Source organism: Grus americana, chromosome 26, assembly GCF_028858705.1.
Source record: "Grus americana isolate bGruAme1 chromosome 26, bGruAme1.mat, whole genome shotgun sequence".
NCBI lineage: Eukaryota > Metazoa > Chordata > Aves > Gruiformes > Gruidae > Grus > Grus americana.
The window spans coordinates 1,781,015-1,914,107 of NC_072877.1; the positions used below are offsets into that span (position 1 = coordinate 1,781,015).

Below are 133,093 nucleotides of genomic sequence, written 5' to 3' on the forward strand. Positions count from 1 at the left end.
TGAAAATTGGGGCAGCAAATTGCACAACGTCAACCTTTTCTGTTCTTGGGGTTTGGGTTGGGGTTTTTTGTTGGTTTTTTTTCTTTTCTTTCCTCGGAAGTAGCGTGCCGTTCTAGTTTGCGTTCCGAACGATTTCAAATGTATTATAAAACAAAACAAAAAACCAAGAAAAATAAGAAGCCAAAAGCATGTGAATCCTGAAGCCGCCGCGTCTTCAGCCTTCGCACCGTCTGTTTTAAAAGAGCCTCTTGTATAAAGCCTCCGTCTCTCCGCCTTTGTTACACCGGGTTTTTTCAACGATAAATTATTAGTTTACATCGTTTTTGTATCTCAACGTGGTTTTCAGGGTCGTCTTTGCCTTACGGGAGCGAGGATTTCCACCCTGGGACAGCGAAAATCCTGTTACTAAAACGTGACAAATTCCTACGAACCAGCCGGGGTCGTCGTTTTGGGGTTTATTTTATTTTTTTTGGTTGTGTTTTTTTTTTTTTACCGATTTCTACATTTACATGTACTGATTATGTAAAATATTTTCGCAAATTAATATTTTGCACAACCGTTAGCCGCCTTTGTACGTTTCCTTATTTAAAGGTAGGACGCCAAGTCCTTGGACAGGAATTACGCCTCAAATCTTCTTTTTTTTTTTTTTTTTCTTTTTTGGCATGTGGATATCAAATAGACACTCTGGTAGTCATGGAATTTTAAATAATTGTATAAAACTTCCCCTGATATCCCGATTCCAGCCGGGATTGCATTTCACCCGGGTGCCCGGAGCTTTGCAAACCTGGCCATGGTATTATTATTTTTTTTTTTTCCAATGTTCAGAGGCCAAAACCGACCTTTTCTGTCCTACCTCCTTCCCAAAAAAAAAAAAATGCAAAAAACCCCCCAAAAAAAAGGAAAAAGAAAACAAAAACCCAAACCGAAGCTCGTTGTGTGTTTTCTTTTCTTACTCCGTGGCCCCGCCGTCGGCTTTCGCCTTCCCCGGGCCGAAGCGGGCGGGAGGGGATCGGCCGCTGGGGGAATTTGGGGAGAAAAAGCTCCAAATCGGTGAATTGTTGCAAGCTCGCGCGCGGGGGACGCTGGGAGGTGTAGTCCGCGGTGGCGCCGCAGCGCGCATGCGCGCTGCGGCGCCACCGCGGACTACACCTCCCAGCGTCCCCCGCTGTGCCCCACGTGGCGCCGGCGGACCAATGAGAGCGAAAAAGGGGGCGTGGCCCTATAGCGGAGGCGGGGCGCTGAGCTCCCTCGCGGCGGTGCGGGCAGGAGCGGGGGGCGCGCGCGCTGCCGCTCAGGTAAAAGGGGGGGGAGGGGAGGGTCCCGCGCTCGCGGGACAGGAAGTGACATCAGAGGGGCGCGGAGGATGCTGGGAAACGGCGCGGGGTGGGGGGGTACGGCGGAGCGGGGGGGGGGTAGTGCCGCCCCCCCAAACCTCGTGTCGGCGGGGTGTGACGTCACGGCGACGCCACGGCGGTGACGTCAGCTCAGCGCACCCCCGCGGGGTGGGCGAGGCGCTGTGGTTGAGGTCGCCCCGGTGACGGGAGGTGGCATCGGGGCCTGGTCGTGAGGTGATCGGGGATGAGGGAAGGCCTCGCTCCGGGTGTCCGGCCCCGCGGGGTGTCACCGGTCCTACCGCGGCGGGGGGGGGGAGGGGGGGACCCGGCTCCCGGGGCCCGCTGGGACGGGGGTGTCCCCGGCCTGCGGCTCTGCCCTCGGTGCGGGACGGGCGGCTGGGCGCCTCCCTCGGCCTCTCCGGCCCTTCCTTTCACCCGGGGAACCCCCGGGGAGCACCGGGCCCGGCGCAGGACCCCCCCCCCCCGCCCCTTTGCGGTTGGGCCTGGAGCTCGTTCCTCCCGGGACTGACAGACTTTACCCCACGTAAATAACCGTGCGGGGCCCGGGACTGGCTTAAACCGCCCCGGGAGCACCGGGAGCCGCTTTTCGGCATCCCCATGCAAGACGTGGCGGCTCCAGCAGTGACAATAAACATCCCTTTCGCCTCTGCCCGGTGTCTCCGTCTCTGGCCTGCCGCCCTCGCTGGGGGCGAAAGGCTGGCTTGAAGCGGCGGTTGCGTGCGGCTCTGCACGCGGTGCTTGGGTTCTGGTGGTGGTGGGGGGCACCGGGCGGAGGCAGGGGCGAGCAGGGGGGGGGTCCGTGTCCTCACCGGGAGTCACCGTCCGGCTCCTCAGCTGCCCAAGCTGGTGCAAAAATCTGAGGCAGATGGACGAGGAGGGAATCGCCCCGTTCCCGTCCCCTTTGCACGGGGTTTTTTCCCCCATCGATGGCGATTTCTGCTTTGGCGGCGCTCGGAGCGGCTGTGACGCGCCCAGCAAACACTTGGGGGCTCTGCGAGTCCCCTCACCTGCACGTCCCCTTGCCACAGCAGGCAGGCTGCCCGGCTTTATTTACATCCCACATCCTTTATTTAATTCTATTTCCCCCGGGAAGGGTGAACACGTGGCTCAGGCCATGCACCAAAAGCTCTCTTTTTAGCCTCGTTCTCCTCCTGTGCAGCCGAGGCTGGGGGAAATAGCAGTGGGTGGAGGCGTCGGGGTCCGGCACTTCCAGGCGCTGGCACTTTGTCGCTTCATGAAGAGAGGCACGCTGCCGTGGCGCGTGGTGTCACACCCGGGCGTCCCTTGGGGCCCGTAGGCAGCGTGGGACTGCGGCAGCGTGGGACAGCGGCAGGGTGGCACGGTGACCGGCAGGGACCTTCGCCTGTCCTGCCGGGACTAGGCAGCCAGTCACTTCCCCCTCTCTCTCTTTCTCCCCTCCGTCTCTGTCGCTGCCAGGGGCCGAGGATGGCCACTGCTGTCCCTCTCCCATCCCGTCCACCCCCCCCGCCGGGCTTTTAACTCACCCCCTGCCACCGCTCACACCCTGATCTCTGCCCTTCCAGGTTCGCCGGAGGATGGAGCCGGCGTCAGTGAGGACCAAAGTGCCCTCCTTCCTGTCCGACCTGGGGAAGGCCACGCTCCGGGGCATCCGGAAATGTCCCCGCTGTGGCACTTACAACGGCACCCGAGGTCTGAGCTGCAAGAACAAGAACTGCGGGACCGTCTTCCGCTACGGCACACGCAAGCAGCCCAGTGTCGACGCCGTCAAGATCATCACCGGTTCCGACTTACAGGTTTATTCGGTGCGGCAGAGGGACCGGGGACCGGATTACCGGTGCTTTGTGGAGCTGGGGGTCTCGGAGACAGCCATCCAGACGGTGGACGGGACCATCATCACGCGGCTCAGCTCCGGCCGCTGCTACGTGCCGTCATGTCTGAAGGCGGCCGCGCAAGGTGTGGTGGAGAACCAGTGCCAGCACGTCAAACTGGCCCTGAACTGCCAAACCGAGGCCACCCCACTCGCCCTGAAAAGTTCGGTGCTTAACTCCATGCAGGCTTCGCCCGAAACCAAACAAACCATATGGCAGCTGGCAACCGAGCCCACGGGGCCGCTGGTGCAGCGCATCACCAAGAACATCCTGGTGGTGAAGTGCAAGGCCAGCCAGAAGCACAGCCTCGGCTACCTGCACGCCTCCTTCGCCCAGAAGATGAGCACCAAGACGCTGGCGGACCACAGGTTCTCCTGCTCCTGCCAGGCTCTGAAGCCCGGCAAGGGTGGCCCAGCCGAGGAAGAGGAGGCGCCGCCGCCGCCGCGCTGCATTCACTTCTTCGCCTGCATCTGCGCCTTCGCCAGCGACGAGAGCCTGGCGCAGGAGTTCGCTGACTTCCTCGCCTACGACTCCGGTGGTAGGTGGCGGGGGGGGGTCACGCGTGGAGGATTTTGGGGAGGGGGTGTGTTGATGGGGCTGTGACTGGCTGGTGCCCCTCCCCTCCCCTCCCCTCCCCTCCCCTCCCCTCCCCCCTCCCCTCCCCTCCCCTCCCCTCCCCTCCCCTCCCCTCCCCTCCCCTCCCACTCGTGCCCTGGCAGCTGCCCTCACTTTGCCTGGGCTGCCCTTACACCTGCTCCTTATCCATGCCTCGTTAGCCATGGCTTCATTTCCTGCCCCCTCCTTCTGGGAGTAGGGAGTTCAGTGAGGAGTGATTCTTCCTTGGCTGCTGTTTCCTCTTGGTTCCTGGTGTGTGGGAGCAGAGTGGGGTGCTCCCTGCATGCCCCTGGGAGCTGAAAGAGGGGGGCTAGATTCCCTCCACTGGGCTTAGCTGCGATGGCACTCGGGGCGAGTCAGGTTCCTCCCCGCTTTGGGCTGGAGCAGTGCTGTAGCTGGGAGAAGCCCAGCTCGTTGTGAGCCTCTGCCCTGGGGTTTGGTCCCCCAAGGGGGGCTGTGCACCCCACCCTGGATAATCCCACCCTGTCTTTAGGCACCCAAAGGTGAAAATCCACCCCGAGGAGAGCGACCTGGGTGATGTGAGTGAGTTAAAATCCCTGCTCGCCATAATGTTCCCCCCCCGCCAAGAAGCGTGTCTGCAGGGCCGGGAGGGCTTTGGGGTTTCTCTGAGAATGTTTGGGGTGTGCTGGGGGGGCTGAGTGCTGGTGTGGGGAGGGGGATGTGAGACCCCCACCTCCCCGCAGTGCTGCTGCACATGGTTGAGAGGCTTTTAAGGACGGAGTCTTGTTGTTTCTCCTAGGTCTGAAAGGGATCGTGGTCCCACAGTTGGTCGGCAGCCCCGAATCCACGGTGCGTGCTGGGGAGGTGGCTGCAGCCAAGCCCAAGAAGAAGAAGAAGGACGGAGCAGCTGGTGAGTGTCGGCCGGAGGCTCCGTGGGACGGGGCGGACAGGGTCTGAAGCCCGAAGCCGCTGCCCGGCCAGCACGACTGCAGGAGGGGCAGCCCTGCCGTGACCTGCCAGACTCGTGCCGTGTCCAGTGCCGGCTGGGAGCTTTCAGAGAGGCTCTGGGGTGTTGGGCACGCTCCTCCCTGAGTCTGAGCGGGTCTTTTAGTGACAGTTAGCAGCGTTAAAGAGGAAAGAGCTGTGCTGACAGCCTGCCTTAAGGAGAGGGGTGGTTTCTCCGTCCCACCCCCCTGCCTGCAGCAGGGATGCCCCCATGGGGTGCCCGCGGACCCCCGGGACTTGTGCACTGACACTCTTTGAAACGATCCCTCAGGGGCGCAGGTGACCAGCCCTCTCCTGGCTCAAGACCCAGCTCGCAGCAACCCCAGGAGAAGCAGCCTGAAGAAGCCGGCTGTCGCCACCTCGCTGAAAAGACAAGGTAAGCCTCGGCCACGCGTCTCGCCGGCGGTCGGGAGCTCTCGGGGACAGGGCGGACACCTGCAGCCGTTCGGTTCGTGCTACTGTGACCCCTGCGGAGGGGATGGCCGAGCCCTCTCCAGCCGTCGCTCACTCGAGGAGGTGAAATAGGGCTCAGGCACCCCCCCTGCTCCCTCGGTGTCGCTCGGCGTGCGGCTCACACAGCTCTGGCTGGCAGTGAGTGTGGTTGGGAGAGAAGGATGATGCCAGTGGTGGTTCTTTGGTGGCATTTTTGGTGCGGCAAGCTTAAAGAAGGTGGCTTGTGGTGGTGCCAGCACTGTCGTGAGTGGGCAGGCATTATATTATTGTCTCCTGATGGAATTTATTGCCCTTGTGGATAAAATGAATAGGCGAATCGGTTTGGGTAAAGTTGTGAGATGGTTTTATATTGTTTTGTGGGGGTGGTTTTTTTTTTTTTGCCTCCGCTGGTGTTTGTGGTATCTCTTAATGTACAGAGCTGCCGGTGGGGGGATGTGACTTGCGGCCGGAGTAGCTGTGGTCTCTAGTGGCAGGTTCTTGCTCAGAAGCTCCGTCCGGGAGCTGGCCAAGCGTGGGGAGCGTGTGAGCTGCAAAGGAGAGGGGAACTTAGGTAACTCTGGCCACCTCAGGGATGTCATGGTGGCCATGTCTGTAATAACTGTTGTCTCTGAGCAGAGGGCTGTGTGTTTGTATGTGTTTATGTGTTTATAGATGATGTTCAGAGAGGGAAGGGCCAGGGCAGGGCCCTGACAACCTCTGGGTTTTCCCAGCGACTCAGAGCCCTTTAGAGAAAGCTGCACTCCATGCTGGTTATGGTCTGGGCCTGGGTAGGAGCCTTTGTTTGGTGCTTGTCTTCATCTTCTTTTAGTTTTAGTTTTGGCCTAGCAAGTGGTACAAATCTCTCTTGTTTCCCCTTTTCCCTCTGCCCTGAGATAGTTTTTTTTGTTCTCCAGGGAGCATTGGTGCTCCGGGAGGTGGGGGGGGGGGGGGCAAGGATGTGTCGGGTGCTGCTCCTGGGTGAGACAGTGTAATTGTGTACTGTGCTGCGGCGGTTGCAGCTCTCTTGATCTCTTGCTGAGATCAGATGAGGGGTTTAAAAGCAGATTGCTGCTGTGAAAGCAGTCCTGCGTTTCCAAGCCCCCGGAGCAAGGTGCCTGAGGCAGCCGTGTCTAACCCCTTGAGCTGATGGAAAGCCAGTTTTGTCTGTTGTCCTGTTCTCCGAGCTCTGTTTAACACGGGTTGTGGTGGCTGCGCTGCTGGGAACACTCGTGTGGTTAAAAGGGGGAATATTGGCCTGGAGCTGGCCGCAGAGGAGTTGTGGCAGCTGGCACGGCTCTCTGTTATTTATTTCTCCTGCCCAGCTGGCTTGGCACTTGACTTGTGTGCTGGTGCAGAGTCCCCTTTCCCTTCCCTTTCTCTCCTAGGCTGTAACCAGCTGCTGGACGAGTCGCAGGTGACCCTCTCCTTCCAGGACTGGCTGGCCAGTGTCACTGAACGCATCCATCAAACCATGCATTACCAGTTTGAGGGTAAGGCTTCGGGGAGCACCTCAGGAGAGGCTTAGGGCACAACTCCACGCTATCGTTGAGCTCTTGGCAGCATTAATTAATTGTTAGCCCCGAGGGAGGTGAGTGGTGTGCCCAGCTCAGAGCCAGTGTTATCTTGCCCTGGGAGGTTTCTACTGTCTTTGAGTTATTTCCTGAACACAGACTTAATGCTCATCAGTAGCCCAGTGCTGGTGTTCATGGTGGGGAAGGGAAATATTCCCTAAGACGTTATTAATGCTTGAATTTAAACTGCCCGGGGCCACATAGAAGAGGTGAGGTAAAGTGAGATGCCTCACATGACTTTAGGGCTCAGAAATGCTGGTACTCCAGTTTTCCTCCCATCCTCGTGCCCTGAAGGCAGGGCTCCAGTCCGAGCAGAGATGTTCCCTGTGCAAATACAGCTTGTGGCTGTAACACTTGGAGAGAGGGGGGTACCCTCACCTGCAGCACTGCCCCAGCAAGCAGCACAGGATTTGTGTGGGCAGCAGGGCCCCTCTTCCAGCCAGAGGCAGCAGCTGCTGTAAAAACCCTTCCTGGGGCTGCACTTTGTAAGTCTTGGGGCTGCTGGCAGAGCTGTGCCACCGTGGAGAGGAAGACCCCCAAGCACTGCTTGGAGGGGAACAGCTCTTTCCAAGTGATGTAAGAGCAATGTAAGTCTGTCACATGAGCGCAACAAACACACCCAGCCTCCTGTCACAGCCCAGGGGGGTCATTAACTGCCAGAAGCACTGAGTACACTGGCTTCCAGCAGCAACAGCTAAGAGCCACAGGCTGTAGTGCTCAGGCAGGGCTGGACCAACTGCCCTTAAGGGCCTTTTCCCACCTACATGATTTTACAAGGTGGTGATTCTTGGAGATAGCAATGTTGTCACCACTCAGCCCCCTTCAGCAGCATCACCCCAGCTGAGCAAACAGTTACCAAGGGGCACAGTCCCCCCCCAAGACAATACAGAGAGGGGCACCCTGGGACAGGGCCAGTACAGGACACAGAGACCATGCAAAGAGCTGGGGGTGTCACTACTGGGAAAAGATCATACAATATCTTGGAAGGATCACCCCCTCCCAAGCCCTGCACCTCCCAAGATGAGACAGAGCAAAACAGCACTACCTGGGGTGTGCGTGCATAGAGCCAGCAGCACAGGCTCTGCTTAGCAGTGCCCAGAGAGTGGAGGAGAGGCAAAGGACACAAAGTAAAACACCAGACTCTAAACACAAAATATTTTACTGTGGAGGTTGTCAGACACCAGCCCTGCTCTTCTAGGCAGCTGCTGGTGGCTCCAGTTGCAAAGATAATTAATTAAGACAACACAGCCCCCCCAGAGCACTGCCCCTCCCTTGCCCTCACCCCACCGCTCCTTGTTTGCACCCACAGGCAAGCCCGAGCCACTGGTGTTCCACATCCCTCAGGCTTTCTTTGATGCGCTGCAGCAGAGGATCTCCAGCGGGAGCACAAAGAAGAGGCTGCCCAACTCCACAACCGGTAAGACAAACACATCAGCACCAGAAGCCCCTTTACTCACAGTTAAGCCAGGCTGCAGCACCAGGGAAGATTCCTCACTCCCCCCTGCTTAGTCACAGCTGCAGCAACAGGAAAAGCCAAAGTAGAAGTGCTGCAGCTGTCTGAGCAAGCCCCAGGGCAGAGGACACGAGCTAAGTCAGACATACAGCCTCTGCTACACCGGGGTTTACAGGCAGCTCCCACCTAAGCCTAGCTTAAGTCCAGCCTGCCTGCAGGCTCAGTGCCCAACTGCAGGCAGGGCCACTTACAGCAGTTAGAGCACAAGAGCAGCACAAGCCTGGTCTGCCAGAACAAACCCACCCCCAGCCAGGCTCAAAGCTGAGACTTTCTTCTCAGTCACCCCTACCCAGGCTGCCTTTGAGCCCAGGGAAGTTCACAGCCCTCACTGCTTTACACACACACTCCTGCGCAAGCATGGAGCATAAAGCCAGGCTTAAGCACCCACTGCATGTAACTGTGCAGAGAGCCCCAAATGTATCAGCACTACAAGAGCCAGAGCAAGGCCTAGGGACCACCAGCTCCTGTTGTGCCCCCTTTCCCCTCACCTGAGCAGCAGCACCAACCCAGACCGAGCAGCTCTCTTAAGTGACTTTAACTGGTCCTGGGCTTGAGTAGCAGCTCTGGCTTAACAGAGTGCTAGACAAAGCTAAACACTCAGACAAGGCAGATCACCTCCCCCTTTGTCTTTGGCCTCAGCTGAAAAGGAAGAAGAGTCACCCCAAGTGTCACAGCAAGCACAGCCCCCCCTCAGTCACCCTTTCCCTCCCCGCAGCTTTTGTCCGCAAGGACGCGCTTCCCCTGGGCACCTTCTCCAAGTACACGTGGCACATCACCAACATCCTGCAGGTCAAGCAGATCTTCGATACGCCCGAGGTAAGGTGGGGAGGCAGCCCCCCAGCCCCACCACGGCCCCTGCACCCAGCCCCTCACCCAGGTGCCCCCATACTTGCCGGCAGCTGCCGCTGGAGATCACACGCAGCTTCATCCAGAACCGGGACGGGACCTACGAGCTCTTCAGGTGCCCCAAGGTGGAGGTGGAGAGCATCCCTGAGGCCTATGGGCAGCTGGAGAAGCAGCCAGCCATCCGGCCCCTGGAGCTCAAAACCTTCCTCAAAGTGGGTAAGTGGAGCAACCTGGGGGGAATGACCCCCCCACCCCACCTGGGCAGCCCAAAGACTCTCCCCCCACTGTGGAAGCACCAGCCCAGGGCCCCTGGGTGAGCTGCAGCACATGGGGGCACCCCCCCCCAGTTCTTCTAAGTGCTGCATTGCTCCTCCCAGCCTGGGACTGGGGTGTCCCCCACACTAACAAGGGGGCCCCCCCACACACACACACACACACCAAGGGGGGGCCTCAACACAGGGCCCAAGCCCTCATTCTTACCCACACACAGGGGCCCCAGCCATAAGGGGCCCCCCTCAGACCCCCACTCAGGGGACCCTGAAGCCCAAAGGGGCTCCCCTCTCACCCTCCACTCAGGGGGGCCCTGAAGCCAAAAAGGGCCCCCCCCTCTGCCCCCCACTCAGGGGGGCCCTTCCTCCCCCCAGAGGGAGGCCCATCCCCCCAGGGGGAGGGTCCCACCCCAGAGAGGGTGGGACTGCACCCCGGGAAGGGAGGGTCCCACCCCTGCCCCAAGCCGACGTGTTGGAACCCACCCCCCACCCAAAAAAAAAAATCTCAAACACGTGAGATAGCTTCCGCCACACTCTCCAGCCCCCACCCACAAAAAATAAACAACGAACGCCAAAATACTCACCCCCATCCTGCTCTGACAGCCCTTCTCCTTCCTCCGGGCACCTGGAAAACAAACGCCAACCGCGGGGGACGCCCCGGCCCACGCCCCCCTCCTTCCCTCCCTCCCCAGGAAACACCTCCCCCACCCAGAAGGAGCCCACTCCCTTCATCATCGAGTGGATCCCCAACATCCTGCCCCAGGCCCGCATCGGCGAGCTGCGCATCAAGTTCCAGTACGGCCACCACGGCACCCACCAGCCCGGCACCGACCACCAGAGCCCCCCCGCCGCCGAACCCCCAGCGCTGGAGCTCACCCCGCTCACCACCATCACCTTCCCCTGAGCCCCCCGGCACGGCTGGGGGGGGGCCAGCCCCGGGACTGCTGCACCAGCCACCTGCAAAGAGACACAAACCAAATAAAAAACTCTCACTCTCGAGGTGCAATCAGCCTCCCCACACCCACCACGGGGCAGGGGGCTTCACCCTGGGAACCCCCCCAGGCAGGGGGGGCACCCAGGGAGGGGGGGCACCCAACCACCCCCACAGGGATTCCCCAGGTCCTTACCTGGACGCTCCATCCCAGCTGGTGCACCACATCCTGGGGGAACAGAGACAGTGGGACCCCCCCCAGCCATACCTCACTCCAGGGACACAGCTGCAGGCTGAAAGACAAACACAGGGCTGCTGCAGGCTGGGGGGGGCCCAACCAGGACCCCCCCAGCACAGAGCCAGCCACCCCAGCTCCTGGGGGCCAAGGCAAGGGCCCCCCCACCCCAGCAAAGCAGCTCCACAAGCTGCCTCCACCAAGGCATGGGGGGCCCCCAGCACTCACCCCCTGTGACCCCTCCAGTTTGCTCCAGCAGCTGCAAAGGGCCTCGCTCCACCTGCAGAGAGAGAAAGACAGAAAAAAGAGAAAAATAAGTCAAGTCCCACCCCAGCATCTCATCCCCATCTCCAGAGCCCCCCAGCACTGCTGCACCAGACCCCACAAACCAGAGCCACACTCACCAGGCACCCTGAGCCCCCCCACCAGGGCAAGGCTGGGTGCTGCACCCAGGAGCCCCCCAGGCAGGGTGGGGGGGCAGCCCCTGCCCAGGGCTGAAGTGGGGGCTTCAGCCAGCACCCACCCAGGGTGGGGGGGCAAGAGCACCCAGGAAGGGGGGGTGGGACCGCCAGAGAGGCAGCCCCCAGGAGGTCCCAGTTGCTCCCAGGAACCAGCAGCAGCCCCCAGGAGGTCCCAGAAGCTCCCAGTAAGCAGCAGCTAGCTCCCAGAAGCTCCCAGGAACCAGCAGAGAGGTCCCAGTTGCTCCCAGTAAGCCCCCAGGAGGTCCCAGTTGCCCCCAGGAACCAGCAGCTAGCCCCCAGGAGGTCCCAGTTGCCCCCAGGAACCAGCAGCTAGCCCCCAGGAGGTCCCAGTTGCCCCCAGGAACCAGCAGCTAGCCCCCAGGAGGTCCCAGTTGCCCCCAGGAACCAGCAGCTAGCCCCCAGGAGGTCCCAGTTGCCCCCAGGAGGTCCCAGTTGCCCCCAGGAACCACCAGCAGCCCCCAGGAGGTCCCAGTTGCTCCCAGGAACCACCAGCAGGTCCCAGTTGCCCCCAGGAACCAGCAGCTAGCCCCCAGGAGGTCCCAGTTGCCCCCAGGAACCAGCAGCTAGCCCCCAGGAGGTCCCAGTTGCCCCCAGGAACCAGCAGCAGCCCCCAGGAGGTCCCAGAAGCTCCCAGTAAGCAGCAGCTAGCTCCCAGAAGCTCCCAGGAACCAGCAGAGAGGTCCCAGTTGCTCCCAGGAACCAGCAGAGAGGTCCCAGTTGCTCCCAGTAAGCACCCAGGAGGTCCCAGTTGCCCCCAGGAACCAGCAGCTAGCCCCCAGGAGGTCCCAGTTGCCCCCAGGAACCAGCAGCTAGCCCCCAGGAGGTCCCAGTTGCCCCCAGGAACCAGCAGCTAGCCCCCAGGAGGTCCCAGTTGCCCCCAGGAACCAGCAGCTAGCCCCCAGGAGGTCCCAGTTGCTCCCAGGAACCAGCAGCTAGCCCCCAGGAGGTCCCAGTTGCTCCCAGGAACCAGCAGCAGCCCCCAGGAGGTCCCAGTTGCCCCCAGGAACCAGCAGCAGCCCCCAGGAGGTCCCAGTTGCTCCCAGGAACCAGCAGCAGCCCCCAGGAGGTCCCAGTTGCCCCCAGGAACCAGCAGCTAGCCCCCAGGAGGTCCCAGTTGCCCCCAGGAACCAGCAGCTAGCCCCCAGGAGGTCCCAGTTGCCCCCAGGAACCACCAGCAGTCCCCAAAAGCTCCCAGTAAGCAGTAGCTAGGCCCCAGGAGGTCCCAGTAAGCAGCAGCTAGCTCCCAGTGAGCTCCCAGCAACCCCCAGTAGCTCCCAGGAGCCCCCACGGGGGTTTAAGAGGCCCCAGGAGTGGGGCCCTGCCCAGGCCCCAATGGGGCACAGCTGTGGGGTGGGGGGGGCCCAGCCCCCTGGCAGCTGGGGGCCATTGCTTCATTAGCACAGCTGGGCTCGTTAGCCCTGGCACCCAGCACCCAGCACCCAGCACCCAGCACCCTTCCCGGGGGCGGGGTTTGCTCTCTGTCCCCACGGATGACCCATGGCCAAGCGGGGGAGCTGCATCCCAGCGCTGGGGACCCCCGGCAGGATCCAGAGCCCCCCCAGGGCTGGGGGGGCCCCTCCCGGGAGCAGCGTGGGACGGGGTGCCAGGCAGGCGGGAGGAGGGACGGAGGATGGAGGCTTTGCACGAGGGCAGAGCACAAGGGACATCGCCTTGCACGGGGCGTCTTCACACAGGGGTGATGCACGGGGGCGTTGCCTTGCATGAGGGCATCGCACGAGGGGCACGGCAGGGGGAGCGTGGCCTGGCGCAGGGCTGTGCCTCACGTGGGGACGCAGCCTTGCACGGGTACCTCGCACGGGGACGTCTCGCACGAGGGCAGGCCGTGTCCACGGGGTTGACCCTGACGTCCCTGGGCACCGTCACCACCCACGTGCGGAGGGCACGGCGTGCTGCTGGGGGGGGGCGGCCTGCCCCACTGCCATCCCAGTGCCATCCCAGTATCCCCCAGTATCCCCCCAGTACCCAGTTTCCCCAGCGTAAAGTGAAATTCCGTTGCAGGTCTCTAAGCCGAGCAGCACCTGAGCCTTTATTCCCGTTTCTGAGAGGGGTTCTGCACCCACCAACAGCACGGAACCGCCGGCCCGGCTGCCCGAGCCCCGCAACGGGGGCTGGGACCGGCAAAAAAGCGACTTAAAGATTCGAGGGCGGCGAAGGTCGCCAAAACCTCGCAGCAGGGCGGCCCACGCGCTGGGGGGTGAATCGGATTGCACGGACGGAGAAACGATCCCGGGCGAAGCGGCACGGACGGGCGTCAGGGTTGAAACCGCCCTTTTGGTGACTTCCCTGGGTTACTCGTTTCACGTGCCGGCGTTCATCGCCGGGCAGCGGCCGCGGTGAAATCAGGCCCGCGAGTCCCCGGGAGTCGTGGACGGACGATTGGTGACTCGCAGGACGTGGGCACCGAGCGGGGTTCTGGTTAGGGGGGGACACGCTGGGTGGCAGCTCCGGGGCTCCAGGCTCCTCTTCGGGGCGGCCGCCAGCGGGACCCAGAGACCCCGGCCGTGCGCAGGGTCCTGGTTCTGGTGGACAAGCCGGCAGCGGGTGGCTGGGGGGTGACCAAGGGGTGGCTGGGGGGTGGCCCAGGGGTGCCCAGGGTGGCCCAGCAGTGGCCCAGGGGTGCCCAGGGGTGGCCCAGAGGTGCCCAGGGTGGCCCAGCGGTGGCCCAGAGGTGCCCAGAGGTGGCCCAGGGGTGCTCAGGGGTGCCCAGCGGTGGCCCAGAGGTGGCTCAGGGGTGCCTAGGGGTGGCCCAGAGGTGCCCAGAGGTGGCCCAGCGGTGGCTCAGAGGTGTCCAGGGTGGCCCAGGGGTGCCCAGAGGTGGCCCAGCAGTGGCCCAGAGGTGCCCAGGGGTGCTCAGGGGTGCTCAGGGGTGCTCAGGGGTGCCCGGGGTGGCCGGCACCCACATCCCGGCACTTGGATCCAACATAAGGGCACAATGGGCTCCCTCAGATCCCAGCGTGGTCAGGCAAGGGGGGCTGCACCACCACACCCGGTACCCCCAGTACCCCCAGTGCTCCCAGTAACCCCCAGTATCCCCATTACCCCTATGCCCTTGGTTTCCCCCCTAAGCCCCATTACCCCCCATATCCCCAGTGCTCCCAGCACCCCCCATTACCCCCAGTATCACCCAGTGCTCCCACTACACCAAATAACCCCCAGTACCCCCCAGTGCTCCCAGTCCCCCAATAACCCCCCCATTCCCCCCCAGTCCCCCCAGTGCTCCCAGTCCCCCAATAACCCCCCCATTCCCCCCCAGTCCTCCCAGTCCCCCAATAACCCCCCCATTCCCCCCAGTACCCTCCAGTGCTCCCAGTCCCCCAATAACCCCCACATTCCCCCCAGTGCTCCCAGTCCCCCCATAACCCCCCGTCCCCCCCCGCCCCCCCAGTCCTCCCCCCAGCCTCCAGCCGCCAGGGGGCGCCTCCGCCGGCCCCGCCGCTCCGTCCCGTGCCAAGATGGCGGCGTCCGCGGCTGCGCGTGCCCTGCGGGTGAGGGACGGGGCGGGACGGGACAGCGGGTGTGGGGGCACCGGGTGTGGGGGCACCGGGTGTGGGGATACCGGGTATGTGGGCACCGGGTGTGGGGCACCGGGTGTGGGACAGCGGGTGTGGGACGGTGGGTGTGGGACAGCGGGTGTGGGGGCACCGGGTGCGGGGATATCGGGTGTGGGGGCACCGGGTGTGGGGGCACCGGGTGTGGGGGCACCGGGTGTGGGACAGCGGGTGTGGGGCACCGGGTGTGGGGATATCGGGTGTGGGGATATCGGGTGTGGGGGCACCGGGTGTGGGGCACCGGGTGTGGGACAGCGGGTGTGGGGATATCGGGTGTGGGGATATCGGGTGTGGGGGCACCGGGTGTGGGGCACCGGGTGTGGGGATATCGGGTGTGGGGATATCGGGTGTGGGGGCACCGGGTGTGGGGATATCGGGTGTGGGGATATCGGGTGTGGGGGCACCGGGTGTGGGGCACCGGGTGTGGGGATATCGGGTGTGGGGATATCGGGTGTGGGGGCACCGGGTGTGGGGATATCGGGTGTGGGGATATCGGGTGTGGGGGCACCGGGTGTGGGGATATCGGGTGTGGGGATATCGGGTGTGGGGGCACCGGGTGTGGGGATATCGGGTGTGGGACGGCGGGTGTGGGACGGTGGGTGTGGGACAGCGGGTGTGGGGATATCGGGTGTGGGGGCACCGGGTGTGGGGGCACCGGGTGTGGGACAGCGGGTGTGGGGCACCGGGTGTGGGGATATCGGGTGTGGGGATATCGGGTGTGGGGGCACCGGGTGTGGGGGCACCGGGTGTGGGACGGTGGGTGTGGGACAGCGGGTGTGGGGATATCGGGTGCGGGGATATCGGGTGTGGGGGCACCGGGTGTGGGGGCACCGGGTGTGGGACAGCGGGTGTGGGGATATCGGGTGTGGGGGCAGCAGGCGTGGGGGACACCAGCTCTGGGGGCCAGCGGGGACACGGGGCATGGGGGGGCACGGGGGCACTGGGAATAGGGGGGGAGGTAGGGGGGATGCTGGGGACACCGGGTGAGGGGGGACACGGGGTGTGGGGGACACGAGCTATGGGGGACACAGTTCGGGGGGCACCGGGGACACGGGGTGTGGGGGACACCGGTCGCAGGAGGCCACAGGGACCCCATGGGTGAGGGGCTCCAGCGATGGGGGCTCTGCGCTGGTGACAGCGGGCAGGGGGTCACGGGGGGGCTCTGGGCATGGGGTACCCTGGGGACACCAGCCCTGGGGGGGCACGGGGGGACCGGGCAGGGCCAGCCCCCACCCCAGGGTGCTGCTGCGGGGTGCGCGCTGTCCCTCACCCGTCACCTCACCAGGCGGTGCCCCGCGTCTGGCCCGTCCCCACGGCCCCCCGGCACCTCCACACCACCCCCGCCTGCCTCAAGGTAAGCCCCGGGGGTGCCCCCTCCCCACCGCTCCCGCAGGGTGTCCCCCCCTCTGACACCTCCGTCCCCACAGACGCGGGCGGCGCGGGTGCGCGTGGGCAAAGGGGACAAGCCGGTGACCTACGAGAAGGCGCACGCCCCCCACTACATCGCCCACCGCAAGGGCTGGCTCTCCCAGCACACCGGTGGGTCACCGGGGGGGACACACACCGTGACGTGGGGACGGGGACGTGTGGGGCGCCCATGGGCGTCGCGGGGATGGGGCTGCGGGGATGCGTGGGGCACGGTGGGGACGGGCCACGGGGCGCGGTGGGGGACTCGTGGGGCACACAGTCACGGCGGGGCCGACGTCACCCATGACGGGCGCGGTGATGCTGACGCCGACCGTGTCTGTGCCCACAGGGAACCTGGCCGGGGAGCCGGGCGCGGCGGAGCGGGTGGTGGAGGACGCCTTCCTGCGCCGCTTCCTCTACGGCACCTTCCCCGGCATCCTGGCCGACGAGGCCGTGCTGAAGCGCCGCGCCAACCTGCTGGTGGTCTGCGCCGTGCTGGCGCGGGGCCTGCCGCCCGCCAAGCTCTACTTCCTGGTGGGCTACGCCGAGACCCTGCTCACCCACTTCTACAAGTGCCCCGTGCGCCTGGAGCTGCAGACGGTGCCCGCCAAGGTGGTCTACAAGTACCTCTAGTGCCGGGGGGAATAAAGCCGGGCTCTGCGCCCACCCTGCCCCACCGGCGGGTCTCGGAGGGTTTTTGGGGGGGGCACCCGGCGCCGGGGGGTGGTCCCGGCCCCGCGATGGCCCCGTGCCCCACGGGGCTCCGTCCCCTCGCGCCCCACATGTCCCCATCCCCGTGGTGCCCACGCGTCCCGGCCCCGTGCCCCCGTCCCCCCGTGACGCGTCAGAGCCAAGGTGCGGTTTCTCTCTGCGATGCCCCTGCCCCCCCCCGCCCCAGCCCGTCCCAGTTAAACCCAGTCTCGAATCTGAGAAAACCAGTTTAAATATGACAGCAGTAGAAAAAGCAGCGGTGGGAGGGGGCGGTGAGGGCCAGCGGGGCTCAGCCCTGCCCAGGGACCGTGGCCTTGTCCTTGTCCTCGAAGCAGGGGTTGCTGAGGGCCAGCCCCGCACCCTGCTCTGAGCCGGCCACCGCGTCCTCCCTCGTGTCCCCTGCCGCGTCCCCCGCCGGCACCCGCGGGCTGGGTCCTGTGGGGACGAGAGGGGACAGTGCCAGGCTGCCTCCCGGGCAGGGGGACACCGGGGACAGGGCACCGCCCTGGGGAGGGGGCGGGGGGGGGTCGTACCCATGTAGCTGAGGAGGACGGGGAGGAAGATGAGGCCGTGGGCCAGCCCCACCAGGGTGATGATGAGGTTGAGGCGGAAGAAGAAGATCTGGATGAGCTGGGCCTTGGCGAAGGCCAGCACCACGATGCCGGGCAGGTTGGTCATGGCCACCCCGGCCACCACCTGCGCCCAGGACAGGGTCAGCGACAGCCGGGTCGCCCTGTCCCTCCCGTCCCTGGGGAGGCCAGGGGCCCGTGCGGCCGTCGCCCCCCGCCCCGTGCCCACCTTGCTGCCCATGTTGACGGTGGCCTCGGCGGCTCGTTCCACCCGGCTGGGCTGGGTGCTGTGGGCGAAGGCGCAGGTGAGGTGGGACACGAACTCCACCGAGATGCCCACGGCCTGTGGGGACGGGCTGTCACCCAGGGGCACCCACTGGTGCTCCCCGGGGCTGGCACAGTGGGGTTCCCAGGGCTGGGCAGGACGGTGGATGCCCACCCTGCCGGCCCCGTGTCCCTGTGCCACCTCGCGTGTCCCAGCTCCCCGTGCCCCCTTGCAAGCCCCCGTGCCACACTGCGTGTGTCCCCGTGCCATCCGACGTCCCAGTCCTTGGTGCCACCCTGCATGTCCTGGGCTGCTCTGTCCCCGTGTCACCCTGCGCGTCCCAGGTCCTGCCACTTCCCGTACCCCCACAGCCACCCCATATGCCACCCGTGTGTCCCATGTCCCTGTGCCACCCATGTGCCCCAGCTCCCCGTGCCACCCCGCGTGCCCCGCACCGCGACGAGGTTGATGAGGGCCACGGCGTTGTAGGGGATGTCCCAGAGGGCCATGGCGCCCACGGTGTCCAACAGGATCATGGTGATGGTGAGGAGGGTGGCGGCGCTGGAGCGCAGGTCCATGCCCAGCAGCAGGAAGGAGACGCCGAAGGTGGGCACCAGGCAGAGCGCCAGCGTGATGACGCCCTCGGCCACCACCGTCAGGTACTGCTCGTAGTAGACGTAGGTCACCCTGCCAGGGAGCGTCACCGCCGCGCTGGCACCCCGATAACGGGCACCGAGCACCCGCGCCGACCCCGGCGGAGCACCCCGACCCGTGGCGGGTGCTTACGTGTAGGGGAAGACTTCGAAGTCGGGGTCGGTGCCCGGCACCTGCCGTAGGTTGGTGGTGATCTCCTCGGCCAGGTCGCGGGCGGCCCGCAGCGCCGCCGTGTACTCCTGGGAGGTGCGCAGCGGGCGCTGGTACGCCATGAAGCGGGAGGCTGACGGCGTGGGGGGTGGAAGGGGGGTGAGGGGGGTCAGCCCGGCACCCTCAGGTGCCCCCTCACCCCGCACCACCCACCCTGTGCTCACCCAGGATGGTGCCGTTGGCGTCCATGCTCACCGCCGTGTCGTAGGCGCCCAGACCGCTGTGGGGAGGGGGCGAGGGGTGAGGGGGGCACCCGGAGCATGTACTGGTGCCCCCCATGGGTGCTCCCCCCCACCCCGGGTCGCACCTACCCCTTGGCGCACTGCAGGGTGGGGCGGTCGTGGAGGAACCAGGGCAGGAACTGCTCGAACTCCTCCACCGTCGGGCGCCGTGTGGTGTTCAGGCATTGCCCCCCGAGGCAGCTGGGGTCACCTGCGGGCACGGCCGCGCTCAGCACCCCGGGGACACCCGCTGGGAACCACGGCCGGCGCCCAGCAGACCCCCAAGGGACACTGCAACAGGCACCCGATGGACCCCCAGTGGGATCCCAGCGGTCTCCCAGTGGGACCCATGGTGGGCGTCCAATGGGCACCAGCACAGGCACCCAACGTACGCACGTGCCCACACTAATGGGAGCCCAGCGAGCACCCACTGGGCAGCACAGCATCCACCCGGTGGGCACCCAACGTACACCCACAGCGGGGACCTTACGTGCACCCAACGGCCACCGTGGTGGGCACCCAGCGTACACCCACCGGGCACCATGACGGACACCCAGTGCACGCTCGGTGGCCGCCACAGCGTAGACCTCATATTCCCCCAAAGGCCGCCATGGGGGGCACCCAGCGTACACCCAACGGCCACCGCGGTGCAGACCCCACGTGGCCGCCACAGCGTGTCCCCCCCCAGCGCCTCGGTGCCCACTCACTGCTGGTGGAAGGACAGAACTCCCCGCTGAGGTTGCCGAACCGGTGGATGCGGCAGCAGCGGCCGGTGGGGTTGAGCCAATCCAGGAAATCGTCCACCCAGGAGGTGGCGGGGATGGCGAGGTAGGACCTGGGCAGAGGCAGGGCTGGCAGGAGCCCCGCAGGACGCCACCCGCCCCGCGTCCCCCCCCCGGCCCCGCACTCACACGTTGGGGAAGCGCGTGGCGTACTGGATGGTTTGGGTGAGGGAGTTGGAGGCGCAGCCGGCGCTGGAGCAGATGCCGTTGGTGCCGGCCGAGGAGGAGAAGTTGTAGCCGCCGGTGGTGACGAAGTAGGTGGGCACCCCCACCGCCAGGTACTGGTTCAGGGCAGCGAAGTACTGCAGCATGTAGGAGTCCTGGGGGGCACCCGTCCCGTCAGCCAGGACGCGGGCACCCACCCACGGCACCCGTAGGCGCTGGTGGTCCCCGGGTGGGTGACACCAGCCCCACGCTGGCCCTATGCGGGGGTCCTGCCCCAGGTGTCCCTGTCGGGGGCCGTACCGCCCCTGCGCATCCCTCTGCGGGCCCACAGGGAGCCACGGCAGCCCCGTATGGAGCCCCCCCGTATGGAGCCGTGCACGTGTGGCCCGGGGCGGGGGGGAACGGGACACGGGACACGACACACCTATAGGTGCCACGCTGTCCCCACGCGTCCCCGTCCGGGGCCGTAGCACCCCCGTGCACCCCCGGGGCGGGCCGTGCTGTGCCCATATGGTGCCGCACTGTGCCCCAGCAGCCCTGCAGAGCCGCAGCACCCCCCGCACCCCCTGCACCCCCCGCAGGGCTGTCCCCGTGCGGCCCCAGGCGCCCTGCCGTGTCCCCCCACCTTGGGCATGGCGAGCTCCTGGTCCAGCCCCACGGGCACCTGCAGCGTGAGGTAGAGCCCGGCGCAGGCCAGGAAGAGGAAGAGCAGCACCTGCCAGCAGCACCCCCGTGAAAGCCCCCGGGACCCCCAGGGACCCCCTCAGGGCCCCCTGAGCCCCCCGAAGCCCCTTGCAACCCCTCTGTGTGCCCCCGGACCCTTCCAGAGGTGCCCCGATCCCCACACACCGATGTCTCCCACCCCCCCATGTCCCCATTGTCCCATGTCCCCCCTCCAGCCCCTCAGCCCCCCCACACCTCCCAGCACCCCCCATCCTCCCCCATCCCCTGGACCCCCAGACACCTCGACGTGCCCCAGGACCCCCCAGGACCCCCACACCCCCTGGCCCCCCCAAACTCTCAGGACCCCCCACCCCCTGGCCCCCCCAGCCCCCTCACCACGACGGGGCGCGCCAGGCGGTGCAGCAGCAGGGGGGTGTAGTAGCGGCGCAGCAGCGGGCGCAGCAGCCGGGCGCCCGGCCCCGCAGGACCCCCCGTGTCCATCCCGCAGCAGCAGCAGAGGTCGAAGCGGGCGGCCTGCGGGCAGCGAGGGGCTGGCACGGGGCCTGGCACGGCCCCCCGCCCCCCAGAGAGGGTGCCCCCCGCCCACCCCGGGGGCCCTGGGTGCCCCGTGCCAACCCCAACAGCCTTGGGTGCACGGGCACCCCCATCCATCCGGGGCACCCCGAGGACTTCGGGCACCCCATGCCTGTCCTGGGTGTCCTTGCACCCATGGCACCCCATGCCCACCCCGTACCCACCCTGGGCACCCCACGGCCATCGTGGGACACCCCCCCCCCCCCCCCCCCGTGTGCCGTACCTCCTGCCGCCGGGCGTCGAGGGCCAAGAGGGCGACGAACCCCGACATCTGGAGGAGGAAGTCGAAGGCGATGGCCACGGCGGCCGTGAGGGCGAAGGTGCGGACGGCGGGCATGGAGGAGAGGGCGCCTGCGGGCACCCGGCGTCAGCACCCCCCGCACCGCACCCACCCCCCCCAGCACCCACAGCCACTGCACCCAGTGGGTGCCCAACGTCCAGGGGTGCACTGTGCCTGCTGCGTGTGCCACGGCTGTGTCCCCCCACACTCCCCTCTGTGTCCCCCATGTCCCTCTGCCCCCATGTCCCTGTGCCCACCCTATGCCCCCTGTGCTGCTTGTGCCCCCCATGTCCCTCGTGTCCCCCATGTCCCCATGCCCAATCTGTGCCCACCATGTCCCTGTGCCCCCATGTCCCTCGTGTCCCCCATGTCCCCTGTGTCCCTGTGACCCCCCCCCCGTGCCCCCCGTGTCCCCGCTCACCCAGGAGGAAGCAGATGACCTCGGAGAGGCTGCAGAGCAGCATACTGGGTGCCACCTGCGCCAGCACCCGCCCGATGTGCTGCTCCCGCGTCTCGTCCGGCTCCCGCTGCGACTGCTGCTGGTGGGGGCGGTGGGGAGGGGGTGCCCGCCATGGGTCACCCCACCCCGGGCACCCGGCACAGCCACCCGCCACCCAACCTGGGGGTGCTGCCATGTGTGCAGCCGGGGCCGCTGTGCCCCTTTGGGGACCCCTGCGCCCATGGGTGCCCCGTGCCACCATGCCCTGGGGGGGCACCCCCACCCAAGGGTGCCCACCTCCCCCACGGGGACCCCCCCATGCCCACAAGTGCCCCGCTGGGGACCCTGTCCCCAGGGTGTCCCCATGCCCCCCCCGTGCCCGCCGACCTGGTACTCTTGCACAAAGATGAAGATGTTGTCCGCGCCCACGGCAAGGACGAGGAAGGGCACGACCTCGAGGATGATGAGGGACGAAGGCAACCCCAGCAGCGCCAGGAGCCCCATGGAGGCGAAGACAGCGCCCAGCACCACGGCGATGCCCCCCAGCGCCAGCGTCACCTTCGACTCCACCTACGACGGGGTGGGGGGAGGCACCCGCTCAGCACCCAGCAGGGCACCCCAGGGTGCCAGCACTGCCCGAACCCCCCCCACCCCCCCCACCCCGGTGCGTACCAGGACGCGGCGCCAGGCCGTGTACTCGCCCAGCGCCAGGGTGATGTAGATGAAGACCACGAGGTAGCTGACGGCGAAGACGGGGATGTCCTCCCCCGTGGTGCGGTTGATCTCATCCTCCAGCGAGCGCTGCCGGAAAGCAGAGGGGTGAGGGGGCGCCGGGCACCCCAGGGTGCCCCCCACCCAGCCGGCCGGTGGGTGCCTGACCTCGGCCATGAAGGTGACGGAGAGGTTGGGGCCGTGGGTGCGCTGGAAGTCGCCCACCACCTCGAGGAAGCGTTGCTCCCAGCTCAGCACCCACTCGTGGCGCGGGTCGTCGCGGGGGAAGTTGTTGAGGGAGTAGGTGACGATCAGCGCCTCCGCCTCCGTGTACTCGGAGCCTGCGGGGGCACGGTGGGTCACGTCCCCGGGGTGACGTGAGCCCACCCGCCGTGCCCACCCAGCCCACCCGCCCCGGCGATGCCCGGCGCTTACCCGGGTAGCCACCGAAGGCGATGTAGGGGAAGACGGGGCCGCCGTACTCGGCCATGCAGCTCAGCTCCAGCGCCGTGATGTCCTTGAAGGAGAGCGGGGAGCTGGTGGGGACACGGCGCCGGGTGAGAGGGGGCTGCGCCCGCCCCCGCACCCGCCCTGATCCTGCCGCAGCACCCTGTGGGCAGCGTGTCGCGCTGGGTGTCCCTGGGACGGCACCCTGGGGGGCAGGCAGCGCCCCCAGCACAGAGCCCAGCACCCCATGGGCACCCTGCTGTGCCCAGCACCCCATAGATAGCACCCCAGCCCCAAAGTTCAGCACCCCATGGGCACCATGCCGTGCCCAGCACCCTGCAGGCATCCCCCCGCCCCCCTCCCCGTTCCCGTCCCCGGGGAGCAGCACCCACTTGACGCAGTAGATGAGGTGGTCGCGCCAGTCGACGGTGCCCGTCACCTTGCCGTCGAGCTGGGTGGCCGTCATGGCCAGGTGGGTGCCGTTGTTCTGGAAGTACTGGGTGACGCTGTTGACGCAGCAGTCGCCCAGCCCAGGCTGCGTTGGGTTGAGCGGGGCGTAGCAGATGTCGCTCAGCGTCACCTCCCTGCCCGACGCCGGTGCCCACGCCGTGGTGGCCGCCAGCCGCTCCTGCAGCTCCAGCAGCGCCCGCAGCACCTCCTCCGACAGCACCCCACTGAAGTTTTTGGCACCCAACACCACCGATTCGTAGCCGGAGCTGGGCCGGCCCGGTGCCGTCACAATCACCTGGTTGGTGCGGAGGAAAGGACCGAAGTGTTCGTCGTGAAACGCTTTTTCTTGCCGGGCGCGGCTGCCCGGCGCCGACCACAGCTCCACCGGGTCGGTGGTGAGACGCAGGGTCACCAAACCGGCCGATAAAAGACCCGCCAGCACCGCCGCCACCACCAGCACCACCACGGGGTGCCCGGCCACCAGCGTGCCCCACCAGCGGAAAGCCCTCGCCAGGACGCGGTGGCTGACATCGCTGAGGCGTGCCGAGCAGCAGGTGGCACGTGCCGGTGCCGGCTCCGGCGTGGCGTCCTTCTTAGACCGCTGGCACCGGCACATCAAGGCGATGATGAAGATGAGGGCGAGGAGGCCGAAGAGCAGCCCGCAGAGGACCAAAGCGCCGTCGGCGTTGCCCAGGCGGAAGGGGGGCGGAGGGCCGGAGGGGGCGATCACCGGCGGGCAGGATTCGGCACAGTCCTGGCACGAGCAAGGCTGCTCCTCGTCGCTGAGAGCCTGGTCGCAACGCCAGGCCTGCCCGCCCAGCGGCACGATGGCATCGCCGGGCTGCGTGCCGTTCGGCACCAGCTGGAAGTCGATCTGCAGCGGTGCCAAACCGTTGTTTTTATCCCCTTGGAAATCCAGCCAGCGTTGGGTGGTGCAGAGCCGGGCGCCGTAACGCCCGCACATGGTATCGATGGCGTAACCGCCGGTAGCCGGTAACCGGACGCCCTGGCAAGAAGTGAAAGAGGCGTCGGCAAAATCCCGCTGGTAAAAGCATTGGTACTCCACGACGGCGAGCTTGGTGGTGCCCTGCGTCGTGGTGTAGTTGACGACGCGGGTGACGTTGGTGAAGAGGCTCTGGTCGGGGCTGCAGATGTTGTTGCAGTAGAGGTTGGCGAAATTCCTGGCACACGCCGGGCAGCGGGAGAGGACGGCGCCGGAGAGTGCCACGCTGAGCTGGAGGGCGCCGAGTTGCGCCAGGGAGCAGCAAACCCGCGTCGTCTCGTTGTCCCCCCGCACCAGCTCGGGGCAGACGGAGCGGAGCAGCGCCAGCACCGTGCCCGTGGCCACCTGCGCCGGCTGGTTGGAGAGGCACGGCACTTTGGATGCCACCAGCGAGACGTTCACCTCCGGGTTGCGACCGCATTCCCCGTAGAAGGCACAGTAACCGGCGCGGTGGATGGGAGTCAGCGACGGCGCAGCCTGCGGCGGTCGGAGGGGGGGTCAGCGGGCAGCACCCCGGCCCGTGGGGCACCAAACCCGGCTCCCCCGAACGGCACCTGACAGGCACCGCGCCAGCGTCCCCCCGGCTCTGCCACCCCCTGCCCCGCCGAGCCTCACCCCCACGGCGCCGCCGCGGCGTTGCCACCAGCGGTCACCGCGTCCCGGCTCCCCGGCATCCCAAGCCGTCCAAATCCCAGCACCTACCAGCACCAGGAGGGCGCAGAGCACCGCGCCGGCCAGCGCCACGGAGGCCGGCATCCTGGGCAAAAGGCTGCCGCCGGCTTTGCCCGGCCCCTATAAGACCCCACATCCCCTGGGCGGTTGCCCGCCGCCGGTGAGGTCTTCTGGCCTGACGGCGCCGAAGCCAATCAGCCCTCGGCGGAGCTGTAAAGCCCTTGTGATCATTAACCCTGATCGATAGCCGCTGCCAGCCGGCGCATCCCCGCCGGGGAGGTGTCCCAGTGCCCCCCTGCCCGAGGGGCACCCCGCTTCCCCGGCAGAGCCGCGGTTTAGGCTGGAAAAGGGGGAGTTTTGGTGCCGCGCCCACCCGGGACGCCCCAAGGGGGCCGTGGGTTTCGCAGGGCAGAGGAGGAAGCGGAGGGGCCGTGCCAGGCGTGGGAACCTCACCCCGGCAGCCTGGCACCGGGGACACGGGCGCTTTGGCAGTGCCGGCGGGGACGCCAGGCCGCCGGGAGCGAGGGGGTAAGAGAAACCGGCTCCATCCCCAGTGCACGGGCGGTAAAACCTCTGCCGTCACCGAAGCGGGGCTGCCGTGCCCGCGGCGGGGTGCCAGTGCCAGAACCCTCCACCCCGGTGCTGGGAAGGGCTCAGGGCGGGCGGGCAGCCTTGGACCGGAGCTGCGGCCCCCCGATAAGATGCTGTAACCTCGATAAAATGCCTCTACGAGCGATAGGGGCACCACGGCGGGTAACGCCTGCCTCGCACGCTACGGGGCAGGGCTGGGCGAACCTGGGCATGCCGGGCGGCACGAGAGCGCCGGCCAAGTGGCACCCAAGGCACGGTGCCAGCTCCGTGGCAAGACGTACCGGGCCACCGGGCTCACGGCGATGCCGGCACAGGGGCGGTGGGGTGCCAGAGAGGACCCGAGCCCCCCCCCCCCAAAGCTGACAGTGCCACCCCCACACCGTGTCCTTGTCCCAGTTTATGGCCCCTGTACAGTCCTGGCCTCGATAAGGGGGGGACGATAACGCCCTGGCACCTTTGCCCGGCATCAGCGGGAGACACCGCATCCCGCCTCTGCGTCACCAACCTTCCCCCGTCACGTAGCCGCAGGGGGGGAACCGCACGCAGCCCGGCAAGGCGACAGCACGACGCGGCACACGTCTGGCACAGTCCCTTGACACCTTTATTGGGCACAACCGCCCCACGGGGTACGGCGCGGGGGTACCCCGAACCTCGGGGAGGGGGCTGCGAGGCAGCTGCGGTGCCCCCCCCGGTGCGGGCGCAGTCCGTGGGGCAGCGGTGGGCTCAGGAGGGCGGCGCGGCGGGACGCTTGGCACCGCGGCGGGCGTACTTGAAGCTCTGTAACGGGTTGCCGGTGCCACGGGACTGGAGAAAGAAAAAACAGCGTCAGACCCCCGGGCAGTGAGGGGGACGTGGGGGGCCGGGGGGGGGCCCTTCCGTACCCGTCCCACACTCACCGTCGAGCTGCCACGACGGCCGGCACCGGTGCGCGGCAGCCGCAGCCACTTGCGCTTCTTCAGGTTGGGTTTGGCGATGCCGCGGAGGCTGGGGGGCACTGCGGGCAGAGAGCGGCGGGTAAGAGGGTGCCGGCAGCCCCGAGGGCGTCCCCGTCCCCACGTCCCCCCCCCCGGCACTGTTCTGCCTCTACACCCCAGGGTCCCCATCCTGCCCCTTTTCTCCCCGAAAGCGGCGGGCGCGGGGCCGTACCCAGGTACTCGGGCACGTTGCGGAGGTGAGGCTTGACGATGGCGGGGTGCAGGGGCTTGTCGTGGCGCAGGACGTGCAGGTCGCGGGGGTTGTCCTCAAAGTACACCTGGGTGTGGAGAATCGGGGTGGGGGGGGCTGGCAGCGCCCGGTACCCAGCTCACGCTGCCCGCGGACCCCCCCGAGACACTGCCCCCCGCCCGCTGCCCCCCAGGAGCCCCCCAGGAACCGGGAGGTACCTTGAGTTTCTCCGAGTTGAGCAGCTCATCCTTGATCTCCCGCAGCCGGGCTTCCTTCACCGCCTGCTTGGTGACGGAGCGCATGGCGTCCTGGGGGGCACACGGGGGGTTTCAGAGCCCGTCCCCCCCCCAGCTGGTGCCACCGGCACCCCCCGGCGCCGCCCGCCGCCCACCTACCCGGCAACGGTAGCGCAGTGCCTCAATCTCCTCCATGGAGAACTTGTAGGGCTGCAGCATCGACTCACCGTTCTCTGGGGACACACGCGGGGTCACCCCCACCCTCTCAACACCCCGCACCCCCCCCGATGTCCCTTGGCACCCGCTGCCACCCCCCGCGGTGACACAGGGTCCCCCCGACCTGCGGCGAGCGCGTCCTCGATGCGGGCCAGGCCGTCCTGCTCCTCGGGCAGCGCGAAGGTGAGCGCCGTGCCGGGGTTGTCGGCGCGCGCCGTTCTGCGGACGCGGAGGGGGTACGGCGGTGGGACGCCCACCCTGGGGGGGGGCCGCTGGCCACCGCGGGCACCCCCCGTGTCCCCTCCCCGCGTCCCCACATACCTGCCCACGCGGTGGATGTAGGAATCGACCGTCGGCGGCACGTCGAAGTTGATGACGGCGGCCACGTTTTGGAAGTCGATGCCCCGCGCGACGCCGTACTCCGGGTCCTTGCCTTTGCTGCGGGGGGGGACACGGGGACATACGAGATGTTGGGGTGGCTCAGGGACCCCCAAGGACACGGGGACACCCCGGGCGAGGGGACATCTGGGACGCAGAGACTCAGGTGGGTGCAGGGACGCTGGGAAAGGGGATCCCTGTGGGTTCAAAGACACTGTGGGCACCGACACGTGCACAGGCATGAGGACAAACCCCCCCCGGGCAAGAGAAACCCCCCCCCGCCTTGGGGACGTGGCGGGTACAGGACCCCCTGGGGACAGGGACCTCCCCTGGGCACGGGCCCCCCTTGGGGACAGGGACTCCCCGGGCAGAAGCACCCCCGCGGCTCCGGGTGACGTTCCCTGGCCTGAGCCCCCCCGGGCCGCAGCGGGACATCGCTGGGGTGACGCGGTGGCACCCACGGGTCCCACCTCTGGGCAGCACCCTTGCGCTTCTTGCGTGGGGGCTGCCCCACGGGTGCCGCCGGCGCCTCCTCGTCGGTGGCCACGATGTAGTCGTAGATGCCGCGGTTGAACTGGGTGATGACGTGGCACCTGGGGACACGGCGCGTGGCCCTCAGCATCCCCGCTGTGGGCACCCCTCTTTGGCGTGCCCCCCCAACCCACAGGTACCCCCTGCCCTTCCTCCACGGGCACCCTGCACCCCCCTTACCCCAAAGGGCACCCTGTTTCCCTGGGCACCCCTCAGCACACCCGGGACAGCCTCGGGCACCCTTTGTCCCCAGGCAGCACCCCGCCTTCCCCTCATCTTCTTCCACGAGCCCCCCAGCAGTCACCCTGCTCCCCGGGTCACCCCCGGCCCTTCGCGGTTGCCCCACCGTCCCCCTCGCCCCCCTCCAGACCATCCCAGGGGTCCCCCCGACCCCCGGCCGAGCCCCTCGCCGCTCCCTCGGGCCTCACCGGGAGCGGGCGGGCAGCTCGGAGTTGAGGGCGCAGGCGGGGATCCCGAACTGCTCGAGGAAGAGCTTGAGGCGGTAGCAGCGGGCGAGGGTGCTCACGAAGAGCAGGGCCCGGCCCCGCAGCAGCCTCAGCTTCAGCAGGGCGCAGAGCAGCAGGAACTTGTCCTCCTCGGTGCCGCAGCGCACCGCGAACTGCCGCAGCTGGGAACTGCCCGGCAGCCGAGGCTCCGGCGGGCGCAACGTCACCTGCAGCCGGTGCGGCGGGGTCAGGGGGGACGCGCCCCAGCGGCCGCCGTGCCCCCTACCCCCCCCCTCCAAAATGTGCCGCTACGGGTGCCGCGTTCCCAAGTCCTGGCGTCCCCCCCCGCCGTCCCTGTGCCCACGCCAGACCCCCTCGCACGCCACAGATCTCCCCCCGCATGCCCCCCGGCCCCCCCAAAGCTGCCCCTGTGCCCCCCAAGCTCACCGGGTTGTGCAACACCAGCTCTTTGAGGGCCTCCACGTCGGCGCTGAAGGTGGCCGACATGAGCAGCGCCTGGTAGATCTTGGGGAGATGGCTGGGGGGCGTTGGGGGGGCTCAGAGCCAGCCCCCGTGGCTGGGGGTGATGGGCCCCCCCAAGCCCTTGGCACCAGACCCGGCCTGGCCCAGTTCCTCCCTCTCGAGCCCCGCTGTGCCCCCCAGCCCTGACAATGTGCCCCAAACGCCCCCCCCAACTGTGCGAGTGCCCCCCCTTTGTCGTCCTGCCCCGGCTGTACCCCCCAAACCCCAGACCCCCAAATCCCCCAGCCCTGGCAGTGCCCCCAAGCCCCTGTTTGTACCCCCCATGCCCTCTAGCTCTAGCAGTGCCCCCCCAAACCCTCAGTGCCCCCCAATCCCCTGGTTGCACCCTTCACGTGCTCCAGCCCCACCAGTGCCCCCCAGCCCTGGCAATGCCCCCCCAACCTTCAGTGTCCCCCAAGACCCTGGCTGTGCCCCCCCACAACCACCAGCAGTGCCCCCTCAGCCCCTCAGTGCCCCCCAAGCCCCCGGCTGTGCCCCTCCACATTCTCCAACCCCCGCAACGCCCCCCAGATCCCCGTCCCCCCGGGGCGTCCCTCACCACAGCAGGGACTTGATGTCCTCGCCGAAGCCGAAGGAGAGCAGCAGGTCGGCCTCATCCAGCACCAGCAGCTCCAGCGAGTGCCGCAGGCTCAGGCTACGGGCGCTGAGGTGTGCCAGCACCCGCCCCGGCGTGCCCACCACCACGTCCGGCTTCTCCATCAACACCGGCCTGGTGACACGCTGCGTCACCCGCCTTTGCTGTCACCCTCGCCTGCCGGGGCGGCGGGGTGGGGGGACGCACCCAGGTGTTTGGGGGAGCGGGGGTGAGCTTACCGCTGGGCGGCGAGGTCGGTCTCGGCACAGAGGTCGGCCACCCGCACGTCACGGGCGCAGAAAGCCGCCAGCTGCCGCAGGCTGCGCACCACCTGCTGCCCCAGCTCCTTGGACGGCACCAGCACCAGCGCCCGCACCGCCTGCGCCACCGCCGAGGGTGCCTGCGCCTGCCCGTGCCCCCGGCCGCCGTCACCGCTGGTGCACGGGAGAGCCGCCCCGGTGCCCCTCGTGCCCCACAGCGCCCCCCCCCCAGTCGATACCCCGCAGCGCCCAGCCCTGCCCCACGGTGCCCACCCACACCCAGGCACCCCACAGAGCCCGTGTGCCCCGTGCCCCACACCCCTGCCTGCCTACCCCCCTGTGCCCCCCCCCCCCCAAACCCGATCCCCCCCCCCCGCCCGGTGCCCAGCCGTGCCCCCCGCCGCCTCGCTCACCTCCTTGACGCGCAGGAGGTGCTGGAGCAGGGGCAGCCCGTACGCCCCCGTCTTCCCAGAGCCGGTCCTGGCCCGGGCCAGGAGATCACGGCCCTCCAGCGCCAGGGGAATGGCCTCGGCCTGGATGGCCGTGGGGGTGGCCCAGCCCAGCTCTGCCACCGCCTGTGGGGTCCGTCACGTCGCGGGTCCCAGCCGGCTGGGCTCCCCAGCGCCCCCCCGGCACAGAGGGGAGCACGCCCGCCCGGAGGGACCCCGCGTCCCAGCCCCTCAGGGCTGCCCTCCTCCCGCCGAGGGACCCCAGAGTCCCGGCCCCTCAAGGTCTCCCGCTCTACGAGGGACCCTGGCGTGCCGGCCCCCTCCGCACCCACGGACCCCTCCAGGGCCCCCCACGGCCTCCCCTCCCTCCGACGGACCGCAGAGCCCCGGCCCTCAGAGCCTCCCCGCCACCACCAAGGGAACGCTGACGTCCGCCGCCCACCCCCCCATCCCCGATCCCCCTCCCGCAGCCCCCCCGCGCACCCGCAGCAGCCGCCCGTCCAGCCCCATGTGCTCAAACCCCGGCGCCGCCACCGCTGCCGCCATCTTGGCCGCCCGCCGCCGACTGCGCCTGCGCCACCCCCGCCCCTACCCACAGACGCTTCCGCTGAGCGCCCAGAGCGGCCGCAGGACCGCTACAACGCCCCCTGGCGGCGGAGGCCGAAGCGCGCATACACCCCCCCCCCCCACCGGTCCTGGGAAGGGGGGGACACGGACACGGACACGGACACGGACACGGACACGGACACGGACACGGACACGGACACGGACACGGACACGGACACGGACACGGACACGGACACGGACACGGGGGGGGGGGAACGACCCATTGCGGACAGGCAGCCAAACGCCTAAGCCCCCTTGCCCCAGAGCCACCCCCACCCTACCCTCACCCCCCCAAAAAAAGCACCAGCAAACCCCATCGGGACCCCCAAAAATCTTTATTCTCCCACAAAACGCCACAGCGAGGGATGGCCCCCATCCTCCCCCGTGGCAGGCAGGCAGGACCCCCCCAGCCCCGCACCCTGCCCACCACTTCCGGGGTGCTGGTAGGCAGCAGGGGGTCCCCCCGGGGGCTGTGGGGGCTCCCCCGGGGTTTTGGGGGGGCTACACCAGCTTCTTGGCCTCGAAAAAGCTTTTGAGGTGCCTCATCTGCCAGATGCCGGTGAGGATGAGGATGATGGTTTGGGCGATGGACCACCACAGAACCCGCTGGTTGGTGCTCTCGCTCGTCATGCGGAAACGCTCCTCCCGGTACTGTCGGGCAAAGAAAAAAAAAATAAAGCGTAGGAGGAGTCATGGTGGGGTGGGGGAAATAAAAAGGGGGTTCACCCCCCGCCGGAGCCCCCTCCTCACCCGTTGGTAGTTCTGCTCCTTCTGGATCTGCTCGACCTGGTCGAGGAGCTGGCGGGCGCGGAGCTGCAGCTCCGTCAGCTTGTCCTTGGCGGCGATTTCGGGGTAGTTGTTGGTGTGTTCGCCCACCTGGATGTCCAGGTGGACCCGCTGTGGGGCAAACAGAACATCAGTGGACCCCCGCCACCGCTGACACCCCCTCCCCAGGTTTGGGCCCCCCCCCAGTTACCAGTTTGCCCCCAGCGAAGAGCGCCATGCGGGTGGAGTTGGAGTGGAGGCAGATCTGGTGCTCGCCCGGCGTGTGGGAGGTGAAGGTGAAGCGTCCTTCGGAGCCGTACTGCCGCGACAGCACCACCTGCGCCGGGACACGGCTGCCGTCACCCACCAGGGGGGACACGGGGACAGCCCCTCCCTGGGCCACAGCCCCCCTGTCCTGGCTGGTGGGGCACCCCGTGCTCTCCATGGACCCCGCACCCAGGCTGGTGGGTGCCCCGCACGCCCCAAGGACCCCATACCCCAGCTGGGGGGCACCCAGGGATCCCCTGCCCCAGAGACCCCACACCCAGGATACGGGCACCCCAGCAACACCCTGCCCCGGCTGGGGGGCACCTCATGTGCCCCAGGGACCCCCACCCCTGGGTCAGAGGGTGCCCCAGCCCCCCGGGGACCCCCACCCCCGGGCCGGGGGGTGCCTGAGCTCTCCCCGGGACACTCACCTTGCCGTCAGGGTCCTTCACCTCCACGTGCATGCCCAGCCCCGGGGTGGAGGGCAGGAACGACTCCGACTGCTTGTCCCACAGCTGCGTCCGGTAGTTCCCTGGGCGGGGGGGCGGCGGGTCGGAGCAGGCCCAGCACCCCCAGCCAGGCCCGGCCCCTCATCCCCCCTCACCCACCTCTCCCGGTTCCCGTGAGCCTCTCCTGCCCCTCGGGGAGCTCCCCACTGCCCCCCGGCCCCTCTCGGTGCCCCCCCCCCCCGGGTTCCCGGTAGTCTCCTCACCCCCCTCCCCAGCCTCGGACGGCCTCTCCCGGGCCCCTCACCGATAACCATGGTCTCATCCGGGATCTCCTCGATGAAGCAGCGTTTCTCCGTTTCGCCGATGTGAAAGTAGAGGCCGTGGGCGCTCCAGGCCGCCAGCACCACGGCGGCAACCGCCGCCCGCAGCGCCCCGCCGCCCGCCATGGCCCGCGTCCCCCCGCCCCGCGGGCGGCACACTGCGCACGCGCGGCTATATCCCCTCACGCACTGCGCATGCGCGGCTCTGTCTCATCACACATTGCGCATGCGCCGCTCCGTCGCCGCGCCACACCGCGCATGCGCCATCCGCCGACGGCCACTCACTGGTCCCCACGATACACCTACGGGTGCCCGCTGGGTTCCCGGAGGCGGCCCGCGTCGCTTCACTGCGCATGCGCCGTTGCCACAGTGACACGCATGCGCAGTGCGCCTCGCACGGTGGCGTAGCGGGGAGGGCGTCGCGCTCCCAGGGCTGAGGTTGACAGTTCGAGGCCCGGCTGTGCCAGCTGCGAGGGGCCCGGTGACCCCCGGCTGTGTCCCCGTGTCCCCCCCCCGGATGATCGGCCTCGGTCGCCACCCCCGGCCGTGCCGAGCCCTCCGGCGGGGCGGAGCCAACCCTTCACACCCTTCCAGCAGTGTGGCAACACCATCACCAACCTTCTTCCTTCCTTCCTTCCTCCCAGCCGCTGCTGCCCCGGGGCTTGGCCGGGGTGGGGGGGTCCCATGGGTGAGCGGGTGACCGGAGACCCCCGGGGAAGGGCCTCGGCGGGGCGGGAGGGGAAGCGGAACCACGGGGACGATTGCGCCACCGGCAGCCCCCCGCCTCCGCAGGCTGGAAATTTTGGGAGGGGTTATAAAGGCGGGGGGGGGGCGCGGGCGGCGGGCATCGGGGCGCCATGGCCTGCCAGCCCGCGCTCACCCTCGCCCTCCTCTTCCTCTGCGCAGAGGCCGAAGGCTTCGCCCTCTGCCACACGCCCGCCCTGCAGACCACGGTCTTCCAGTATCGGTGAGTAAAGTGGGGGGGGACGACACCACCCATGGGGGACAACTCGGTTGGGGAGGGGGGTGTCAGGGTGGGCACCGCTGTCCCCGCTGTCCCCGGCAGGATTTGGGACGTCAACCAGAAGTCGCTTTACCTGCGCAATGACCAGCTGGTGGCCGGGCACCTGCAAGGGGCCAACGCTGCCCTCGAAGGTGAGGTGGGGACGCGGAGCCGGGGGGGGACACACACACGTCGGCCGTGCCCTGATGATGGCCCCGTGTGTCCCCTGCAGAGAAGGTGTTCTGGGTGCCCAACCGTGCCTTCGAGCCCTCCCGGCTGCCCGTCATCCTGGGCATCCAGAATGGCACCCGCTGCCTGGCCAGCCCCCCCGCCAGCCAGCCCACCCTGCAGCTGCAGGTCAGGGGACACCGCAGCGGGGACAACGGAGGGGTGGGGGTGCCACAGGGACACCACGGGGATGGGGACACCATGGGGATGGGGACACCAGAGAGGTGGGGGTGCCACGGGGACACCACGGGGTTGGGGACACTGGAGGGGTGGGGGTGCCATGGGGCACCATGGGGATGGGGACACCATGGGGACGGGGTACCAAAGGGATGGGGGTGCCACGGGGGTGCGGATGCCATGGGGATGGGGACACCATGGGGACAGGGTACCAAAGGGATGGGGACATTACGGGGATGGGGATGCTACAGGGGTGGGGACACCATGGGGACAGGGATGCCACGGGGATGGGGATGCCACAAGGATGGGGACACGGCAGGGATGGGGACACCACAGGGATGGGGACATCACGGGGATGGGGACACCACGGGGATGGGGACACCACAGGGATGGGGACGTCACGGGGATGGGGACACCACGGGGATGGGGACACCACGGGGATCACAGGCACGGGGCATCGCGGGGCTGACACCATGGGGAGGGGGACGCCATGGGGACAGAGCCACCGCAGGGCTGGGGACCACCGCAGATCCGGGTGCGCGCGGTCACCCCGTCTCCAGCCGGCTGCCGGTGACGTTGCGGCGCCGGTACCCGCCGCAGGACGCCGACATCAGAGAGCTGCCCCGCGCCGGCACGGCCTCGGCCGCCTTCACCTTCTTCCGCTCCTACAAGGACGGGCTGTGGCGCTTCGAGTCGGCCGCCAACCCCGGCTGGTTCCTCTGCACCTCGGCACGCGGCCACCAGCCCCTGGGGCTCTCCCGGCACCCCGATGCCACCCACCTCCTCGACTTCTACTTCCAGCTCTGCTGAACCCCCCGGTCCCTGGGGACGGTGACATCCTCACCCCGGGGATGGGGACATCCCCCCCCCCAGCCCCCCAGGACCGTGGTGTCCCCTGGGAATAAAGATGCTCTGGACACCGTGGTCCCCGTGCCGTGGGGGGCAGCGGGGAGGGGGGGCACGGGGCAGGGCAGGACGAGCGGTGGCCCCCCCAGCGCCTGCGTCACCGCGGCGGGATGGCCGGTGTTGCGCCACCGGCTCGTTAGGGATGGGAACGGGACATCCCCGGGGGGGGGTGACGCTACCGGTGGGGCTGCCCCATAGCCGGGCGCCTCCCGGGTTCGGCCCCTTCCCGGATTTGGTGGTGGCAGACGCCTCCCGCCCGGCGCGCCCCAACCGCTGCCGGCCCCGCACGGCACGGCACCGCACGGCACGGTGGGGACGGGGCACGTGGGACCTCGGGGACAAGGCGCACGGGCGCAGCGGGGACGGGGCGTGCAGCACCGTGGGCACAGGACACGTGGGCACCACGGGCACCGGGGCTGTGGGGACACGGTGGGGACGGGGCTCGGGGGTCTGCGGGGATGGGACACACGCGGGTGGCACCTCGGGGACAGGGTGTGCAGGACCACGGGGACACGGCGCAGGGGACATCCCGGCCACAGGCATCGCGGGACACACACACACACACACGTGTGCGCAGGGGACGCAAAGGACAGAGGAACCAGGTGGTGTTTCACCATCGCTCTGTGTCCCCGTCACCCCGCCATGCCAGCGCCCGCCCAGCCCAGCTCGCTCCTGTACAATTACTGGGGCGGGGTCTGCCCCCCCCCACCCCGCCTGGCCCTATAAGAGCCGCTGTCACCCGGCACGGGGGTACACAGCCCAGAGGACACGGGACGGGATTTTGGAAGCTGACAGATTTGCAGGTATCGCTGGGGATGGGGACGGGGACAGGGACAAGCTGGGTTCTGCTTGGGCAACATTCTGAGGGCGTTCACTCTGGAGCCTACTGACAACTGGGAGCCTACTGGCAAACAAGAGACTGGGTGTGTTGGGGGGGGGGAGCCCCTACTCGCATCACCCGTGTCACCCACGCGCTACCCTCTCTCTCACGCAGGCTCAGCCATGTCTCACACGTCCAGACCTGCCTTCAGGTGAGTGGTGATGGGGTGGGGACGGGGTTGTCCCTCCCCTCATACCTGGGGCCCGAGTCACTCAGTGTGGTGGCCGCCCTCACCCCTCTCTCCCCCCTCCCCGGGCTGCAGCAGGGCCAGGGGTCCCAGGGGACACCGGGAGCAGTCCCAGGCTTGCAGTCACCCACCGGGTGGCATGGCGGAGCTGAGCACGGGGCCCGGGGACGCGGCAGAGTCTGTCATCGACCCTGACATGGTGGCCTTGTTCAAGGAGTTCCTGGGGGAAGGTAGCGCTGGCGGGCATGGGGGCCCTGTCCCCACGTGTCCCCCGTGTCCCCACCTGCCCCCTGTGTCCCCATCCCCACGTCCCTGTGTCCCCAAACCCCACGTCCCTGTGATGCCTGCATGTCCCCATGTCCCCACATGTCCATCACACCCATGTCCCCATGTCCCCCATCCCCATGGCCCTGTGATGCCCACATGCCCCCATGTCCCCATGCACCTGTGACACCCCTTGTGCCCCCTCCCCGTGTCCCCATGTCCCCATACGCACGTGCCCATCACTCCTGTCCCCCATCCCCATGTCCCCATGTCCCCGTGTCCCCATACGCACGTGCCCATCACTCCTGTCCCCCATCCCCATGTCCCCATGTCCCCATACGCACGTGCCCATCACTCCTGTCCCCCATCCCCATGTCCCCATGTCCCCATACGCACGTGCCCATCACTCCTGTCCCCCATCCCCATGTCCCCATGTCCCCATGTCCCCATGTCCCCAATCCCACGTCCCTGTGACGCCCCATGCCCCCGCGCACCCACGATGCCCCTGTGCCCCATCCCCGTGTCCCCGTGTCCCCTGGCAGAGACCCTGTCCGAGGGGCCCTCGTTGGAGACGCAGTCCCTGGCGAAGCCCTACCACTACGTGGTGCGGGACACGCAGCAGAAGGGGCTCTACCTGCACGACGGGCAGCTGGTGGCCACCAGCCTGCAGGGTGCCAACGCCGCCCAGGAAGGTGGGTGCCCTGGGTGGGGAGGGGGTGGCACCCCACCCATGGGTGCTCCCACCCACCTCCACCCACGCCATCTCCTCGTAGAACCCATCAGCGTGGTGCCCAACAGACACCTGGAGCGCTGGCGTTGTCCCCTCTTCGTGGGCATCCGTGGCGGCAGCCAGGCCCTCTCCTGCGGCACCGGCCCCGAGCCCCAGCTGAAGCTGGAGGTGAGCGTGGGGGGCATCGTGGCGGGGGGGTGGCCCGGGGTGGGGGGCACCCTGGGGTGGGGTACCGGAGGTGGGACAACCCAAGGTGGGTCAACTCAAGGTGGGCAACCCCAGGCGGGGGCACCCAGAGACGGGGCAACCCAAGGTACGCGGACCCAAGGTTGGGGGCACCCTGGGGTGGTGGACACCCGGAGGTGGGGCAACCCAAAGTGGGGGCACCCGGAGGTGGGGCGCCCCAAGGTGGGTCAACTCAAGGTGGGCAACCCAAGGTGGGGGCACCCTAAGATGTTGTCATTCCGAAATGGTGTCACCCTGAGGTGGTGGCACCTGGAGGTGGGGGTTCCCTGGGATGGCGTCACCCCACGATGGCATCACCTGGAGGTGGGGGTTCCCCAGGGTGGGTGTCACTCCGTGATGGCATCACCTGGGGTTCCTGGAGCTGGGGGTTCCCCGGGAGGGTGCCACCCTGGGATGGCAGTCCCAGTGACACCCCACCCCACGGCAGGAGGTGGGGCTGCTGGAGCTGTTCTCGCGGGAGGACAAGGCCACCCCCTACACCTTCTACAAGACCTTTAGTGGCTCCACACACACCTTCGAGGCCGCTGCCTTCCCCGGGCGCTTCCTCAGCACCGCGCCGGAGCCGGGGGAGGCGCTGCGCCTGGCCGCCCCACCCGCCATCACCAACTTCTACCTGCGCCGCAAGTGACCGCGGCACCCGTGGGTGGGTGGGGAGCACCCGTGGGTGGGGGTGTTCTCCCCACTGTCGGTCCGGCGGGTGGGGGGAATAAAGCCGCGTCTTTGTCCTGGCTTGCGGCGTGTGGTTTGGTGGGGACGGGGCAGGATCGGGCCCATATGGGCACAGGTGGGGGTAGGATTGGGCGATGGAGGGGCAGGATGGGATCCCGTGGGGCAGGACCGGCCCACGGAGGGGCAGGATGAGTCCACGGAGGTGCAGTGTCGGTCTGTGGAGGGGTAGGATCGGGCCCCGTGGGGCAGGATCGGTCCATGGAGAGGCAGGATTGGATCCCGTGGGCAGGACGGGATCCCGTGGGGCAGGACCGGCCCACGGAGGGCAGGATCGGATCCCATGGGGCAGGATCGGTCCATGGAGGGGCAGGATCGGGCCCCGTGGGGCAGGATGGGATCCCGTGGGGCACGATGGGATGCTGTGGGGCAGGACTGGCCCACGGAGGGGCAGGATGGGTCCACGGAGGTGCAGTGTCGGTCCGTGGCGGGGCAGGCTCGGGCCCCGTGGGGCAGGATGGGATCCCGTGGGGCAGGAATGGCCCGTGGAGGGGCAGGATGGGATCCCGTGGGGCAGGACCGGCCCACGGAGGGGCAGGATGAGTCCACGGAGGTGCAGTGTCGGTCCGTGGCGGGGCAGGCTCGGGCCCCGTGGGGCAGGACTGGCCCGTGGAGGGGCAGCCCCGGTCCGTAGCGGGACAGCACGAGGGCCGGTCCCGCCGAGGGGGCGTGGCCTCCCCACGGGGCGTGGCCTCCCCGGTCCTGTGCGGTCTCGCCCCGCCCCCGGCGGGAGGGGCGGAGGGGGGCGGGGCCTGCAGCGGACACGCCCCGCGCCGCGCGCCGGCAGTGCCGGTAAGGGGGGGGGGGGGGGGGGGGGGGGGGGGGCCGGGGGGCCCCCCGGGGAGGCCGGGGGGGGTCCCCATGGCCCGGGGGACACTCGGGGGCCCCTTGGTCCCCCATAGCCCTCAGCGCTCCGCAGGGGCACCGCCCCCGGCCCTGGAGAGTCCCCCAAGCCTTGAGGGTCCCCCCCCAAAAACCCCTTTGGGGCTCCCCCCACCCCGGGGGGCCCCGATAACTCTTGGGGTCCCCTATGGCCCCCGAGGGGTCCCCCATGGCTCCTCTTGGAGCCCCCACAGACCTCCGGGTCCCCCGCGCCCCTTTGGGGTGCCGCCTACACCCTTTGGGGTCCCCCGAACCCTCGGGGACCCCGCCCAGCCCCTCAAAGCCCCCCCATAAGCTTTGGGGCTCCCCCATACCCCTTGGGGTACCCCCGCACCCTTTGGGGTGTCCCCCCCGGAGCTTTCTTGTAAACTTTTGGGGTCCCCTCACCCCCCCCTGCTCCCCCCCCAACTTTTGGGTTCCCCTACAGCCTTTGGGGTCCCCCCCCACCCCTTGGGGGGGCACTTGGGGGGGGGCGCAGGGTTTTGGGGGGGGGGCACCCCCCGCCGCGGGCACCCCACCGTGCACAGGCAGCACCCACTTTGGGGCGCACGCTCCCCCCCTCGGCAGGGACCCCCCCCCCCCCAAACACGGGCAGCACCCGCTGCTGGGTGCAGGGACCCCCCCCTGATTTGGGGGCACCCCCCCCCCCCAATGCTGCAGGGTGCTCCCCCCCCCCCAACTCGGGACAGGGGTGCTGGCGTGGGGGGGGGGGAGACGGACACGGGTGGGGTGCGCCGTGAGCCCCCCCCCCCCCCCCCCCGCGATGGTGGTGGCTTCTCTGATGGCTGCTATGGGGTTGTGCAGGGGCGCGGCGTGGGGTGCAGCCCCCCCCCCACTCTCCGGGGGGTCGGTTGGGTGTCCCGGCCCCCCCCCCCCCCATCCCCCTTTCCTGCCCCGGCAGGGCCGGAAGCCGACAGCGGTGGCGGTGACGCGGGTGACGTGGGGGCCGTGACGTGGGGGCCCTGGGGTGACGCGGGGGACGGGGTGCGGGTGCTGGGGTGCGGGTGCTCGGCCCCCACCCCTGCCCGGAGGTGCCCACCCTGACCCCTCCGCCCCCCTACCCCAGGCTCCCTCCTCCTCCTCCTTCCATCCCTGCTTCCTCCTCTGAGCCCTTCCTCCTTCCTCCTTCCTCCTCCCTCCTTCCTCCTCCCTCCTTCCTCCCTTCCTCCCTCCCTTCCTTCCTTCCTCCTTCCTCCTCCCTCCTTCCTCCTTCCTTCATCCCTCTTTCCTCCTCCCTCCTCCCTCCTTCCTCCCTTCCTCCCTCCTTCCTCCTTCCTTCATCCCTCCTCCCTCCTTCCTTCCCTCTTTCCTTCCTCTTTCCTCCTTCCTCCCTCCCTTCTTCCCCCCCCTCCCCAGTGCAGGACCCCCCACCCACCCCCCCTCTCCTCCCGCTCCCCCCAGGACTGAGACCCACAGCCATGGGGCCCGGCACCGGGACAGCGGGCAGGACGGGCAGCTGCCTGCACACGGCGGGCAGGAAGCCGTAGCGGCGGGCACCGCGCCATGGAGCTGGGGGGCACCCCCCCCCTCCCCGGGGTCCTGGCGGCGCAGGATGCCATCGTCTTCTCGGGAGCGGGTGCCGAAGGGGTGACCCCCCCCACCACGGCACCCACCGCAGCACCCACCGCAGCACCCACCACAGCACCCACCATGGCACCCACTGTGGCACCCACCATGGCACCCACCATGGCGCCCACTGCGGCACCCACCGCGGCACCCACCGCGGCACCCACTGTGGCACCCACCATGGCACCGACCACGGCACCCACTGCGGCACCCACTGCGGCACCCACCGCGGCACCCACCGCGGCACCCACTGTGGCACCCACTGTGGCACCCACTGTGGCACCCACCACGGCACCCACCACGGCACCCACCGACGTCTTCTGGGCCAGCCTGGTGCAAGCCCAGCTGTGCGTCTGGGAGCTGCAGGGAGCCATCGAGGGGGACACGGCCGGCGGCGACCGTGACCGAGCATCCCAGGACATCCTGCGCCACGACCGCGCGGCCACGGCACCGAGCGTCCCACCCCAGTGGCGCGGGGGCGGGTCTGCGGAGGAGAGCGTCTCGCGCCGGGACGCGCCCGTGGACGGGAGCGTCTTGCGTGAGCACCACGGCTCCACGTATGAGAACATCTTCCACGTGTCCACGGGTGGGAGCCTCTCGCAGGGCCACGTGCCCACAGATGAGAGCATCTGCCCCGGCTCCGTGGCCGTGGACGAGAACACCTCACGCAAGCACCAAGGCCGTGGTTCCACGCACAAGAGCATCTTCCACGTGTCTACAGATGGGACCATGTCACCCAAGCCCGTGGCCGCGGATGAAAGCCTCTTCCACGAGTGCCAAGGCCGTGGTTCCACGCACAAGAGCATCTTCCACGTGTCTACAGATGGGACCACCTTCTCCAAGTCCGGGCCCGTGGATGTGAGCGTCTTCCACGAGCGCCAAGGCTGTGGATTCGCATATGAGAACATCTCGCACGTGTCCATGGGTGGGAGCATCTCAACTGAGCACTGCGGCCACGTGCCTACAGATGGGAGCATCTCGCCCAGGTCCATGTCCGTGGATGGGAGCATCTCCCCCACGTCCGTGCCCATGGATGAGACCGTCTCGCAGGAGCGCGTGCTGATAGATGGCACCATCTCGCCCAAATCCACGCCCACGGATGAGACCAACTCACCCAAGTCCGTTCCCACGGACGGGACCATCTCGTACAAGTCCACGCCCGTGGACGGGACCATCTCGCCCGAGCTCATGCCTGCGGGCGGGAGCATCTCGCTCAAGGCCATGACCACGGATGGGACCATCTCGCCCAAGTTCATGCCCACGGGTGGGACCACCTCACCCGAGCACCGGGACCCCGAATGCAGCGAGGAGGAAGAGGAGGATGATGATGGAGATGACGATGGCCGCTCCTCCCGAGAGGAAGACGCCGAGGAAGAGGAGGAACTGGAGGACGAAGAGCCCCACTTCCACACCAACCCCCTCTTCCAGAGCCGGGTGCTGGCACCCATGGGTGCCCAGCGGGTGCCCCTCTACCGGCCCCACAGCGCTGCCCTGCAGCCGCTGCTCATCACCGAGGGGGACGACGCCGGGGGGGACACCGGGGAGGAATGGGGGTGTCCCCCCCCTCCCCACCCCCCCACACCCCTTGGGTGCCGCCCGGCAGGAGGAGACGTGGGCAGCGCCGCCGAGCAGGGTGAGTGCGGGGACCCCCCAGGCTTGGGGTTGGTTTTTGGGGGGGACACACACTGTTGCTGATGGGGACCCCCCCCCCACCCCGCTGTGTCTTCTCCCCCCCAGGACCCCCCCGACCCCCAGGCCTGGCGCTCTCCAACCCCCCGGATCTGCCCCCGAGGTCTGGGGACCCCCCCAGCCCCCTACAGCTGCAGCCAGAATGGGGGTACCAGGACCCCCCCGGACCCCCAACCCCTTGGGAGCTCATCCCAGGGGGGGGTGACCGGGCCCCCCCCCACCCCGGTTACCCCCCAGGGGGGACCTCAGCAGGAGGAGACCAGGATCTGCCCCTCCCCAGGCCCCCGACCCCCCCAAAGCCACCCCTGGGACAGGGGTACCAGCCCCCCACCAGGCCCTCGGCCCCCCCGGACTTGCCCCAGGGAGGGGAGGACCAGAGACCCCCAAGCCCCCTGTACCAGCCCATGAGAGGGGGGTACCAGCCCCCCCCCAGCCCCCTGACCCCCCTCAACCTCCCCCCGTCCCCCCCCAGCCCCCCATACCAGCCCTTGGCGGGGGGGTACAGGCCCCCCCCCAGCCCCCTGCCCCCCCTGGATCACCCCCAGCCCCCCTCCCCGCTCTCCTCCCTGCCGCCCTGGGGTCCCCCGAGACCGGGGGTTATCGGGGGGTCCCAGGGGGCCCCCCCCGTGCCGGGCCATGGCTGTGCCTGGCTGCCGGCGTCCCCGGGCGCTTCCTGCCCGGGGGGGGAAGTGGCGCAGGGCCCCCCCCCCCGCCACCCCGCCACCGCACCCCGCCATGGAGGAGCTGCCCCCCGAGATGGGCGAGGAGCCCCCGCCGGACCCCCCCGCCAGCACCCATGGGTGAGGGATGCCGGCGCCGGCCACGTGGCCTCCCCAGCACCCCCGGTCCCACGTGGGCATCCGCCCCCCCCACCCCCTGTCCCCCCCAAATCCCATCCCAAAGCCCTGTCTGCCCCCCCAGACCCCCCCAAACCCTGTCCTGGACCCCCTGCGTGTCGCCCCCGACACCTGGCTGTGCCCCCTGACCCCCGTCTGTCTGTCTGTCCCCCCCCCGACACCCCCCAGCCCCCAAATCCTGTCCGTCCATCCACCCCCAGACATCCGTCTGTCTGTCCACCCCCCCGGACCCCTGTTCCGACCCCCGACCCCCCCCCCCCCAAGCCCCCCCCACCCCCTCCCAGCGCCGTACCAGCGGGGCAGTTAAGGGGACCCCCCCCCAGTGCTGGCTGACCCCCCCAAACCCCCATCTGTTGTATCTGTCTGTCCCCCGACCTCCCCCCAGCCCCCTGCCCACCCCCACCACCCCCCATTCCCCCTCACCCCCCAGCCCCTCCCAACACCCCCCATCCCCCTGACCCCCCATTCCCCTGACCCCCCCAGCCCCCCATCCCCTCCCAGCACCCCCCATTCCCCAGCCCCCCCATTCCCCAGCCCCCCATCCCCCTGACCCCCCATTTCCCTGACCCCCCCAGCCCTTCCCAGCACCCCCCTTTCCCCAGCCCCCCCATTCCCCCAGCCCCTCCCAGCACCCCCCATCCCCCTGACCCCCCCATCCCCCTGACCCCCCCATTCCCCCATCCCCCTGACCCCCCCATTCCCCAGCCCCCCCAGCCCCATACCAACCAGCGGGGCAGAGTTAAGGGGATCCCCCCCCCGCCCCCCGCCAAGCACCACCCGACCCCTCCCTCGTGTGTGTGTCCCCCCCCCAGGTCCCCTCCGGGGGGGTCAGCGGTGGCGCCGGCGCTGGCCAACGGGGGACAGGGGCGCCGGGGGGAGGCGCAGCGTTTGGCCACCCGCCTCTTCCACCTCGACGGCTTCAAGAGGTCCCAAGTGGCCGCGTTCCTCCGGAAGAAGTAAGGATGGAGGGGGGGGGGGCACACACATAAACCTTTTGGGGGGGTCTCCTGGGGTTGGGGACCCCCCCCTCAAGCTCGTGTGCCCCCTCCCAGCAATGATTTCAGCGGGATGGTGGCCCAGGAGTACCTGGGCTTCTTCCAGTTTGGGGGGCAGACGCTGGACCAGGCGCTCAGGTAGCAATGGGGGGGGGGGCGAAGGTACCCCCCCAAATCGAGAGCCTGGGGGGGGTTGGGGGGGGGGGAGAGATTTGAGGTGGTTTGGGGGCTGTTGGGGTCTGGGGGGGGGCAGGTTTGGGGTCTGCTGGGGTCCAGGGAGGCAGATGTGGGGTCTTTTGGGGCTGGGGGGGTAATTTTGGGGTGTGAGGGGGCAGGTTTGGCATATTTAGGGCCGGGAGGGGCAGATTTAGGGCATTTTGGGGTCTGCCGGGGCCCATGGGGGGCAGATTTGGGGTGTTTTGGGAGGGGGGCAGCAGATTTGGGGGCTCTCAGCCTCTCTTGGGGTCCAGGAGGGTGATTTTGGGGTCCATTGGGGTCAACAGAGGCAGATCTGGGGGCTGCCTACCTTGGGGGGGGGGGGCAGATGTGGGGGCATTTGCGGTCCATTGGGGTCCCGGGATGGGGGGGGGGGTCCCAGTTTTGGGGTCTGGTGGGGGGGGACATGGATTATAGGGGCAGGGGGGCAGCCAGCATGCCAGGGCAGGGGTCCTGGGAGGGGAGGGGAGGTGTTTTGGGGGTCCCGCTGCCATCGGGGGGGGGCCCAGGTGCTTCCTGCAGGCGCTGGTGCTGACGGGCGAGACGCAGGAGCGCGAGCGCATCCTCGGCCACTTCTCCCGGCGTTACCATCGCTGCAACCCCGGCGCCTTCCCCTCCCCGGGTGAGACCCTGCGAGGGGGGGGGGGAGCACCCCCAGGCCCCCCCCGTACACCCCCAGATCCCCCCACCCAGCTCCTTCCCCCACCCCCATGCCGTGCCTCAGTTTCCCCACCCAGCACCCATCCCCTCCCAGCTGCACCCACTGGGGTTCACGGTGATGGGTGTCCTCAGCTGGGGGGGACCCCCCCACCCTGACCCCCCACGCCCCCCCCAGACGCCGTGCACTCCCTGACCTGTGCCATCATGCTGCTGAACACCGACCTCCACGGGCAGGTGAGGAAAGGAGGGGGACACCCCTCCCAAAATCCACACCCTGCATTTCGGGGGGGCTTTTGGGGGGGGGGGGACACGGACGGACAGACAGACAGACACCCCCACACCCACCCTGCTCCCGCAGCGCCTCGGCCGTGCCATGACCAGCGCCGAATTCGTGGCCAACCTGAGCGGGATGATGGACGGGCAGGATTTCCCCAGGGAGCAGCTGAAGGTATTTTGGGGAGGGGGGGGGGCTGTAAGGCTCTAAACGAGGGGGGGGGGGCACCCCCCTGGACCCCCTACCTGAACCCCGCTTCCCCCCCCCCCCAGGCTCTTTATGGCTCCATCCGCAGCAAGAAGCTGGCGTGGGCAGCGTGAGTACGGGGTCCTGGGGGGGTGGGGGGGGGTATGGGGTGGGGGGGCACCCCGTGATGCTGAGCCCCTCCGTAGGGATGAGGAGGAGGAGGAAGATGCGGGTGGGGGGGGCAGCCTGGCCCCCCCCGGCTGTAAGAAGAGCAACCCCTTCCTGGACCTGCCGGGGGGGGCCGGGGCGGTCACCTACCGCCGGGGCTGGCTGGCCAGGAAGGTGCTGGCTGAGGCCGACGGCAAGAAAAGTGAGTGGGGGGGGGGGGATTTGGGGTGGTTTGGGGGGTCCAGGGGGTGATTTGGGGGGTTTGGGGCATCCAGGGGGTGATTTGGGGAGGTTTGGGGGCAGGTTGGAGGTTTTGGGGGGGGGGTCCATGAGGGGGATTTAGGGTGGTTTGGGGTCCAGGTGAGGAGATTTTGGGGCAGATTGGGGGTCTAGGGGGGATTTGGGATGCTTTGGGGGGATTTGGGGTCGGGGGGGGCAGATTTGGGGTATTTTAGGGTTGGGGGGTGCAGATGTGGGGCCATTTGGGGTCCATCGGGGGCCTGGCAAGGGGGGGGCACAACACCAGGGTCTGTTTGAGCCGGGGGGGGTGTCCCAGCTTTGGGGGGCGTGTGTATCTTTTGGGGGGTCAGCTGTGGGGTCCAATCATGCCCCCCCCAACTCCCCCCCCCAGCGCCATGGGGCAGACGAGGCTGGAAACCCTTCCAAGCCGTGCTACGGGGGACGGTCCTCTACTTCCTCAAACCCGGGGGGCGAACGGGGGTCCCCCGCCGTCCCTCTGAGCTGGGACCCACCCCGGCCCCCCAGGAGGAGGAGGAGGAGGGGGGGCCCGAGGCCGAGGAGCCTTTGGGGGTCCACCACGCCTTGGCCGAGCGTGCCAGCAAATACACCAAGCGCCCCAACGTCTTCCGCCTGCAGACGTCCGACTGGCGCGTCTTCCTCTTCCAAGCCCCGTAAGTAACGGCCCCCCCCGCCCCCCTGCGCCGGGGGAGGACGGAGATGTCTCCACGGGTGATGACATCACCTATGACCTCATCCGTTCACGCTAGGACCCCCGAAGAGATGTTCTCCTGGATCTCCCGCATCAACTTAGTGGCCGCCCTCTTCTCCTCGCCCCCCTTTCCCGCCGCCGTCGGTTCCCAACGCCGCTTCGTCCGCCCCATCCTCCCCGCCGCCCCCAGCCGCAGCCCCCCGGTGAGCCCCCCGCGGCCGGGATGGGGTGGGTGGGGTGAGCGCACCCACGGGTGCCCGCCGTCACCCGCCTTGACCCCTTCTCCCCGCGGGCAGGAGGAGCAGCACCGCTCCCACGAGGCGTGGATGGAACGGGCGGCCCAGGAGCTCTTCGAGCATCAACGCAACCTCCCCGAGAAACGGGGACGAGCCCGCGACCTGGACGAGTACCGCTTGAAGAAGGAGTATCTCCTCTATGAGGTGGGGCCGATTCATCCCTAATTAATTTAATTATCCGGGACGCCGTCCCCACGGCGGTGGCTCATCCCCATCCGTATCTTTCCCCGCGGCAGAGACGTCGCTACGAGACCTACGTGCAGGTGCTGGAGACGTGGATCAACGCGGGCGCCCAGGACCTGGAGGGGTGGGAAGCCCAAGTGGGGCCGGCCGTGGCCCCCCCGGACCACCCCACCCTGACCAAAGCCCACTCCAGCCCCTCGCTCGTCCCCGACGCCCCCATTGCCCCCACCGTCCGCGTCAAGAGGAACATCTCCGAGCGACGGACGGTGAGGAAGATCGTCCCCAAACGCAACAAGAACCTGCTGTGATGGACATGGGGGGGGGGGGCACACGTGGGGACATTTTGGGGGGTGGGTGGCACCCCCCACCCCACCCCGGTACGAGGTTCCTTCGGGCACCACCAGTATTGAGCCAACCTGGGGGGGCTCGGGATTAAGGATGGGGAAACTCAGGGAGACACAACCCCCTGCGCCCCCCCCCCAAAAAAAGGGACAAGGGGGATGGGGGGGGTCACAGTCCCCCCCCCTGCAGCCCCCCCCAGCATCGCTGCTGCGCCCGCTCCCCGCGCCCGCTGCCTGCTGCTCTCCGTCGTGCAATAAAGGTGTGTGTCCCACCACTGCCACCCCGTGTGTCCCCAAAACTGCCTGGGGGGGTCGGGCTCAGGGTGGGGGGATGTGGCAGAGGCCCCTGTCCCCGTGTCCGTCATGGTCCTCACCACGGGGGGGTGGCAGGGGACGCTGGAGGGTGGCAGTATATACATTACCCAGCTGTGTCACCTATAGGGTGACCCCCCCCCAACCTGGGGTGTGCACCCAACCTCTGTGGGGCCCAGCCCCCCATAGCACCTATGGGTGCCACCAGCCCCCCCCAGCATCGCCCCGACACGACGCAGGGGACAGGGACACCCCCTGACACACCCGTTTGGGCTGGGGAGGGGTCCTGGGGCAACCCCCAAACCCGGGGGAACCCCCCAAAGCTAACGCTGCTGCGGGGGACAAACCCCCAACCCGGTGACTGGGAGAGGGACCCGTCAGACCCGGGGGGTTCGTTAATGGGGGAAACTTAATTAGGAGCCCAGAGGCACCCCCCTGCCTGTGGCTATGACAGATGATTTATTAGTATTTTGCTGCTCCTACAGCTTTCCCCCACCCCAAAAAGGCCGACGCTGACCCCCCCCCCGTGCCGCAACCCGGCGGGATCAGCCCCGGTAACACCACAAACCGCGGTGGGGGGGTCGCTGGGGCCCAGCTGAGCACCCGCAGAAAGGTGCCCCCCCACTTCCATGAGCTCTACCCTCCCCTACAACAAACCAGCAGCTAAAAACCACCCCAAAAATAGCATTTCCCCCCCAGTTTTACCAGTTCAGGTCACCCCCCACCCTAGCAGAATGAGGTCGAAGGGTCTTTTGGTGGGGGGGGGGGGAACCCCACGCCGAGGCGGTGACACGGAGCATCCTCATCCAGCCGCCACGGTACAAAAGCGAGACCCAAAAATATTTGGGATCAAAAGTCCAAAGGGGGATGAAAAAACGAGGGAGTGGGCAGGGTGGGGTATCCCTAAAATGGTTGGGGTTTTTTTGGGGGGAGGGGGATAATCTTTTTGCTTTCTGGGCGGGGAAATATTTACCGGTACAAAGAAACGATTACACGACATGAGATTTCATCGGCCTGGCCACGAACACACACGGCGCGGGGGACGGGAGCCCCGTCTTGGCGAGGGAGCAGAGCTTTGGAGATGAGACGGGGAGGGAAAAACCGAACGAAGCTCCGGCGGCGGCGTTGCGGCACGGCGCGGGTCCTTCTCCGGAGCTCGGCTCCGCGTCCCGGGACCGGAGAATCCGAGGTTCGGCTCCTCAGGCGTATTCCAGCTGGGCAGGGCCGCGGGTTCCGTCGCTCTTGTGCTCCGCTGCGGCCATACTCGCCTTCCCCTCGCTGCCGCCGCTCTCGATGGGCTTGGCAGACATATAGTCCCGCACTTCGATTTCCATTTTTTTAGCTTTCAGGGCTGCCGTGTGCAGTTTTTCCAGGAAATCCGGCATACCTGGTGGGAAGGGGAAGCGGGAGACGGTGAGCGAAGCGGGAGAGGAGGAGCATCCACGTCTGCCGGGCTCCGGAGGTGCCGGAGGGCCCATCCTCCTCCTCCAGCCCCGTTCCCATTTTCCCTGATTTTTCTTTCTCCTCCTAATAACGCGGCTCTGCCACTTTATTCAAGGAGGATCCCGCAACCTCGCTGGCTTCCGCCGCTCCCCGTCCCCTTCCTCAGTTATAACCTCACTGTTAGGGTGGGGTTTTTCAAATTAAAAAATAGTAATAATAATAAAATCAATTCTTATTTGGCTTGCTATGATTTACTCTGGGCCTGGGGAACCTCACCACCTCCCGGCTACATTATCAGCGACCTGGGAACGAGCCTGTGACGCATTAATTAACGTTTAATATTTAAAATCATCACTTCTGCCCCAAGCAGGGCTGCACCAGCACCCGGAGCTGCCGTTCTGCCGCCACTCATCAGTTTTATTCTAAATAAAACAAGCGTTAAGCGCACAGAGGCGGCCCCTACGTGGGCGACGCCAGCCCTCCCCCCCCCCCCCCCCCCCCTTGAGCTTTAGGCGCTGTTTTAGGCGCGCTGGAGAGCGCACTCCGGAAGAAAAGAGGTTTCGGTGGTTGGCGACGCAGGGAGGTGCAAGAAAAAAGGCTGGTTTGGTGCTCGAGCGCGCTGAATGAAAGTATTTCAGCGCTTTCTTGTATCAGTCTCTACCACGAGCCACGTGACGGTAAGAAACAGCGGGGGGAAATCACCACAGGTGACACTTCTGGTTTTATTTCCCACTCCCCAATGAATAAAATGAGAGTTAAAGGTGGTGATGGCCCCTTTTTTCTCCCAATTTCACAAGAAAACAGCGCTCTCCATCTTTCCCCCTGCTTGGGGGGGAAGCGTTGAGCTGGCGGATGCTGCGGGACAGCCGTGGCCTTGGCTCAGCGCCCTTCAACGCTGGTTTCCCCCCCAGCTTAAAGCCAAGCTCCTTCGCGGGAGTCTGAGTGCAGGCACCGCACACCCCTAAAACCAAGAGTTTTCGCTTGCAGAAATGCTTCAGAGCCAACGCTGCTCTGAAGTAAGGAAAAACCAGCTCATTTTATTAAAAAAATAATGGCATGCTGTTGTTTTTCCCCCCTCTGCCTGGGGTAGAGAAGGAGCATCCTTGTGCACAGACCCCTTTCCTCCTCACAGCCAGGAAATCCAGGCAGGACTCCCTCGCTGTGAGAAAGGAAGAGCAGCCTGAGGCACCAAAAATACCCCCAAATCCTCCAGATTTCAGCTTTCAAATCTTCTCCGTCTATTTTCTGCCCCAGGCGGGTGCAGGAAGGGGAAGGCAGGAGCGCCCAGGCTCACTCCGGAGCAAGGAGCCGGTGGGAATTCTCCCCGAGGGGTGAACTCTCACCACCAAAACCGACTCACCGCTCGAGACCATCCAGCTGACGCAGTAACGGGGAAACACGGTCTGCGGGTTGTCGCTGTAGGTCAGCAAGTAATCGAAACCGTTCTGGGAAAGGAAAAGACACGTGAGCCCGAGCCGGCAAAGAAAACTCTGCCGGGCTTTCGCATCCTCACTTAAATTCCCTTTAGGGCCACAGAAGCGATGCAGACGCGTAAAGAGCCAGTGAAAACACACAGGGACGGTTGGTGGGTTTTTTTTTTTTTTGGAGAAAGTGTCATTCAGGCTCTGGACACCCTGAGAAGACCCAGAGATGCTTTTTATGAGGGCAGGAAGTGCTAGGAATGAGACTTTTGAGGCTTGATTTAATAGGAGCCCGGTGCTCCGAAGCGGTGCAGTTGGCTCACCAGGAACACCACGCTCCGGCACAAAGAGTCTCAAGCTACCGGGATGGAGCTTCAAATCCTTCCCGAGCCGCACGTGGATGGGTTTGCCTCGCCTTTGGGATACAAACTCATCCCTCTTTTCCAACCCTGGACTATTTACCCCAGTGTAGCGCTACAGATGACGGCCAGAGGAGGAACGATTCCCCTTGGAGCAGTGATTCAAGCAGGAGGAAGCAATTTTGTGACAGTTTTTCCGCTTAATTTCCCAGCCCAGCCCCCAAACTTACCTCATCGAAGGTTTTGTGCGGACGGATGACCATTTGGGATTCGTAGGTTCTGACTCGAACGTACTCGGGGTCTTCAGGGACACTCGGATGCTCCACTGCCCTGGAGAGAACAAGAAAACAATGTTTTCACCCCAAAGAAAGCGGCTGTATTTTCGAGACAGATCCCTGAGGTTTTGACACGGTTTAAAATAAATAAAAAAGCTCAGGAAATTTATTCACAGCTTGTCAGGAGGGTGGCCCGGCAATACCTACCGCGACACTAGTACCATCAGGTTGTTCTCTTTGTCTACGCTGTACCGTCGGACGTATACGTAGTCTCGCGAGTACATAGGGTACTGGGGAAGAGAAAGAACGGGCATCGACCCCGCTGCTGGCCGTTTGTCTGGGGTAAGGAGGATGACCGGAGAGGGAAGAAGGGACAGCTCACCGGGAAATGAGTGACCCAGTGAATCACTTCCGATCCAGTGGCCAGGTCTCTCTCGATTACGTCCAATTTGATGACCAGCGAGTCCCACTTCTTCCTATATTCAGTGTCGAGCTGGCAAGAAAAAGAGGCTGAGTCACCACAAAACCCAACGGCGTCGTTAAAGGCAGGCAAGCGGCCCTTTTCCTCATCCTGTGGGAACGCGCTGCGTCACGGGCAGGCATTTTACCCACCAGGAAATTAAAACCCAATCGGGGCGTGGGATAACCTGCCCTTCTTCTGGTCTACACTGGGATCGGCTCTCGATCACATAAATGATACCAAGAGAAGAGAATATTCGATCCCACCCCTTGGGCGGAGGCTGTGCTTTATTTCTAACACGCCGCGCAGCCCAGATTTCGAAGCCGCTCACCTGTACGTTGAAGAACTGCCGGGGCGTCACGTCTGTGTATGAGCCAAACACTGCGGTAAAGAGAAAGTTTTCAGCCCCAGACGTATGCAAATCTTTACCTCGGCACAGCAAGATTAAAAGGAAAAAGCATTTCCTAAGGCCGGTGACGGGGCTGGGACAACTCCGAGGGGCTAAGGGGGGGGACGGGATCTGTGGAGAAGGATGCAAAGGATGACAATTCCCATTTCCCCCCCCCATTTTTCTATAAACACAGGAGGCACCCCGCCCCGCGAGGACTCGGCGCAGGAAAAATGAGCTACAGGCAAGGCACGGGGAGCACCGTTACCTCGGTACTGGTATAAGTGGGTGCCCTCGATCGGTCGCCGCCAGAGTTTAAAGTGCTTCTTGTCCATGATCATCTCCCAGGGCTGCTCCCCGGGAACGGCGACCGCCTCTCGCTCCGATTTGGGATCCAGTCGTTGATACTCGCCCGGGCTGCTGCCTTGTAACAGGCTGGATATGTTCTCCATGTGCTTCATCTCCTGCGCAGACCTGGGGGGAAGACGAAAACCAAACCAACCGCTTAGTAACCAAAGCCTCGGTGGAGACTGTCTGCTGCAGACGGAGCCCCCCTCAAGACCAGCAAAATCCTTCCAAACTTCATCTAGAGGGTTTTTGGTGTGGAAACAGCAGCCTGGGCATGGAAAATCCACCCCTGGGGCCATTTTCTTTCATCCTAAGGGGCTTGGGCTTATAAATATTATACAGTACTGAAAAATTGCGCCGTGGTGTGTTCGGGGGGGGGGGGCTTCCCACATCCTCTTGCAGGGTGGAGACCTAGTCTGGGGTTGAACGCAGCTGCCGGGGAGTCCCCAAGCCAGGTGGCCCTTGCAGTGCCACAAAACGTCACCCGCAGCCGCAGGGCTTGCTCTTCAAGGAGAAAAAAGGGGAAAAAAACCCCCACGGGACGGTAGCAGCAGCCTCAGGCTGTTTCTCAGGGGAAGTGCGCAGGGGCTTGTTCCTCATACGGATGGGGAAGTGCTTCTCCCTCCGTCCCGGTGAGATCCGGCAGACAAACAAACCCTCCGTCCTCGGCAAATATCAGCCTTTCCACAAAGAAGTAACACCCAGAAACCCGCAGCAGTTGCCATCGGATGCTCGCAAGCCAAGATTTGTTTTCCTGGCTGAACTGAATAGAAGCAGTGGGGGCTCCCCACAAATGTGGGACCATTAACTCCCCCCCAGTTTCAGCATCCTTCACCTACAGAAACTGGATTCAGATCTCGGGTCTCAAAAACACGGGGTGGGGATAGAGAAGAGGGCAGGAAAACCTCCCAGCGCTGGGGGAAATCCCTCCGAGCCATGGCTTCAGCCCCCCAAAAGAAAAGGAACGGCTGGTTTATCGACACCTAGAGTCCTCAACCTGAAGGAAGGAGGATCACTCGCTGTCTGCAGCGCTTTCAACCCTCCTGGCAGTGCCCAAAAATGCTAATTATATTGAAGTAATTAGCATCAGCCAGATCTAAAGCACCAATTTGTAACCTGCAAGGCGGGTCTCACAAGTCTGGCTGAGGTAATGTTCGCTGTCCCCGGCAGTTGCCAAGCTCCCAGCCTCCCCCGGACTGGTCCGAAAGCTTCCCAGGGCACATCCGATCCACAAACCCCCAGGTTTGGTGGGCACAGCTCCAGCACGACCCCCTCAAAACGCTCCTCCGCACCCCTACCGCTATCCTCACCAAGCAGGGAGAGCCCCTCCGTCACCTCCTTCCCACCTCCGGCTTATTTATTACAGCCTTCGCTTTCATTTCTAAATGAAGCTAATTGCTGGAGGAGGAGGCTCCCAGCTCATCAGCAAAGCTCTCACCTCGGCCAGGGCTCCCTCACCCAGCGCAGCCCCCTCCAACCGGCCGCGCAGAGAATGAGGCACCTTCGTTAGCCAGCGGCAAACCCCGACAGCCACCTGAGCCGCTTCCCTGGCCGGCGTCCAGCCCCGGCATCGCTTCGCCGGGGGGGGGGCTGTGTCGGTGTTTCTGCACCAGCGGCGGGCAGGATGCCACCGCGGGGGACGCCAGCCACGGGCAGAGCTCTCCCTTGCCGTTTTTGACCCCCCGACAGCTACAAACCACCGTGCCAGAAGGTGAGGGTGGCACCGCCAGAGCGGGAACTGGTTTTACCAAGAAAAAAAAAAAAAAAGAAAGAAAGAAAAAAAAAGCCTCCCCCAAAGTTAAATGAGAGGGGGACAGAGAAGGAGAGCTGGGAGGGGAAGAGAAAGACGATACCGAAGCCGAGAGCTATTTTAAACCCCAGGAGCTACAGCAGGAGGAAGACGCAGTTCCTGGCCTTTTACCGCACGGTTTTATCCTATTTATTTATTTCTGCCCTCATTTTGAGCCTGTGTGCGGCGTACTCCCACCTGTCTTGTAAAAATTACATCGGCCGTCAAAGAGAAGAGAGCAAAGCTCTCCCGCGACTCCAACTCGTTCTAACAACGAGCAAAGACTTTGCCGAGAACTTTATTGCTCCCGTAACTAGACTGAAGCCTAGCGAGCCGTGACAGGGAGTCAATGATTAAAGGAATAAGGAGAAAGTAAATAATAAAGAAGAGTAATAAAAGGGAACTCTCCCTCGCCTGCTCAAGTGCGCTAGATTGGGCTTGAGTCCTTAAATTACAGTGAGGAGGCTTAAACCTGCGAGGAGTAACCTTGAACAAGAAAAGATCGACTCCGCTTTTAATCCCGGGCCTAAGCCAAGCCCTGCTGAGCCTGCTGGAAAACATCAGGCAGGGTTTATCCTCGGCGCCGGGACCTGAAAGGCCACGCGATGCAGAGCGGCGGCTCCTCGTTAAGGAATAAAAGCAGGATTTGGACCTCTTTCACAGCGTTGGCCACGCGTAAAGGCTGGGGATCTCTCTAAAATGTTTGAGGGTGTCATAAATCGGGGCGTGAGGGTTGTTTCTCATTAGCTCGAAGATTTAATTAAGCCTTAGGTAAGCTACTTAAACAAATACCAGGTATTTAACACCCACAGGACAGTCTGGATGAAGCACCTGGACGCAGAATTTAAGAGAAGGGAAACCCGGCGATGCCCCATTGCACCCCAAGCTTCTCATTAAGTCTTAATTACCCTCTCCTGACTCACCCCCATGCTGGATAATTATGCCCAAAGCCCCGCACTTCCACGGCTATCTCAAAAAGCAACCGGGAAGGTCGGAGGGTCCTTCCGTCGTCATCCCACTGTGTGGGCACCATGTGTCACCCCCCTGTGCCAGCACTGTCCCCCCAGGTGTAAATACAGCAGGATGGGGGGGACATCCAGTATTGGGGGGGAACCCCTTCCCGCAGCACCCCCGGGGTGGGGGCAAGTGTAGGGGCCCACGCTGAAACCACCGCGGGGAGGCTTTGGGGGAGGGAGGCATCGTGTTGAGGCAGGATTTGGGGGATGGAAGGCACACCCCCAGATCCCAAGGAGGCAGGAGAGGGAGCTGGGGGGGCACCAAGGAGAGAACTGGGGGTTAGGGGGCACCCCAAGGCCCTAGTCAATTTGCAGGGGGTGCACTGCGCAGGGACAGCATTTAGGGAACCTCCTACCCCCAGAAAAGGGCTGGAGAAAACACCCCCCCCGGACAGCAGTCAGGAGAGGATTTGGGGAAGCACCCTAGTAGATTTAGGGGGGCACCCTGTGGGGGAAGGACCTGAGGGGTGCACCCCCAGGTTAACAAACAGGGCACAACCTGCAGAGCAGGGCAACCCCAGGCTGAGAAAGGTTTATGAGGGCACCCCCACCCAAGAAAATTTGGGGGGGCACCCCCCGGGATTTGAGAGGGCACCCTCAAGCTTTAGAAAATCGAGGTGCACCCCTAGAGATGGGGGACCGGGGGGATATCTCTAAAGAGCTTGGCGGGGGCACCCCAAGCCCCAGTGCTCCCGGCAAGGGGGGGCACCCCTGCGGATCGGGGGGGCACCCCAGGCCCCAAGGAACCGGGGGGTGCAGGGGCCTTGGGCAACCTCAAGCGCCGGGAACCCCGGGCCACCGAGGAACCGGGGGGGTTCCCAGGGCACCGAGGACGTGGGTGAGAGGTGTCCCGGTCCCGGGGGCCCCGCGGCGGACACCCACCGCTGCAGCTCCTCCTCCTCGATGCGCTGCCCGTCCCAGACGAAGACACCGGCCAGGGTCGCCATGAGGCGGCCGGTAGCGGCGAAGGCGGGGCGGCCTCGGAGCTGCCCCCGCCACCACCACCACCACCACCACCCGCCGCCGCCGCCGCGCCTCGCCCGCTCCGCCGCCCCGTCCCCGCCGCTACCGCCGCCGCGGTACCGGGCCCGCCGCGCCCGCTGCCCCGTCACGCAGCTGCACTGCCGCGCCAACAGGCCCAGCAGGCCCCGCCGCCCCGCACCGCCCCCCGCCTGGCCGCCGGGAGCGGGGGGGCCCTCGGCGGGCCCGGGCGGGCGGGGGCCCAGGCGGGCGATACGGGCGCAACGGGCGACGAGGCCGACGAGCGGCCGCCGCGGCTGCAACATGCCGCCGCTCCCTCAGCGGGCCGCCCCGCGTCGCGCTCGATGCGTCATCGCGCCGCGCCGCCCCGCCATTGGCCGCCTCCTCGCCGACCCGCGCGGTCATTGGGCGAGGGCTGGGGAAAGCCCGCCCCCTACACCCTCGCGGACGCGGAGGAGGGAGGGCAAGGGCGCGCGGGACGCTGGAGGACCGGTGGGCGGGGCGGCTCGGCTGGGGGCGTGGCTTACCGCTGGAGGGGCGTGGCTTGCCGCTGGGACTCGCCCCCAGCAGCTTGCTGGGCACTGGGTGCAGGCAGAGCCCGTTATTGGGGTGCACTGGGTGCAGGCAGGGCCGGTTATGGGGGTGCAGGCAGGGCCGGTTATGGGGGTGCACTGGGTGCAGGCAGGGCGGGTTATGGGGGTGCAGGGAACACGGCAGGGATGTTTATCGGGGCAGAGCACAGCGGGCACAATGCAGCGCTGGGTATTGGGGCGCAGAGCGACAAGGGGCACCCCCTTTTCCGGAACAAAGCGCAAGCTCCCACACACGGCTCTTTGCACCCCCTTTATTTCCTCTAGAGAAGGGCAGGGGGGAAGCCCCGAACCCCACGGCACCCGCGCCCCATCTAGAGTCCATCGAGCTACACGGATCAGTGGAGGGAAATGACATCATTCATCTCTTTTGGGTTTTTTTTACAGAAATACAGTAGGTTTATGCACAGACTATTTACACCGAAGCCCCTCTCTTGCATATAAGTCACCGGTGGGGAAACCCAAACCCTTTTCCAGCCGGCTCGCCAGGGCAGAGCCGGGGGATGTTTTCTTTGGCCGAGGACCCAGAGGTGGGATGGAGGAGGAAGAGGAGCCGCCCCGAGGGCACCTAAGCCCCCCAAAATCCCCGCTGCTGCCTCCTCCCCACACCCTTCCATCAAAACCCTCGAGGGTTTTAAGGGGCTGATTTTACTCCTCGGAGTCTCGCAGTGCTCTCCCCGGGTTGAGCTTTTGGGTTTCACGCCACAGCCTGAGCCCCGGAGAGCGGCCGAAGCTCTTGCATAGCCAGTGCTGCTGTGGGTGTGGGGGGGGAAAGGGACGAGCTGGGCAAGAAAATAGGTAATAAAAGTGTTAGAGGGATGGTTGAGAACCTACAACAAGCGGTATTCCTGTCCTAAAATTCCTTCCCTAAACCACCGCACCCTCTGCGGAGCCAGCCTTGAGCTTTTTGGTGCGGGGCACTCGGGTCGACGTATCCTTCTGGGTGATTTTTATTTGTTTTTTCCTATTTGATTTGGTTTAAACAGCCCAAAAAACCCCACTCTGTCCCTGCCAGCTACCTCCTCCGGGTTGTGCTGCAGGTCTGGATGCACCGGATCGGCTTTCCAGCGCCATCCGGGGAAACGTTCGCTCCTCGAGGTCCGTTGTCTCTTGGGACATGCGGAGGGAATGGGGTCATAAACTAAGAGCGGGTCAGAGAAACACTGAGATTAAAAGTGAAGAGCAAAAAGCAGGAGAGTCCGATTGGCGTGGAGATCAGGAATTTGCATAAAAGCTACAGGCAGAGACGCCGATTTTCCAGCACAGGCTCAACCTGCTTCCCAGGAGCTGTTGCTGAACCAAAGTCTGGTCGTATCTTGGCTAAAAAACCCCCAGGATTTGCTCGGTGACATGCCGACAGGAGCCGGATGCTGCGGCAAAGGGGGACGGAGCTCCTCCAAAACCATCGCCGGCATCAGAAGAACTTCTTTAAAATCAACCCGCGTTGTGCCGCTTGTTCACAAACCTCGCTCGGGGGTTCGACGGCGGTGACAGTCCCCGGCAGCCGGTCCCGAAACTGTCACTGTCCTCCCCCCGAGCCTGAAATAAAGTGCAAAATGCTCGTGTGGTCAGCGCCAGTCGGAAAAGAGGAGCAGGTAGAGCGGTGGGGGGGGTTTGCTCTACCTTCCTCCTGCTGTACAGCTGCTACAAAGGACTGTTCCTCTCCCACCGGCACGCCACGGCGGGCGTTTTCCCTACATATCTATAAATATATACACATACATGCGTGCGCCACGCCTTTCTCTGGGCATACGTCACGCCTCGGCGGACGAAGGATCAAGTTCGTCGCGCGCTGGGTTGGGAATTCAACGTGATTTTCCCCCACCTTCCTGCCTGGCACGGGGTGGGGATGAGATCTCTGACGAGGAAGAGCAGATCTCACCGCCCCTCGTGCCAGGGGATGACGGCGGTGTTATTTCAGCCAGGTGAGCCAGCGCAGGGTTAAAAATCACACCGTGGAGTTAATAAAATAAGGGATAGGAAGAAAATACCGGTCATCTGACCCAAAAAGTTCTTTCCTCTGTGTAGGAGAGATCAGAAGAGTGAAGGAGGTGCCGAGAAAGTGAAATCTGGAGGTGGGAGAAAGCCATGACCGTGTCCCGGTGCCGGCAGCATCAGGGGGTGTACGCTGGCGGCGGCTGGAATTGGTTGATCACTTCGTACTCGGCTGGGTAAGGTTCGTTCTCCTCCATCTCGGACAGGAGCTCCAGGGCTTGCTCCTCTTCCTCGGTGGGGTAGTGACGGAGCAGGTTGGCAGCGGTGGCGAGGATGGAGGCTCCCCCGGCGCCCGCCACAAGGTAGAAGCTGACGGCGAAGGTGACGTAAACTTGGGAGCCGTGGTATTTTTTGTGCTGCTGTTGTTGGGCAAGGATCAGCTCCGAGGCCCAGTAGCAGAATCCGATGACAGTGGCACACTGCAGGACTGAGAGAGAGAAAGAGCGGGAAAGACGTTGAGCAGCCAGCAAAAATAGAAATTAATAAGTTGGTTTTACGGCTGACGCGGCAAAGGGACGCCGAGCCCCGCTTGCCGGCGGTTTAAGCCAGCAGACCGAGAGCGTCTGTGGTGAGAGGGGGCAGCGGGTGCGTGAAATCCAGCCAGAGAGAGGGGAAAACACAGTGGAGGGCTGCAGGCTGAGGAACAACCCGGCTGAGCGGGGCGACCAGCAACGCAAACCGAAGCTGGACGGTGTGGAAGGGGACTTTTTTGCGACCTGGAAGAAGGGGCAGGGACAAATCGGTGCTCGGTGTTTCGGGCAGGCTGAGAGCTTGGACTTTCCCTGAGCCGCTCAGGTCTGACGTGGGTAATTCTGCCAGGGATAAGGGATATTAAAGCTCCTTTGACCTCACGAGTCAGAAAAGATGACCTCCTTCCTCAGAAAAGCACTACAGGACCTCTTTGAAAAATAAGACTCGTTAATAGATGCTTAATATTCATCCTTGACCTCTCCCCCACCCCTCAAGATTTAACTCGAATTTTAGCTGCGTGAGGGTTCCGTTGCCCTTTAGACCCGAAACACCATAAAGGGGAAGTTCTGTGGGTAGGACGGGTGCTGCAGCTGCGAACCGAAGGCTGGAAAAAACCCAACAAAACCCTTCGGGGGCTTTTTTTCCCTCCCCTTGAAAGTCTGGAATAGGCCAAAAAAAAAAAAAAGGCAAGCAGGGGCTTTATTCCCACACCGTTGGGGATTTACCCGTAAGGATGTGAGCGAAAGCGTAGCGACGAGTGATCTTTAATGCTGGGTGCTTGGGGCCGAAGACATCCAGGAGGAAAGCTGAGAGGCTGCAGATGATTCCCAGGAAGCAGAAAGCGGCGATGACTCGGAGCAGCAGGACGGTCTGCGGGTTCATGCAGTAATCTGCGAGGGGAGGAAGAGAGGCAGGCGCTGAAAACTCCTCTTTTCCACCCAAATCGCTCGCCAGACAGAGCAACTGGTATCATGACATTCCCTGTTCCGATCCCACCTGGCATTTTGAGGTTTAGAAATGCAAAAAAAACCCGGAGCGCAGCGGGGTGCTTTTAATTAGGGTCTAGAAAACGAACCTCCTTTAGACAGCAGCAGCCGGCCAGGTCACTTTATAAACTATTATTGCCATGGAAATTAGAGCTAAATAAACACCAAACCCGCTGGGATAACAAAGCAGGTCGGTGGGTTCCTTATTTAAAAGAGGCGGTGGGGAAAGGAAGGAGGGGAAGGGGCTCCAGTCGTCTCCCCCACTGCGAGCCACGAGAGATTTTAATAAAAAGAGCCAGGTGTTAATTAAACATCACATTAAAAAGCGTTAATAAAGACGCCGATGCGACACACGGCTGGAAACAAGTCGCAAGCACGCGGCTCTGACTCTGTCCGTGCCGGGAAGGGGGACGGAGGTAACCGAAAGCAGGAAAACAAAGGCGGAACGCAGCCGCCCCGCCGGCTTTTACCATCAGAACTGCACGTTCGAAAGCTTTATCCGCACCGGCTTCTTGTTTTAACTCATAACCGCCCCATGCAACGACGCACAAATCCCGCTGAGGGGATTCCGTCGCCTGTTAGCTCAAAAAATAAGTTGGAAGCAATGTTTTTATGCTGCTTCTCCTTTTCACCCTTCCTAACTGATCTGACAGCACCGGAGCTGCTCAGGCAGGGGGTGAGGCCCCTCGCGCTGCCGGTAAGCGCAAGCACACGCATTTATTGCTGACGTTTGGAGCTGAATTTGCACGGCGGGGCGGCGCGTGCCAAGCGCCGAACAGCTTCGAGACTAAAACGGGGAAAAAACACCTTATTTTGGTGACAGCGGAAGGCAAAAACCTTTATTAACTGTTACGGAGAGGTGAGGGGGGGGCGCTGAGGCTCAGCCCTGCGGCGGGGGTTTGGGGCAGCGGTGGGGACGGCCCAGGTGGGGACGGCCCAGGCGAGGCCCGAGGCCCGAGGCCCGAGGCCCGAGCCCCCCCCCCCCCCCCGCACACACCGGGCCCGGCGCCCCGGGGAGGGAGGAGGGAACACACCCGGCCCGGCCTCACCTCGGAGCAGCTCGGGATCGACGTAGCCCAGGACATCGGCGACGCCCAGCTCCTGACGGGCGCAGGTACCGCCGTGAATACGGAGCCAGGCGGGTTCGGCCAGCGCCGTGCAGAGCGCCGTGATAGAGAGGGCCCCGGGCAGCGCCGAGGCCAGGCTGCGCTCCGGTTGCTTGGGCAGCCCGCTCCCCGCCGCCCCGCGCCGCCGCCGCCCACCGGGCAGCCCGGTCCCGCCCGGGGTGTACATCCCGGCCCGGCCCGCTCCGCTCCCACTGGCAGCGGCTCCGGCCCGGACCCCTCCGCCGCCCCAACTTCCGGTCGGTACCGCTTCCGGTTCCGGCGCGCTGACGTCATGGTGCGTCGCCGGCAGCCTCGCCATGAAGGAAGCGCTGGAGCTGTTGTGCCGCGTACCGGCGCATCCCGATTCCCGCTGCTGGTTCCTGGCCTGGAGCCCCGGCGGCGGCCTGTTGGCCTCCTGCGGCGGTGACCGCCTCGTCCGCCTCTGGGGAAGGGAAGGTGGGCGGTGGCGGGCCGGGGCGGGGCTAGACGGGAGGGGCTGTGGTGAGGGGCGGGGCCAGAGGGGAGTGAGGGAGGGGCTGTGGTGAGGGGGCGGGGCCAGAGGGGAATGGGGGCTGTGGTGAGGGGCGGGGCCAGAGGGGAGTGAGGGAGGGGCTGGGAAGGGGGCGTGGCTGGGAAGGGGGCGTGGCTGGGAAGGGGGCGTGGCTGGGAAGGGGGCGTGGCTGGGAAGGGGGCGTGGCTAGAGTGCCAGTGATGAGCTGGGGGCGGGGCTATGGTGCCGTGTGGGAGTGGCCGGGGGCGGGGCCTGTCCCGGGGGCGGGGCCTCCCCCCCCCAGCTGGGTGCCCTCCCGCTCTCCCCAGGCCAGGGCTGGTCCTGCCGGGCCGTGCTGGGCGAGGGGCACCAGCGCACGGTGCGCAGGGTGGCCTGGTCCCCCTGCGGCTCCTACCTGGCCTCCGCCAGCTTCGACGCCACCACCTGCATCTGGAAGAGGCAGGAGGATGGCTTTGAGGTGAGACACACCCCCCCTCCAGCCCAGGCCCCCCCGTGCCCCCCATGTCCCACCTCACCCCGCCCCTCTCCTCTCCCTCCCCAGTGCGTCACCACTCTGGAGGGGCACGAGAACGAGGTGAAGTCGGTGGCCTGGGCTCCCTCCGGCACCCTGCTCGCCACCTGCAGCCGAGACAAGAGCGTCTGGGTCTGGGAAGGTGAGGGGAGAGGGGGAGCAGCCCCCCCCCGGGGCTGGAAGGGAAAAGGGGGGACGGTGGAGGGCTGCTCCCCCCCTGCCCGGGCTCCCCTCTGCTCACTGTAACAGTTTGCTCCCTGCAGTGGATGAGGAGGAGGAGTACGAGTGTGTCAGTGTCCTCAACTCCCACACACAAGATGTCAAGCACGTGGTCTGGCACCCCAACCAGGAGGTAAGGACAGCGCCTGGCCGGGGGGGGACACGCTGCTTTTTCCACCCCAGGCCCTACCCCAGCCTGGGAACGGGCTGGAGAGTGCTGACCTGCTCCTGTTCCGGCTCCACCAACCTCAAACCGGGAGCGAAGGGCAGCTCCACATGTGCAGGCAGCTGCCCGGCCCCTGCCCGGTTCATTCCTCTGCCTTCCCTCAGCTCTTGGCCTCAGCCAGCTACGACGACACGGTGAAGCTGTACCACGAAGAGGAGGATGACTGGGTGTGCTGCGCCACGTTGGAGGGCCACGAGTCGACGGTGTGGAGCGTGGCCTTCGACCGCAGCGGTGAGCGCTTGGCTTCCTGCAGCGACGACAAGACGGTGCGCATCTGGCGCCGCTACAAGCCGGGCAACGAGGAAGGTGAGGCTCCTAGCCCATCTTGTGTGCCGTGGGGCTCGGAACCTGCTGGGGTGAAAAGAGAGGGCAGGGGAAAAGAGTGAGTAGGGAGTCGAGGGTGTTCTCTCACCTGCCAGGGGTGGCCTGCAGCGGCACCGACCCCACCTGGAAATGCGTCTGCAACCTCTCTGGCTACCACACCAGGACCATCTACGACGTGGCGTGGTGAGTGGAGGGAGATGGCACCTGCAGCCAAACCACCTTGGCTCCGTTTTCTCCCGGTGGCGGCATGGGTGACGCACCCGGCGCTGCCCCCTTGCTCTAGGTGCCACCTCACCGGGGCGTTGGCGACAGCCTGCGGCGACGACGCTATCCGGATCTTCGAGGAGAGCGCGTCCTCCGACCCGCAGCAGCCCACCTTCGGCCTGGCCGCCCACGTTCCCCGGGCGCATTCGCAGGACGTCAACTGCGTGGCCTGGAACCCGAAGGAGCCGGGCTTGCTGGCCTCCTGCAGCGACGACGGCGAGATCGCCTTCTGGAAGTACCAACGTCCTGAAGTTTGCTGACGGGTTTAATCGTTTTGCTCCTTCGGCGCTGCCGCCAGCACGCGGCCCTGTGCCGGTGCTGAGGGCACGGCAGCAGAGAGGGAAACCGATCTCTGCTGCGTGGGTTGGGACTTTTGCGTGCCCCCCAGGACCGCGGGCGGCCCACCGGTCTCCCCGGGGCTGCGCACCTCTGCTGGGATGCGGCAGGCTCTGGGAGAAGGGGCAGGATTTGCTCCCCGCTCCTTCCACCCCACACTCAATAAATCGGTGTTCTCCTGGCCAAAGCCTCCGGCTCTTCCTTTCGGTGCCGTCACCGACACCCCTGGCACCCTCGGGGTGAGCGGAACGGGGTGCGGGTGCTCCCGTGGGAGCTGGATGAGGTGGCGCAGGAGGACAGACCCAGGGGAGCTGGTTTTACACTGCTGGGGAAGCAAAGCCTCAGGGGAAGCGTTCAGGTCTGGCTCCAGCAGGCTGGTGCTGGCATAATGCTCCTAGAACTGGCTAGCAAGCTAACTCTGCCTTAATTAGTTCTGCTAACGAAGTTTCTTGAGCCCCACAGTGAAGGCACAGAGCTGCTCGAGGCTGGGGTACAGCCTCGGGGTTGCGCCTGGTTTTCCCATCCCCCTTTCCCCTCCAGCAGCACAGACGACAAGATGGGTCTCAAGATTTATTCTCGTCTAAAAACACTGTACAAAGCATCAACATCTTAAAAAAAACCCCACCAAAACAACGAAAACCCAGGAAAATACACAGAAGCCACACAAAGGGAGGTGACACAAGCGCTACCGCGGCTGGGGTTTGGTGGCTGAATGACAGGGGGAACCTTGCCGGGATCTGCGGCCCCTCGGGGACCGTCGTTAGTCGGAGTCGCTGTCGCTTTCCGCCTCCTTCACATCCACGCTGAACTTGTACTCCTGGTCGCAGCCCATGTAGGCGTCGCTCATGAAATACAGCGTGTAGTTGTGCGTCCCTGTGGCCGGAGCCACGAAATCCAACTTCACCTACGTAGCGAGGAAGAACCGGTGTTGGCATGGCGGCAGGGAGACCGGGCGCATGCCCGGCTTAACCAAACCGCGTCCGTTTGGGCGCCCGTTGCCCCCCAGCCTGGTCAACGCTCACCTTGGCTTTCTGCTGCAGCGTCAGCCGCTTGATGGAGATGAGGCTGTTGGATTTGGAGTCGCCGATCACCACCCACCAACCCTCCTCGCGTTTCTGCCGGAGAGGGAAGAGTTAATGGGCTGGGGGCGGTGGGGGACAATCCACCCCCCCCTCCCCAAAGTGTCACCGGGTTTGGCACGTACCTGGGGGAAAAGGGGAGCGATGACCGGCCCGGTGACCTCCTCTTCACGCTCCAGCTGCACCAGCACCACCACAGGCCCCCCGCTGCGCCAAGAGAACCGAAACCGAGGGTCAGGGTGGCCCCCCGGTACCGGCACAGCGCCGAGGGGGCCGCGCCACCGCTCCCTGCCTCACCTGCGGATGCTCTCCTTCTCCACCACCTCGTAGGAGAGCTCGATGTTGGGGTAACGGTTACAGAATCGAGCGACATCGGCGATCTGGGCGTCCGAGAGCTGCAGCAGGGCGTTCCGGTCTTCGTCCTCCATCTCCATGATGTCAAAGACGCTCTCCACCCCCTGCACAGAAGAAGTTTTCAGCCCTGCGCTTACCCGGGGCTCCTCGGTGGGCGAGGGCAGGACCGCAGTGCTTCCTCCCCGAGCTTTACCTTGTCCGTGCAGCGTTTGATGTGCTCCGAGGTGAAGTGAGGCAGCTGCTTGAGGTAAGAATCCTTCGACCACATCGCCTGTGTCACCATCTGCGCCAGCTCCATGGCGGCCAGCGCGGGGCTGAGCCAGCCGTTACTGGATAACACATCCACGCAGGCCTGGATCAGCCGGATCGCCTGGACGCGAGGGATGGGGACAGGTCAGAAGGCAGTGACGCGACACAGTGACGCGGCGCAGGCAAGGCGGGCAGGTTCCCACCCGCCCCGTCGTACCTTGCTGAGGATTTCCTCGGTGTCCGACTGCAGCTCAGCGCTCAGCTGCATGCGCGACAGGTGAGCCTGCAGCAGGAGGTTGGTCTTGACGTGAGGATCGTTGAATTTAGGGTTGGTCAACTTGTGGGGAACTTTTTGGGCCAGCTACGGGGAGAAATGATAAATCCATCAGTGCTTTAGCCCTACAGAGGCGAAGAGGTGGGCAGCTTCCTTCCCCCGACCCTGCAGGAAGCCACGTTTCCCCCCCGCCCCGGCCCCAGATGTGCCGCGCTGCTGCTCACCTGCCGCAGCAGGTTGTCCTCATGGTGCCTGATGGGGATGTTCTCGTACTCGGCAGCGTTGGAGATGATTTCAATCAGCCCTCGCACCTTGGTCTTGGCGTTGAGGGACATGCTGAAGAGCTCTGGGGAGAGGGAAAACCGGACAGCATTAAACCCCACGGTACAAGAAGTGCCTTCAGGCAGAGAACACGCAGCCTCACGCTCAAGGACAGAGTTTTACACACCCAACCTCACTGATGGCACCTTCTCTCCATCGCCCGTGGCAGAGAGGGGACAGAGAGCCGGAACACCGTTCCTGGCAGAGCCCTTACCGATGGTGGTGTAGTTGATGTAGTAATAGGCGGCGATCATCCCCAGGTTCAGAGGAGCCACGTCCATCTCGTCCTCGATGCTGATGCACTTGGACTGTTCCAGGTCGCTGAGGGTCTGTTCCACCAGCTCAGAGAGGTGATCTGAGAGATGCCTGTGCGACACGCCTGCGGGTACAGCAGCGTTGTGACGGGGCTCAGAAACTCCCCAGAGGGAGAAAAGCTGCTCCTGTGAAAGCAGAGCCCACGGGTCCCCCGATATCCTCCAACCCCGTACCTGGAGCCCTCCGCTCACCTTGCAGGTTGTAGTAGTTTGGATTCTGCGTCATCCTGCGATACAGGAATGTCCAAGTGAGGTAGTCCACCGCGTCCTGCTTGTTTTCAATGGTCTTGGTGACGATCTCGGCGTTGAAGTGATCGTGCATGCAGTGGTCCAAGTGCGACTCCACCGGCAGGGGCTCGTAGAGGAATTTCTTGAAGAAATCCTACAGTGGAAGGAGTAGAGGGAAGTGGTAAAATAAAGCCCAGCACCTCCAGGGCTCTGAGTGAGGGTTATACATCGGCCTGCCCAAAGCTGGGAGAAGAAATCCACATGCCAGGCAGGAGACAGACATTCGCAGGCCAGAAACTGTGTCCCACCTTCTTGGATCCCTGGCACATGATGACACAACGACCCTCGTCGTCCTGCAGCGGGCGGTTAGCATGTCCCACCATCTGCAGCACGTCGTAGATGGGGTAATCCACGTACCTGGGATGCAGAGAGAGAGAGTTAATGAAACTCCACGGAAAGCTACCACCGCTCTCCCGCAGTTCCCAGCCTCTGCTTGGGCAGGGATGAAGGCTTTTGGGTTCAGGGCCTCGTTCCTCCATGCTCAAGCACAGCCTGAACTAGCAGGGTGGACACCAAGGGTGGACGCGGCCGGTTGTCTCGCCCACGACACAACAACAGACTCACGCGTGGATCTTGCCGTTGTAGTACTGCGTGTCCATGATGATCACCAGGTGAGCGGAGATGTTCATACCCCAGCAGAGGCTGCGGGATGCAACCATCACCTGAACGGCACCTGGAAGGTGCAGGGGAAGAGCAGTCAGCCCGTGGGCAGAGCATCTCTCTGGGTCACAGAAATCGGGGAGGGGAGAACGATTTGGGGGTTCTGCGCTCGAGCAGACAGGTCTCGTCATACAGGAAGGGCCAGGAAAGATGGTGAGATCATGGCCTGGTTTTGGATGCGGGAGGCAGAGAAGTGACAAGAGGCTTGGGCAAGCTGTTATCTCCAGTCCAAGGACTGCAGGGCACCGCCAAGCTCCGGGGTAAAGGTTTTACAGGGAGAAGAAGAGGTGTGTCCCCATCCCACCCCGCTCACCGGAGCTGAAAAGCTGCTCCACCACCCGCCGTTCCATGGCGGTCAGCCCCTCGTGCAGGTAGCCCACCCCATTGACAAGCGTCTCCTTCAGAGTGTTGTCGTTCAGCTTGTCCAGGTACGGTACCAGATCCTTCTCTGCGCAGTGCAGGAACCTGCCGGAGACGGGCAGTAAAGAGACCGCTGCCAGGCCCAGCAAGCCTGTCCCTCCCTGATGTCACGACAGATGCCCGAGTGACATCTAACCAGACCACTTCCCATCACTAGTTGTCCCTCAGCCCAGTGGAACGGCCAAAAAATCCTTGCCCTTGCCTCTGTCAGAGGAAGGACGCAGGCCAGAGCACCATTACCTTTGCCTCTGGACATCTGAGGCGCACGTGGTGAGGATGTTGATGGCTGTGAGCCGCGTTTGCTTGCGGGACGGGACAAAGACGATGACTGGCTTTTTGGGCGAGTGCTTCATGATGGCGTGGTAGACGGGTTTGGCCATGGAGAGCAGGCGAGTCTGCGTGTGGCTGATGTTGAAACCCTGCAGGGGAAGAGGAGCAGGCAGTGATGCCATCTGGAAACCAGGCAGAAGGGAAAGGAGATGAATTTGCCCGAACCCTACCTGAATGTGCAGTTCCAGGGGCACGGGACGGACGTTGGGGTGGAAGTTGAAGGTGGAAGTGGCGCTGCAGCCCAGCCAGTGAGCCACGTCCTTGGCGTTGGACAGGGACGAGCTCAGGGCCACGATACGGATTGGTCGCTCGATTTGGGAGGAGATGTAGCGCATGCGGGAGCAGATGACCTCCAGCACCGGCTGCAGACGGGAGAGGGTGTGTTGTGGAAAGAACGGGACGGGAAGCACTGCGCTTCTCCTGCCTGAGCTCCAGCCACTTCAGCCCCAGCACCCTCACCCACGGAGACCCCAGGCAATACTGCTGCCGAGCTTCCCTAAGGATACAGCCCTCCCATCCCAGCCCATCCATCTAGGCTCGGAAAAGCCGAGCCTAGACCTGGTATTAGGAGTGAGCACCCATCCACCCCACGGTGGCTCTACTACCGAGACCAACACGATGATGAGTGCCCTCCTCCCCTTGCAGACGCACCCCATTTTCACCCCCGATGAGATGCACTTCGTCCACGATGAAGAGGTTGACGTTCTGGACGTTCTTGCGCTGTTTCCAGCGTCGCGAGAGGATGTCCCATTTCTCTGGGGTGCTGATGATGATGTTCCCTTTGCCCAACAACTTCAGGTCGGTGCTGGTCTCTCCTGTCAGCAAAACCACCTTCTTATTGAGACGCTCTTGGAACTTTTCGTACCAGTCCAAGAAGACCTGCCAAAAACACAAGGGATGCTGTTGTCAACCTCAAATTAGAACAAATCCTACCAAATCCCTGGAGACACACACCGACATCAGCATGTCGGTAGTGGGACGGTGTCTCTTTGCTCCCAGACAGACCACAACTAATCAAAAGACTCTGGAGTCATCCTGAGGGATTTGACAGCAAAGAAGGGATGAGGAAAACTGAAACAGGGGATGAGGAAGCAAATCTAAGCCGGGTTAGGGCTCTGGTTCCCCCCAGGATGCCGGGCGTACCTGCTCTGCCAAGGCCTCCATGGGAGTGATGTACACACAGCGTCCCTCCGAGTTCTGGAGCAACATCCTCAGGATGGCGAATTCAGCACAAATGGTCTTTCCGCTTCCCGTGGGGGCACCCACGAACACGTTGTCATCGCTGTTATACACCGTGTTAAACACTGGGGACAGATGGACAACGCGGAAGAGAGCGGTTTAGCAAAATCTCCATGGATTTCTATCAAAGCTCTAGAAACAGGCAAGGAAAACACAGCCTGGACCCAGCCCACGCAAGGAGGAGCTAGAGAAAAGGCTGTTTAAGAGTTTTAGCTCAGGATCCACCAAGGAAAACAGGCTCTAGTCTGTCACAGTAGCTCCTAAGTGTTAATTCCCTACTCTGGCTGAGCCCAGGCAGAGAAACATGGACAGGGCAGCTTTGGTTTGCTCGTAAATCCATCCCTACAAGCAGCAAAGATGAAAAGTTTGGGGCTACCCGGCTCTGTCAACCTGAGGAGCAAACCTGCTGCTGCCAGACAGCCCTGGGACTAGCTGCTGGATGCACTTGAGGAATATATCAAAGACTTTCTGGCCCATGGAGAAAGATTTCAAGCCATCAAACCTCTGGCTCAGGGAAGCAGAAGGGATACACTGTTTGCTACAGAAGTTCCTCATGTTACATGAATAAACCCCACAAAGTCAAGGCTACGGGACTGTGAATACCAAAAGGGTCAGGGCTCGCCGAGAGGCAGTTTGGAGGAGGTGAGCTGAGGCAATACCCACCCTGAGTCTGGATAGGGTTGAAAAAAGGGAATTTGTCCTGGTAGAGGCTCTCAAAGGCACTGTTTCGCAGAGCCGACACGGGCAGCGGCTGCAGATCCAGCAGCTCGGTGGGAGGAGGGTACTTCTCAGGGAGGATCAGGTGGCGGAAGGAAACAGGCAGCTGGGTCTCACAGGCTGTCAGAGACAGGAAAATAACATTTTCACCTCTGAAAGCATTCCGACGGTTTCATCCCCAAGCTCCCTCTGCCAACGGGATCCCCAGCACAGCAGTCTTTCTCCCAGCACAGCACCAGGAGAAGGCCTGAGCTATTCCCCAGGGAGAACCGCTGCTGTGTAACCAAGGTGCCCCTGGCAGAACGAGACTTACAGAGCCAGCGGTCAGAGACCACCCGGATGAAGTACTGCGGGGGCAGCGGCTCAAACACAGGCACGAAGAAGGTGACAAGGTGCTCGTCCTGCGCGTACTTGGCTTTCAGCAGGAAATACTCATGGTGCAGGATCACTTCGCTGTCCACATCCTCCACCAGGATCCAGAAAGCTTCAGACGAACCGTGTACCTGAGAGAAGGCAGCTGTTAATCTTCGTATCAGAGCCCAGGAGCCGAACACCAGCCCTCCCAACAGCAATCCTGCCCTAAAAGTGCCCTCTGCGGGGTATTTAGCCTGCTGATATTTAGCTGCATAGCTCACCTTTTCATCCCACTGGAAGTCAGGGGCAATGGTGAGCTCTACTTTCAGGGTAGAGCGGGTAATAGGCTGCAAGTGGACCGAGAGTTCCAGTTTTGGAAACAGATGAACGTATTTGTGGATTGTCTTACCCATCTTGGGCATTCGGATCAGTTCCCCTGCAACAGAAAGGCGCTGTTGTCAGGACAGACGGACAACAGGGTGACCAACGGCTCCCAAAGTGAAAAGGATCAATGTCGGCAACCCAAGCTGGGAGGTGTCAGGGCGAAGCCTCTGCCCTCCTCAGGCTGTACCCGCACCAGCTCTGCCCCTTCAGTCAGACAGCAAGAAACCCCCCAGGTTCTGGGTCAAAGCACAGCAGAGGAGAACAAAGGGGCAGACACATCTCCCTGCTGTGTTTGCCCACATCTCCGTACCGATTTCGTTATGGTTCAAGTCGTAGAGTCGCTCAAATGGGAAATTCTTCTTCTCGATTTTCTTCACCACTTCTTCAGGCAGTTTCTTGAACTGGCGCAAAGGGCACATGGACTGCCACCTGCGAGGACACCGTGGGGTGAGACAAGCAAAGAAATGCCGGACGAAGCCTTCAGAGCACCGAGGTTCCCCACGCCGCCAAAGCCCAGCCCCAAAGGCAGCTCCTTTACACCCCAAGTCTCCTTCCCAAACTCTGCAGACCTAGCCAGGCTACGCTGCAGAATCTCATCCAGCCTGCAATCGGAAAATACCTCCCAGATCTCACTTACATCCGTTTGTCAATCATCTTGCAGAGGTTAAGGGTCTTGTCGGTGAGCTGGGCCCAGCCACGGTTCAGGACGATCTCGAAGATGGCACGCATCAGCCGCCCAGCAGACTGGGGGAACAGAGAGCAGCTCTCAGAGCTTGGCTGCAATCATCACATTTAGCTTTTCCTTCTTTTGTACCCATATTCCTGCCCAGCCGCATGGTAACAGAATGGTTTGGTCCACTAGCCCAGGTTGCCCAAAGCCCCATCTGACCTGACTTTAAACTCTTCCAGAGATGGGGCATCCACAGCTTCTCTGGGCAACCCGTGCCAGTGCCTCACCACCCTCAGAGAGAAGATGGTGGAGCAATTACTTGATTCCCAGCCTTGGGAACTTGGCCTCTGGGGTAGAAGAATAAGGCTACACTATAATCCTCTAGTGCCAAATTATTTTGATAACAAATTGGAGACTCCAGTGAAGATCTAATTCCTGTCCTGATAGGGATTAGAACTTCTCACCGCTCGCAGCTCGAGTTATTTTCAAAGCCATTTATGACCACAAACTACATTTCTGAGGTGCTAATAGTTGTCCGAGACTGAGACACAGCTGGACTGCACACAGCTAAATTGAGACGGAGAGGCCCCAGCCGCGTTTCCTCACTCACCTGGGTAACGTACACCATGTCTGCCATGAGAGCAAACCCTTCCAGCTTCAGCTGGGAGATGAAGGCCTGGAGGAGCACGTTGATCTGTGGAAGCAGAGCAGAGAGGTTCTCAGTGCCCGATTCCGGCGGATCAACAGGGACAGACGTGATCAATGGGGACCGACTGTCCTTTGCCACAGGACGGCACACTCAACCAGAGACAAGGAATGCCCCCCCAGAGCGGCATTCGCCATGACAGCTCTCTCCCGAGGATCACTGCATCCCTCCAGACAGGGGGACGTCCCCTCGAGGGGGGCAGGCAGGGCTCACCTTGGCACTGGGCTCCTCTATGCTCTCCTTCACTGGGATGGGAACACGCTCCAGCAACTTCTGAAGCTCGAGCTTCTCCTCCTGCAGAAAACCAAGGCAGGAGAGATGAGAACAGTCTCACAGGGCGACCTCCGCATCTTCCCCTGCAGCATCAAGCCCCATCTTGCTCGGGTGTCTGGCTCCATACCTCCCTCACGGTGATGTTCCTGAACTCTGAGGACAGCGAGAAGACCCGAAACAGCTCAATTTCACTCAGGGTAGGTTTCAGGAGCTGATTGTAAGTTTGCATCGTCTCGTTGGTGATGTAGTAGTGGCTGGCGATGCGACCCAGCTCTGTCACCTGCCGCAAGGACAACAGCCAGCATGAAGCAGCAGAACGACACCCGAGTGTTCATGGCGCAGACAGAAGATGCTGAGCAGGAACTAGGCTGCAGCAGGGGAGATGTCTCCAGACAAACTAAGCATAAACTCTCAGGCTACAAATCACCTGGGAAAGCTGCTTTACCTGGCACACAATTCCATACATCATTGCCTCCCCTTTCTCATCTCACTGCCTCTGAAGCAATGGAAACGCAACGGGAACATCAATTTGCTTCGGAGGCAGCAGCAAACGCACAACAGTGACAGACTGAGCCTCAGGTTTTACACCAGCGCTCTCTATGCTGGCAAACAGACGCGCACAACAGCAGCTCTGAATGACGCAGCACCCCCTGGGACCCATATTTCATCAGCAAGATGCCTCTTGCATCCTTTCTCTCTGCCAGAGGATGCTCCCATCCAGGTCCGCTCAGTCCCAGGGCCTGTCTCACCTGGAAGTTCCCCGTCTTCTTGTCGTACTTCACCAGGTTGTTCTTGTCCAACATGAGGGCTGCCGTGTGAACCAGATCCAGGCGGCGCTGGTCCAGCAGCGGATCTCCCTTCAGATCGTCGTGCGATATCCCATAGAGAGTGGGGGAGCGCAGCATTCGGATGTACAGGTAGGTATAGCCCAGCCAATTCACTGCATCCTGAGGAAACATCAAATGCCATCAGGGCTGATGAACGCACCTCTCGGCAAGCAAGGGCGACATTCTGGCTCAGAGCTCAGCGCTCCCAGTGCTCGCGTGGGACACAGCTGAATCCTGCCAGGTCAATGTTAAACCAGAGTTCTCCGGTACCAGAAAAATATTAAGCAATTAAAACCCCAAACCCCCCCACCCTCCACATGCTGACTTTTCCCCGGTGTCCTTCTCCATGTGGAGAACTCTGCTCTGAATTACAGAAGCCTGACACACCAGCCGGCCTGACAGGCTGCGAGTTCTCAAGGCTGCCCTTCCAGATCTTTAAAATTTGCTCCCCAGGCACTGAAAGTTGCAAATTTCTTTGCTCCCCTACAACGATGGCATCTTTCCCCCAACATTGATCATCCTTTGTCCCTGCAATTCCCACCAGTTCTCTGCGTGCAACAGAGGGCATGCGTACGTGGGGAAGGCAAAGATTCGCACTCGCCTTTGCGTTCTGGACGTTGCCGAGCACGGTCTCTGCATTCAGCATGTCTGGGAGCTTCGACACCATCTGACTCTCGATGGGGAGCTGCTGGTTGAGCAGGGACAGGTAATACTGCAGCTCGCCGTGGGATGTGATGAGGATCCCCTCTCCTTTGGTATCATACTGAGGCCTCCCAGCACGCCCCAGCATCTAGAAAATGGAAGGTGAGGTCAGCAAAACCTAAATAAAAAGCTTTTGGCTTGGCAATTTCTCCTCACTGCTGTGTCCTGGGGCTTTACTGCCAGATTGCTGGCAGGAGACACATAAAAATCTCTCAGATGTGTCTGGGCAAGATCCTGGGAGAGGAACCATTTGTCCTTTTCTCCTACTGATCTGCTTCTCCTCTGCCCTCACAGCAGGGCTGCTCCCAGAACAGCAGAGAACAGGGAGCGACTGCACTGAGAAAATACAAAAGCAGACCTCAAACATGCCTCAGCGGGAAAGGAAAAATCCTGCCCCGGGTCCCAGCAGCGTATCTGTTACCAGAACTTCACCTGTAGGATGTCCAGAGCGCCCAGCTCGGTCCAGCGCCCCTTCTCAGGGCTGTACACCTGCGTCCCCTTGATGATGACGGTGTGAGCAGGGAGGTTCACGCCCCAGGCCAGCGTAGCTGTGGAGACCAGCACCTGCAGGAGCAAAACAGCAATCAAAGCCAGGCAGAAGTCTCTCCCTAGGGGAAAAAAAAGGGTCTAAAATGCTGGTCCTGACATTAGAGACACACACACAAGAGACAGAGACTGAGAACTGTGACTGTCTCGACAGCTCAGCAGAGGAAGGTCAGATAAACAGCAAGATCTTTGCCCAAATTTCCCAGCTCACTGCATGACCCCGAGAAAATCCTTTGCCTTCCATTTGTAATGCAGCCAGGGAATTGCTTGGATGAGGTTTTGCCAAAGTGGCAACTGCAGAGGACACAGCCCGCTCTGGGACAGACCTCTGGCTTTAAACACTCAGCTAGACCTAGGGGAGAAGTTCTCGACCTCTCTGCTCCTGGCCATGTGCTTTCAGTTTCTATTCTTTAGGTGAAAAATCAAGACCGCCTGCCTTCACCAGGCACCAGCTTCAGTAGAGCGGGATGGGGGTTGGCTACGCTCGATCCTCTTGGTTTTGCCCAGAAGAAAACATGGCTCAAGCAGTTTTCGTGAAGTACCTACCCCAAACAAACGTACAATTCCTCCTGGTAAGTGAGGCTCACCTGGATGTGCTTGTCAGCAAACAGATCTTCCACCAGCGTCCGGTCCACTCGTGTCATCCCAGCGTGGTGAATGGCGAAGCCGTAAGGAAGGAGGTCCTTCAGCTCCAGGTTCTGCAGCAGAAACACAAACCAGTTCTAGGTTTTTCTACCCAAGCTGAGTAACACCAGGGAGAAAAGAAACACGGATCCTAGAGGAAAAGCTGCACAACTGCATCAAATTGGCAGCATCTTTGTAGCTGTGCTCCTAGCTCGTGCTGTGTCCGAACAGCCGGGCAGTTACCTTGCACTGCTCAGCTTCCGTCCTCAGGACCTCGGTGGAGGCTGAGCCCTCCCGCAAGAAGAGGCCCAGGGTATCTTTCTCCAGGCACATATCCCTGATGGCCCGGGCGGTTTTCCCAGTCTCCTTCCTGGAGTGAACAAATACCAGCACCTGTTAAAACAAGCAGACGGTACCGTTGCTGAGAGAGGAATCACAAAGACTCCCACATCCTAAAGGGACAGGTCATACGTTAATCAGACAGCTGGCAGAGAGAGAAAACCTGTCTGTCTTCCTCTCTCAGCTGCCATCGACCACCCAAATCCACCCCCTTCTCCACCGCAGCGTTTCTGCAGCGACACACCTCGAAAGGGTCTCACCAGCAACAGACAAGCACCAGGACTGAGTGCGTCAGGCCCAATAAAATAAATATCAAACCTGGTTCTTTCCAGCATGCTCCATAATCTTCTCATAAACAATCTCATTCATTATCTGGAAGCGTTTGATTGCTTTCTTCTCTGTAATCCCCACGTAAGTCTGCTCTAGGGGCACTGGTCGGAAGCTGTAAGGAAAAAAAACCCCAAGTCCATAAAAGAGCAGAAGAATGGAGAAACCTTGATACAAAGGTTCTGTCAAAAGACATCTTGTATTTTGTGCTACCGAGTTTAATCACTTCCTTTGTGCCTCAATTTACTCAGAGATTTGACGGCTCCACTTCTGCTCAGTTAGATTAAACAGTGCGGAACAGTCATACGCATTCCTGTTTCCTGGAATTTGCTACACGCACACTCAGGGAGCAAAAACGGTGTTTCAGCAGCTACCGAAATCCTGGTTTAGGCTTCCTTCAAACAGCTGATACAGCACGCAGGTACAGCAGAGTCTACCTGCCTTCTCTAAAGCATCTTCTTGCAAGTATGACATGGCAGGAAGCCTGGCACACATTTTGAGGCTGTATTTAACTGCTCTAGTCCTGAATATGCATTTACCAGCACATCTAAGAGCAAATAAATGTATGTTGAGAGTAGGCTGAAGGTCTGGTGAGACCCTGGCACCGTCTGACAGATAAAAAACTGTCTTTTTTTAAGGAAAAGACAGGTCTTTTAAAAGAAAGACAGGTCTTTCCCAGCTCTCAACAGCCACCCACCAGCTGATCAGAAAGACCTCTCCAAGCTTTCCATGGTACCTGTTATCGAAATAGAACAAGCCCTTGGCGGGGTCCACTCGCAGGAACGTAGCCACGTCCTCGTAGTTGGGGAGGGTGGCGCTCAAGCCAACGAGCCTCACGTCCTCCTGAGTCATCTCGATGTTGCGGATGGCTCTGGCCACCAAAGACTCCAGGACAGGCCCTCGGTCATCGTGCAGTAGGTGGATCTCATCCTAAAGAGAGGAAACAGAAACAAACTGGCTCCATTTACCCATTTTTGGTTTAGTTTCTTAACAGACCTGCTCGCACGGACTGAGACACACTCATCCCACAGCTGAAAACCCGAGTCTCTCCACAACCAAGCACCAGAGACGTCTTCAACCACTAACGCACGTTCAGAAACCACAACATTGCAGAAAGACCCAGTGCCCGTCCTCACCCCTCTCCTCCTCGCCAGGGTTTTGCAGGCACCGGTGCTACTCACCAGGATGACCAGTCGCACCAACTGGGTGTAGGTACGTTCTCCTCCCTTGCGGGTGATGATGTCCCACTTCTCCGGGGTGCAGACGATGATCTGGGTAGCGCTGATTTCCTCCTTGCACAGCTGGTGATCTCCAGTCAGCTCAGCCACGTTGATGCCATAAGTCGCCAGGCGCTAGGAGGAAGCCCACAGGCTGTTAAGCTAGATAAAAATGCGCGTTCCCCGTTGCAGACATAGAGCAGCACAGCCCTGAGACGCTCACAGACAAGATTCATACTTGTCCTGCTACAGCGCTGCAAGAAACGCGTGGATTTCATGGCCCACGCTGACATCCGAAGCCCGTATCGACACACAGAACCCAGAGAGTGCAGACCAGATTAAAGGCACAACCCAAACCCATCCTCTCCCAACAAGCTTCTGCCAGAGCTTATATCCTTCTGTAAGCATAATAGAAGGAAGCCGCCGCAATAAAGCTCATCTTCCCCAACCTATGGTTCAAGCAGGGCCAGGACCAAACCTCTCCTTACCTTCCCGAAGCTGCCCACCATCTCCTGCACCAAGGACCTCATGGGCGCAATGTAGATAATCTTGAAATCGTCCACGTTGATGGTTCCGTCGATATTAATGTGTTTCCCTATTTCTCGCAACATGCACATGAGCGCCACGTTTGTCTTCCCAGCGCCCTAGAATGCAAGCAAAACCGGTCCCATCAAATTCCTGGCTCCTCCAGAACAAAGTTTTGCCCGCAGCAGCCAGTTTTTTCTGCCCAAACAGATCATCCCCCTGAATTCCCCATCGCAGAGGACCTGAATATCGGGATCCTTACCGTGGGAGCACACAGCAGCAAGTTCTCATCCGACTCCAGCGCAGCACGATAGAGTTTGCTCTGAATACGGTTCAGTGTTTTAAAGCCCTCGAATCCAGCCTGGGCGTATTTGGGCAACTTTTCCACAGAAACTAATTGCTGAAAAGGGAAAAGATCAAGTTCAATGCCTTTGTTTCTGCACCTTGCAGGCTGCAGGGCATGTGTGAGATCTCAGAGACCCCCCTGGGGAGGAGCAGGGTCACGTCGTCTCCAGATGGCCAGAAAAGAAGTCCCGTGCCCAGGGATTGTGGAGCAGGTTAGGAAGAGATCAAACGAGCTGGCCCATGTGCTCCAAAGAGTACAAGTCATTGTTGGCTACACCACCAGAAAAGCAAATCCCCACCACGTTCTCAAGATGGGACGGATCAGACCACATTTCTGCCGCCAACGCTGATCAAAAGAGGCAATTTATCACAAGGAATGCCACGAAGCAGCCAGATCTCTGGCCCACACTGCACGTTGTAGCAAGGAGGGAGCAAAAGCAGAGCCGAGGGCTCAGCAAAGCAGCTGAACGGGGCAGGGGAGCCCTGAGATAGAAACCACCAGCACAGGATACACACTCCAGAAGTGAGAAACTAGAAATCAGGAACCTTCTTCAGCCACAGAAAATCTCTTAGCTTAAAATAACGATTCTTCAAGAAATCTGAGAGGGTGTCACAGCCACATCAAAGCATGTGGGGTCCCAGGAAGCATCTGTCACGAGATCAGCAACAACGCATAGTCACAGAAGGGTTTGGGTCGGAAGGGACCTTTAAAGGTCATTTAGTCCAACCCCCCTGCCATGGGCAGGGACACCCTCCACTAGCCCAGCTTGCCCAAAGCCCCATCCAACCTGGCCTTGAACACTGCCAGGGAGCCAGGGGCAGCCACAGCTTCTCTGGGCACCCTGTGCCAGGGCCTCAGCACCCTCACAGGGAAGGATTTCTGCCTCACATCTCATCTCATCTCAATCTCCCCTCTTTTAGTTTAAACCCATTCCCTCTTGTCCTGTCCCTCCCTGCCCTTGGCACCAGCCCCTCTCCAGCTTTCCTGGAGCCCCTGCAGGGACTGGAAGGGGCTCTAAGGTCTCCCCGCAGCCTTCTCTTCTCCAGGCTGAACCACCCCAACTCTCTCAGCCTGAGGTCTCCAGAGCAGAGGTGCTCCAGCCCTCGGATCATCTCCGTGGCCTCCTCTGGCCTCGCTCCAACAGCTCCGTGTCCTTCTTGTGCTGGGGACCCCCGAGCTGGACGCAGCACTGCAGGGGGGTCTCACCAGAGCAGAGGGGCAGAATCCCCCGCCTCGACCTGCTGGTCACACTGCTGGGGATGCAGCCCAGGACACGGGTGGCTTTCTGGGCTGCGAGCGCACATTGATGGGTCATGTTGAGCTTCTTGTCCCCCAATACCCCCAAGCCCTTCTCCTCAGGGCTGCTCTCCACCCATTCTCTGCCCAGCCTGGAGTTGTGCTTGGGATTGCCCTGACCCATGTGCAGGACTTTGCCCTTGGCCTTGCTGAACCTCATGTGGTTCAAGACCCACTTCTCGACCTTGTCCAGGTCCCTCTGGACACATCCTTTCCCTCCAGCGCGTCAGGTCACCCACCTCTTCGGAGCCAAAAGGCTTTGGCTTCAGGGCAGGCACGTGCACCTCCTCATAGCCCTTGCGCTGTCTGCGGAAGGAGCCATCAGGGAGCTGGCATCGCTTGTTGGCCATGAAGTGACTACCTTGGGCAAACACCAGATCCTCCAAGTCCAGCACCTGCCGCGGAGCCAATGCCTGGAAACAGGAACGGAGAAGGGGAGGGGATTAGAGAACAACGCTCTCCTGCCATTTTCACCCCAGGACTGAAGGAAAAGCAACTGCATCCAACTGGCAAGTGCCTCTTTAGCACATCAGGGGCTTATTCTTGGTATCTTCCTGCCCGTGCCACTTCAAATACTCTTTTTGCACTTGTCAGAAGGGCTAGGAACAGATAACTTCAAAGAGTTTTACCTCTCCTCCTTGGTCCAGATCCATGGTTTCCAAGTCAGTATCCATCCGGGACTGACGAACACGTTCCCGGCGAGAACGTTCCTCCTGTGTGAAGAGATGAAGAATTCAGCCCCGGGGAAGAGCTGCTTTCGACTATAGACATTCATGTAACCAGAAACACTAACTTTTGACTGTAGAAACCAGTGTCCCTAAGGCTAGGACATAAATCTGCCTTCCAGGAGAGCAGATGAAAGGAAACAAGAGACACAAACCTGCAGCGCCCCAGCAAAAGCCCAGCCTGCTGCTGAATATGGTATTACTCCCCCAAAACACAACCCCCAAATCGGTCACAGAACTCCTGTTCTCCTAACTCTCTCTCTAATCCTGCGTGCCAATAAACCTGTTGAGTGTCACATGCCAACCCCAGGTAATCAGGAGCTGATTGGAGGTGACCAGGGTGTTTTATTGCGGCGAGGAGGCCCAGAGTGATGTTACAAGACAGTTAACGCCAGTGTAAAAATGCGAAACTTGCAGATACTGACATTTTCCTGGAAAAGCAGACATCTGAGCGACTCAAAAATAAGAAGTGGTAAATATATCACCCTCTCAGCTGAGTCTGAGCTGCCGTCACCTAAGCAACATTTCCTATGGTTTCAAGATCCCAGCTGAATCAGCAGGCTCCTCTCTCACAGACAGCAAACAAAACACACAGCCCAACAATAACCACAGACGGCGGCAAGAGTCCCACGGTTTCTCCTCTCATCCTGCCTGCAGTTCCCTCTAGCCTTACCCGGATGAGGTCTTCCTTCTCTGTCTCGTGCAGCTGATACAAGAACTTTGACAGCTCAGGATCCGCTTCCATCTTCCCCATTATCCTTTCTTTTTCGGCTTCGCTTTGTGCGCTGGCCAGCAAAGTACAGTACAGGACTGAGGAAAGAAAATTAAGGGATGGCAGGAGGGGTTAAGGGTTGAACCAAAAGAAGGGAGCAAATACCAAGGCCCAGGCTTCACAAAGCAACACCGATGGCAGTTAAAAAGCTTCAGGTTCTGCTAGAATCACGTCAGAACAGCAGGGAAACAATAAAGCAGGATGATTAAAGCGAACGCCACTCACTCATCATCCGGTGTTGCCGCAGGACTTTAATGAAGTCGAAGGTGTTAAAGCCCAGGAGCAGAACAAGCTGGTTCTCACATTCCCGGTCATCGCTTGCAGTCTGGGAGGAGAAGAAATGAAGTATGAGCGGTTACCTCTGGGCCCCACAGAACAGGAATCTCTGCTTCGCACAGAACGGGACTCAAGTGGAGCTGAACAGCACCTACACGCAAGATGAGGCACCCGGTTCAGAAATCCCATCCTGACTCCCCTTCTTTCCTGGAGAATCACGATGCCCAGCGCACACGGGCATCAGCACCAAAATAAACAGGGAAATAGACCCGACTTACAATGATCTCCCAGCAAAACACTGACAAAACCCCAATCATCTTCCCCTTAGGTGATTTCTTTGTGAATTAAAACTAAGCCCAACCTAGTCCAGCGCTTATCTATCTTATTGGCAAACATGGCACATCCATGATTGCATTTAAGTTTAATTTGAAGAAACATAGATAATGAGTTGTTGGGGAAAATTCCTGTCTTCCAGACAGAGAGGATTTGTGAGACTGCTGCAGTCATGCGGATCAGGTGGCCACTGACCTTCAAAATCTCCAGCACTTCATCTGCTTTCTTCTGGGAAACAATGGCATCGTCGTAGAAGCGGCTCAGCTGCCGTTGGAGCCAAAAGGCGTCGATGTCTCGAGGATGCAAATCCTTCTTCTTCGAACTCATCAGCTCACCGGATGCCACAAGCTTAAGAAAATCCCACAAAAACATTATTTTCCTGCGAGAGGAAAGCAGGGCCATGACCTTTGTGTTGTGGAGCGAGGTTTGGGGCCCCTCTCGACTCAGAGAATCAGCAGATGCAACTGTGCAGCTACCAGACCTGTTAATTTTATTAATGTTTATTTTGGCCTCCATCGAACAGCTTCGAGGCTCCTCTCCACCCACAAACAACCTTAACTCCATCCATAGACCAAGAGGATCCCCAACCCTCCTCCAGACGACCCCAAAACCACATTTCACGCGTTCCTCGTCAACTCACATTGGCCGAGAGGGTGCAACGGACAACGGCTTCATCTCCCTCCATGTCATCATCAGATGCCTCGTCACGCACTTCGCCGTAAATGTCCTCATCGCCTTCCTGTTGGAAGAGGATTTCCAGTCAGCGCGTTTTGCAAATATCAAAGAGATTATTTTCCTCGACAGAGGTTAAACACCTGGCAACTTGTTGCTGAGGGGAAACAGCCTCAGGATGAAACGTTATAGTTCAGTCTAATGGTACAGTCTCAACTCCAAGCATAAAGATTTACATACATGGGTATAATTACTGTTAATGGCAATCACGAACATAAAGCTTCTGCATATTGAGAGGAATTAGTCTGTTAAAATGACCAACTACACTCCCCAAACAATCGCAAGTCAAAATATTAACAGGCAGAAGCTGTTTCCACTGGAATAATTTCCCAGTGTGGGCTGCTGACACTTAAATTATTTGGAAAGTAACAGGTTAAATCCAGAACAGTCTATTTTACACTAACTGCACTGGATAAAACATACGCTTCTAAATCAAGATCTATACAATGAACAGACTGCAGGAAAGTCTAAGGATAAATACGTGAAATGAGATTTTCAAAGCAACGAAGAGGACTTAGCCATACGCTTTCTATTAATCTTTCCTTCACCGCTCTGAAAATCTCATTCACGATCTCCGTTATTTAGAGTTCTTTATGTTTGTCTCTCTGCATACTTCCAGGTACCAAAACCTTCCGCTTATTGTAAATGTTGAAACAAAATTATCCTGCAATGGTAGTTCCTCAGAAACGTATTTTCAAAGCGGCATGAAGGTTTTCGCTGTGACGCGCATATTAACATCATTAACATTTGGGCTTTCGCAGGAACAGAACGCCACTGTTCAGGTAAAGGACCATGTGATAAAGATTATTTGTACTCTCTACACAGAGGTTTTGCCAGTGTCTCCTCCAACAATCTCATATTTCTCCCTCTTATTGTTCTCTCAACCTCTTCCAAAGAACAATCCCAGGGAGCATTTCCACGAAACACTTCCCACCAGCACATTTGAACGTCTCTCTTCTTCCCTATCTGCCAAGTTTCCCCACGAGATCTAAATATCACCATCTGTTTTCCATCGTACTGACTCATGATAGGCCTTGGATTAGCAGAATAATCAACAAATCCTCCCCAAACCAGGAAACAGCCTCTAAAATAATCCGGCTTCTCCTTCCCAGCAGAGACATCCAAGCCCGGGTCAACGCCCGCTTCCCAACAGGACAGCTCCCTGTGGAGCGGCTCGGAGCGAAGGGACGGGGCAGAACCTCAGCTGCCACCCCGCAGCCTCATCTCGTACCTCCTCGTCAGACTCGAACTGCACGTTCACCCCATACGTCTCATCGATGTTGTCATCTGCAAGGGAAAAGGGAGTTAATTCACCCAAAAATCTGGGCACTGCACGCAAAGTTCACAGATCCGCCCACCCATGCCTCTGTGCATCCAAAAGATGAAAAGAAAGTGGGTTTGGGGGCTTGAAAACTGTCCAAACGTGGAGTTTTTTGGCTTCTCTGTAGGCAAACACTACCCTGGAGCAAGGCTGGGTTTGGCCCCAGGACAGCGCCATCCCGTACCCATGTTCTGGATTTCCTTGTCTCCGCCGTAATCCGTGATCTTCTTCCCCAGGTTCACCAGCACATGGTAGCGAGTATCATCGGTCTGCCCCAGCAGCAGATCGATCTCCTTCCTCCTCTCCTTATCGCGCAGCTTCTCGTTCTTCAGCACCGCCAGGACCTCGTCGGCGGCTCCGCAGAGGATGTCGCGTGGCTGCGAAAGGAATCACATTGTCACATGGGAGAAGAAATTTGTTCCGTGAAGGTTCCTGAGCCGTCCCCGTCCTCACCTGGTCCCCAAGAGCCGCCTGAATGAAGCTCAGCAACACCTCGTAGGTCTCGCGGGTCTCCTTGGTTTTGGGTTTGTAGATGATGCCCACCATCTCATCGATGCCCTCGGAGAGCAGGGTGTAACCCTTCATCTTGTTGATGTCGTGTCTGTCCTCGTCACGCTTCCTTCTCCTGCAAAGAGGGGCAGGGAGAACGCCCGGGTCAGCCCTGCAACACAGCCCTGCTCCCGCTACTTCCAGTACGGCTACTCTCTTTCATTTGAAAATGAAGAAAAAAGAGGTATTTTTTATTTTTTCACTTCAATTTTAGTTTCCTGACACGGAGCAAGTGACTCCAGATGAAGAAAAGAACATTTTTGCATCTTCCAGGTTGGCGGTTTTCAGCCTGCAGCCCTGCATGTGCACCACCAAAACGTTTCCTGCTACAAAACATTGCCCAAACCATTAAACTCCACCTCATTTATAGCACTAAACCCAACCCGCCTTATCCAAAGACAGGACTACAACAAAAATCAATTTCCTGGAGTGTTTTTCACACAAATAAGAGTCCCGAGCTGGGGGCCCTGCACCCCCTCGGCGATGCGCTCGTACTCACTTTGCTCGTCTCTCCTCCTGCATCTGGGGTTTGGTTCTCTGCGCCTTGTCCCCCATGCGCGTCCCCTCCAGTTTGCCCACCAAGGACAGAACCTCTCCCGTCGGCTCATCCCGCCGGGTCCGGTCGATCAGCGAGCGGTCGGCTTGGAGAACGAGGTTGGAGTTCTGGGAAATGAAATGAACCGGAGATGGGACGGGGTCGGGGAGGGGTAACGCAGCCCCCGCTGCGCGGTCACCCCCATCCGGGACCCATAAACACGGGTTTAGGATTTAAGCTGAGACTTAAACGTGGGTTTAGGCTTTAAGCAGGGACTAAACCACTCGGCGCCGTCCTTGGGGTTGTTTCAGCCGAGAGAACCGGCAGGCTCCTCGCCTGGATGCTCCGTTACCTCTCGATGCCCGGAAAGTCCCGTTGTAAGGGGGAAAACGTCCCGAAAACAAATTATTAGAGGGGTTTAGGCCCCCAAATCCCCCCCCCCCCGGGGGCCGGTAAAGGGCCGTTACACCGGGTTCTCCTCAGGCAGGCCGCTAGGGCGGGGAGAAGCGGGCCCGCCACAGCCCTGGGCTAACGGGAGCGGAGGGCAGCGGGGCGGGCAGGGGCCCGGGGAGGGGGGTGGCCGCACTCACCGCCTTGTACTCGTACTGCAGGCTCCGCGCGGTCACGTCCGCCATGGCACCGCCGGACCGCAGGCCGCGCCGCGCACCGGGTCAGGCCGCGGAACGGCACTTCCGGGGCAAGCGGAAGTAAGTCCGGCCGGCGCGGCGCCGCGACCCGGAAGCGCTTCCGGTGGGGAGCCGGGCCTGTTCCTCGTGAGGGCGTTGGCCGGTGTCGTGAGGTTGTGAGGTTTAAAGTGTTATTCTCCGTAACGGGCCGTGACGTGGGTTCCAGCTGGAGATGACGTGACTGACGTAGTTCAGGTGGCGATGCCGGGCCCCGTCCCAGCAGCTGGATATCGAAATCGTTTTATCTTGCTTCCGTCTTCCTTCGGGAAGGCCGGGAGAAGGCCCGGCAGCGGTTAGCTTGCAATTCCCCGTCTGGAGGAGCTGCCGCAGGTTCGACGAGAGCGTCGTGTGAAGGGCGAAAGGAGGAGCCAACGCTCCGAGCGCGTGCGCGTTGTCACTTGAGCAGAGCAGGACCGTTACCGCGCTGAACGGCGATGAAAACTTCCCAAACAGGAGCGCAGCGGAGAAGGCCGACCTTGGTTTAGTCAGCGCTGGGTGCGCGGGGGATCTCTCCTCCTAACGCGCACCTAGCCTTTAATCCCTTACACGTTTATACCCTTAGCTTACAAACTCACTGCAAAATTACATTGACATCACGTGGTTACCTTATTGTGATGGGTGAAAAGTTTTCTCGCTTCGATTTAAAGCCGTGTGCTTAGAGAAATTCAAAGAGGATGCTCGGTGAGGGGTGGTCCTACCTCGAAGGCGGGTAGCTTTTAGAGTGGAGGTGTGGTTTGGTGTTAGAATTAGATTATAATGAGCAAAGTTCAGTCGAAGGATATGATTTTGACAAAAAATATTACTTGTACCCACTGCCAGCTACGTACTTTATTCTATCGTCCGTGTCAGGCTGGGGCTGTACAATGGACATAACTGGCAGCCACAAATTGGTTAGCAACATCAAAGAAACGCAACCACCCAACCATCGCCACACCGTTCTGCTCAGAACGTTCCCTTCCCATCACCTTGGTTATCCATTCGGTTACAGAACCGGGGGTCCGAGAGCAGCAGGCTGTCCTTGGAACCCGCAAATGTGTTGAATTAGAAGGAGGTGTACTTAGAGAAGATGTAGCGAAGGAACTTCGAACAGAGGAACGCTTGTTAACGACAAGATATACGTCCTTCAGAGCCAAAAGTCAGCGATATTCCTCTAATCGGTGTCCCCAGAGTGAACTGGCTCATTCTAATATGGAAACCACACCTCCAGTGCTACCAACACCCCCTGCCAGGTACAGACCCCTACTCAATGAATGTGCATAGTGAATTTAGAAGGTGCTGTCTTTAAATCGAAGCGAGCAAAGAGTTCACCAACTGTAGTTTGGAAGGTGTGAACAGCAGGCAGAACCGTGTAAATACAGGATGGAACTGTAATGGTGCGCCAGCTTTGTGGGAAACTGCCTAGCACCCATCTTTGCGCAAACAGGGAATAAACGATATCGCGTCTCTGCGTGTCAGATTGGCTTACTGCACACCGGGCTAACGAACCCAATTAAAGGGACAACAAAAAGTTTTGCAAGTCAGTGGTCGTGGGTAAAAATCTCATAATCAAAATTGCGGGATTAGAATTTGTGACTATTTCCAGGGAACAAAAGAACAAAAAAACGTTTTATAGAAGTAGACCTTTAGTACTTCAAGCATTTCTTACAAAGCCTGGGAAGATAAAGATTTGTTACCTTGTCCTGTCAAGAACCGATCTGATGAGGTCCGAGCTACCCGAATGAAGCCTGCCATAAAATGCCACGAGCGAAGTCAGCAGATTTCAGGAAACAGCAGAACACACGTTGTCAGCTGCTGGAAATGGGCAGTTCTCCAGCAATGCCAGTGTTCCCGTGCAGATGTCCATCCGCTGAGGTTCAGACACGATCTCTTTACAGGTGACTGAAAGGGAGCAGAACCTCCCACAAGACACGGCCGTTACAAACTCATCCTTAGAGAAGGAAAGCTGTGTATGTGTCTGAGTCTTCTACCTAGTTAAACTCTGGGTTATTTAAAGCTCCCTCAGCTACTGACTTGAGCTTTACAAATTAAGAAGGATGAAGAGCAAGCAGCAAGTAACTCTTGCTTCAAAAATACCGAAGTCATTTCCTTTCCATTCTTCACAGTGTCAGCCTAAAGGACAGGCCGAGGAATATACAGAAAATGGGCTTAAAGGAATCGATTTCACTGTTTTTTGAAAGGACACTCGAACTTGTAGAGGAAGAACTGTTGAGGTGGCATTGCTGTTTAAAACTATATTCCATGGCTAATTGCTGTGAAGGTAAAAAGCAAAATCTTTTTTTTTTTTTTTTTCTCAATCTTTGTGTTAAAGAAATTTTCAGAGCCTGGGATATAATCTAGGGCTTCTAAATTCCCACACTTTGTTTTAATCATTGTATTTTATTCTTTTGCTATTTTATTAGAGTAAAAGAGCATTTGATGCTGGAAGAAGAACTCTATTTTTATAAATTCAAGAAAGATTACTTTCATAACTGGCGGGCTGATTTAAACTACTCTCTCAAAGTGGTATTTGTCTATGAAAAAGCTGTAATACTGATGGCTTTTCTTTCATTGAGTTGTTGATTTCTACAGAACTAAATGGTCATAGGGTTATGGTTTTCGCCCCTTGTTCCTAACTGTATTAAAAAAACACATTCATACCCTTTCTAATATTGTTTTCTGTGTGAGCAATTGCATATAGCGGCTCCATGAATGCTTTGGAACTGTGAAAAGGAAGCAGAGAATTCTGCTAGATATGGAACAGCAAAAAAGTGTCCCCAGGGCAATATATGTGTTTTATGACACCATTCACACCGTGAATATGCCTGGGCACCCTTGTGCTATCTGACTGAATAATTATTGTGGAGATAAATGTTTTGTAGAAATGTATTGCTGATAAAATACTTAATTTCAATGCCAGTGTACTGTGGGGGTTTTTATGTTATATTGTTGCCATTTACTATGGAAGATTAAACCTGTTTTATAATCAGTGAGATACAAAAGAGCTCCGTTAATTTCCTGATAGAAGAATAAACTTTGTTATTGCTGCTATTGTGGCATTCTTCACCTACCCATAAGAGACATTCCATTGTAAAAGACTAAAGGATAAAGGAAAAGATTACTGAATACATAATTACTCTGTATTTACAATGCATGGAACGGCAAGGAAAGCTGTGATGGCAGTTTGGTTTAGCACTAAAACCAGATAGAACGGTGTTTTGCCAATGCTTGAGGAGCTGGGAGACAAAGTCAGTAATAATGCTCCTACTAATTTTAATAAGATGAAGATTTCAGCAAAATTCTTGGTGTAACAGCACGAACTGCAGGCAGTATATTAATCAATGAAGGATACATTTTGCTTTAGACAGTAGTTTAGTATCTTAGACAGAAACTGCTTATTTCCACCAGTATGAATCCAGGTTGAGTTTTTCTTATCTCTTTCCTATTCCTGCTTTGCTATGACAAAGGCCACATTCCTCAACCGGAGCCACGGTGGCACAACTGCAATAAAACGACCGGTACCAAGAGACTTGCAAACTCTGAATTTATATTGTACTTTTGTGCCAGTAAGCCTGCTCCTCCCTCCTTTTCGAGATCATGTGAAAGATTGAAAGGAGGAAGCGCTGGCAGGAATTTTCATTAAGAATCACTGGCTAATTCCAGAGTGCCTATTAGTAGAAGCCCTCTTGCAATGCCTGTGGTATCTATCCATCACAGCTGAATCATGGATATCGACTATTTTATATTTAATGTATCTCTTACATCTTTAATGCCTGAAGAGCTTGTTCCCGAAAGTGTTCTCAGCAGGGGGTATATTGTGGTCAGATTTAATCAAAATTTCCAAGGCTGGAAATGAGCTTCCAATAATTCTCAGCAGTTGTCTTCAGCAGACGCAATCATTAATTCCTTTTTAAAAAGCAGTACTCTTTTTCTTTCTCTGCTCCTGGGAAGTCTATATGAAAAGTATTACTACAAAATCAAGCCTCTGATTTTGGCAGTCAGGATACCAGAAAGCTAAACACACCTATTTTAGGTTGGAAGCCTGTTAGGTGCAGGAGTAGCATGTTTTTTCCTAAGGAAAACATTTGCTAAAAACCAGTAATTGTTTTTGCCTTACTTAGAGGTTGCTTCCGTACAATAAAAAGTCACAAACATTCAGTTGGTGATGGGGAGATGTAGATTCAGCTGGACAGAGAGCAGCAGCAGTGGAAGGAGCTGACTCTGATCTCACAGGAGTTTGATGCCTGCTTGTCTCTACTGTCATACCTAATTATTTCTCAAATAATAAATCAATGCTGATAAAAAGAAAAATCAAATCAGGGTCTTAGACCTGATGAGCTCAAGCTAAAACTAAACGCTACAGTTTCTAGACCTAATCACAAACAAGAAGTTACCCAGTCTGATACCCAGATACGTATTTTGTGGCTCAGACTAATCTCTACTTAGTACGGACCTAAGTTATAAAGATGTGGATGTGCTTTATTTTGTTGCAGCAGTTAATGGTTACATGCAACTCTTCAGAGGTATTAATCTACAACTTAAGTGTTCTGCATACTGCATATTATTTGCATCCTCAATAAAGACAAACCCACTATATTTACTTACAGGGCTTGATTTATTTGCATAAGCAGCTTAGAGATCTTGATAGGAAATGCTCTGAACGAGCACAAAGTTTGATTACATGATGCACACTTTTGAATGAAGAAAACAAAGACAGTATGCTTCTTATGACGCAGTGCCATTTGCATAGGAATAGATGAGCACATGAATTCACAGCCCTACGAATTTCTCCATTCACCTAATACTGACTCTTTTTACGAGTTTTATCTTTCTCATTTTTTTCTTCCAACTTTCTTATTTCCCTTTTCTCCCATTGAAAAAGAGGAAAGAGACATTCACAACACGGAGAACCAAAATTGAGAAACAATACCAATACACTAATCACTTTTTCTAGGGTACTGCCTGATGCATGCAGTACTGCTGATAAGAGACTGTCTTCAGAGCTTTAAATGTCCTCTGTGCAAGTCGATTCTCTCTGGCTTGAAACAGGCTTTCATTTTTAAAGGAAATTTCTTGTGATGTCTCATTCAGTTTTGATTCTCCAGAGGTAGAATACTTCTCCTGGGAACCCCTCCATTCTAAACCCAAAAGTTTAGATGACATTCAAAGTTTTGCACCTCTGTCTGTACCTTCAAGAGAGTACGCTGGCTCTGCGCAGTGCGTCAGTTGCATGACATCATATACTGAACGGAGAGCTTTTTTTCCTCTTATAAAGGGGACCAAAACAGAGAAAAAAAGAATCAAAGCATGCTTGGTTCAAACTGCTTGCAGGAATGGGGTGGAACAGGCAAAACCATGAACGCCACTGAGCAGTATAGTCTAGGGGTTTGAAGACCTCCGGCATTAACCCTTATGATCTCTCTTAATTTACAGTCTGCTTCTCACGGCTCTTCCACGTAGACTGCTTTCTTCCTCTCCCCTTCCCGTACAAACCGCACAAAAGGGGCACAAAGCTTCAACACAGACTTTCTGCCAGTAACAGTCAGACACCCTCTTTGTTGTCTTGATGCTCCCATAGCACGAGGTTTGTTTTAACAAAGAATCCATTGGATTGTTTCATCCCTCCAGAAAAAGCAAAATTTTTACAATTGTACTGGGAGGAAAAAAATCTCTGCTGTGGGGAAATGGAGATTAGCACTGAGGGCTGTGGAGATCCTAAATCCCTAAGAGTGAGAATTAATGACAAATGTATCAAAGTTGAAGGAAAGACTAAATACCAAAATCAAAGGCAAGCACTGGGATGTAGGGAGAAGGAAGGGATTAGAAATCGTTTCTTGTAAAAGGCCTAAGCCTACAGCCCTCGTGTGGGAGTGGCTATTCTGCATAGAAAGAGACCTACAAAGGCTTTATCTCAGGGGAAGTCCTCAAGGTTACCGCAGCCCCAAACCTTTGCGAGAAGACGCTATTACACGTGTTAAACACTAGATGCCACTACGAGAAAAGCAATCGTGCCAGCCCAGCCTCCCAGGGAGCAGTCCAACCTCTGGCAGGAGAGAATGCTCTTCACTGCAGAATGGCAACAGCCCTGGACCATTTTATGGCAAGGCTGCAGCACGGTCTGTGATATTTGGGCTGGTTCCTCGGCAGCAGCAAAAGAAAATGCTGCTCCAAATGAAAACAGCTCCACATAAATCCCCCGATTTGCACAGCTGAAGAGTTAACGTGCAGTATTTCGGTTTCTGCAAGTTATTTCCTACTGAAGTCCTTGCCTGCCTCAAGTATTTCTGCAGCAAGCATCAACAGCAAACAAGACGAGATTTAATCTTCTTCCACATGAAGAACCACCTCCTCCAGCACAGAGACATAGGATGAGATAAAATTGCCATTCAGTTACGCTCTCGGTATGTGCTGTGTGAGAACAAAAAATGCATGTGTGGAGTCATGCTCTGTAAGGATTCTGTATAGATGTGCACATGAACTACAACTCAAAACGTCTTTACTTTTCAAAGCCATAAGAGGCAGTCCAAAATTTTAAAAATTATTAAGTGGCCATTGGATTTTTAAAATCCACACTGTAGACAAACTTCATAGCAATGTAACAAATACCCTCTGCAGGTTTCTCTCTGTATACTACGCCAACCCCATTTTATTCTGAAGATGTCATATGTTTGGTTTTTTGTTTTGTTTTTTTAGTAAAACTTCATATTCTGAGTAACTGTGGGAGCCCATAAGAACCAGGAGTCACTGAGACGAGAGACTGCCAACTGGCTGAGTGGTAACTCACTACGGCAGATCACTCCACAGGTCCTACAGGAGCTGAGAACGCTGCCTGGCATGGAATAGTATTTTGCTGGGTGGAAGACAGTGGCTCTGCCACCTTGCTATGCACAGGAGATGCCATCAGGTGACAAGCAGTCACTCGTTCCTGCAGGGAAATGGCTATTGCCGTGCTCAGATCCGTGCCCTCAGCACATAGCGGGCACCACGCACCCACCGCCAGCACTGTTTGTAACCCCCCCTCCCCTCCAGCCAGGCCAAGCATCGTGTTTTCACTTCTCTATGCAGCCAGGAAATCCAAGACACGGTCTATCCCTGCAATAGCGTAATGTAGCTCACTCGCAAGGAGAACACGTTGACACGGCACTCTATTTCTGTTGCTCTGGAGTGTGCCTGGACTGACGTCAGATCACTGTTGCCAGGCATTTAGAAATATATGCACTGCCTGAAAATAAAATTACTTGCTGGCAACTGGTAACTCTATAGTGGGTAAGAAAAAGCTTCCTTCTGTCTTCCTATTTGTCTGGATTTTAATTAGAGAGTTTAGTACAGACATCCAAGAGGAACACATTGTCAATACCCCACCCGAGTAATTCAGCCCAAATAAATCTCCAACATTAACTATTTTTTTCATCAAAACCGCACCGCAAGAAAGGCAGGAAGACTTGATTATGTTATTGCTTTACCGACATCAAAGACTAATCGGAGTAAGACAAAGTGCTTGATCCAACACCAGCTTTCAGGGTGGAGGATTCAGCACTGTGGGATTCTAGAATCAGACGCACATTCTTTTATAAACCTATGCAGTAACAGAGAGATGACAGCCTTTAGCCTGGAACATTAGTTTAGTCTTGAGATACAGAGACACACTTACACTACTTAAGAAATGGAAAAAACCCCACAAAACTGCACAAAAAGGATGGAGCCTTTTGTCCTAAGGGAAAATACGTGTATTGCCTATGTGTGCTCGTGTGCAATCTGTAACTACTAGTCCAAAGTCTGCATTAGAAAGCAAATGAGAATGCTGGATCTCAGCTGCTGTAAATCAGCACCACGCTGCTTCCTTCGATGACATGCTGACACCACGCAGGCCTCTCAATGTTTCTCACATCTTAACATATAAATCCATCAATTAAGGGACCAGCTCTGACACTTTCCAATTTGGTGATTCAGCGCTCTCGTTGCAGCGAGTACCAGATGGGATGACTGATTCGTAGGTAGCAGTTCAACGTATTGTTTTATGGGAGGGAAGGGAGAAGCAGACTTGATCTGCAATTTGATGAAGCCAACCCCAGCCCTACAAACACGGAGACGTTTGTTTCATCACTGCAGGGAACAGACTGATCTCCTGGTGAGCGCATGATCATCTTGCCTGGGCTAAGGGACTCTGCATTCTTTCTCCTAAGAAAAAGAAAATTCAGAGAGCTTTAGCTACCACAGTTTATGCTCACATAGGAAATGTCAGTTAGATTCATGTGCAAGTAGTGATTAGAAAATACACCGTAAGGCACAATTCTTCACTGGGCTAGAGTCCCCATTCTGAGAGGGATCCCCTGCAAAAGACTCAAAGCTATCTACTTACACTGCAGTCAATAGTTTTAATTTCTTACACAAATATTCCAGTCTTATTAACAGGACTGCTGCAGTAGTATGGTATAATTAGCCAGTATAAAATCTTCCAAATTTTGTTCAAAAGAAATCAAGGACTACAAAAAGACCCAACTCTTGATAACACACTGCCAGAGATGGTGCAATTCAGTAAAGCTCTACCCATGGGAAGAGAACAGCAAGAGGTACCACCTAAGCTCTAAAAGCCAGGCATCATTCCCTTCTCATAACAGGGCAGAAGGAATGCAGGACAAACCTGGATCACCTTGAGCGGTATTGAAAAAAGAATACCAGCACATTGAGTCCTGGCAGATACAGTCCACTTGAGAATCAAGAAGAATATATACCTAAAAACGTTCCGGCTCTCTATTTACGTCAGTTCTGGCAAGGTTGCTTCTCTAAGATTACATAAGATTAATGCATTCATATGATGTATTGTCTCATCCATCATTGCTTTAAGGCTGCCACAATTTCATACTAGTACCCTTCCTCCTTTCCTTTTCTTTTTCTGTCACCTGCAGAACTAGCATTTCAGAGGCCAACAGAGCAAGGTCCTTTCCAGCTCTTTCCCTGTATGCAAAACCCAGCCCAGCAACTTCACATTGGCTTTCAGGCCACCCCGTCGCGATTCTGCCGAGAAATCTGCTGAATCTCTGGCTTGTGAGGAAAAGGACATGATTGTGAACAAAGCATCTGGTACTTCTTTGGTCTGTAACTGTACTGTAGGATCTATGTCTGGTATATTAACTACTGAACCATTGTTTCTATCATTTCAGTCAACAAATTTAAGCTGAGAACGTGGCTAAATTGTTATTAATAGCTAAGTTGCAATAAGTTTTAAGGCTTTGGAAGAATCCATGCTGTAAATCCGAACTTCAAGCCTTAATATTTCCAGGTTTCAGAGATCATTTTAGCTCTGATCCCACCTGCTGCAGATCACTGCATTCCCTGAAAAAGATCAGTTGGGAGTTGTGTGTGTCAATCGGGCAGAGCTGGTTTCTTCCTGTGGACTGGCACTTGGTGGCACTAGAGTTCACATACGTGACAGTAAAGATACAGATGAATCAGCAGCATTTCACTGTTCATACAGTTGATGCACAGCGTCGTCTATATCGGTTTGCTCTGTAACATCGCTCAATGAACTTTGAAGTCTGGCCCTGCACTTGCTTTGAAAATATATGTGCTGTATAATTCTAAATGAAATGCTACCAGCTTACAGTTTTCTGCAATCTTCTCTGAAGTCTCCACAGGATTTAGGATTGTAAATTCTCACGACATCAGAGGAAATTGAACAACTTATCTCATTTCCAGTGCCAAAAGTACAGTGAACACTTCACAGACAAGCAGAAATTATGTCTGTCATGTTATAATTACAGAGGCTGATCTTGCAATCAGTCCTTAATATTAGCAGGAAGCCTGATCAGTTTTATCTGGATTCCACATATTCTGCAGGAGCCCATGCATACAAATGAGCTAGCAGCATGAAATCTGTAAGAATGTGCATGTTGCTATTAAACAGATATCCTAAATTAGAGTTTTGTTTTGGTTAAATATTACCTTTGAGTTTCAGTTAACAAAACATCTGCCACTGCTTCAGTTTCTTAAAGGAAAGACCAAGTCTTGGATGCATATTGTGATCAAAACCTCAGTTAAGAAAGGATGAGGTTTAGGCATGAAACAGCAAGTACATGTGGTGACATCGGAACTCTTCTTAGAGCAGCACTTTGTGTCAGAGTAGTAATAAAGTACAAGGTAGGCTAAGAAAGGGTCGTCTTTTTACATAAAAACAAATGCAAACACTGTCTCCCAAGTTCGTAATACACAAATTCACACCATTTAAATAGGATGTTCCTGTAACAGATGGATGTTTTTAGATAAAGAGGATAAGCACTCAAGAGACTATGGAAAGCTTTGCGTAACTAAACCAATACGCCATCAATGACAGTATAGCCAGCACTGCAGTTGTGAAGGCAGAGCATACCATTTCAAAATCACTTCTGTCTTTTAATCCTCTAAAAACTGCGTCTCAGTACTTCTAAAAGCCAGCATCTTTTATGGCTACACGTAAAATGAGTTTAAGGGACGGTTAAAAACCTCAAGGAAATTCGATAGCCTAATAATCTCCTTCCTGTAAGTGCCAAATTGATTCAGCAAATTTCAGCAACTGCTACAGAAAAGATTTGATGACTACGTGAAGTTACTAACAGGGTAACACGCTACAGAGTGCTGAAATCTCTGGCTAGCTCCTTCCTATATCCAACAGAACCTTTTAACTCGCTAAAGCACAGAATCAGTGAAAAAGTTTTTTTTTTGGACTAAGTCAAGTCAGGGGTGACTAAGCAGGGAATATGTGCTGTACAAAGTTTCCCATCCTTCGCGGGCTAATTGCCTCTTTCAGACCAACAGCCATTCTAGCACTCCGTCTGAATATGATCACCAGCTCCAATTATCATTAAAAAAGGAGGGTTAACAAGACAGACAGTCAGAGCCCAATTTCAACCTCACTGCAGCAGAGACTGCAGCAAGTGGATCGGACACACCCTATTAAAGATGCAGTACATCATTTCTGCCCTTCAAGCTTACTTCATCCCCTTTGCTGCAATGCTGTCGACAAACACCAAGCTTAACCCTTTTTAGAGCAAACTGCCTCAAAAAAGCAGGCATCTAGTATTTAAGCTAGAAACTTATATCCTAAGTGATCTAAGTATTCACTATAGATACCCCCTTTCCTCAAAACAAAGCTTCAATATATACGTGCGTGTGTACGTGCAAAGAATACTTTGGTTTGTTGTTTTTCACATCGGAAGTGCTTGCCGCAGAGAACAGGGTTTGCAAATGCCTGCCTGAGAATCTTAATTCCTGGATCTTCGTTGCGAAGATCCAGTACAAGGCAAGCATGACAGTGCAAGTTTCCCAACCTCACCTGGGTTATATGGTAAACTGAGGCACAGGTTCCAAACGAATTCTCTTACAAGCTTTGATTAAACTTTTGATGAAAAATCAGCTATTTGTAAATCTAGGTCATCTTCAGTAAACAGTTTCAGTCAGAAGAATGCAGGAAAAGTAGAACTTTGCCGAAGCTAAAGCAGAGGAACATTTTCTAAAGGAACGCCTTTGACTTTTAATTTCACAACTGACCTGAATTTCTTCCCAAAATCAAAATTTTGTCTGCATCAGATTACTAAACAAAGCAATCTATCACACGCAAATATTTATCTTTGATTGCTGTTCTTCCTTGCCACTGACTAAAGCTACCGTGCAAGGAGCTGAGGAAACCCAGACAAGATATTTTGTAGTTCACCTATTCTAGGTTGCCTGTCGCTGGCTTGCAGGAGGGCTGCTGTAGACGATAAATTAGAGCAGTCCCAGAGGTCAGACCTATTTGAATACGGGAAGAGCCGAACCAGCATCATCCTTACTCCCCTGTGATGGGCAGCCCAGATTCTGAGCCCGAGAGCACGCGGTGAGAAACCTATGGGACTTTATTAATGACTATGCAGCATGGACAGGAGGGATGCACTGCAGAATCATATGGCTTGCTGTTCTCTTTCAGAGCCTAGATTTCTGCCTTCCTCCCATCCCTCATCACAAGTAACTATGTTAACAGTCTAATTGCCTGAGGCTCCAGGAAGGAAAAGAAAATCAAGACAGAACGTCGTACAGTGCGGAGGAAAGCAGTGAAACATTCCTTTCAGAAAGTGTCCAGTTATGGAGGGAAGAAGAAAACCAGACGCCCTGTGAAAATGCAAACAAGAATGACATTGAGCCCTTGGGCATAAGCCAGGCACACGTATCTAATGGAGAAAACGATGTTCTTTTGTATTCACATCAATGCCTAAACCTCCCATTAACAGAAAAAAAGATCTGTCAGTAGCTTTTCAGTGCTCTTGCTCGTCTGTAGCAGCTCCAAGGGTGCTATCTACTGTCTCACTGCTGACAGCTGAAGCACCGAATCCTTCTTGCTTCAGTCAGAATGAAAATAAAGTACAGTGGTTTCTGCTAAGCAGGTGGGTCTGATTCTCCTTTTACACCCAGGTAATTTAGCAATGATTCAGTCAAGCCAGTGGAATCACTGGTGGGTATAAAGACATACATATATATAAAAAATATACTTAATTATATTTAATTATACTTACATATATGAGAGATTCAAAGCAGTTCATGTCATGTAAGATTGCCGTACCTATATTTAGAGATCCCTTTTCCCAGTAACTGTGCCAACGAAAGCAAACCCCTTGTCTAGTCATAGAGACTACCGGGTACAGGACCCGATGCCGTAGGCTGGAATAGTGAGGTAACAAAATAACAGAGGGTTCCTTCAGCACTTGCAAACCAGGCTACACAGACATTGACTTTTGCATGTATAGATCCTTTACAGTCTACAGACAGAAAAATCAAGGTCCAAACTAACTCGGAGTTCAAGGATGTTTGCAGGGAATTATTTGGTACTGACCAATATAAAGTGATGGCGCAGAACCAGTGTTTTGTCTCAGATCTTCCAGCTGCTAAAAATTGGATTTCTGTAGAGCTTTCCTATTCCCCTGCAGCTGATGAGACATGTTATTACATTTAGTGATTTATGAGAAGAAAGCAAAGATAAGGTGTCAGTTCTTTCATCTTGTTTTACTCCTTCCCCTCCAGACTGGGCAAAGCTACCTGGACTAGAAATTGGTTTCTTCCTACTGTCAACACTATAAAACCAGCATCCTTAACCTCTGCAGGCTCTCAATGCTCTGCTTGAGACCCTTGTTTTGTTCCTTTCCAGTGGCTGACCGGACACTTGAAAAGCTGGCTTCCGTTACTAGAGAATTCACCTCTGGACATCCAGTATGAGAACGCTGTGGGGCTGACCACTGGAAATTCTGGTCACTTCACTAGCAAGCTGAATGGGAAAGGGGGTTATCTGAACACAGATCTAACGATAGGAGGAAAAAGACCTAGAGATGAATATTCCTGGTTTCTTTAATAAGCTTTGGGAGTGCAAACAAGCAATTAGGGCAGGAATGATTAATCATCTGAGTTAAAAACAACTTCTGCACACTTTGACCTTGTCATTTCCAGATTTCTGCCCAAATGCCCAGGATGTATTTTGCAAGCTACCGCATCTACTTGGCTCCCAACCCAGTTTTTCACCTCCAATCCTTATCTGAAGTTTAAATGCCAGAATTTATGGCTACATGTCTGTTAATTCTCCTGGATGTGATTAGCTGCTCTGTCAAAGTAAGATGATGCATAGGTGCTCTTTCAAGACCAGCGAAGCTCAGGTGCTAACTCATTTAAGGCACTGTAAATCATGCTATCAAGAAGCACAAAGGCACTGACATTAGAAATAGAGAGTCCAGATACCTAGTGAGTAGGATCAGGGGTATGTTGTCTGCCTACTATTTTCTGAATAATGTGTTGTAGATGCCTTCCAATGCTCAACTACTTAGGTCTCAGATACACAGGCTCTTAGGCATTTCAACCTTTTCCTTACTTATCCTTGTTCTAACAAAAAAATCCCAAAGAAACTGCATGACGTGATGTAATTCAATTTAAAGTGGGAACCGTTCAGGAAGAGGTCAGCTAGTATATTGAGTGACTGGTAGAGAAAGGAGTGTATTGTGAAATCCAGAATGTGGAAGAGAAAGAGTGAATCTGCATTGCACAAAATAAATCGTCCTCTTTTCTGTAAGGCTTTTGTAGAGGAATAAAGGACACCTAAATGCAAAGGATTCTGCTCCAAGATACTCCAAGGTTAGGTGATACACTAAGCTACTACTGGTCTCAGAACCTAGAATAACACACAGCAGCCCTTGGCTTCTTGTCTTCAGAATGAGCACTCAAAACTGGAAGATTTGTAGCTTGGTATGTGAAGACTATCTAACCCAAACCAGAAATGTCTACATTACACACCATTGGTTCTACCTACTGGGGGAAGAAAAAAAATAGGTGGGAGGGAAGAGAGAATAAGCAGGGAAGACAGACAGAGAGAGCAGTTATTTTCAAAAGAATAGAGTTGCTTGGTTTATTGACATGCACGATACATAAGGTCAATTTGTTTGCTGTTATCTGCCAACACACAACAGTGTCATGTTCTGCTGTCACTGCTGATCGCTAGACAACTCACTGACACTGGCACTCCTGCAGGCATGCCACAGCTAGGCTAGACAAAAATGATCTTGTGAAAGACACAAGGCCAAATCCCTCTTGAACACATCCTTACAAAACACTCTTTGGCTAAAATAGAAGTCAGCAGGATTTGGCGCACAGTAACTTACTACTAAAAATTTAAATCCTATAGGATGATTCTTGATTTTTCACGTTACACTTTATATCCTACAGTGGTCCTGTGGTCAGATATCCCTTTCCTTTAAAGCTCACAGGATCTATAAAAGGTTCAGGCTGAAATGTAATGCATACTGGAACATAATGGCTCAAAGCAGTTGTGGTTGGGAATGCGTATATTAGCAGCCTGGTAAGAGAGAGACACGCTTCTCTGCCTCGAAAGCTGCTCCTTTCATGTTTGTTAACCCACCTGTTACTAAAATAAAGATTCAGCACAGCTACAGACTCTACTCAGAGTTCTCTCCACACAACAGTTTCTGCCACTGTTTTGCATTTCAAAAGAACACATTTGTTATAAATGTGAAAGGGTAAAATATAGGAAGTGCTATCCTGTGGAAAAGCGAGTAAGGAAGGACGTTTAGTTATGCAGAAATAAGCATTGCCGAGCACTGAAACACAGTATTTAATAAACGGGTATTTAGAACACAAGGTTAGTTTTAATGTCTGTGGACCTCAGCCACTGCTGTTATTGACTTTGAGCTGTCATGCCAGTGCTTTTAAATTTTCTAAGCATTTACGACCCTTCCATAGGAGGATGGAGGTGCACAGAGATGTCCCCCGTTCCACAGCAAGACTCCTGCTGACTTAAAAAGAAGTTAGGGGCATAAATATTCTTCTGAACTGGGCAGAATTGTTGACAAAGCTCCCAGTAACTCAATCAATTCAGGCAGGTTTGTGTGAGGACCTAATTAAAAGTCCATAGAAATCAATAGAGAGTCCCACTTGCTTTAGCTACTTTAGGATACAGTAATATGTTAGGACATACTGCTGGTAAACATGGAGTTAAACACTTGTGGTGAGATCACAATCAGCACTGGAGTCTGCTTTCTTATATGGAATCTACATTACTAGGTGGGATTAAAAATTGCAGCCAGGTTCAGATTGGTCTTCCTTACTGCACTGTGTCATTTTGGGCCAAACTTCTGCCATTATTCGCCTACCTTATCGACTTAAAACATTATTTCTGTGGGAATCTGTGCTTGTACAGTTCCTCCTACAAAACTTTCACAAATCTGTTTATTTCGTTCTCAGCTTTTTAGTATCATCTTAACATTGGAAGGACCCTCAAGAATATTATTAGAATGTCAAAATGTCACATAGAAGAATGTCAATAAGTAGCAATAGAGAGAGACGTATTAGAAAAAATAAAATCTACACTTTTGCACATCAAATGAAGGGAAAGAAATCATGATTATGGCATGTTAAAAGATCCACTGAATTGCTCATCTCCATTACAAATGCACTGAGTCGACACTGCTGCCTTCCGCCTAGTCCCTTCAGGATGGGAATCAGGCAAAACCATGAGAATTAATTGCTTTGCCATTGTATATTGGGGCACTGATAGGTCCAATGATACTGATCAGGCTTCTTCTAATGTGAAATTCTTTTTGCCTTGTTCAGAACAGAATAGCAAAAAAAGCTGAAATAAATTTCTGGTTGTGCCAGCCTCATCACAAAAACTGGTGTTCAAACAAACGCATTCTAGCAAGTGATTGAGTGAACAGCCCATTTTTGAAACCAGAGAGCTGAGATGCAGGGAGACACTGTTTTATTTTTAAATCACATTTGCATGTAAAATCACAGCTTGCAGCCACATCTGCTGAACCTGCAATAGCGGCTGCCCTTGTAATGTGATCTGCAGACTTTTAAAAACCAGCCCATTGATTAGCTGCAGGACATCGTTCCAGTTATTTATTTATTTATTTGTGCCTGGAGCAGCACACTTAATCAATAAACACTGGCAAAAAATTGATAGGGGAAAAAGCAGCAATAATCTAGTATCAAAGATGACTTCTGTGCACAAACACTACTAATCAGATTGGCCTTCATGACTACCTAGAATGAAATTTAACCTTAAATATGACTCCAGGTTACTAGTAAGACTGCAAATAATTGTGTTCTAGACAGCTTCCTTCTTGACATTATACATTATTTCTACTATGGAGGTACACTAGAGTCAAGTCCTAAGCCAGGAAACCATAATGTGAGATATCGAATACCTCTTCAAATAAAAGCAAGATAAGGTGGTCTGAAGAGTCTAAACTGGACTGAAACACTCCAATAAAAAGCTTTTGAAGGAAACCATATCAAATAGCTAGAACAGGGGTCTGCTGGTAAAAAATTCTGGATTTTATTCCCACTTTCAGAAGGTAAGGACTAATTAGAACAGCCTCAGAACCCTTTGATTATGTTTTACTCTCTGGGCAGGAAGGTAGACTAGTAATTAGGCCACTATGCGGGAGAAGCGAACTGAAAGTCATGACATCCGAGGGGTATTTCTCAAGGTGTAACTGTACAGCAGTCATTTCAGAGCAGAGGATAAAATGTTGTAACCCTGGCTTACCTTTCTGTGAAGTAGCGACAAGAGCACGTACAAGCGTTTTTACTGGTGGCTTTGTATCTCTTAAAAAGAACAGGAACAAAACTGTGTACTAATGACTGATGTTGAGCCTTATTCTCCTGTCTTTCCAATCAATGGCAAAATTCCTGCTGGATGCAAAGGTGGCAGATTTGGCTCATTAAATTTTGAGTAAATTCACAGCAGCATGCTCAGCACGAGCCGCTCTCCTCGGCTATTGTTCATGCTGCAATCAGGCATATCCATCACACAGCTTTGCATCTGTCTGTGTCCTCTTTCCCTCGCCCAAACCTCAGCCCTTAGTCTGCATGAACAATGGATGTGATGACCCTCTAAGTCTCTTTCATATGAGGTAACTACAAATGGGAATATGCCTTTGTTCGTAACTTGTATTATAGTGCGGACAAGGCTGAGGTTAGCATATGGCATTTACTAATGGTCCCTCCTATCCCACATTTCTCATAGGCAGATAATTTAATAGAGCTGATGTCTATATCCCTTAACAAATTGAATTAAAAATGTTGCAGCAGCTGCACATGTAATAGAATCTATATGCTCTTCAGCAACCTACTTTATTATGGGCTATTGTTTTCGGCAGCAATAGAAGGTGCATAAGCAAAGACTTGCAGAATTTGGGGCAACGGACAAGGCGACGCTTTCACTATAATACCAGCTAAATGCACCTACCTTGTCTCTGTGACGAATGTAGCTATGCACCCATTTGTCTTCGCTCATTTTTTATTAGAGCCATTAGTCATACTAAAGAGGGTATTTCTGGGGTAACAATGTAACTCAATTCAGGTTCCTGCTCTCCCATGAACATCCTCAGAAAATCACTTGCAGCCATTATTACAAAGACCTTTAGGAGCACAAAATTGCTAAAAGATGCATTGTGGGACTCACAGAAATGCATAAAAGTGTGTTACATGACTAGCTCTCTTTGAAGGCCCATAAATATGTATGCCATTCCCAACTGCTAAGCAGGGAATGGTGTGCCATTAGAGACGTGTACAGAGGATACGTGCACTAAAGTTTTGTGAAGTTCAGATGCTATAGAAATGGGAGCCAGTTGGCTCGTGCTCTGATGAAAAGCGTTCATTAACAATTGTAGATTATTTTCTAAAGCCAGGCTCGTGCTTCCATATCTCTTTAAACCGGGATGTGCGTGAGAGTTTTTTCCAAGCTATACTGCCAATACAACACCGGATTCACAGAGATAGAAGAGAGAGAAAAATATCCTTGTTATAGCCCAGTAATAACAGATCCTCTATGACAGGATCCAGCAAATTTCTTCTTGCTACAACTTCAGCTAATACATGACATCCATGTAGGTGATCAGCCTATCCTTACAACAACTCGTAACCAACTCTACTACCCGCTGATGCATCTGTTTCATAAACCATTGTACTATGGTCTATAAGTGAAGCTGCATACTCATGCATTTTTTCCCCTTCATCAAAGCCTCCAAGACAACAAAGAGTTGGCATAAATAATTCATAGTATGTTACCAAGAAAAGCAGCAAAGCTGCAGCACTTCCCTGTCTTCTTAGGTGCAGTATTAGTCCAGTGATGTGGCTTGTAAGAGCTAGATCTTGAAAAACACGGAGGTTGGAATGATCTCATCATGGAAGGCAACATTTGAAGAACTGGAAGACAACCTGTCTGAAGCAAAAACAATCATGCTGAGTCTCTGTATTTATTTATTGCTATGACAATAGTAAATTGGAAGATTTAGCCAGAGCCCCAAATGAACGCCCAACTTCTGCGAGAATTAATGTACAAGCGTGTGCCAGACTCCTGGCACGTCTGGGTCATGAGGTCTAGCAGCAATGCTGATGTCCCTGTGTGTGGGGGGCTATTGTCTGGAACGCTTCCCTATTTAATACTACTGCTCTTCCTAAAACAACTACTCATGCTTGGATTTTCTGAGGAGGACGGGTGACAATTCAGTCTCACTGGTCAAACTTGTAAAACTGCCTGCTCAGTGAGTGCCTGCTCAACAGAAATAAATCTTTGGTAACACCAACCTTGGGACCAAGTTCATTACCTTGAACTACTTACATTGACACCTTTGGCTCTGAGGCTCACAGATTCAAATTTTAGCCCTGAGCAAGGCAGCAGGTAATAGACAATGTCATATCCACAGTGCAGAGATACCCTTAGCTGTTAATAAACGAATGTTGTTTAACGTGCTGATAGACAGACTCCTAACGCTGTATTGTTAGTTCATGCTTCTTTCCTTTCCAATGAAGTAATTACATTCAATCAGTATGTGCCTCCTGATGCCCATTTATAAACTCCCCGACTGATAACCTGTATCATGCTTTCACACACAAAACATCTGGGATCCAGGCTGAATCCTAGCACCTCTCTGACTCTTCTCAATTGCTCTTCTGTATTATCTCATACAGATGGAGCACTGTAATTAAACCTGTCAGATCCAAACACATGCAGTGAATCATTTTTAAACACAGTTCCTAGAGAGTGGGTCTCTGGTGTGTGGGTTGCATTGGTGGAAGATAGGGAGATAAATGTTTCACAGGGTAAAGTAACCCATAAGAAATCCAGACATAGGTTAAATGTTACTTAGCTCCGTGTAGTAAACATTTTATGATATTATGCTGGGCAATATTATCCTGATAAAGAGCTAGGGTAGGACTGAGCCATAGCTCAGGTAAACTTCGTATTCTCATTCCTTCCTGACCATAATACTGGATTTATGATTTATGGAAAACAAAGCTACTTTTTGTTATCGACATTAAAGATTCCTGTAATTACAAGTTATAATTTCTACATTCTTGTCCCATTTCCAGACCTCTGATCCCATAAAGCGTGAAGGTCAGGATGTTAAAGGGTACATATATTCCCCCATCCCATCATATACATACCGTGCCACAACAAAGGATGCTACGCACACAGAATCCCTGGACCTCAACAGAACATAAAGCTTTTTCTATGCTGGGCTGATAGAGGCTAGAATAAACACGGCCTGTTCTGCCTCCTGCTCACCCCCATCCACGTCTGCCTGTTTCGCCACACAAGCGCGCTGGGCATGTTCAGGGATTTTGAAGAAGCCCATCTGTAATTCCCCAGCCCACAAGGCAGTTTAGTCTGTACACGTGAGCACTTTTAACACACGGTGCGGCCAAACCTTGCAAATCTCAATCTGTACTAGTGGCTGCAGCAAAGGCTCAGATGGCAGATATTTATTCCAATTATTCATGGGATGGCAAACCAATTCTGTGCCTTGTTAAGTAAATTACTCCTTTAATAGGATGGGTTTACATATCTGGTGTCCTAGCCTGGGGAAATAAGAGTTTTCATTTTGCACATAATCATTCCGAATGTTGACAGACTGCAAGAAAGACACAGCTAGTGTTTTCCATTTGGAAAGACGCTGATCGGATTCTTAACTGGAATCAATAATCAAAGGTATTAACATAAGACACTAACACAAATGTCCTCATTTTGTTTTCACTTTGCAGTGGTGTAATTTTGGAGCAACTCATGAGAAGCCATTAGGTGACCCTGGTCTTTATAATAAGCAAATGCAATAGAACCATCTTTAGAAAACATTGCCAGTACCACGAAAATGTTCTTCAAGTAATATTTAGGTAGGACAATCCAAATCTCCTTTGAAGCTGATTAGTATTTGTGATGCATCTTGAGATCTGTTGATTAAAAGCTCCAGAATAAGACAATGTTTTACTCTATTATTAGTCAATGAAACATACAGAAACACACGTTGAAATTAAATCGCTGGAAAAACCTTGAAAAAACATGGCCTGTTCCACCTCCTGTTCACGTCTGCCTGTTTTGCCATACAAGTGCACTGGGCATGTTCAGGGATTTTGACGAGTCCCATCTCACGAGGGCTCCTCTCCCCTTTCTTTTCCTCCATCCTTTAATTCTATTCCTTTGATACACTATGACATTTCAAGAGCCCGGTCTTTAATACTCCTTTTGTAACTACACAAAGCGCGTTAGGAACGATCTGCCCATTAGCTACCAGAGAAGAGTCACAGGCATCAGTTCCAAATGTTCTAAAGCAGTTTACGAGGCTCAGAGACTTTGATGGTAAGTGTGGGAGGAAGACAGAGACACACAGAGAAGGGAAGACCGGCAGTCTTCCTACACACACTCCTTATTAACTTGAGTAATCCCCTTAAAGCTATTCAAATGAAATCTTGAAGCCTGATGCAACTGACGTAACAGGCAGACAGATAGATACTTCTGTCTATATAAATAACTTTATGAAAATTGCAGGATTTGACAAAAAAAGATTTCCTAATGCCAAGCCTCCACTCTAACTCTCTTGTCTTTCTACAAGAGAAATAACCTATGCATTATGTAACATCTGCATACCCCTAAAGACATGCAGCTAGCAAGGGCTGAGCTAAAAACAGATTTGAAAAAGGAAACAATAAGTATGTGAGCAGATTCTGGAACACAGGCTGAGAAAAAGGAAAAGGTTTTTTCCCGCATCTGACCAGCAGCTCACTAGAAGCCAGCATTTCAGAGCTCAGAAACAAGTTTAAGTTCTTACCCTTCTAGCGAATTCTCCCCCAAAGTCATGTTCCCAAGCACTTTAGGATTAGGACTCGATGAGATTTAGAGCAGGTCTGTGCCAAGGACAGCTGGCTAGATTTAGATTTGTGGCTAGCAGTGGCCACTGAACTAAAATAAATGCCAGAGTTAGCAGCACGGACTAATGATCAAGATTTTTTTCATGTGTAGCTAATGTACCCCGCTGGTCTCAGGGCTATTTTTAAGTTAGATTTCAGCCAGTAAGAGCTAATGAGCCAGATTTATTGTGGGACTGGCCACAACTGGCCTTGCTTTGTCCTCTAACTTGGAGGAGGAACTGGCTTTCAACAGTTTGTTAAATGGTAAAATGTTTCTTCTTGCATATATTTCACCATTTTATGCTTTCTAGAATTAATTATGGTGTGATAACCACGGGGAAAAAAACCATATAAAAACTAAAGGTATTCCCTGAAGAATTTGGATTGCATGCTGTAAACAGTACATGGGGTTAAACACTAGAGGAAGAGGATTAAAAAAGTATATTAATATATAAAGTTTAGTTTACTGTATAAATCTACAGTGTTCTGGAAAATACTGTGCATGATCACTTAATTAAAATCATAACATATTTATCATAACAAAACAAGATATGACTGTGCATTATTAAATTTCAAGACACTGCTTTAAAATATGGGAAGGCAAAAGAGCTTCTAACGCAACGAATCATCATTCACCGACAAGAAAGCTTGCTTAAGCACGTACTTTGATTTTCAGAAGACCAGGATCCTTCATTTAATAAACTCCTATCTGGTATTGCAGATGTTAACTGCCACTAATGTCTGGAAAGGACAAGAAGTGAAATGTTGATGGAAGCTTTTTTTTATGCCAGCCGTCAGTGTTCAGTCAGCACCCGTTTCTTCCCAAGCCCCTGCCTCTGGGAAACAAGCACAGTCCTGCACTGAGATTCATCCTTCACCTTCCTATTTTCTCACAGAGCATCCTCGCCAAAGCTGCAGGCTGGGTGATTTTTGAGTTTTACTGAGATGTTCTGCAGCAATCCCTGAGGAAAAAGAGGTTAAAGGAATAGCTTGTACAGCAGGCAGTGGAAAGTAGCGGTACAGAGTGCTTTATTGCTGCCTATTCCAGCAAAACACACACACACAAAAAAAAATCATGTTTCCCCCACCCCAGCCCTTCTTCCAAGAAATGTCTGCCCGATGGATAATCATTGCTGATTCAATGCCCAGGAGGGCTCCTTTAAAGAAAAAAATTGCTGCAGCATTCACTGCATTCATCAAATATTATTGCTGCTCTCTAGAGGAGCAGGAAGATCTATTACCAAAGAAGAAATAGATTCAGTATCACCTTATGGTAGCTACAGTGATAAATTTTTATTTTAAAGCAATGCCTTCTTTTAGTTGTGACCCAGAAAGGGGAAAAAAGACCAGAGAACAAGAGAGAGAAAAGAGAAAGAAAAGTCTGGTTAGAGGAAAAGAGGAGTCTGTCTCCATCAGTTTCACTGCGGGAGACTAGGAAAGACTGGGAAGTTCAAAAGCAGGAGCAGGCGCTGCAGGAGTGACTCAGCATCCTTCTGCGGCAAAAAGGGAACATGTCAGCAGCCACCACCCTTCCCCGGCTGTGAGCACAAGGCCTGCCCTTCCCCGTAAGCAATAGCTGCAGGAGAGAGACTGCAGCCATGCCAGACCCCCTCCCACGGAGAGCTGGTCTCCTGCCCAAAAATCTCCCTGCAAGTAACTGCAAGAGCCACAGCTCCCTCCGTAGCCATTCCGTCCCCAGAGCACCCATGGAGCCTGTTCCCTAGAGCCCGGCTCCCGGGACAGCATCAAAGCTGCCGTACTCCCATCTCCCCACTGCAATCCAGAGACCACCACGCTCCCTCGGAGCTGCAGAAATGCTAGTAACTCCCACTCTGCCACACTCACCTCCTACTCACTGGGAGCAGCAGAGCAGCTGATTCCTCTTCCTCTCCCGCACCCCATCTAATTCTCACAGAACTACATACCACTGACTTTAGTGACTGTCATAGGACAGAAAAGGCAAAAAAAGGGCCAAATAGTACCGCGTGTCCAGGCCCACACAATCGAAGCTGCTCTCCTACAGGGTGTACACACGAAGGTGCACGTGGGAAAGGAATCTCGTGCTTTGCTTTGACAGTCACCCAAGAGTTGCTCAGTGTGCAAGGGCAGGCAGAGAACTTGATCCCCTCGTGCTGACCAGAGTGGGAAACTGGGCTCTTCCCACTGGAGACGTGGGTCCGGTTCCTGTGGGGAGAAGCACTTGCGGTCCTCAAACACCGTCTTGTGAACTACTGCTTGGCAAAGGCTGTGGGGAAGCGAGGGAGGCCACGTGCTCATGTTCTGCTAGGTTTGGCTTTATTTCCTATCCTACCTTTCCACTCCTTATTTAACACCTTCCTCTTGGGTGTTGTTGATTTTTTTGGGAGCGATAAATGGACTTTTTACTCCTCCTCCTCCCCCCACCAAATTTTACCTGGCTCCTTCTCTCGGAACACTTAGGGGGGAAAAAAAACAAACTTCCCTGGGAGACAATTCTTCTGATCCCATGGATACCCCAATCACTCCATTTTGATGCATCGTTTTTGGCTACTTTGGGGAGAGTTTTATGTCGTATAAGCCACAAACCCTACATCTTGGCGTGAGGCCTGGAGATGATAAGGCCACTGAAAACTTGTTAATTTTATGAAAATCAGGGCAAAGCAGGCATTGCTGCTAAATGGGAAAGGGGAGGCTTGCTCTTTCCGATTCTTTTCTTGCTTGCAGCAGTTAGGCTTCTGGCCAAAGGGAGCCTGGGACTTGGTAGCTCCTCCTCTATGCGGGACTCTCCTCCCTCTCTCCCTCCTTTCTCCTCTCTCTTTGAAAGTTGGTGCAGTGTTGAACTTTTGCCAGAAACTGGACCCGCTGCAGAAGCAGCAGTTTCCCAGCGGGAGGAGGGAAGAGGCAGATTGAGTAACGCTTTCTCTAAGCTCCACTTGACAGCAGCTAGTCACACAATCCCTTCTGCCTTCCCCTCTCTGCTTATAGCAAGCCCCTATCTCTCCGTAAATTCCCACTACAGGGAAGGCAGCGCAGGGTCCTACCATCACATCCCTGCAGTGGCAGGCACAGGGCACTGCCAAGGACTGATGCAAGAGAGTTTGCTCCCTCCTTTTTCATTTGCAAAAGGTCAAATCCCCTTTACCATGTCCCGTCCCTCCCTAAGGATGCACAGAGAAGCCGCGCTTAAGTTTTTCCCTTGGGCTGCACCTGCCTCTTGCTATGCCCTCCACACCAATCCTAGGCCCTTATTAGACCTCATGCAAGCGGATTCCATCCCTGAAAAATCCGGGGGGGGGGGAAGTTTCTGCTCCCTTTCTGCCCTCCCTTGTCCCCCTAAATTGCAGCTCCCTGGGGGCAGATTCCCGGCAGGAGGCGCTGGAGGAGCGCACCAAACTACTGCAGTCCTCCCCAGGGAATGCAAAGCCAGGGTTAGCCCTTCCTGCAGCCTTTGCTTCCCGGCTGTGCCCAGCATTTCTCGGTCCTCTGCACTCTGAGGCATGGCAAGCCTCCTGAAGGAATGATTTAGGTCAGATTATATGGATAGTAACTCTGCCCCTCAAGGCAAGCCCTAGATGCAGTTGTGGAGTCTTGGCCAGCCTAAATGAAACCTGCAGCACGTTGTTTTTTTTTTCCTCTGAACACGGCAGCATCAAACCTCGGGGGCCACTGAACTCCATAGGTTGCCTCCTGTCTTACTCATCAGGCTGCATTACTATAAGAAATAACTCCTCCCTTTCTCCTTCCTCCCCCTCAGCTATCCCACACACACGCACCTCGAGGAGACAGCCCAAAAACGCACCTTTGCCTCTCGCTGACTGCGCTGTGCCTACAAATAAAAGCATTTGTTTCCTACTGGCTGTGCAGTGCTGCAGGAGCAGCTGTTTCCAGGGCTGCAAGCTGACAGAACGGCTTCTCTTTTTTCAGCAAAATCTGCAGACTCATAGCATCTAATCAGTTTTCTGAACATCTGATCTCCAGACTTACTGGTTTTAACCCAAATTTCAAATGTTACCAGATTTAAAGATCATGTTAGTTACAAGAACAACCCAGCTTGTGCCACTTCTTTGCTCAGATTAAAGGAAACAAGAGCCCTGCCACGCTCACAAATCACTTGAATGAATACGACGGAAGGAGCATCCCAGCCTGACAGAAAGTTACACGCGTCCCTAGATGTTGCGGATAATGCGACAATTTCCTCTTTGCTATCTTCATGTACACGTGAAAAAGAAAGATTAAAACCAAGTTGCATGTAGCCACTCCTGAAGTAAAAAAAAACCCAAAAGGAACTGATGAAACTGCTTTCCATGTTGAGCAGGCAATGAGTATAACAAACACATTCACTATCTTTTCCTGGAATCATAAAAAGGTATCTTGAAATCTTTTTCCCAGTACTTCAAAAGCACAAGTACATCTCAGAGCTTGTACAAATGTCTTCACCGAAATCTTTTAAAGTGTATTCCTCCTTATGATGACACACCACTGTCTTCACTGATCAAGAAGCGCTACTTCTATGCTTTATTTTTATTAATATTGCCACACACTGTAGAGCTCCATCAGTCTGCTAGATACTCTATGTATATAAAATCAGAGAGAGCGCCTGCTCTTAAGCACTTGCAATGTAATTAAGCAAGCAAAGGCTGGAAAGGAAAAACATTAGCTAAAAATTTGAGGCATTGAAGACTCAGCCTCTAAGCTGTTGCTTTCCAGAGCAAAGGAGCTGCGAATGCGCTTCAGGAGGAGTACCTGACTTGCTCAAGACAACACACAAGGACTTCCTTAAATCTGGTTACAATCATTTTTAGTCTGTGTCTATGGACTGTCCTTAGACCTGTTTTTCTCATGATATGAGAGGGCTTTTTAGCCCATGAACATAAAGGAAACATTTTTCAACAACACAACAAAAAAGCATGCACACAGGATTGTTCCTCTAGACACGGTGACAGCATACAAACTACTTGTACCACTTCTGAGGTGCCCCGAAAGACGCAATACACTCTCCTTATGGCACAGTATGTGGTGCAGTAACACAAAGAGATTAACAGCGTTTGATCCTGTGGTTTTATCCTTTACCAATTGAAAGTTTCCAAAAATTCCAGTTCAAAGCATGGAACCGGAAGAGATAATCTTGGTTGGATTTATAATGCATGAACTGATGCAAGCGTAGCAACTCCAACAGGCACAAAAAAACCTCCTGGTTTGATGGTTTAGTGAATTACATACTTGAGAACCTTTGCTACCATCTCTTGTCTTGTGGTCATTTCTTGTTCCCATCCATTTTTCATTCTGATACCCATATGCCAGAAGAAGAGAACATACAGCCATTACACTGATGTGCTGTAGATGAGAAAGCCCTCTCGCTTTTCCCACCGGTCATCCCATCAGGCACAAACTGGGAGGCAGCGAGAATCCACCCACAAAACTCTTCGCTGCAAACAAATAGCTTTTACGCTGCTGCCCAGCTCTGTTATTCTGCAGTGCAGACCGCTGCATTGAAAGGTGAAACATGACCTTTCATGTTTGGCTTCACTATTTGAAATATGCTTATTATAGCTTCACAAACATCCTCTTACGGATTCCATCAACAGATGCAGAAAAATGAGAGATAAAAGGATATATCTGGCTACCTCATCTTTCCTAATCCCCTGTCTACTCAGAGCTATTCTCTACAGCACCATCTCAAGTGCTTTATCCTACCTCATAATAAATGGCCAGGTTATTCTCCTCGAAAAGCAAAGTTAATACCATTTCTAGTCAGTTCTGATGGCCGTGTTTGTGAATCAGCAGACCCTTGAAGATTTATATCTTTTTTTACCGTGGAGGCCTAGAAACTGCACTCCTTTCAGCTGCTGCAGGAATTTCATCCCAATTGCAATGAAGCAGCTAGGTAAACCAAATAATCTCCTACGCCCCTGTTGGTTAATTACCGGGGCCAGTGGTAAGTGCATATTTCACCATTTCTGCTGCAGACAGGAAGCAGACTATCACTTAGAAGGTAACGCTTAAAACCATCTGCTCGACAGCACAACACCCCTTTGAGATTTTGGAGTAACTAAAACAAATGACTGAGTAGCTTTTGGCAATGCCAAATAAACAGACTGAGACTGGTTAGTTACAGATGCTACGTGCTTCTGAAGTTGTTATTTCAATAATACGTTTCGCTTATACAAAAGCCAGATTCATTCTGCAAGCTTCTACTAACCTGAGGGTCTTTTAAAGGGTCTAAGACAGTGACAATGTCAAGTGCTGAAAATACTAAAACCGATAGTCCTTAAAGTCCAGATCTCCAGAAAAAAACAGGCTCTGAACTCCTACCGGCATCAAGTACAGAGGAAACATATCCTGGGAATAGGATTAGGCAGAGGTTAAAATTGTAAAAAGTTAATGAATGTACATTTAACAAACAAGAAAAATATGATTATGATGATGAAGCCAACTGAAAAGAATCAGTGGAGATTTATTCATGTAAACACTTTGCAAATGCTTAGAAGATACAAACAAAATGTCTGGCACAGCTAAATCTAGCTCGCCATTTAAGTTTTTACCACTAGTCACAGAGAGGGCTAAGAGCTTATCATCACGATAGTAGAAATTTTAAGAGTGAGCATGATAGATACTGATCTAATCAAGTCCTCCCTTCTGTTGTGAGGATGATGGAATGCCTAACAGCAATGCTTAGTATCTGCACAGGGCTCCCTGACACACGCATCACGTTCTTGCTGCTAAACAGCAAAACAGAGACTACTCCCAGGCTGAGCTGATTCTCCCACAGTATGGGACTAACTATATTTTAGGCTTTACAATCATAGAAGGCAATGGCTGTCACATAACATTATAGCTCTTCAGATGTAGTAACATAAGACAAAGCCTGGGAGCTTGTCAAAACTCCAAACCATGAAAAATTAAATCTTTTTATTGTTCAGCAATGAAAGACCACAAGATCTGCCTATGACTCAAAGTTTCAGGGTTCCAGTTTTTGAGCAATTCCCTTTACACTCCCCCACACTAAAACTGGGGAAAAAAACCAAAGGAAAATAAAACCCCAATAGCCATTTTAATGGAAGTGAAATATTTCTATTTCCCTCAAAAAATTGCACAAATAAAAAGAAAAACCAGCAATTCCTCATCTGCCCTGAGTAGTAGTATCAAGGAAACACTTGAATTCTCACAGCTAACATATGCCATGAGATCCCCTCAATTAGGCTGTATAATTTAATCTATACGTTAGAGTGGTGCAAAGCCATTTTCTCTCTAGGAGGAGTAATGCCAGAGATTAAACCCCTACAGACCTCTGCAAATGTTTCAATTAAGTTATATTAGCGTAAAACCAGAGCGACAGGCTGCATTTCATATTCTGTCCCACATAAGCATAAGTCCTTGACTATCATCCTTAATAACCAAATATAATACCAAGAATCTGATGCATGCAAGAAGATCTGATATCGGAAATTAGGTGCACTGGCTGCAGAAGTTCAGTAATTTTATTCATATACTGCAGAGCTGAGCAACTTCAGCTCGCTGCTGTGAACCTTAACCAGTCAACACACTGCAGTACAACAGTCAGACAGTTTTATTGCTCACTTTCCTTCTGTGTTTTATGGTCAGCAGTACACGCCAGACTATTAAATAATGAGATGCTTATATCTTGCTAAGAAATGCTTGCACATGTGCATGGAGGGAAGATTATACAGATACTAAAAGGTAGAGGGGGCTTTGTGTACACCCCACATAAATTTTATTGCTGCATATGCAGCGAGGAGAAAAATCTCTCAAAGGTTTAAAGAATAATTGAGTTGTAAGGAAAGTATTCCTCAATTGTTCATCCAGATTCTGTGATCAAAGGAAGAACACATCCTGGCAATCAGTAATTCAGACTATGCTTAAGTTCCCTGCAGACCACAGATAAAATATCTCTGCCTTTTAATTGTGCATGCAGTCTACAAATAAATACTCTTTTGACCCATATTTTATCCTTATTGTCATTCATACTGGAAAGTTTTTGGAAGGAAATAGAGTCTCTGACTGCATTATGAGCCTTTCATATGCTCTCAACTGTACCGTAAATGCAGTCTCATCTCTTCTACCCACTGCATCACCAACAGAACTAACTTCAGCTGGCGCGGCCAATATGTGGTCAGCAGAAATGGGCAAACTGGGAAATACCGACACTACTTGCCTCTGGATGTTGCTGCTGATATGAGTATTCAACTTCAAAAATATGAGGGATATTAAATTTCTCTTATTATTATAATCTACAGTTGCTCAAGCACATGTTCTTAAAGCATACATCCCTCAAACAAAACTACGTATACATAATGATTTTCACCGAGCGTTTAAAAATTTGCAGTAGTCACAGAGCTGGTTTCCCAGAGCAACTCTTTGGGTCATAGCAACACGGTTCACTTTGTCTTTCCTCCTTAATGTTCAGGTAGTTCACTGTACTGATGAGAATGTCTCAGGTCTTTAACTGAGTCCATTGCTTAACACGCACGAGTACAGACCGTAAGTAGAAAACGCCACTGTATAAAGGCACAGGGAAATAAAGATTTGTAGGCATACATATTCAGCTGCCTCTACAAATAAAGACATATGCATGAAACAAGGCATGTAAAAGAACTCGTCTTTTTCTGCAAAAACAATTGTAACAAGCTGGAATTTTTCAAAGGGGTTTAAAGGACTTTTGTGTCCAAATTCCTTTAGGATTCCATGGGAATTGGGCGTTTAGAGACATATGAAAATCTCATTTGAATCATTATGCTTGGTGTATATTAGATATGTCGGCAGAGCACTCTGCTTTCAGCCAGCTCAAACAACTGCATTCACTTCAATTTAATAACACTTTGAGAAGGAATTGGGTAAGAACAGTAAGGCAGAAACACTGAAGACTGAAAACTATTACAACCACATTGTGAAGAACATTTTAATGTGCTAAAAAAAGGTTTCCAAGGCAAAAATAAAAAAATACAAGGAGCGACTTAGATAAGCCACTGGAAGGGGAAAAAAACATGCTAGAGGTTACAAACACCAGCAAGGTAAAAAAACCCGGCACTGATCCTATCGCTTTCTTCCAACCCCAGAACGTTACTGCTATGGGATATCTACACAACACGTCTATCGGTTGCTCTATGATGTACCATAAGATCTGATTGATTCCAATCGTGCACAACCCAGTGTAAACTGGATGTTACAACCATTAAGATTGATGAGTTAATACTAATGGATACGAAGAAAGAATTGTGTTCTATAACTCACCAAATCATGGAGCGGGTGGCAGGAATATTTGTCGCAATTCATCAGAAGTTGATTCTGAGAACTGCCACGATTACTCTTTCATGTTTTATGGCATCATAAGATACCACTTTTTGAGGTGACAGCTTTACGACAGGTAGGATCGCTCACAAGGAGACAAAAGGAAAAGATGAAGCTCAGATTGTCAGGTAGCCTTAAGCGACAGGACTTCAGAGAAGCCTGCAGCCCAGTGCCAACTTACAACAAGCTTCTGATGTGGCCCTGGGTCTCCTGAGTAACTCCTTACTTCTCACGTTGGGAGAAGACCCATTCAAGCAATGAGACTTTGCAAATGAGTAAATGATCTCTTTCAAAATGGGCTGAGTGGGCTTTTTCAAACCATGTACATTGCTCTGCAGCTGGCAAGGTAGGGGAGTTTTATCTTATTTGTCCAAGAACCTTTTTGTTTATGCTTAATTGCTGGAATCAAACAAAACCAGAACATCTATTTAATTGATTCTGGGAGTTAAGATCTAACTCTTGAAACAGCGAGGAGGAATCTGCCATCAGATTTTGTGGCCTAGTTTGGAGTCCTGATCCAAAAAGCAAACAAAGCTAATGAATCTTCTAATTAAGCATTCATTGATAGAGCTCAGATGAAAGAAATGCCTGGCTCTTTCCTCTAGCTCTTGTAATCAAGAGACAGAACAAACTCAAAGTGAGCAAATTAACGTTACTGTGAGCAGCAAAACAGAATTGGTGTATGCAATAATAAAATAATGAAAGCTGATCAGGCACTTACTATATATGGCACAAACAAAGCAAATAGCTGTTCAAAAGAAATAAATTAAATGCGTATTAGCATTTCTTCTGTGTCTTCCAGATACTGTATTTTGGTCCTTGCAGACAAAATGCCGCATGGACTTTGACAATTCATGTTAGTGTTGTCTCATATTAAAAGGACTGTTTGGAATATAGAAAGCAGACTTCCTAAAATGCAAGATTCATTCCAATTCATAAAAGAAAAATGCAGCAGGATTAAGAGAACCTAAGTAGAACAGAGTATTTTCATTTGCACATTTCAATTCAACTCATTCAGAGATTTTGATTTAATTTTAGATGTACACATAAGATCCGGTTTCCTAACTTCAGGACAAGGGCAAGAAAACGGGACCCATTACTCCTGCGTGGGACTTTCAAAAATATTCCCCCAATAGGTAATTAGTAACGTACGACAGCAATTTTCAAGGGCATTCAGCATAGGATCAAAACTTAAGAACAGCCCAGACAGATGTAGAAATTCTAGCACACATGAGAATAAACCTCAAAGAAAGTTCTTCAGGGTTTTTTCCCCCCCTCCTAGAAGTTTTAAAGAAAGAAGTAGCTATAAGCACAGAAAGCATTATAGAGCAACTTCAAAATTATGAACCAGACTTTTCTCAGATGTAGTTCCCAGAGGCTTCAAGGAGAATTCTCTTTTTCAGTTTTTCAACACACCTCTCTCTGGTAAGATCAATAAAAGGACCTACAGGGACAGCTTGGCCGCTGGCAGGCTCTACTGCATTCCCAGAGCACTAAATACTGGCACAAAGCATTGACTGCTACAATGGACCGGTTCCAGCTCCCCCCTTTCTCCTTCAGAACTGCTCTGATCAATCTTATCAATAAAAATCAATCAATCCATAAAACATGGTGCCACTGAATGCCAATACGTTGATTTCTGAATTTGCAGTAAATTTATTAACAATTACAGAACACTGGGAAAGGAAATTGCTTAATCCTACTCTACTATGTATAGTATCTCTCAGCTGCCTGTTTTGTGCGTATAGGTACCATGCATAGATCAGCTCTCACCATCTCGTTTTATATATTCTATAAAAAAATACGATGTTGCACTACACATCAGAGCTATGTAACATTTTCAACAGCGGAGGTGCCCGATTCCCCACTGAGTTGTGCCTTTATGGAGTAGAAACAATTAAAAAAAAAAAGTACAAACAATGCTTTTGCTTTTCTGACTTGGACTACTCAATTTCTGTGCAAGTTCAAACTAAGCAGGCACAGCTCTCTCTATGCTTCTGCAGTAAGACGAGGAGCAGACAATGCAGGCTTTGTTGTGCCATCCACCTCAACCCCAAACATACCTGTCACACTTTCTGCTGGGGAAACCATTCTTTGATAAATTAAAAAAAAATTAAAAAAAGAAGGCAAACCCCACTAGACTTCAATGCCCAAGTGTTTTGCAGCATAGGGGAATTGTCACTGACTCTGGTTGCATTCAAGTAATTTCTTGGTGCTGAATGAGGCCCTAGCACAGGGCTTAGGCCTGAACTCTTCCCTGAGGAAAGGCCATTCACAGACTGAGTGCGTGTTAATTATGTAGTATGTAGCAGAGGAAAATGTATGAACAGGAATGTATTGTCATGGAGTTGCTTGCTTTTGCAGCAGTAGCACGGAACTGCACAGCTGCCATTTTATCACACCCCTACTGTTATTTCTGTATCATTCATCACGATAATTTGCATTATTTAGGTCAGCCAGCCTAGGGGAGGTTTTATGGGGTGAACCTGGACTTGGGATTCTTCTGCCTAAAGTCTGTATTGGATAAAATCATGATACACCTAACTAAAACAGCAAGAGAGCAGCTTTAGCTTCAGCATATGGAAAGGGACATAAAGCTGGGTGACTCAGCTCATCTCTGGTGACCGCCTGCCTGTTTTTTTCAATGCAGTCTTAAACAGAGGTGAGACAAATGGCACAGACCATTTCATTCTAGTTGGAAGCCAATCTTTACCCTGCTCCTCTGTTCACTACTACTTCAATGATTTTTCTAACAATGACATATCCAGGGACTAGATTATACTCTGCATTATGGCAAAAAGCAACGAACAGGAGACAAAGGGAATGGGGAAATCAGAGTGAGCACTACCTGTACCTGGAAAGACAAGTTTCCCAATTAGGATGCCTTCAGTAGTAGCTTTCTTTTCCTTATAGTAACAAAGCTTCATCCTTACTCTGAGTCACACAAACTCAATGCTGCAAGGCTGTCTGCAGACATGCTTCCCCATCTTCCTGGCACACACTGCTGGCAGAGAGGAAGGGGTTTTCCACTCATTTTCCCTCTCTAAAAAAATATAAGAAAGAATATTAACAGCCTACAATCACAAAGCTTACTTCCCTAGGATATGAAGGCAAGTTATTTTAGAAGCTGAGATAGATTCCTTTATTAATACACAGCATAATAACCGATACCATTAATAATTAAATCTTATGCTCAGATTGAATGCAGAGGGGATTAAGATAAATCCATTGGCATGAAACAAGGTATGCCAGTTTGCATTAGCTGAGTATCCCATAACAATTTGCATTTAGAAGCTCACCGAATCCCTGACAAAGCCCACTGTGAATCTTTCCATCTACTATATTGCTCATTTCTTCCCTGGGTGCTCTGCAAGCTACACAAGCTACCTTTTTTGGGGGGGCAAAAGTCAAAACCAATCTCTATTAGAGCTAAAATTCATTAGCACATAAAACTATACCTGTGCTGCTGTACTTTGCATCTTCAGTGTCTGAATAATGGCTAGCTGTTCTAACATGCATGAATGCAACTGAAATTTAAATCACAAATTTTGAATAAAACTTGGAGTAGAAGCCTCGCTTGCAGTGCTTGTAAATTGAGAGCGGTTCCATTGATCTTTACGGGGACACTTTAGATTTACAAACTAAAGTATCTCATCAGCTCTACTGTGATGTAGCGACGCGTAAGCCTTTACTAGCTCTTAGTGCGGTTCATTCCATCCAGCTCGAGCTCAGATGAAGAGGCTGGACCTTTGTACCTCTGACAGGCCACTGCCCTTCCCAGCTTAATATCCCTCAAATTCAAGTACCCTAAAACCTATGGAAATGATACCGCACAACAGGTACGTTTGAAATAACTAGAAGTAAGAGACATAATTAAACCAAACCTGCTCTACCTTTAGCAGGTGATTGGTATCAAGCAAACATATCTCTGTGCCAGAAATACTTGAGTACCATTGTAATTAGTAACAGGCATACAGATTAATTTATGTATATTACTAAGCCTTTCCCTTTCTTTAGGGAGCAACTAACAATTTTTGTGGTATCTCTCTTAATAAACGTCCACCAACCCGCGCTTACATTTATTCCTTCCTCAAGAAAACTTTGAAGAGGGTTGTTTTGGTTTTTTTTAATAAATTTGCCCTTCTGACTCAGAAAGGCAAATTACCATTGCCTCTTTGAGCATCCAATGAGGTCTGCGCTGAATATATTCTTAGCTTACTTCTGATAAATCCCTACTGCATAAATACTGTTTTATTTTAATCAACCAGTGGCTAATAATCTGGGTCAGAGGTGGCTGCAATGCAGCTGTCCAGTTTTAGTCTCTGTATTAGCCAGATTAGGCAAGGATAAACATTCAGGCTCTGTGGTCCAGGTCTCAGACAGACTTGCCTCTAGAGGATTTCAAGGAGCAGAGGAAGGAAAGCCAGATAACTAGATATTAACGCATTCTGCTCAGACTGCGAACCACACCCCGTATTTGTTTCTTCATTCATGTAATTACCTGGTTATTAGGAACCACTTGCAACAAGGACACGGTGAGGACAGCAGGAGCTGGAAGAGCACAGACACCTTGTGAAAACTGCAAATAGGAGGAAAAAACCCCCACACTATTCACGAACGCAGTCCGGGGGGTCTGAGGTACAGCGAGGGCTGCTGCACCCCGGCCTCACTGAGGCACCAGGCCCCGCCAGGACCCCAGCCACCAGACGGGGTCCGCACCAACCTCCCCAGGGCTTCTGCCGGGGCACCTCACGGGGAAGCAGAGGACGAGGAAAGCGGGGTGTTACACACAGCCCCGAGGCGAGCCCCAGGCAGGCCCAGTGGGGAGCTGAGGCAGAGCCGAAGGGCGCCCGAAGCAGCCCACAGGTGGGCCCGAGGGGGGCTGAGGGGCGGGCCGGGCCCGAGGGGGCCACGCCGGAGCGGGCTGACAGGGAGCGCGAACCAGCCCGGCCGCACCCCCGAGCCCGCGGCACGGAGCGGAGCTGCGCCCAAGGCGGGGCGGGGCGGGCCGTACCTCAGCGCGGCGGCAAGTGCCGCTCCTCCCCGCCCGGCCCCGGCCCCGCCCGGCGGCTGCGCCCGCCCGCCCGCCCTCCCCGCCGATAAATAGGGGCGGTCGGGCAGCGCCGTTCCGCAGAGCAGCTGCTGATCCCCCCGTATCCTGCAGCCATGACCTCATACGGCTACGACCCGTTCTTTCCCTCCTACAAGCGGCGGTACGCCGAGCCCTCGCGGCTCCATGTCTCGGCGATGCGCAGCAGCAGCGGCGGCTACAGCTCGGCGCGCTCGGCGTACTCCAGCCTGTCGGCGCCCGTCTCCTCCGTGTCGGTGAGGCGCAGCTATGCCACCTCCAGCGCCTCGGGCTCCCTCCTGCACTCGGTGGACAGCCTCGACCTAAGCCAGGTAGCGGCCATCAGCAACGACCTCAAGTCCATCCGCAGCCAAGAGCGAGCGCAGCTGCAAGACCTCAACGACCGCTTCGCCTGCTTCATCGAGCGGGTGCATGAGCTGGAGCAGCAGAACAAGGTGCTGGAAGCCGAGCTGCTGGTGCTGCGGCAGAAACACGCCGAACCTTCCCGTTTCCGCGCCCTCTACGAGCAGGAGATCCGTGAGCTGCGCCTGGCCGCCGAGGAGGCGACGAGCGAGAAGCAGGCGCTGCAGGGCGAGCGGGAGAGCCTGGAGGAGACGCTGCGGGGGCTGCAGGCGCGGTACGAGGAGGAGGTGCTGAGTCGGGAGGACGCGGAGGCCCGGCTGCTGGAGGTGCGCAAGGGCGCGGACGAAGCGGCGCTGGCGCGGGCGGAGCTGGAGAAGCGGGTGGACAGTCTGCTGGACGAGCTGGCCTTCCTCAAGAAGGTGCATGAGGAGGAGCTGGCGGAGCTGCAGGCGCAGATCCAATACGCTCATCTCTCCGTGGAGATGGACGTGTCGGCCAAGCCCGACCTCTCCGCCGCCCTCCGCGATATCCGCGCTCAGTACGAGAAGCTGGCGGCCCGCAACATGCAGAACGCCGAGGAATGGTTCCGCAGCCGCTTCACCGTCCTCAGCGAGAGCGCTGCCAAGAACACCGACGCCGTCCGCGCCGCCAAGGACGAGGTCTCCGAGAGCCGCCGCCTGCTCAAAGCCAAGACGCTGGAAATCGAAGCCACCCGCGGCATGAACGAAGCGCTGGAGAAGCAGCTGCAGGAGCTGGAAGAGAAGCAGAGCGCTGATATCTCTGCCCTGCAGGTCTGGGGGTTTGCGGGGGGGGGGGGGAGGTTGTTGGGGGGCATTGCTGCATTCGGGGGGCATTGCTGCAGACAGGAGCATTGCTTCTGGCTCATGCTGCGGCTGTACCGCAGGTACGAACCGGAGGGTATCGTATAGTTACAGTGCAAAACGCCCCGGAGCTATAATGCGTGGCATAGCGTTTACCTGTATACCGATAAAGCCTCAACTGTATCATTACACAAAGATACTCTTAAGCTAGAACTAGAAAAAGCACATAGAGGCTAAAAGCGAAACAAGCCTCGTGCATGCTTTAGTGCTTGCATAGCGGAAAATCGGGTTCCTAACATAAAATAGGGACGGAATAACGAGGCGTAGGTACAGGGGTGGGAAACCCTGCCAGGGAAGGTGGGATTTGGTACAGGGCGCCTTTTTGGCTGAGGATGGAGTTGGAGCTGTTCGTTTTCTCCGCTAGAGCGAGGTTACATTAATAGGATTGGAGAAATTCCTTGCAAGGTATTATTGCTAGACATGGGAGAGCTAAGAATTTTATGCTGTCAATATTGTTACTACCAACAGGATACAATCAACAAATTAGAGAACGAGCTGAGAACCACCAAGAGTGAAATGGCTCGGTACTTGAAGGAATATCAAGATCTGCTCAATGTGAAAATGGCCCTGGACATTGAAATCGCAGCATATAGGTATGATTGGGGGGGACATTAAATAAGTCAAACTTGCATCAGGTTCCCCTTCTTCTCTCTTCAAGGTAATTTGTTTACCTAATGTCATTCCTCCAGCAGAAATTTTCGTAGATAGATGTCTGAGTTGAATCAGGTCTCCTCCATTGTCTTGCTATTGGAAGAAGCAGTGCTTTTGAGGGAAAAGATTTGCTTTAAGCAAAATCTTCAATATGCAGCAAACATCTGTGAATATAATAGTATGTATATGCATACAGAACTCTTTGCTCAGCAATATGATCTTAGTTCTCCATCTTTACAAAACCTCTTAACTGCAAGTACAGAACAGGCTTTTGTATCAGTGACACTTCCTAATACAGATGGCTGCGTTCCCAAAATCAGAAACCCCTTACGTGCTTTTAAGAAGGAATTTTGTTTCTAATTCACAGAAGCAATCTCCCAGAAGGTAAATATTTCACAACAGAATTGCTGCTAAGTAGCTGTTTAATGCTTTGTCCCAGATACTGTTAGAAATTGTAAATGCTGAAATAGGCTTTCTATGAATGCCACAAGGGGGAATATTGAGAAGGTGGCTATAAACCTTATCTAATAGCTAAATATAACGTCAAATTGTTATATCTGCATTGTTCTCTGCTACCCTGCAGGCTGCCAAAACATGCCTCTAACTTGACCTGCTATAGGAACCTAATCCTAGAGGTTTTTTCCCCCCATTATTTCTCCTGACAAGGAAAAGTATTAATTCACCAGTAATGCACACCTCAAACTTTTAATTTATTCCCAGAAGATAGGGTAGCATTGCCACATGGTTATGCTGCAGCAGTATTCAGCAGATAACAGCTACGGACCAAAACACCATGATGCTTCGAGCAGCGCAAGCCCTAGAGACTGCATACTTAGGAGTGCAAAAACTAGCCCGTAATGAATAACTAAGTCATTTCTGCTTGGTTTTGTGGTTTTTTTCTGCTAGGAAACTGCTGGAAGGCGAAGAGACCCGACTCAGTTTCACTAGTGTTGGAAGCATCACCAGTGGCTACACCCAGGCTGCCCCGACTTTTGGCAGGTCTGCCTACAGTGGTCTCCAGTCCAGCTCCTACTTGATGACAACCCGTTCCTTCCCCACGTACTACTCCAGTCATGTCCAGGAAGAGCAGATTGAAATAGAGGAAACAATTGAGGCTGCTAAAGTGGCGGAAGCGAAGGCAGCCCCTGCAGAAGAAGGTGAGGAGGAGGAGAAAGAGGAAGGTGAGGAAGAAGCGGGAGGTGAAGAGGCTGAAGAAGAGGAGGAAGGTACTTACAGTTACTTTCAAATCTCTCTCTTTCATGCTTCACCCTGCTCATATGGGGTAAAACCCAGAAATCCTGATGAATAACACTGATGATCAGACCTCTCCCATTGTCTGCTCACACAAGCACAGGATCGTGGCGTTACGCCCACACCATTTAAGCAGGAAAGGCTGGATAGTGAATGGAAGATAAGGTAGATGTTCACTATCAGGCAGGTTATAGGACTGATTATACTCCCTTGGAAACCACTGGCTGTTTTTCCATTCAGGCTTCCAAAAACAAGAATGAGAATACTTTTAACAGTGTGTAATGCAGTATTCATGTGGCAGCAAACAGTACTTGGCTATTACCGATGTTCTCACAAAGAAGGAACAAGAACATCTTGAGCTAAGTACTAATTCTCAGAGTAGCCCGTGACAATAGGAGCGTCAGCTGGTGTCTGTGGATGTAACTGTTGGGTTCAGCAGATAGCAACATCTGCTGTCTGAGGTCTAGGTAGTTTTCTTGTTCAACCAAAGTATATGCCACTGCCTTGCTGCCCCATAACTTATTTACCAAACTCACATTTTTATAGAAAATGTAAAAGCAACGTTATCCAGAGTTGCTTTTCCCAACTTCTGTTGTGTAGCTCTGAAGGATTTAACCTAAATGTATCTGAAATGCATTGGTTACCACTGAACCATCCTAGGAGTTCATTAGTGTAGAGATTCATTATAATGAAATGATAAAGAGTGATGGCAAGATCCCTTTTTGAACTCAAGCCTTTGGATAAGGCTTAAAGCAATGAGTCCACAGTCAACTACTATTTTTCAAGGCCGTGACTTTGGAAAGGCCTATATAGCGTTTCGCTCCCTCTGAAATCCAGGATAAGTGGGTTGCGTAGTTTTGTCGTTCTCCCTTGCAAATCCTAGACAAACGTCCCTGCTCTCATGCCAAATCCGTTGCCAGCCCCATCATGTTTAGCTGGCTGCTGTCCAGGGGTGGGGGGTCGAAGGGTGCAGGGATGCCGGCTCCCCTTAAATTGGGGTTAGGAACAGTACGTAGTTGTGAAACGCTTCTTTTTGTCTTTTTAAGGTGCTAAGGAAGAATCTGAAGAAGCCAAAGAGGGTGAGGAAGAGGAAGGAGAAGGGGAAGAAGCAGCAGCTGAAGAAGGGGAGGAGTCTCAGGAAACTGCTGAGGAAGCTGGTGAGGAGGAGAAGGAAGAGAAGGAGGAGAAGGAAGCAGCAGGAAAGGAAGAGAGCGAAGTGAAGAAGAAGGCTTGATTTCTAGGCAGTCTAGCTTTTCTCATCAGGTCAACAGAATAAATGACAACTGACTGAGCTAAAATTGCAGTCTCACATATTTAATTCAGTGACCACTAAGGTTTAAAGTTAATGATCTATGATGTTTCTCTCTGTGCAGAGTATCAGTATGCTTGCAGAGCACCCACTGGCTTGCTCCCTGAGTGCCGCATGGTCTACACGTATGAATTCAGGGGTTATGTCTTTCTTGGGTGATTCAGAACCTTAAAATTTAAAATGGGGGGAAAAAAAAAAATAAGTCATGGGAATGAAAGTTATCTTTAACTTGCAATTAAAATAATTATGGAAACCTTGGGTGGGTAAAATAATGGAGGCTTCAATAAGTATGTGCAATAAAGCTAGTCAATAAAGTTACAGAAATGCTTACACAGATTCCTTGTGCGTGTCATGTGTCACTAATGCACTAAAAGGTTGATAAAGTGGTGTATCGCGCTTGTCTTTCAAGCCCTTGTAACGGGAGATGGGATATTGGTTTCTGTCTCAAGCTGATGTGCTTGGGGGACTAATAGGGTGGACAAAATTTCTTGACGGGGCTGTAAAATGTCACGTGGAAATCGTGCAATGGTGAAAATACACTGGTGTCCGAAGGCGCTGTTAGATTTGCGATGGGTCTCACCGGGCTGTTGTCTGCATGCAAGCTCCCTTGTGCCCTTTGAAAAAGAAAATTTAACAAACCAATACGGAAGCAAAATGCAAATGCGTTTAGTACCTGAGGCTTGGAGCGATGTCTGTATATTAAGAAGAAGAAAAAAAAAAAAGCTGGGGGGGGTTTCTCTGCTATCTGGATGAGTTGCTTCTCCAGGGTTCTATCGTACTTCCTATGGACTGAAGAGGTTCATTTTCTTATCAAATTCATCAGAGCCTGTTAAAGTTTGGAGTGCGAGCTAAAGAAAGGTCTAATCTGTGAGCAGGCCCAAACTGGGAACGGCTCAAACAGCAGCAAAGCCTGGCACTTCGACAGCCGTGCCAGCGTCCCGTGGCCTGAGCCTGTCTTCAGCCAGCTAAAGCTGATGCATAAAACTAAACCTTGTGCTAAGGGCAGGCACTAATGCTGCAGATTAATCCATTTTAAATAAACGACACCCATGTTAAAATGGGCATTACGTGGCTGCATTAAAACTTTTCATAGTCACATTTAGCTAGGGTGGTCTTTTTGCATAGAATTTTGGGGAAATGTTTAATTTTGTACACTGACTTCATGGTGTCAGTTGACTTGCATTGGTTCTCCTCGATGCCTCATTCAGAAAGGAAGTGTGTTGTGATACAAATTTTAGGGGTGTTCCAAAAGCATCTTCCTTTTCTGTGTTGAAAGAGTTATAAAGATGATGATGAGGTAAGCACTTAAAACAATTATTTCCTTCTATTCCCAGGAAAAACAGCAGGAGAAAGAAAAAGAAGCTTTGGTAAGACCATTCAGGTGTTTCCTGAGCTTATATGCATACGTAGTGATTCCAGTAACTCCAGGGAGTTCCAGTATCATTTCCAAATGCTTTATTTTTCCCCCTACTTTCTTGGGCTTTTTGATGCTTTTGAGAACCAGAAGACAAATCAATTTTCCCTTTTTTTTTTTTTTTTAACATCTCTTTCAAGCCTTACTTTTTGTATTTCCCTTCTGCTTTTAATGGTGATTTTTCTACATGCGTTTATGCAGACTTACTCTTACAGAGCAGATTTTATTTTCTATCTCCAGGGAAGCGGGGGTGAGCAGCGGGGGGTACTTGCAGTCCCACGGGCCAGAGACTCGGCCTTTCTCCAAGCACTCTGAGCTCCTTTTAACTTGCCAATACCTGATTTTGCTTTCTTTTTCCTGTCTCTTTCTTTTTTTTTTTTTTTTGCAGACAAACTCCTTCCCTCAGCCCTTTGTATCCCTTTCGCTCCGGGGAAGCGATGCAGCTCGAGCTCTCCGAAGCGTTGCAGGCTGCTGGGGATGCTCCCAAACCAGCAAACGCGTTTCTCCTCGCAGCGTACCTCGATCCCATCCCCTCTCCTTAGGTTATTTTTCACGTATTGCAGCTGGAGGAGAGATTTCACGTAGGGAACGTGCGAGTCGCAGCCGTGGCGGTGGGCCGGGTTTGTTCCCCCCAGTCCTGGCTTGCCGCGCAGGTGAACTGCTGGGAGGGAGGATGGAAGCGCGCGTTGGCGTGCCGCGGTGCTCTCGGGGTCGTGGGGATCCCGCTGGCAACACGTGTTTTACCTCCGAAAAGCCAGGAGCTCGCTTTGACGCAATGCAGTAAAAGCAGGCAGAGGGAGACACCGTAGAAACTTTGACCCAAGTTGCAGCTGCAAGTAAAGCCCTGAATTTCCTCTTTTCCGACCCTGAATTTTCAGTTTTCCATCCCTGAATTTTCAGTTTTCTGACCCTGAATTTTTTCTTTCCCATCCCTGAATTTTCTCTTTCCCATCCCTGAACTTTCTCTTTTCCGACCCTGAATTTTCTCTTGCTTTTTGGGCAGACGGGGTCTGGATCTCAGTGCAGGGAAGAGAAAATACAATCCTGAACGCTTTTCCTGAGATACACATACGCACATCCCTCCCGCTCGGCAGGAGGAAAACTTGTGCAGGTATAATGCTAGAAATTTACCTCCTAGTAACTAAATAATTGACAACTCGTCATTCGCTGCCTTCCTAGATGAGCCTGAAGAGTAGCTGAATTCTGAGCGGAGGAGGAAGAAAGCCCCCGTCGATGGGGAAAGCACAAACCCTGCTGCCTGGAGAAGGTTCTGGCGCCCGACTCGGCTCCCTGGCAAATGCGACTTCTTGGTGTTCCGTAACGCTGCCCGGTTTGGTTCCACCTGGGATTTAGTTCTGGGATGCTGCAAATCTCTAAATCGTAGCTCCTCCACGAGCCTAAAAAGATCCCAGGTTGGAGCCCTCCAGCTCCTGAAGTCACAGGGGTCTTGGTGCCCCACCTTAAACGGGACACATCAATCTTCACGGCAAATTCCTTTAATTATTGTTTTTCCCTTTCGTATTGATCAATGAACTTCTGTGCCTGAAAGTAATTAATCCCTTCGCTGGTTACGCACAGTCTGAAGAAGTAATTGGTGCAGAACAGGCAAATGAAACGCTATTTATGCATCTCTGCCCTGGAATTATGCTCTCTTTTGAAACCGTTTGATTGCAGATGTCAGTAGACAAAACCTCTTGGCAACGTTAAATATTAATCAGTTCTTATAGTTTTATAAATATTTAGAAATGTGTTAACCAGTTGCTTATATCTCTTAGGAGTTGATGGAAACATTTGCAGCGGGAGATAGTCTAAACTCACAAATTTATTTTGTGTGTTAGAGCAGAGGGGAAAAAAAAAGGCAGTTCTGGGTAATAACTAAAGGCTGAAGTATGTTTTGGGTGGAAAAGGAAGGGAAATGAGGCTACACAGCAGTATTCTGGGCTATCAGCTCCTTCGCGGTTTGTGACATTTTGGCAGATTCTAGGACTTATTTGGAAGCGTGTAAACGGAAAGTTTTATGTTAAATATTGGTCTCTGGTTTAATTTTTGGTTTTAGTCGTGGTGTTCTCTTGAAAATTTTTATTAGATCCAAGAGAAAAATGGCTTCGGTGCTCACCAAGCGTCGGGCACGTCTGTATTTTAACGCGACTCGGTGCGAACACTCCCCGAGTGCGACCCTGTTCCTGAAGGTGTAGTTATTTTTGTGTCACATACACACGTCGCTTCCACAAATAAGCTCGCTGCAGCGAAGCTGCCGCTTAATTTGCTAACTCCACTTTAATTAAACGTCACTCAAGCAGCAAGCTGTTGAGCACAGCTTTCCATTATTGGTATCAGCAGGAGAAACATCCATCCCTTTGCTACACAAAGACGGTCGGATTTATTCGAAAGGCTTATCTGCCGTGGGCTCCCGACGATTTTTGCCAGTGAAGAACAGGCAGAGCCCTTTCAATTAAAACCTCCTTGATCTCCAGTTATTGATAAGGGGAAAGAATTGGAAGGCATATGCAAATGGGAGAGATTTTGATCAGACCCTCAATTAGGCAACAGATTTCGGGGCAGTCTGTGTGCTGAACCCAGGCGGCCGTAAAAATCGTTTGCATTTCTTTGCTGGCTACGCCAGGCAGTATTCTTTGTTTTCCTTCTGAAACCTGGTAGAAATAAACACAATATTAATCCCATAATAAGACCTATTAGCTCCCCAAACCGGAGCCCTCCTGTTCTTCCCTTTGTTTCATTCGTCTCCATTTATTTTCTGCGTAGTGGGACTTCAGAGGGCCCGTTAATTGGCTTTCTTCTTAATAGAGCCAGTCTGGAAGGGGCAGCAGACGTAGGCCAACGCTTAGGAGGCCTTTCCACTGGAAATTAAAAAATGCTTTCATTTGGTTTTATCTGTCAGTTATACCAGGTATAAGCTGAGCCCTACCCAGCTGCAGTTCAGCCTCTGAAAGGGTCTCATTTCTACAGTTGTTTTTAAACAGACAAATATGTAAAAGGATATTTTTGATACGTGATACCAGTATCATCTCTGGGACAGTTTCCTTTTCCCAGGAATTCATTTGCTCTCAATTTTGGAGTTTTGTGTTTAGGGGCAGATTGCAGCCGTTGATTATTTGAGACAGAATGGATAAGGATGTTCCCATATAATTAAGGCAGAAGGGGGAAAAATAATCAGAGGCTACCCCATCATAATGAATACCTGGGGTCTTGGTTCAATTAGTTAATGGATCTTTGCACACTTAAGTGACAAATGAGTGCCCTAGAAGATACCACCACCAGTTGTGGCTCACAGACAGGCTAGCTTCTCAGGAAAATAAAAAAAAATATCAAGGAATGGTCTGGAAATTGCCACCTCTGGAAGGCTCTCCTTGCCGAGCCTAGTGTGCGGGGAGGGAAGTCACCCCTGCAGCCGAGTTCGTAACACCCTTCCCATTCGACCGCTTCCTCTCTGCTCTGGGAAGCGTGGGATGCAGCTCAAGGATTTGCTTAAGCCAGCTCAATAGCGGTGTTACGTCACAGGAAAAGTGTTCATCATAGCCTGTTCTGCTTATTTTCTAAATGAGGAAATGAAAAAAAAAAAAACCCCTCAAGCAACTTTCCAACCCCCACAACTCTTTTCCTGTTCAGGACCGAGTATCAAACTCCCAACCCCAATCCTTCCTCGAAGAAAGTCACCAGACGAGTCAGATTTTCAGTATTGACCTTTATTGAGCAAGAACTGCTGTGACTGTTTTACATCAAACAACAAAAGGTTGCGTACTGTGCATGTCAACTAGGTTCTCCCATGAGCAAAAGTCCACCCTAATTGCACCAGTGAGGTAAACATAATTATTTATAAGTAGCTTTTTTTTTTTAAGGCTAGGAGAGTTCTGGTTCTCATGAATATTCTATTACTGTTTTCTGTTTGGTTTTGGCTCAGTTGGCTCTTCGCATAATACATCTTAAGTCGTCCCTCAGATACGTCCCTCCAACAGCTCAGGAAATTCAGAAAGCTTCCTTTGCACATTTCATCTCATGCACTATTAGTAGTAGTATTTGTTTTAGATCCCCAAGCTCTGTGGAGGGAGTACATCTTGAGCCTGCATGCATTCCCCCCCCCTCCCCTATATTGCACAAAAAAGTAAAATACTGTGTGTCTGGAGCCTCCATGAGAGAACCCGTTCTGCTTTGAAGCCGTCACTCACATGCATTTTGCAGTTGTCATATGGCTTAACCTTTTGCACCGACCCAAGCTCTTGAATTAATTTGTTTTTTAATTTAGCTATGATTTATTTTATTCGGTCTCTTTAATCTCTTTTACTACGGCATGTGAAGTAACTTTCTCCACTTTCTTGGTGGACACTAATTTCTCCTCAAAGCTTTCTTCGTGTTCCTCTACCTTCTGAGTGACTGTCACTGACTTTGTGATATACGTGGTCGTACTGTCCCCACCTTCACCAGTGATTTTCTCTGCTTTTTTGGTTACTACAATTTTCTCCCCCTTATCATCGGTTGGGCTCACATCTAGGCCATTGGTGACAACTCCCTTGTCTTCCTCCTCAACCTCCTTCTCTTTGGACTCCTCTTCCTTTTTCTCCTCCACCTCACCATTCACTGCAATATCTTCCTTTCTGGACTCCTTCTCTACCTCTGCACTAATTTTTGTTACCTTTGTGACGGTGACGGTCTCCTCCACCACAGCCTTTTCATCTTTGGCCGGGGAAGCTGGCTTCTCTGGAGAGCGGGGCTTCTCCGGGGTCGCCGGCTTCTCTGGAGAGCGGGGCTTTTCTGGGGTTGCCGGCTTCTCTGGGGTCGCCGGCTTCTCCGGAGAGCGGGGCTTTTCTGGGGTCGCCGGCTTCTCCGGAGAGCGGGGCTTCTCCGGGGTTGCTGCTTTCTCCGGGGTTGGAGGCTTCTCTGGTGTCGCAGGCTTCTCTGGGGTTGCTGCTGCCTTGTCTGGAGAGGTTACCTTTGGTGTCGCCGGCTTCTCCGGAGATGGGGCTTTCTCCTCCTCCTTGGCTGGTTTCTCACCACCTTTCTCCACCTTCTGTTCTTTTCCTGCTTCTGCAGCCGTTTCCTTCTGGACGGCCTTGGCCGGCTCTGTGACAGGGGACTTAGGGGGGGACTTAGGGGGGGACTTTGAGGGGGGTGTTTTGACCTTCTCTACCTTTGCTGCTACCTCTTCAGCTTTGCCCTTGGCCTCAGCTTCTCCCGCCTCTTCTTCAGCCTCCTCTCCTTCTTCCTTCTCCTCTATTTCTTCTTTTTCAGAACCTCCTTCTTCCGCAGCATCAGATTTTGCAGCTTCTTCCTCCTCTGCTTCCTCTTCCTCCTTCTCCTCTTCCTCAGGTGCAGCTGCTTGTTCTGCAGCAGCCTTCTCAGAAACAGTTTCTTCCTCTACAGCTTCTTCTGCTTTCCCTTCCTCCTTTTCTTCCTGGGCCTTGGCTGCCATTTCTTCTGCAATGACTGCTAGGGCATCTTCCATTTCAGACTTCTCATCCTCTACTTTTGTCTCTTCAATGATTTCTTCTACGAACTTGTGCTGGACCTTCAGCTTTGGTGGTTCAATTTTTGTCTTCTGAATTTTAGTGGATGCTATTGTGACAGATGGTTGCCTGTGTGTGAATATGGGTCCAGTGATGCTTCCAGAGAAGGCACTGAATCTTGTCTCTTCGCCCTCCAGTAGCTTCCTAAGGGAACCCAGAGGAGAAGAAAAAATGAGCATAGAAACCCAACATAAGGGACAGCTGTTAGAATATTTCCCTCTGTCAGCAGGATGAAACCAGGTTTATGTGGAATATGCTAGAGCTGATCAGCGCAATCCAGCCCTCACAGCCCCAGTTCATCTTCCCTTGACTCAGCTCTTCCATGAAAGTCATATTCAGCAAACGGCTTTTCGCTTGGTTTGCATATGGCAAGCGGAACACCTTTGGCTGGTCAGTTGAAATCCAGCCTCAATGTCAAAAGCTTTAGCGTGGTGTAAGTCAGCACAGAGTATGATAAAATAATTAGCTTCCTAAGATGCGTTATGGCTTAGGCAAACTGATAATTGGACACAGCCAACAGACCCAAATCGAATATTGTGGCTGAGCTAATTAGAGCATACGTCCTAGTTCAGTGGTTTGGGCAGCACCTTTCTCGTGTGGCTATGAAAACTGAAGAGACTTTTGATCACCTAGCGTATGTGGCAGCAAACGGCTATAGACCCGAGGGTATCTGTGTTCAAACAGCCTCAGGAATTTAAGCAGATCTGGAGATTTTTGTTTTTACTTATATTCAAATGCATGTTTTTCATCTAAGCCTG

At 56.0% G+C, this 133,093-nt stretch overlaps 14 protein-coding genes across 21 annotated transcripts in view; 7 read left to right on the top strand and 7 right to left on the bottom strand.

Moving 5' to 3' along the window:
- Positions 1–1,236: 1,236 nt before the first annotated feature.
- On the top strand, positions 1,237–10,414 carry C26H2orf42 (chromosome 26 C2orf42 homolog). 2 transcript variants are annotated; one of them, XM_054804740.1, is made up of 9 exons: positions 1,237–1,295; positions 2,900–3,743; positions 4,581–4,691; positions 5,058–5,162; positions 6,604–6,708; positions 8,099–8,206; positions 9,018–9,118; positions 9,202–9,364; positions 10,110–10,414. In XM_054804740.1, the coding sequence occupies exons 2-9, from the start codon at positions 2,912–2,914 to the stop codon at positions 10,319–10,321; spliced, it is 1,737 nt and encodes a 578-aa protein (XP_054660715.1). In that variant the 5' UTR covers positions 1,237–1,295; positions 2,900–2,911; the 3' UTR covers positions 10,322–10,414. The 2 variants fall into 2 exon arrangements, with proteins under 2 accessions (XP_054660715.1, XP_054660714.1); XM_054804739.1 differs by lacking the exon at positions 1,237–1,295 and adding an exon at positions 1,384–1,568.
- A 4,096-nt stretch (positions 10,415–14,510) lies between these two features.
- Positions 14,511–16,717, top strand: LOC129196732 (28S ribosomal protein S24, mitochondrial-like). The gene is made up of 4 exons (XM_054804617.1): positions 14,511–14,571; positions 15,920–15,988; positions 16,062–16,173; positions 16,391–16,717. The coding sequence occupies exons 1-4, from the start codon at positions 14,539–14,541 to the stop codon at positions 16,672–16,674; spliced, it is 498 nt and encodes a 165-aa protein (XP_054660592.1). The 5' UTR covers positions 14,511–14,538; the 3' UTR covers positions 16,675–16,717.
- A 251-nt stretch (positions 16,718–16,968) lies between these two features.
- LOC129196689 (NPC1-like intracellular cholesterol transporter 1) lies at positions 16,969–24,977 on the bottom strand. Its single transcript, XM_054804533.1, has 19 exons — positions 24,908–24,977; positions 23,145–24,682; positions 22,741–22,841; positions 22,474–22,646; positions 22,267–22,395; positions 21,982–22,164; positions 21,577–21,691; positions 21,099–21,226; positions 20,678–20,815; positions 20,244–20,333; positions 19,583–19,773; positions 19,379–19,506; positions 18,762–18,882; positions 18,615–18,670; positions 18,373–18,523; positions 18,042–18,273; positions 17,551–17,664; positions 17,286–17,448; positions 16,969–17,187 (listed from the first exon to the last, which is right to left on the bottom strand). Exons 1-19 carry the CDS (start codon positions 24,959–24,961, stop codon positions 17,042–17,044), a joined length of 3,951 nt encoding a protein of 1,316 aa, XP_054660508.1. The 5' UTR covers positions 24,962–24,977; the 3' UTR covers positions 16,969–17,041.
- A 1,074-nt stretch (positions 24,978–26,051) lies between these two features.
- On the bottom strand, positions 26,052–30,837 carry DDX56 (DEAD-box helicase 56). The gene is made up of 14 exons (XM_054804537.1): positions 30,749–30,837; positions 30,230–30,391; positions 29,796–29,962; positions 29,521–29,691; positions 28,887–28,977; positions 28,422–28,666; positions 27,933–28,055; positions 27,406–27,522; positions 27,209–27,303; positions 27,028–27,101; positions 26,851–26,940; positions 26,615–26,720; positions 26,365–26,462; positions 26,052–26,272 (listed from the first exon to the last, which is right to left on the bottom strand). Exons 1-14 carry the CDS (start codon positions 30,809–30,811, stop codon positions 26,192–26,194), a joined length of 1,683 nt encoding a protein of 560 aa, XP_054660512.1. The 5' UTR covers positions 30,812–30,837; the 3' UTR covers positions 26,052–26,191.
- A 352-nt stretch (positions 30,838–31,189) lies between these two features.
- TMED4 (transmembrane p24 trafficking protein 4) lies at positions 31,190–32,824 on the bottom strand. Its single transcript, XM_054804543.1, has 5 exons — positions 32,657–32,824; positions 32,335–32,435; positions 31,848–31,973; positions 31,622–31,768; positions 31,190–31,522 (listed from the first exon to the last, which is right to left on the bottom strand). Exons 1-5 carry the CDS (start codon positions 32,796–32,798, stop codon positions 31,373–31,375), a joined length of 666 nt encoding a protein of 221 aa, XP_054660518.1. The 5' UTR covers positions 32,799–32,824; the 3' UTR covers positions 31,190–31,372.
- A 408-nt stretch (positions 32,825–33,232) lies between these two features.
- LOC129196693 (interleukin-36 receptor antagonist protein-like) lies at positions 33,233–35,004 on the top strand. 3 transcript variants are annotated; one of them, XM_054804541.1, is made up of 5 exons: positions 33,233–33,360; positions 33,579–33,639; positions 33,739–33,827; positions 33,908–34,032; positions 34,641–35,004. In XM_054804541.1, the coding sequence occupies exons 1-5, from the start codon at positions 33,357–33,359 to the stop codon at positions 34,983–34,985; spliced, it is 624 nt and encodes a 207-aa protein (XP_054660516.1). In that variant the 5' UTR covers positions 33,233–33,356; the 3' UTR covers positions 34,986–35,004. The 3 variants fall into 3 exon arrangements, with proteins under 3 accessions (XP_054660516.1, XP_054660515.1, XP_054660517.1); XM_054804540.1 differs by lacking the exon at positions 33,233–33,360 and having other exon boundaries at positions 33,370–33,639; XM_054804542.1 differs by lacking the exon at positions 33,233–33,360 and having other exon boundaries at positions 33,370–33,639; positions 34,681–35,004.
- Positions 35,005–35,674: 670 nt separating this feature from the next.
- On the top strand, positions 35,675–38,019 carry LOC129196692 (interleukin-36 receptor antagonist protein-like). Its single transcript, XM_054804538.1, has 6 exons — positions 35,675–35,789; positions 35,981–36,017; positions 36,129–36,283; positions 36,860–37,009; positions 37,091–37,215; positions 37,721–38,019. Exons 2-6 carry the CDS (start codon positions 35,989–35,991, stop codon positions 37,919–37,921), a joined length of 660 nt encoding a protein of 219 aa, XP_054660513.1. The 5' UTR covers positions 35,675–35,789; positions 35,981–35,988; the 3' UTR covers positions 37,922–38,019.
- A 421-nt stretch (positions 38,020–38,440) lies between these two features.
- Positions 38,441–47,563, top strand: LOC129196690 (PH and SEC7 domain-containing protein 4-like). 5 transcript variants are annotated; one of them, XM_054804534.1, is made up of 13 exons: positions 38,461–38,811; positions 40,303–42,100; positions 43,826–43,969; positions 44,047–44,146; positions 44,734–44,846; positions 45,060–45,118; positions 45,243–45,332; positions 45,431–45,474; positions 45,551–45,714; positions 46,144–46,423; positions 46,520–46,664; positions 46,758–46,901; positions 46,994–47,563. In XM_054804534.1, the coding sequence occupies exons 2-13, from the start codon at positions 40,405–40,407 to the stop codon at positions 47,246–47,248; spliced, it is 3,234 nt and encodes a 1,077-aa protein (XP_054660509.1). In that variant the 5' UTR covers positions 38,461–38,811; positions 40,303–40,404; the 3' UTR covers positions 47,249–47,563. The 5 variants fall into 5 exon arrangements, 3 of the variants coding, with proteins under 3 accessions (XP_054660509.1, XP_054660510.1, XP_054660511.1); XM_054804535.1 differs by lacking the exon at positions 38,461–38,811 and having other exon boundaries at positions 41,877–42,100; positions 44,066–44,146; positions 46,994–47,549; XM_054804536.1 differs by lacking the exons at positions 38,461–38,811; positions 40,303–42,100 and adding an exon at positions 42,823–42,956 and having other exon boundaries at positions 46,994–47,550.
- Positions 47,564–48,035: 472 nt separating this feature from the next.
- Positions 48,036–56,431, bottom strand: STARD7 (StAR related lipid transfer domain containing 7). Its single transcript, XM_054804717.1, has 8 exons — positions 55,975–56,431; positions 52,208–52,413; positions 51,883–51,932; positions 51,474–51,584; positions 51,299–51,381; positions 51,047–51,146; positions 50,397–50,481; positions 48,036–48,980 (listed from the first exon to the last, which is right to left on the bottom strand). Exons 1-8 carry the CDS (start codon positions 56,376–56,378, stop codon positions 48,793–48,795), a joined length of 1,227 nt encoding a protein of 408 aa, XP_054660692.1. The 5' UTR covers positions 56,379–56,431; the 3' UTR covers positions 48,036–48,792.
- Positions 56,432–57,015: 584 nt separating this feature from the next.
- On the bottom strand, positions 57,016–61,540 carry TMEM127 (transmembrane protein 127). The gene is made up of 3 exons (XM_054804687.1): positions 61,165–61,540; positions 59,855–60,019; positions 57,016–59,085 (listed from the first exon to the last, which is right to left on the bottom strand). Exons 1-3 carry the CDS (start codon positions 61,538–61,540, stop codon positions 58,778–58,780), a joined length of 849 nt encoding a protein of 282 aa, XP_054660662.1. The 3' UTR covers positions 57,016–58,777.
- CIAO1 (cytosolic iron-sulfur assembly component 1) lies at positions 61,539–63,799 on the top strand. Its single transcript, XM_054804685.1, has 7 exons — positions 61,539–61,677; positions 62,041–62,189; positions 62,274–62,385; positions 62,507–62,595; positions 62,793–62,994; positions 63,108–63,195; positions 63,296–63,799. The coding sequence occupies exons 1-7, from the start codon at positions 61,539–61,541 to the stop codon at positions 63,534–63,536; spliced, it is 1,020 nt and encodes a 339-aa protein (XP_054660660.1). The 3' UTR covers positions 63,537–63,799.
- A 370-nt stretch (positions 63,800–64,169) lies between these two features.
- Positions 64,170–87,884, bottom strand: SNRNP200 (small nuclear ribonucleoprotein U5 subunit 200). Its single transcript, XM_054804589.1, has 45 exons — positions 84,827–87,884; positions 84,201–84,364; positions 83,606–83,777; positions 83,337–83,529; positions 83,063–83,118; positions 81,740–81,838; positions 81,295–81,447; positions 80,716–80,815; positions 80,392–80,528; positions 79,623–79,706; positions 79,233–79,406; positions 77,614–77,751; positions 77,315–77,470; positions 76,791–76,961; positions 76,346–76,539; positions 75,601–75,724; positions 75,187–75,336; positions 74,907–75,017; positions 74,206–74,337; positions 73,673–73,861; positions 72,994–73,191; positions 72,372–72,524; positions 72,185–72,265; positions 71,876–71,959; positions 71,233–71,339; positions 70,906–71,024; positions 70,493–70,647; positions 70,171–70,360; positions 69,804–69,977; positions 69,045–69,205; positions 68,553–68,780; positions 68,072–68,263; positions 67,812–67,990; positions 67,465–67,616; positions 67,056–67,164; positions 66,740–66,848; positions 66,396–66,585; positions 66,104–66,268; positions 65,793–65,914; positions 65,512–65,655; positions 65,239–65,415; positions 64,989–65,149; positions 64,817–64,898; positions 64,635–64,727; positions 64,170–64,516 (listed from the first exon to the last, which is right to left on the bottom strand). Exons 1-45 carry the CDS (start codon positions 84,869–84,871, stop codon positions 64,373–64,375), a joined length of 6,411 nt encoding a protein of 2,136 aa, XP_054660564.1. The 5' UTR covers positions 84,872–87,884; the 3' UTR covers positions 64,170–64,372.
- A 33,102-nt stretch (positions 87,885–120,986) lies between these two features.
- Positions 120,987–125,736, top strand: NEFL (neurofilament light chain). Its single transcript, XM_054804703.1, has 4 exons — positions 120,987–122,101; positions 122,660–122,784; positions 123,749–124,068; positions 125,140–125,736. The coding sequence occupies exons 1-4, from the start codon at positions 121,046–121,048 to the stop codon at positions 125,325–125,327; spliced, it is 1,689 nt and encodes a 562-aa protein (XP_054660678.1). The 5' UTR covers positions 120,987–121,045; the 3' UTR covers positions 125,328–125,736.
- A 4,768-nt stretch (positions 125,737–130,504) lies between these two features.
- The window catches only part of NEFM (neurofilament medium chain), a 4,778-nt gene continuing 2,189 nt past the window's right edge, over positions 130,505–133,093 (bottom strand). The window contains exon 3 of the mRNA XM_054804708.1: positions 130,505–132,479. Within this exon, the coding sequence (XP_054660683.1) occupies positions 131,090–132,479 (1,390 nt within the window). The 3' untranslated portion in view covers positions 130,505–131,089. The remainder of the gene's footprint in view (positions 132,480–133,093) is intronic.

Coding starts and splice junctions, on each gene's coding strand:
- C26H2orf42 (XM_054804740.1), top strand. CDS start 2,912: ATGGAGCCGGCGTCAGTGAGGACCAAAGTGCCCTCCTTCCTGTCCGAC. Junction 5,163..6,603: donor CACCTCGCTGAAAAGACAAG/GTAAGCCTCGGC, acceptor TTTCTCTCCTAG/GCTGTAACCAGCTGCTGGAC. Junction 8,207..9,017: donor GCTGCCCAACTCCACAACCG/GTAAGACAAACA, acceptor CCCTCCCCGCAG/CTTTTGTCCGCAAGGACGCG.
- LOC129196732 (XM_054804617.1), top strand. CDS start 14,539: ATGGCGGCGTCCGCGGCTGCGCGTGCCCTGCGG. Junction 14,572..15,919: donor CGGCTGCGCGTGCCCTGCGG/GTGAGGGACGGG, acceptor TCACCTCACCAG/GCGGTGCCCCGCGTCTGGCC. Junction 15,989..16,061: donor CCACCCCCGCCTGCCTCAAG/GTAAGCCCCGGG, acceptor CCGTCCCCACAG/ACGCGGGCGGCGCGGGTGCG.
- LOC129196689 (XM_054804533.1), bottom strand. CDS start 24,961: ATGCCGGCCTCCGTGGCGCTGGCCGGCGCGGTGCTCTGCGCCCTCCTG. Junction 22,842..23,144: donor CACCTCATCTACTGCGTCAA/GTGGGTGCTGCT, acceptor TGTCCCCACCAG/CTCCCCGCTCTCCTTCAAGG. Junction 18,524..18,614: donor CGCCAACGGCACCATCCTGG/GTGAGCACAGGG, acceptor CCACGCCGTCAG/CCTCCCGCTTCATGGCGTAC.
- DDX56 (XM_054804537.1), bottom strand. CDS start 30,811: ATGGCGGCAGCGGTGGCGGCGCCGGGGTTTGAGCACATGGGGCTGGAC. Junction 27,304..27,405: donor TACATCCACCGCGTGGGCAG/GTATGTGGGGAC, acceptor CCGCGTCCGCAG/AACGGCGCGCGCCGACAACC. Junction 26,463..26,614: donor CAACGTGCCCGAGTACCTGG/GTACGGCCCCGC, acceptor CTCTGCCCGCAG/TGCCCCCCAGCCTCCGCGGC.
- TMED4 (XM_054804543.1), bottom strand. CDS start 32,798: ATGGCGGGCGGCGGGGCGCTGCGGGCGGCGGTTGCCGCCGTGGTGCTG. Junction 31,769..31,847: donor TCTTCGCTGGGGGCAAACTG/GTAACTGGGGGG, acceptor TTTGCCCCACAG/CGGGTCCACCTGGACATCCA. Junction 31,523..31,621: donor AGGAGCAGAACTACCAACGG/GTGAGGAGGGGG, acceptor TTTGCCCGACAG/TACCGGGAGGAGCGTTTCCG.
- LOC129196693 (XM_054804540.1), top strand. CDS start 33,530: ATGGCCTGCCAGCCCGCGCTCACCCTCGCCCTCCTCTTCCTCTGCGCA. Junction 33,640..33,738: donor ACCACGGTCTTCCAGTATCG/GTGAGTAAAGTG, acceptor TGTCCCCGGCAG/GATTTGGGACGTCAACCAGA. Junction 33,828..33,907: donor GGCCAACGCTGCCCTCGAAG/GTGAGGTGGGGA, acceptor TGTCCCCTGCAG/AGAAGGTGTTCTGGGTGCCC.
- LOC129196692 (XM_054804538.1), top strand. CDS start 35,989: ATGTCTCACACGTCCAGACCTGCCTTCAG. Junction 36,284..36,859: donor CAAGGAGTTCCTGGGGGAAG/GTAGCGCTGGCG, acceptor GTCCCCTGGCAG/AGACCCTGTCCGAGGGGCCC. Junction 37,010..37,090: donor TGCCAACGCCGCCCAGGAAG/GTGGGTGCCCTG, acceptor ATCTCCTCGTAG/AACCCATCAGCGTGGTGCCC.
- LOC129196690 (XM_054804534.1), top strand. CDS start 40,405: ATGGAGCTGGGGGGCACCCCCCCCCTCCCCGGGGTCCTGGCGGCGCAG. Junction 42,101..43,825: donor GGGCAGCGCCGCCGAGCAGG/GTGAGTGCGGGG, acceptor TCCCCCCCCCAG/GTCCCCTCCGGGGGGGTCAG. Junction 44,147..44,733: donor ACGCTGGACCAGGCGCTCAG/GTAGCAATGGGG, acceptor GGGGGGGCCCAG/GTGCTTCCTGCAGGCGCTGG.
- STARD7 (XM_054804717.1), bottom strand. CDS start 56,378: ATGTTGCAGCCGCGGCGGCCGCTCGTCGGCCTCGTCGCCCGTTGCGCC. Junction 51,382..51,473: donor ACTGGGTCACTCATTTCCCG/GTGAGCTGTCCC, acceptor TCTCTTCCCCAG/TACCCTATGTACTCGCGAGA. Junction 48,981..50,396: donor CAGCTGGATGGTCTCGAGCG/GTGAGTCGGTTT, acceptor CCTTCCCACCAG/GTATGCCGGATTTCCTGGAA.
- CIAO1 (XM_054804685.1), top strand. CDS start 61,539: ATGAAGGAAGCGCTGGAGCTGTTGTGCCGCGTACCGGCGCATCCCGAT. Junction 62,190..62,273: donor GGCAGGAGGATGGCTTTGAG/GTGAGACACACC, acceptor CTCCCTCCCCAG/TGCGTCACCACTCTGGAGGG. Junction 62,596..62,792: donor TCTGGCACCCCAACCAGGAG/GTAAGGACAGCG, acceptor GCCTTCCCTCAG/CTCTTGGCCTCAGCCAGCTA.
- TMEM127 (XM_054804687.1), bottom strand. CDS start 61,540: ATGGCGAGGCTGCCGGCGACGCACCATGACGTCAGCGCGCCGGAACCG. Junction 60,020..61,164: donor CGATCCCGAGCTGCTCCGAG/GTGAGGCCGGGC, acceptor CTCCCCTCGCAG/ATTACTGCATGAACCCGCAG. Junction 59,086..59,854: donor TTTCGCTCACATCCTTACGG/GTAAATCCCCAA, acceptor TCTCTCTCTCAG/TCCTGCAGTGTGCCACTGTC.
- SNRNP200 (XM_054804589.1), bottom strand. CDS start 84,871: ATGGCGGACGTGACCGCGCGGAGCCTGCAGTACGAGTACAAGGCG. Junction 75,018..75,186: donor CGGAAGCTGAGCAGTGCAAG/GTAACTGCCCGG, acceptor TTTCTGCTGCAG/AACCTGGAGCTGAAGGACCT. Junction 68,264..68,552: donor TCATCGGGGGTGAAAATGGG/GTGCGTCTGCAA, acceptor TCCCGTCTGCAG/CCGGTGCTGGAGGTCATCTG.
- NEFL (XM_054804703.1), top strand. CDS start 121,046: ATGACCTCATACGGCTACGACCCGTTCTTTCCCTCCTACAAGCGGCGG. Junction 122,102..122,659: donor CTGATATCTCTGCCCTGCAG/GTCTGGGGGTTT, acceptor TACTACCAACAG/GATACAATCAACAAATTAGA. Junction 124,069..125,139: donor GGCTGAAGAAGAGGAGGAAG/GTACTTACAGTT, acceptor TGTCTTTTTAAG/GTGCTAAGGAAGAATCTGAA.